Source organism: Henckelia pumila, chromosome 2 (genome assembly GCF_033568475.1).
Source record: "Henckelia pumila isolate YLH828 chromosome 2, ASM3356847v2, whole genome shotgun sequence".
NCBI lineage: Eukaryota > Viridiplantae > Streptophyta > Magnoliopsida > Lamiales > Gesneriaceae > Henckelia > Henckelia pumila.
Genome location: NC_133121.1, coordinates 117,407,871 through 117,529,766, shown reverse-complemented (window position 1 = coordinate 117,529,766; position 121,896 = coordinate 117,407,871). Strand labels below are relative to the sequence as shown.

Below are 121,896 nucleotides of genomic sequence, written 5' to 3'. Positions count from 1 at the left end.
TTTCTACAGAAAATGTTGATAAGATAATTATAGTTAAACAATCAGATAATTTGATTTGGGATTTATATAATGAAAATGGTTTGCACAGTCGTATGATAATATATTTACATTACATGAGGATATGTGGTGTTTTGTAGTGTGAGTCTCGAATGTATGATAATCATTTGATTACTGCTCTTGTTGCACGATGGCGACGTGAGACACACACGTTCCATTTTAGATGGAGTGAAGCAACAAGAGAGGAGTGAAAAAACTGTTGATGTTCGTAGACCACCTGCTTGTGGAACCGGTGGTAATCTGTATAAATGTAGTTGTCATGAACAGTCGTGATATATTTTGTTGTTTTTGGAATTTGATTTATATTTATTTATCGATTTAAATTTAATATATTCGTGTGTTGACATTTAAAAATATGTTATTATTTATTCTATCCAATCAAATTTAGTAATAAAAAGATAAAGTTGAGTGGGTGGATGGTTGGAACTTGGATGCCAGGCGGATTATATTTATTAATAGGGTAGATGGGAATACGGTATTTTTGAAATTAATTTTTTTTTACATTAAAAATAAAAAAAAAACCCAACATTTTCTGGAAAAACTGTTAACGAAATATGTGTTGATTGTAAATATAGAACACTGAAATCTTCTAGCCCTAAATTTGTTGTCATCCTAACAAAATTAGTTATCATAATTGATCAAAAAAATAACCTTACAATATGAAATCATGTAGTCTAATAATATGATAATAAAAAATAGTGATATATAATATATATATATATATATATATATATTGGTTTTTTAAATATTATATATAAATATAACGTATATTTATGAACTATTGGAAATGATTTAATTGATACATAAGCAACTTATAAAGTCAATTTTACCCTGCACACACATTATTTTAAAGTCTTTACATTATTTTAAAAAGTCTAATATTTTTTATAAATTAAAATAGATACACAATTTATTTTTAAAAATTATTTTATTAATACAATTATAAACATAAATTTATATTTATTTAAATTTATATTATAAAAAATAGATCGTACTTATTGTACGAAACATTATAAATATTAATTAATTCAAACATGTACATACACACATATATAACAATTGATAAATTATATATTTAAAAATAATATATATTAATAATATATAATAAAAGATATATATTTTTATATTTATCTATGTTATAATATTATTCTTTATATTAATCAAATTAAAAATTATATATATGTGTGTGTCTTTCATTTATAATCTATAAATTTTACGTTAAATACTTTTTCGTATAATTATATATAATATTTTTTTATAGTATAGTAATTAATAAATATGAATTTATATTTACAATTGTAATTAATATAATAATTTAAAAGATAAAAATATGTTAATAGTTCAATTAATCAATTTAATAACAATATTCAATTTAAAAGTAATTTAAGTAAAGGGTAAAATTAACTTTTGAGTTTGATCCTATATCAATTAAACCATTTTCAATAGTTCATGTATCAATTTGATATTTTATCAATTGTTCATGGACCAAAATAATTTTTATTCTATAAAAATATAACTATATTTATAGATATATATCGTATATATATACACATATATATACACGATATAAAAATATATTATATTCAAATATATATATATATATTAATTTATATGCCATGCAGGTAGCGTCCGCCACACTGCCTGGGTGACGAACGCTTGATTATAATAATTGAGCGTCCGCAAGCGTCCGCCATTTACAGTGACGTTTTACATTAATTATGTAATTATCTCATGTTATTTTTGAAATTAATTTTTTTTTTTACATTAAAAATATAAAAAACCCCTACTATTTGGCATCGAAGCGGCCATTAACTGTAATAAAATTCACATATACTGATATACATGATATTAGACACAAAATAGTCCACATTGAAAATACCGCACTGCCTCCCTACCAGGATTGGATGTACGTGGAAAATTTGTACAATAAAAGAGAGCAGATATTAGTACCACGTCTCCACTCAAGAAAAATGGAACCAAATTCCTCTACTTTTCTCCTTGCCCTACCAGAGATGAAAGCAAAATCTTCCCCAACAATCCTCAAACCAAACCAAATACCTCTTTGTGCAACCCATACTACCGTCCATTCAAGCAACGTGTGGCATCGGGTTTTCGTAACTTGTCTTCCCTTAGATTCTTGGGCAGAATAAAAGAGCGAAGACGAAAGACAAAAGATTAAAGATAGTAGTGACATGGGGTGACAGTGCCGAGCTACCATCAGGGTTGCCAAATCCAGTTCCTGCGGGTGCAAGACCAAATCCAGAAGTAAAAGTTGAGCCTGGCATTGCACCTGTTGTGTTACCGCTGGTACTCGAGTTCGGTGTTCCTCCGAAAGTTGGGTTGGTCGTTGGTGTTCCTCCGAAAGTCGGGTTGGTCGTTGGTGTTGTGCTGCCTCCGCTGTAATTAATTGAATCATTCAGGGTCAAGAGCAAAGACTCATTCAAAGAAACTACTCATAACATTTAAAACAACTCTGATAGCAAATTTTGTGTACTTTTGAGACAAGAAAAAAGAATGTAAATATAACTATAACCACAAGGATCAAGCCAGTATGCACGAACAGGGAGGTTCAGTTGCAAAAAGGTGTCACAAAACCAAGACTAATGGCATTTACACATCCCCATCAAGACAACTCACTTAACTAATTTGATATCTTTGGGCCTTCCTGGGAATTAAAGATAATCTGGTGTGGAATTGGATCCACCAACCATTACTATCCTGCAAAATCTAACTTCTGCCTTGTATAGTATAGTTGGTCTCCGTTGTCATGACGTTCACTTGCCTATTTGAGTAAGTCTCTTGTTTGTTTGAGCAAGTATTTGAGACCGTATCACGAATTTATATCTATATCTATGAGTTTTATCCCACAATTGTTTCAATTTGTTTTAACTTTAACTCGATAACATGCGCAAAAATTTAGTCACCACCTTCATCAATTAAGCTTTCAATTGTAAGATTTTGCAGAGAGGAAAACTTTGTGAGAACTTAAGCTATTCTTCACTCTATTTCCACCCATCTCCTTCAATGGACCTTCCACAGATCAATTAAAAAACACTCTCCCAGATGCAAGTAACATGATATCGATAACCAAGAATAAGTATTACTATAAGAAATTAAAACTCTGTACTTCAATTACGAGTCAAGAGTTGCAAGATCTAAATATGACGTGAATCCATGATTATTTGAGAGAGAGAAATCCCAACCTCGAACTGGATGGATACACACAGCTAGAAGAAGCTACACCTGAAAATTACACAGTTAACAAGACAACAATTAAGGTAAAGTAGTTGATATTTTCACTTATTAAAGTACAAAAGATACATACTAGGGGCGGTTTGAGAGACAGTGGCAGTGCCAGCAAAATCACAGCTCCCCGAAATTTGTCCCTTTTTCTGGTAGTAACTATTCACAGCATAGTTGCAGTGGTCTCTCACGGTATTTGGGTTAAAACAAGCCCCATTTTGAGTGATTGCTGAACAATCAGCTCCAGCTCCACAAGCATAGTCGATGTTCTTCTGAAATGCACTATCACCCCCACTGCTACAAAGGCAATAAGCAGCATCTGCACAATTAATAGCCCTCCTTTAACAATAAAACATGTGCCGGTAAGAGGGTTCCATCAAAGTCCCAGTCTTGCGATGGCCAGCAGAAAGAAAAAGGGTAAAGAAACGAAGAACAACCAGAAAGATTTCATTTTTAGGAACCCTTAAATTCAACAATAAAAGAGACGAAATGCTTGAGAAAAAATCAAAGAAACCAAAGGTCAAGAACAGTACTTTACCTGAATAGCCTACCATGGCTAACAGAAGCAGCAAACCCATTACAAAAACTGCCATGATTGCTTCCAAAGAGGAGCTTTCTGAACCAAAATGGCTACTGCACCTTGCTGAGAAAAACAAAAAGGGAAATGGAGTGAAAAAGAAAGGGTAAAAAAGCTTGGGATGGTGGAATCGAGAATTCTAGATACAAGGGGTTATGTATATGTGTACCTCTGGAAAGGGAGTGGTGATTTATACTATATAGGCATGATAACCAGCGGCGTGACACGTCCTACTGACGGCTCCTTGGTTGTCTCAAAAATCTACCAAATCCAACATGCTCCTCTTTAATTTTATTTACAAAACAAATTTCATTTGTGATTAATATGGGATATATATCCTATAATAACCCTCTTGGATATATATAAATCCAGCCGCATAGGTTTAAACATGTTATTTAAAAAGTTTACCATTAGCATCATTCCTTTTTTTTAAAAACTTATAAAGTTGAGATCTTTGAAATATTTTGAGTTTCTTGTGATATTGATACGCATAGTAATAGGAAAATCATTTTAACCGTGTAAAATAAAACTATTGAAGTTTGCTAAGAAGTGAGCATGTGAAGATAATGTGGCCACAAAAGGTTTTGCTTTTGCACTGCCATAAATTTCTTGGTGAGGTGTCACTATTGGCTGGCTCAGTGGCTCACTATGATTGTCTCTTTTGCATTGATTGGCAACGCAAAACTTAGTTACTCGACAAGTAGATTAATTACAACATATGTTTGTTAAAATACAAATCATTTATTTATACAGATCGAAAAAATATATATCATCTATGTTTTTCATATTAAATGACATGAGCTAATTGTATTTTAAATATAAAATATAAATGATTCTGAATTTTTTAATGTTTATGCGATATTACCAGCTACTACTTTCTTTGATATTGTCCATCCTAAATATTGTCTCATATTATTATATCACCACCATGTTGTTGTGAGAACTTTTTATCATGCCCCTTGAATAATCCGACTCCTAAAATTTTCATGCATGCTAAAAGTTATATTTAATAGTGATATCAATAATTAAAATATATTTAATACATATACGTGCATCACATTACTAATGGTAAGATTATTATGCAGATATATGATCACACTCAGTGTTCTAAAAGACGACGCCTAGGTTAGGCGGTAGGCGGTTACCCATCGCCTCGCTTTATTGCTAGGCTATGCCTCTAGGGGTTGCCCGCCTAATCTTCTTCCTAGATGGCTAGACGGTTATTATTTTTTATTAAATAAAAAATAAAAAAAACTAAAAGAGAAAGACGCAATGCGAGAAACAAACACAACATAAAAGAAGAAGTGCAGAAAAGAAAGTCAAGCAAGGAGGTGGTTAAATATCTAGAACGAATACACCCTAAATGTGATTACATGATAATGATAATGTAGACATGAAATTTTTTTCTAAAAAAATAATGTGGCATTGATTTATATTTTGTCCTTTTTCTTGTTTTTCTAATTTTAAAAAACAAATAAATGTGGCATGTCAAATTTTATGGAAATTGGTTTGTTTGGAAGGAAAATGATTGCGTTTAGGAGTGCCTTACTATTAAATCAACGCCGTGAGTTGGGATGTTCACGGTTTGATTAACGGTCCAAATTGAGATGAAACAGAAAATTTGGTTTAAACCGAAGATTTGTTGGTTTTCGGATTTTCTGGAATTTCGATTTTCGGTTTGGTTTTTTATTGTGGTTAATCAAATTGAACCGAAAATCGTTTTTTATTTTATTTTTTTTAAAAAAACTGACTTAGTATTTTTTATTTATTTTTAATCAAAAACTGACTTAGTATTTATTTCATTTATTTACCTTGAACCCGTCGGCCGTCGCTCCTGCTGCCCGCTCGCCTCCTCTTTTGGCTTCCCTTATCCCCTCTTGTCCATCGGAACACAATGAAGAGAAATTTCGAAGGTATTTTGCAATTCTTTCATCTTTTATAGTTAATTGACTGAATATTTGATTGAGTCAGTTTGTATATTTTTATTTTTGGGTTTTTGTGAGATGTAAATTTGGAATTTTGGGTTTTTGTGCATTAAAGCTGTCGTAGGTTTATCTTTTATAGTTGTAGTTCATTCAAGAATTTTGATTTTATGCTTGTGATTCAAATTTACATTATGCGTTGCTCATTCTAATTCGAGCAGCCTGTTCTTTTATCAGGGTTACTCTACATATTTTGCTTGATGCCTGCTCCTTTATCACGAATCTTTCGAGATGAGTATGGAAGTTGATTTAAGAATGCTTGAGTCAGTTCATGCTCCTCAGTCTCTGCACAAGAGAAGAAGGATTTCTGTAGATGAAGTGGATGCTTTTCTGTCATGTCAGGTTTCTCGGAAAGTTGAAACTTCCTTCCCAACACTAAGGCGCTCAGATTATTATACAAAACCCTGCTTAAGTGAGTTAGCTATTGAGGAGTTTACAAATCCAGGTTACTCGGGCAGAGTCCTAGATTTTACTGTTGGAAGGGTTGGTTATGGATGGGTCAAATTTGTTGGGGAGACTGATATCAGATGTTTGGATTTAGACAGCATCATCAAATTCAATAGTTGCGAAGTTATTGTCTATGAAGATGAAAGTTCCAAACCTGTGGTTGGTCAGGGCCTCAACAAGAAAGCTGAAGTAACATTAGTCCTGCGACTAAAACCTTTGGATTATTTTACCAAGGGCCGCCTAAGAAAAATTGTGGGAATATTGAAACACAAGACAGCGAGTCAAGGGGCACAATTTCTCTCATTTGACCCACTTAATGGTGAATGGAAATTCTTGGTACAACATTTTAGCAGATTTGGTCTGAGTGAAGATGAAGAGGATATTGTAATGAATGACGTGTCTCCGGAAGCTAGAGTTCCAACTGAATTGAATGACATCGAGGATTCAGATGCTGATGAGGTGACTGGCTTAGAGGATCCAACTCTGCTGTCACATTCTCTTCCTGCTCATCTCGGGCTTGACCCCATCAGGATGAAAGAAATGAGAATGTTATTGTTTCCTGCTGAGGAAGTTGATGAAGATGGTTTTAGCGGCATGCATTCACGTGATAGTCCACCATTAATGAAAGAACCATCAATGAATCCATTACATCATTCTTCTTCAAAGACGGAGCGTAAGATGAGCCCCCATTTGGTTCGCAAGACTCCATTAGCTCTAATAGAGTATAACCCTGGAAGTTTTAGTTCTAAATGCCAGGGGTCCATGTTGATGGCTCAACAGAACAAAGGTTTGCATCTAAAGGCGTCTACATCTGAAGGTTTTAAGCAGGATCTTAAACTTCTCAAAACACCATTAGCCGGAGGTCATTCTCATAATGTAGTCGATGCAGCATTGTTTATGGGTAGGTCTTTTCGGGTAGGATGGGGACCCAATGGAGTTCTTGTTCATTCTGGTATGCCTGTTGGCAGTGCTACTGCTCAATGTGTATTATCCTCTGTGATTAATCTTCAAAAGGTTGCAATTGACAACGTGATTAGAGATGAGAGCAATAAAGTGAAGAAGGAACTCATTGACCTATGCTTTGACTCCCCCCTCAATCTTCACAAGGAATTGAATCATGAAATAAAAAGAGTTGATCTGGGGACCTTTGATTTGAAGCTTCAAAAGCTTGTCTGTAACCGAGTGACACTTCCAGAGGTTTGTCGAAGTTACATCGAGATAATTGAGAAGCAATTAGAGGTGTCAAGTGTACCACCTCTTTCTCGTGTTCTATTCATGCACCAAGTAATGGTTTGGGAATTAGTAAAAGTTCTCTTTTCATCGAGGAAAATGAGTGCAGAATTTAAGTCTCTCGAAGCCGATGATGAAGAAGATATGGTACCAGATGGGAGGCAAAAATATCCTGAAGTTGACCCGGAAGCACTGCCAGTTATGAGGCGAGCAGAGTTCAGTTATTGGCTTCAAGAAAGCGTTTGCCACCGTGTACAAGAGGATATTAGTTCGCTAGACGAGTCCAGTGATTTAGAGCACATATTCTTGCTTCTTACTGGTCGTCAGCTGGATGCTGCCGTGGAACTTGCCGCTTCTAGAGGGGATGTAAGACTATCCTGTCTGTTGAGCCAGGCTGGTGGGTCCCCTGCAACTCGTTCAGATGTTGCTCATCAGCTTGATATTTGGAGAAAAAACGGAATGGATTTTAATTTTTTTGAAGAGAATAGGGTGAGGCTTCTTGAATTACTTGCTGGAAACATTCACGGAGCTCTGCACGGTGTAAAAATTGACTGGAGAAGGTTCCTAGGACTGTTAATGTGGTATCAGTTTCCTCCTGATATTTCATTGCCTGTTGTTTTTAATACTTACCAGAAGCTTCTTAATGATGGAAATGCTCCATACCCAGTTCCAATTTATGTTGATGAAGGACCAATAGAAGAAGCTGGCAATTGGGAAATAGGTGAACATTTTGACCTTGCATATTATCTTATGCTTCTTCATGCTAGACAAGAAGATGATTTTGGTGCTCTAAAGACCATGTTCAGTGCCTTTGCCTCAACAAATGATCCACTTGATTATCACATGATTTGGCATCACCGTGCAGTTTTAGAAGCAATCGGAACTTTTAGTTTGAATGATCTCCATGTTCTTGACATGGGATTTGTTTCTCAGTTACTCTGTGTAGGGCAATGCCACTGGGCCATATATGTGGTGCTTCATATGACACATCGTGAAGATTATCCTTACCTGCAAACTACTGTCATAAGGGAAATTCTCTTCCAGTACTGTGAAGTTTGGAGTACGCAAGACTCACAATGTAGGTTCATTGAAAACCTAGGTGTTCCTTCTTCTTGGTTGCATGAAGCTTTGGTGAGTTTGTGTTTCTTGAACCAGTTTGAATATTTTCGTGGATTAATAATTTTGCTTTGCCTTTCTTGAAGCTCATCATGACCAGTTTTACTAAAATCTGGTTCTTATTTGTTACTGGTAGTACTACTGAGATTGCATCGCATGCTCATGTTTTTCTATGAATATTGAATGAGTCAAATCAATTAATGGAGGCCTCAGTAAAATAACTTTTTCCATATCAAATATAAATAATTGCTTTAGCTTAGGAGTGCTTCTTATTCACTTCCACTGATGGTGGCAACGATGGAATTTTTTTCTCACGGGTTACTCATCTTTTTTCTTCTTTCTTTTTTCAACGCAGGCCATATATTTTAGCTACAATGGTGACCTAACGAAGGCCTTGCATCACTTTATTGAATCTTCACACTGGCAGAAAGCTCACTCAATTTTTTTGACTTCAGTAGTTCATTCTCTGTTTTTGTCAGGTAGAAATTTAGTTGGTCTTTTCTTTATGATATTCTCCACTGAATCGAATTTGTTGTCTGTCATTGATCAGTTGGTTCTTTTGAATGGTTTTGTGCCACATGAGGTACTTCACACAGTTCTATATTTAAAAGGGTGCCTAGGTTCTGATAGCTTTCGGTAATCTGAGCTGAATGCGTGCTTTCCTACAGTGTTCTTTTCCATTTATCTGCACGACAATATTTTCTGGTTGATCTATGCAATTAGAAGAGGGATATGGGATTGAATACTCCTGCAATCTGACTGCATTTTACAGGTGTCATTAATTTGGTTAAATGGGAAGTGGTAGAAATATATTGCTTTTCTTCAGAAACTAAATTTTTTTGGATGTATGTTCTATTTGGTCTGGTGTTTAACTTCCACAAGAGATATTACTCAAATAGTTCGTTCCCGATGTTGTATCTATGGCAGATTAAATAAAGCGATTTTGTTAATTTCATTGTCATGCAGCAAAACATTCAGAGATATGGAGGCTTGCAACTACGATGGAGGACCACAAGTCGGAAATTGAAGATTGGGACCTTGGAGCCGGAATTTTTATTTCATTTTATGTCTTGAGAAGTTCATTGCAAGAAGACAGCAATACCATTACTGAACTGGTACAATCTGCTTTTCTTTTTGTAGTTGAAGAATTAGTAATTCTCAGTATTGAGATCATGTTGGATATGAGGCTGATATTATGTTTACTGGCACCAATTAAGCTTTCTGATATCCCTATGATAATATTTTTGCCCACACTTGCATTCTTTTCTTGATTATCCAGTCTTAATTTGACAGGGCACTCTTGAGAACAAGAATGATGAATGCACAGATTTTATAGAACGCTTGTACAAATGTTTGGCTGTTTCGGGAAGCAAATTATCACTTGATGCAAGGTATTATGTTTGAACTTTGTGGTTGTTGATGCTATAGAAGCATTTCAATATGTCAAAATATCCTTTCCTTAAATTCCATTGTTGTTACCCTATTATACACCACTACACCAGTTCATAAATTTTTGGGGTTGCCAACAGAAATTTAGATGACTGGGGCATGTGAATATTTCAATCGTCCGGCTGTGTATATATATATATATTCGCAAAATTGCCGCTTTGAATGGCAACTCCTGCAGTTGGCCTTTAGCATCTCACCAAGTGGCTTACTTCAGATCTTTACGGCTGGATCTTTTGCTTTATAACAAGTCTTTTTTTATTTATTTTTATCTTTGCCCCTGTGGATAAGCAACATAATTTTGTGCCATCTCCGACTATGCTGCATTTTTTAATTATTTTTTCCAAAAGTATTATTTATATTCTTTTGTTGTGAAAGCCATCTATTTGTGTGCCTCTGTTTCAGCAACATACAAACAGCTAATCGATTATCTTTACACCTCAGAGTCGTGTACTCGAAGATGGCAGAAGAAGTCTGCAGCTTTCTTCTTTCCGATAGTGGCGAAGGTTCAGCAGGCGAGGTTCAGTTAAGCTGCTTCAACACGGTTTTTACTGCACCCATACCTGAAAATGTACGCTCATACCACTTGCAAGACGCCGTTTCACTTTTCACATCATGTCTTTCTGAGATGGCACAGTAATCCTTTTCCTCCCCCCTTCATATTATATGAACAATACTTTGTGGGTAGGGGAATGCCGTTGATTGAGACTGGCATATGGTGTTGTAAGCAAGCATAACTGCATAAGCTTAATTGGTATATCAGAGGTGTCAATTAGTGGGCGGGAATTTCTTTTACAGATACTGGGTTTGTCCCCCTTTTTTTTTTCCCCCCGAAACCAAATCAAATCAATATATCTAGCCAGAATATCTTGATTCTTGAGCAGCTGCTCTCCAAATCCAATTAGGAATATTTCCATCGGACCATTTTAAAATCGACGATGACTCAAAAACAGAATGGGCTAAAAGATGAGCATCTCGAAGAGCATGTCTTCTCGCATATTGAATGGAAATAAATTAAAGCTCCAGAATTCACAAGAGTTTGAATTTCCATCGCTATAACTCATTTTGGCTCATGTCTTCCCTCGGTGCTTTGACGCAATTGACAGCTTGCGTGGGCCGTGGAATCAGAAAATATACGTACTTCAGAAATCCCGATCATAATTGCGTTTTTTTACTTCGAGGTTACAAATGATAATTATCTATTGAATTGTAATTTTTTTTATCGGTAAATTAAAATTCATTCATAAAAAAATATTTACAAACATATCTTGGCGATATTACAAATCATAGTCTCTCATGAAATGCAGAATCTTGAGGATACAAACAATATAAATTTCTAAATACATATTTTTTTGAGTGCTAAATACATATTTAATCAACGATTGTTTGTAATGCATTATCGAAAATTATAGAAAGAACTAAATGATCCGGTGAAATATATCTTCCTTGCAAAATTGAAATGTAAAGCTTAAGGTAGATCGAATATGTAAATGCAGTAAGTAAAGATAAGGAACACAAGATTTTTATGAAAGTTCGAAGCTAGAGCTTCTACGCCTCCCCTTCTTCTGTTTTTAAAAGGATTTTCATTGGAAGAGTTTGATTTACACAACTTGTACAAATCCGATCCGATCAACCCTCTCCTAGTATCAATTTCTCAATTCCAATCACCATCTGATTGCGTTACAATTTGAATTCTAAGTGAGATATGTTTCGATAAGCTGGTCTGATTATCACAGAGTGTTCTCAATCAATTGATCTGATATAAGCAATAAGCTTGAACTCTGGGTATTTATAAAACTTTGATCTGATACTTGTCTTACTACGTGAAATTCACAAATGAAGGATTGATAATCTTTAAGCTTAGAATCACGAAAGCAAAAGGTTGGCAAAAATTGTTAATCATGGAGTATCATCAAGTACTGACTCTCGAATTAACACTACTAGCTAGCTCATAGATTTCAACATTATGCCCAAAACTTGAACATTTTATTTTTTAGAAAACAAAATTAAATAAAAAGCTTTCCATTTGAAAAAAATATATTTGAATACTGCCACCTCAAACTATAATTAAGCTAAAACATTGTCTTTGGACCCAAACTATATATAAAAACTAAGCTTGCAAGAAAAAATAATTTAAACAAAATAAAAATATATATAGCTTTGTATGAATCCCAAGAAATTAATCTTCGATCGGTCGTGGGGTGTACTGCTTGTATATAAGCACCCCCCACATCTTATGTGCCACTCCTCCATCACCACCACAAAAGGCACTGATCTCTCTCTCTCTCTCTCTCTCTCTCTCTCTCTCTCTCAGCCATGCACCTTCGAGTCATATAATTTGGTATTTCAGACAAATTAACAATTTCATGATCAATATGAGGAAGATTGCAACAGAAAGGATACTGATTTTGATATTTGCATTTACTGTGGCACTTGGGATTCAAACATGCAGTGTAAACAACATTAGTAGAGGAAGCTTTCCAAAGGGTTTTGTTTTCGGGACAGCTTCTTCCGCTTACCAGGTAATAATATAATTCCATTGCAGATTTTCCAAAATAAATATATATATACTTGCATGACAATTTCTATTGCTGAAAGGATTACGTACCTTAAAGTAAACATTGATATATATATCATTAATATTTATGTTGAGCGACATATGCTAAGTAAGATTAATTCCATGTCTTGGAATGAAAAGTTTTTTTTATACGATTTTTAAAAAAATGTACCATATCAAAATGAGATGATGTCGGTTTTTGCACATGCACGATATTCTTGTACGTGATGTAATGGCTCAGTTACGAGCCCATAACTTGGTCAATTTTTCAACTTCCTAGCTAGCACATTTTTTTTGCGGCCCTGGGTATGATATTTTCTTGGGCCAAAAGAATTATAAATTTAGGGCCAACAATTAATAATTATACATGGCTTGAATTTCAGTATGAAGGAGCTGTCAAAGAAGATGGAAGGGGTCAAACAATCTGGGATACATTTGCTCACACTTTTGGTAACAACAACAACAAACAGAAGAATTTAGTACTTAATATTAATTATTTCATATATACTGAGTACAATTAAGCAAATTATTATAAATTTTGGGTGGCAGGAAGAGTTCTTGATTCCAGCCATGCTGATGTAGCTAATGATCAGTATCACCTCTACCGTGTATGCATGGGATTTTTTTTTAAATTTATAATTAGATCAACAAATTTGACATAACATTTAATTTGAAATTAATTTACTAACTAGGATTAATGAAAGAATTACATTTTGTGATTTGGTTATAATTTTATTTGAAAAAGGAAGATATACAGCTTATGAAAGATATGGGAATGGATGCTTACAGATTTTCGATTGCTTGGTCTAGGATTTACCCTAGTAAGATTAATTCCATGTATTGGAATGAAAAGTTTTTTTTTATACGATTTTTAAAAAAATGTACGATATCAAAATGTTTTCACTGCATGTTTAATATATTTCGATTATTTTTAATGCATGGATTCTTCTTTCGGAAATAAAAATAAAATAAAATTTGAAGACATGATTCATAATATATTGACCATGTAATTAACTTAATTATTACTTTTTATTCAATGTGTTCTTATAAGATGGAACTGGGAAACTAAATGAAGCCGGAGTCGATCATTACAATAATCTCATCAACACCTAATCCTACAACATGGTACTCTATGTCTAATCTTACTCAAATATATAATATGTTTTTTCTGCAGGAATCGAACCTTATGCGACACTTTACCATTGGGATCTTCCTCAAAGTCTAGAAGACAGATACACAGGATGGCTGAGCCCACAAAGCATGTAAATGATTCTTTAATGTAATTAATTTCTTCTTCCCCCAACGATGAAAATCAAATGAATTGGGGAAAATATTGGAACCTCACTGTTATCCTGATAGCCCGGACGGTGAGCCCGGGGTCATTTCAGGGGCCTAGGTATGCAAAGGCCCGTGGTAATTTACAAGCCATATGAATCTAGGTGATCTACCCGGTATGCAAAACACCCGGGTAATTCAACGTCCCGATACTCAACAGGGAGGAAAATAAAGAGGTGACAAAGCACGAGGATGCACCCGAAAGCAGATGGAAGCACTGGAATTGGAGATCAGAAGGAGACCTTATGCTAAATGGTGCATTCTTCATTCAATCTGGTGCCGGCGCCTCGTCTAATTACGCCAAGGCGTCTAGCTTGAGTGCGAGACCATCGTCCCTGGTGAGCTCCATGACCGACGGAGCCGGCACACTCAACTGCAAGAAAGGCAAACGGTGCTAGCCAGCCGCCTGTGTCCGGAAGAAAAATTAAATTAAAGCCCCCTTGAAAACAAAATGGGGTTCCAGAGTACGTTTGTTGGCCTATTAATTGAATTTTAGAGATGTATCAGTTTCGATTACTTAACTACCGATTGTAACAACCTCAGCCCTGTCCCCTTCAAAATGACAATCATTTAAGAAAGTATATAATATCTTTATGTAAATGTGAGTCAAAAGTGTAAACAAGGACTGCTGAGTTGATCGTGGAACTTTATGGATGAAATATTTCAATATGAGAAAAAAAAAAGAGAAGTAAAGAAAAAACAAAAACAACAACTCAAGAAAGAACCCACGCCTGGATATTCATTTTATGATGTTCGCATCATTGGCGCCGTCTGTGGAAAATTGAGATTTAAGACGTAGATATGACGATTATTGAGGATCCGGAAAGCTCCCAGCGAGCAATGGCAAATCTGCAGGAGCAAGTGAACGCCATGGTAGAGGCAGCGTTACAAAGGATCTTAGCTCTACAACAGGAGAAGAGGGAAGGTGATCCGGAGAAACAGGAGGAGAAGGAGCAGGAGAAAAACCAGGAGGAACCAGAGAAGGAGCGGGAGAAAACAGTAGATAAGGTGCGGGAAGAAGGAAAAGAAAAGGAGAAGAGAAGAGGAGGACGAGAGGGCATACAGGCGGAACAGGAGGCAGAATCACACGCTGAGTCTGCCCATGTCACCATGGTGGGAGAATTGGAACTGCTGAAGCAGAAAATTTTAAAGTTAGAAAACACTGACTCGCGGGAATCTTCGCGAGTCAAAAGCTTGGGATGCCCTTTCTCGCCGGAGATTATTAAAGAGCCCTTGCCAGTACAATTCAAATCAGCGAAGATCAAAGGATACGATGGTAGTGGTGATCCAGAAGAGCACATGGCCCGGTTCGAAAATGTAGCCATGTTACATTGTTATAATGATCAAATCAAATGTAAAGTTTTCTTAACCACATTAGAAGATTCTGCCCAAAGGTGGTTTGAAAACTTGGAGGACGGAAGCATTGATGTCTTTAAGAAGTTTCGAGAAATCTTTTTGCAGCATTTCAACAGCAGTAAACGGTACCGAAAGACTACCCTCAGTCTTTTTGAGGTGAAGCAGGTTGGAGAGGAATCTCTAAGGGCATATATCAAGAAGTTCAACAAAATAACTTTAGAGATTCCAGCGTGCGCACCTGAAACCCGGATCACAGCCTTTACTCAAGGTCTCAGGGAGGGAGAATTCTTCCGGTCGCTGGTAAAGAAAACTCTTCGAAACTTTGAGGACCTCTTAGCCCGGGCTGAAAAGTACATTAATATGGAAGAAGCCCAGAAGCAAAAGAGGGATAAAGATAAGCGAGAGGGAAACAGAGAAAGAGGAAATAGGAATAACTCGGGAGGAGGGAAAAATGATTATCTGGGGAGGTTGATGGCTCATGCCCCGCCAAAAGTAACTAGAGATCGAGGGGTCCATGTGTGCGAGGAGGAAGTTCGGCAGACCTCCCAGAAAGGAGCGGAAAAATATTGCTCCATCCACGAGGTCAATACTCATGATACCAGCGAGTGCAGAAGACGCGCCCCGGAGGCAAAAAGGCCGATGTCAGGAGAGGAAAGGCGGATGGATAAAAGACAGCGAGGGCCTTATCGGGCACCAGGATTTGCGACACACAGGCCTAATGAGGCTGTCTCAGAAAAAGCCCGGGAGGTTCCACCTCAGCGGCTGGATGATAGGGCACGAGACGGACCCTCCCGAGGAGTCATCAACATGATATCAGGGGGATCCACTGATGGGGATTCGAATAGGGCCCGGAAATCTTGGAGTAAGAGAGAAGTATTGGGGTTGGAGGCCCGGAAAGTAACCTCTTGCCCGGTCATTTCCTTCGGGCCAGAGGATTTAAAGGACGTGATCACCCCTCATAATGATGCTTTGCTCATCCAAGCCAGGGTGGCCAACTATGACATAAGGCGGGTTTTTCTTGATTCCGAAATCTCGGTAAATGTCATTTTCCAAGAAGCTTTTGAACAAATAGACCTGCTGGGATGTGAGGTCAATTTGGTGAAAACCTCTCTCTACGGGTTCGCAGGGCACACAATACAGCCTCGGGGAGAGGTATGGTTGCCCATTACCCTGGGAGCCGGTGAATTGAGAAGAACTATCATGACTCTCTTTTCAATAGTAGAAGCTCCATCTTTCTATAATGTCATCTTAGGGAGACCAGCTTTGAACGCCTTCATGGTTGTGGCCTCTACATATCATCAAAAGATTAAATTCCCGGTGGGAAACCAGATAGGAGAAGTAAAAAGAGACCAACCCTCTTCTCGAAGGTGTTATGCTGATACTGTACGAGTGGACAACAAGAAAGCCCGGGGTGAGCAAGGAAGAGGTGATCCTTGCAAAAAGGAAGTGTGCACAGTAGTAGAAGTTAAGGAGGAACATGAGGTAGTGCAGTTATTCCCAGAACAACCGGGAAAAATTGTCAAGGTAGCTAGGGATTTGGAGGTCGGCCTTATGGATCAGGTGAAAGCGTGCCTGGCCAAGAATACAGATGTATTCGCCTGGTCTTCACAGGAGCTAACTGGAATCCCATCTCAAGTGGCCGAACACAAGCTAAATATCCTCCCGGGAGCTCGGGTTATCAAACAAAAGAAGCGGCATTTTGGGGCGGAGAAGGACAAAGTCATCGCTGACCAGGTTCGGGAGTTAAAGGAGGCAGGACATATCCGGGAGGTATAGTTTCCTACTTGGCTGTCTAATGTGGTACTGGTACCCAAAGCCACCGGGAAGTGGAGGATGTGCATTGATTTCCGAAACCTGAATGAAGCTTGCCCTAAAGATTGTTACCCCCTCCCTCGGGTTGATCAGCTGGTGGACTCCACATCAGGCTTTGAGTTGCTCAGCTTTATGGACGCATACCAGGGATACCACCAAATCCCCCTGGAACAGGAGGATCAAGACAAGGTTAGTTTTATCACTTACGGAGGGACTTTTTGTTATGTGGTTATGCCGTTCGGGTTAAAAAATGCAGGGGCTACTTATCAAAGGATGATGGACAAGGTCTTTCAAGGCCAGCTCGGCCGAAATGTGGAGGTATATGTAGATGACATCCTGGTAAAGTCCCGAACTGGGAGGGATTTCATTCCCAACTTAGAAGAAACCTTCAACACTCTTCGGAAGTACGAGGTAAAGCTTAACCCGGCCAAGTGTGTTTTCGGAGTCAAGAGTGGGAAGTTTTTGGGTTTTGTGGTAACGGAAAGAGGGATAGAGGTAAATCCCGAAAAGGTGAAAATATTGAAAGAAATGCCCTCACCAACCTCTACCAGGGAAGTGCAGCGGTTGACAGGGAGAATCACCGCCCTGTCCCGATTCATCGCCCGCTCGGCTCATAGGAGTTATCCCTTCTTCCAGGTGTTGAGGAAGGCCCAAAAATTTGGATGGACTCAAGAATGCGAGAAAGCTTTTCAGGAGTTGAAGGAGCATCTGGCTAATCTGCCGGTTCTGGTCAAACCAAAGCCTGGAGAAAGGTTGTGGGTATATCTCTCTACAACCAAGCATGCTGTGAGTTCCGTGCTGATAAGAGAGGAAGCCAGGGACCAGAAACCTGTCTATTATGTAAGTCATGCCTTGAATGGACCAGAAACTAGGTATGGTGATATAGAAAAGATGGCTCTTGCGCTCATCCTTACAGCCCGGAAGCTTAGACCGTACTTCCTGTCTCACCCAATCACGGTCTTAACTAATAGTTTGCTGGGCCGGGTGATGACTCATCCAGATACTTCGGGTAGACTGGTCAAATGGGTGGTGGAGCTAGGGGAGTATGACATCGAATATCAACCCCGGGTTGCTATCAAGGCGCAGGCTCTTTCCGATTTCTTGACAGAGATTCTTACTTTCGGCCAGGAAGAAGTATGGAGGGTGTTTGTGGACGGGGCTAGCAGCTCGGAAGGGAGTGGGGTGGGTGTGGTTCTGATCTCTCCTACGCAGGAGAAAACCCGGATAGCCATGAGGTTGCACACTTTCAAGTCCAATAATGAGGCAGAGTACGAGGCAGTCGCGACGGGTTTAAAGTTGGCTCGAGAAGCGGGAGCGGAGCATGTAATTATTTACTCCGATTCCCAGCTGGTAGTGCAGCAATTACAGGGAATGTTCAGTGTTAAGGAAGAAAGGTTGCGAGAGTACATGGAACTGGTCAAGAAGCAGGGAAGTGATTTCTCCAGTTGGAACATAGAGTAGATTCCACGGGAACATAATACTGAGGCAGATGCGTTGGCCAAAATGGCTACTTCTTGGAGTAGTGGTAACAGCCGGGAAGTGATACAACAAGTGGGGTCGGTGTTGGCAGTAGAGGAGGAAGAGCAGAAGGGAAAGGGGAATCTTGGATGACCCCTCTCATTAACTATTTACAGACAGGGACTCTTCCCTCAGATGGAGCAGTAGCCCAAAAGGTCAGAAGGCAGATACCCCGTTTTACCCTTTTAAATGGGAGTCTGTATCGGAGATCCTTTCAGGGCCCACTGCTAAGATGCCTGGAGGAGAAGGAGGTGAAGTATGTGCTCCAAGAAATACATGAAGGATGTTGTGGGGATCACGGAGGAATGTGGAGCCTAGCCCGGCATACTCTATTAGCCGGGTATTGGTGGCCTACTCTACAGCAGGATGCCCGTCAAGTAGTCAATGTTTGCGAAGGATGTCAAAGATTTGGAAATTTTTCTCATAAGCCGGCATCGGAGTTGCAGGCAGTATGGGCATCCTGCCCATTTGACCAGTGGGGCTTGGATATTGTGGGACCTTTTCCTCTAGGGTCCAAACAGAATAAGTTCCTTCTAGTTGCGGTAGATTACTTCTCTAAGTGGGTAGAGGCGGAGCCCCTTGCAAGAATTACAGAAGAAGTTGTGTTAAACTTCATATGGAAAAATATTGTTTGCCGGTTTGGTGTTCCTCGGAAATTAGTTTCTGATAATGAAAGGCAGTTTCAGGGACGGAAGATGAAGGATTGGTGTGCTGAGATGAAGATACAGCAGGCCTTTACCTCGGTGGCTTATCCTCAGAGTAATGGACAGACGGAGGTAACTAATCGAATGATAGTACGGTCTTTGCAGGCCAGACTCTACGGCATGGGTAAAAATTGGGTGGAGGAAATTGCAGGGGTGTTGTGGGCTTATCGTACTACGCCAAAAACAGCTACAGGAGAAACACCTTTCGGCTTGGTGTATGGGTCCGAAGCAGTGTTACCAGTAGAGATTGGGCAATCTTCTCCCCGAATACAAGCTTATCAAGGGGAAGGAACCAGTAGCCGAGCACAGGAGTTGGACTTGATAGAGGAGAAGCGGGAAAGGGCGGCTGTAAGGATGGAGGCTGTAGTAGCCCGTACCCTAATTGAGTAATTAAAGGATTAATGCTAATTAAATAAATTGGATATCGGACGGATCGGAAGCTCCGAAGGCACGATCGGAAGCTCCGAACAGGATCGGAAGCTCCGATGAGCGATCGGAATCACCGATTGTATTACGTCATCCATGACGATTGGCTAGATCGGAAGCTCCGATCACCCCTATCAGAAGTCAACAAGTGATATTTTGACACGTGGCAGATCAGGATCTTCGGAAGCTCCGATGGCAGGATCGGACGTTCCGATCGAGGTTCGGACGTTCCGATCAAGGATCGGAAGTTCCGATCGTTGTCTATAAATAGAAGGCCGAGGCTTCACTTTCATTTGCCAATTCCGAGTTTCCCTCTCCTTTCTAGTCTATTCGATTTGGTTGTATATTATTTGGATAAATTACAGATTCTTTTACTTGGGATTGTATATTTTTTATGGTTTCCGCAGTTTTATTCTGATATCTGTTTAATTAAGTTAATTGCATGCCTAAGTTCTGTTTAGTAGGTGATCCGGGTAAGGGTCACTACATTTATGGTATCAGAGCATGCAAAAGAATTCTTGGGATTTAGTCTCATCATGAGGTATTTTTGTAGATGGCAAATCGTGACGACCGGAGTTCTCATGGTAGTGTTGGTGGGCGTTGGGGTGATGCCGATCGGGAGCCTCGTCGAGAACGGCGTCATCGTCATCATGACGAAGAGCGTTTCACTGTGCGTCAATTCTTAGCTATGGGTCCTAAGCCCTTAGTTGGAGGCGAGTCTCCAGAGGATGCGGAGAACTGGTTAGACCGCATGGAGACGACTTTTCAGACTTTCCAATGCACCGAGGAGCAGAAGGTGGAGACCCTTGGCTATCTTTTGGATGGGCGTGCGCGCAGGTGGTGGAGGTTTACTTCTGCACCTTTTGTTGCGGCGAGAGGAGTGGCCACCTCGACCGAGTTCCGCACAGCTTTCCAAAAGCGGTATTTTCCTCCGGCACTCCGTCAGTCAAAGGCAGGCGAGCTACTGAGTCTGCGACAGGGAGCCATGTCTATCGATGAGTATCAGCAGAGGTTATTTGATCTGCTATCCTATTGCCCCGAGATTGCTGATAGCTCAGAGATGAAGTATAATCTGTTCCTTTAGGGCCTTAACCCTGAGATCCATGACCGTGTGGCGGTTGGCGACGACATGTCCTACGAGGGTTTGGTGAGCCGTTGTCACCAGGCGGAGGACAGCATTCGGCGGAACAGGTCTTTCCCTCAGTTGAGGCCTGCTAGTTCTTTGGGTCCCCGTGCCCAATCTTTCAAGAAGTCTGGATCTTCTTCTTCCTCTGGTTCTGGAGGTGTTGTCCGTTTCGGTAAGAAGGACAAGTGTGATCACTGTGGGAAGAACCATCCATCCGACAAGTGTCGTAGAGCTTCTGGAGCTTGTTTCCGTTGTGGAGAGACTGGTCATATCCGGAGAGATTGTCCACTATCTGGGGGAGGCAGTTCTGGATCTGGTTCAGGATCTGGTTCTCAGGCCACCGTACAGCAGAGGTTGCAGGGACAGTCTGCTGGGAGTTCTCATTTGAGGCCACGAGCTTCTGGCCAGGTGTTTGCCCTGAGACATGATCAGGCAGTGGAAGAGAATGAGAAAGTCATCGCAGGTATATTTCTGCTTTATGGTATACCTGCTCTTGTACTTATTGACACTGGTGCATCTCATTCCTTCATTTCTGCACGTTTTATTGAGAGACATAAGTTACCATGAATTGCACTAGACGTAGTGATGTCTATTTCTACTCCGACGGGCCAATCTGCTTTGGCTAAGCGTCTAGTGATGGGTTGCCCTTTAGAGTTCGAAGGGAACATTCTGTTAGCGAATCTCATGGTCCTGGCGATGGACGACTTTGATTGCATTCTGGGAATAGATATGTTGACTACCTATCGAGCTTCAATGGACTGCTATCAGAGATTAGTACGCTTTCATCCGGAGGGGAGTGAGAGTTGGTTTTTCTATGGTGAGGGAGCGCGACCTCCGATGCCTTTGGTATCAGCTTTGAGAGCCTGTCGAGCTCTAGAGTCTGGCAGGAAAGACTACCTTATCTATGCAGTTGATTTGTCCGCTAAGAGCGTTGGGATATAGAGTATTCCTGTTGTGGATGAATTTCTAGATGTATTTCCTGACGAGATTCCGGGTTTTCCTCCTGCCAGGGAAGTCGAGTTTGACATAGAGTTGATGCCGGGTACTTCGCCTATTTCTAGAGCACCGTATCGTCTGGCTCCGTCAGAGATGCGTGATTTGAAGAATCAGCTACAGGATCTTTTGGGCAAGGGGTACATTCGTCCTAGTGTATCTCCTTGGGGAGCTCCTGTTCTCTTCGTGAAGAAGAAGGATGGGTCGATGCGGTTGTGCATTGACTATCGGCAGCTGAATCGAGTTACTGTGAAGAACAAGTATCCGTTGCCTCGTATTGATGACTTGTTTGATCAGCTGCAGGGCACGTCAGTTTACTCCAAGATTGACTTGAGATCTGGGTATCATCAGTTGAGAGTTCGTGATCAGGACGTAGCCAAGACTGCATTTCGTACTCGCTATGGGCATTACGAGTTCCTAGTGATGCCATTTGGTTTGACTAACGCGCCGGCTATATTCATGGATCTGATGAACCGTGTCTACAAGGAATATTTGGACAAGTTTGTCGTGGTCTTCATCGACGACATCTTGGTGTATTCGCGTAATACGGAAGAACATGTTTCTCACTTGCGGTTGGTACTGCAGACTCTTCGAGATGAGCAGTTGTACGCTAAGCTGAGTAAGTGTGAGTTCTGGATGGATAGAGTGGTCTTTCTTGGCCATATCATATCCAGGGAGGGGATTTCTGTTGATCCAAGCAAGATTGAAGCGGTACTTAATTGGTCGCGTCCGACGACAGTTGCTGAGATCCGTAGTTTTCTGGGTCTAGCAGGGTATTATCGTCGCTTCATTATGAACTTCTCTCAGTTAGCTCGATCGTTGATGCAGCTTACCCGCAAGGGTGTGGATTTCGAGTGGTCCTCCGAGTGTGAGGAGAATTTCTGTGAGCTTCGATGGCGGTTGACTTCTGCGCCGGTGTTGGCATTACCGTCAGGATCTGGAGGGTATGTGGTATACACTGATGCTTCTCTTCAGGGGTTAGGTTGTGTTCTGACTCAGAATGGGCATGTGGTCGCATACGCTTCTAGACAGCTGAAGCTTCACGAGGACAACTATCCAGTCCACGATTTGGAGTTAGCAGCCATTGTGTTCGCTTTGAAGATCTGGCGTCATTATCTGTATGGCGAGAAATTTGAGATCTTCACCGACCATAAGAGTCTCAAGTATTTGTTCACTCAGGCGGAGTTGAACATGAGGCAGAGACGTTGGATGGACTTGCTTGAGGACTATGATTGCGAGATTAAGTACCATCCGAGAGCTGCTAATCTCACCGCTGATGCTTTGAGTCGCAAGGTCCGACTATCCGCACTTCAGACTTGTTCGATGTCTAGTGCGATCAGCTACTGTTGTACTTCAGGTTATACCTTCAAGCATAAGAAAGGTATGCAGAGTATCCAGATGTTTGCGATATTATCTGAGCCAGCTTTGTATTCGCGGATTCGAGATGCTCAGATGTCTGATTCGAAGACCCAACGTTTAGCTCGGCTAGCTAACGAGGGTAGCTCGTCTGGATTTCATTATCAGTCAGATGACTTTCTGTGTTTGTCTGGTAGACTTGTGATTCCGCTGGATGAAGAGTTGCGAGAGGAGATTTTGTCTCAGGCGCATCGCACTAAGTTGAGTATTCATCCTGGGAGCAACAAGATGTACAAGGATCTACGTACTCGTTTCTGGTGGAAGGGTATGAAACGCAGTGTTTATCAGTTTGTTTCGAGATGTTTGGTGTGTCAACAGGTTAAGGCAGAGCACCGACGACCTGGAGGATTGCTTCACAGTCTGCCTATTCCTGAATGGAAATGGGAGTTTATCACAATGGACTTTGTGACCCATTTTCCGGTATCCCCGAGGAACTGTGATGCTATCTGGGTTGTGGTGGACCGACTCACCAAGTCAGCGCATTTCATTGCCTATAGCCGGGAGTACAATGTGGATCGTATGGCTCGGTTGTACATTCAGGAGATCGTTCGACTTCATGGAGTGCCTGTGAGCATTGTCAGCGATCGGGACCCCAGGTTTACTTCTAGATTCTGGGGGAGTGTTCAGCGTGCGATGGGTACTACTCTCAGTTTGAGTACTTCCTATCATCCGGAGACTGATGGTTAGTCAGAGCGCACTATCCGTACTTTGGAGGATATGCTTAGAGCGTGCGTCATGGATTTTGGTTCAGCCTGGCAGGATCATTTGCCGTTGATCGAGTTCGCGTACAATAATAGCTATCATACTAGTATTGGGATGGCATATTTTGAGGCGTTGTACGGACGACGTTGTCGTACTCCACTCTTCTGGGAAGAAGTGGGGGAGAGACAGGCTGAGGGACCGGAGTTTATGCAGCAGGCGATAAACATTGTTGATCAAATCAAGAAACGGATTAAGACTGCACAGGATCGTCAGGCCAGTTATGCTAATATCAAGCGTAGGCCCTTGCAGTTCGAGGTCGGGGAGAAAGTGTTTCTGAGAGTGTCACCTTTCCGCAAGATTCTCAGATTTGGCCTTAAGGGCAAGTTGTCTCCCAAGTTTATCGGTCCGTTTGAGATCTTGGAGAGCATTGGCGATTTGGCTTATCGACTAGATTTGCCACCGCATCTATCCAGTATTCACGACGTGTTCCACGTATCTCTGTTACGACGGTATGTGGCGGATGAATCTCATATTCTGCAGCGGTCTGAGGTTCAGGTAGACAAGGATTTGACTTATGTTGAGAAACCTCTTCGTATCCTGGATTATAAGGATAAGGTTTTACGGAACAAAGTCATTCCTTTGGTTTTAGTTCAGTGGCAGCGCCGAGGCACTGAGGAAGCTACTTGGGAGCTTGAGGACAGGATGCGTGAAGACCATCCTGAGTTGTTTTGATTTTATTCTTTAGTTGTATTCAGTTGCAAACTCTGTAAACGTTGGATTTGGATAAAGAATGTTTCTGATTTCTGTATTTCATTCGGTACTTAAGATCTGATTTCGAGGACGAAATATCTTAAGTGGGGGAGAATGTAGTAGCCCGTACCCTAATTGAGTAATTAAAGGATTAATGCTAATTAAATAAATTGGGTATCGGACGGATCGGAAGCTCCGAACAGGATCGGAAGCTCCGATGAGCGATCGGAATCACCGATTGTATTACGTCATCCATGACGATTGGCTAGATCAGAAGCTCCGATCAGGATCGAAATCTCCGATCACCCCTATCCGAAGTCAACAAGTGATATTTTGACACATGGCAGATCAGGATCTTCGGAAGCTCCGATGGCAGGATCAGACGTTCCGATCGAGGTTCGAACATTCCGATCAAGGATCGGAAGTTCCGATCGTTGTCTATAAATAGAAGGCCGAGGCTTCACTTTCATTTGCCAATTCCGAGTTTTCCTCTCCTTTCTAGTCTATTCGATTTAGTTGTATATTATTTGGATAAATTACAGATTCCTTTACTTGGGATTGTATATTGTTTATGGTTTCCGCAGTTTTATTCTGATATCTGTTTAATTAAGTTAATTGCATGCCTAAGTTCTGTTTAGTAGGTGATCCGGGTAAGGGTCACTATAGAGGCTTATAGGGGAAGGGTGATGAAAGCTTTCAACAGGGGAGTCAAGCCTCGAGAATTCCAGATAGGAGATCTCGTATTAAAAAAGGTTAACCCTGCAGGGGATGTGAAGAAGTTAGAAGCAAAGTGGGAAGGTCCTTACAAGATTACTCAGAAGGTGGGGAGAGGGGCTTGGTACTTGGAAGACAGTCAAGGTAAGACCCTGAAGCGGCCTTGGAACACGTTGCATCTCAAGTTGTATTACTCTTAAACAAGCAAACTTGTTGTAATATGTATTTCATGCTGTTATGTGAATAAATGTGTGTTTTGTTTAAATGTACTTAAAGCCCATGGCAAACCCATGGCACCTTAAAGCCCAGGTGATCCACTATCCTGGCACCATAAGCCCAGGCGATCCACTACCCTGGCACCATAAGCCCAGGCGATCCACTACCCTGGCACCATAAACCCAGGCGTTCCACTACCCTGGTACTTAAAGCCCATGGCACCTTAAAGCCCAGGTGATCCACTACCCTGGCACCATAAGCCCAGGCGATCCACTACCTTGGCACCATAAACCCAGGCATTCCACTACCCTGGTACTTAAAGCCCATGGCAAACCCATGGCACCTTAAAGCCCAGGTGATCCACTACCCTGGCACCATAAGCCCAGGCGATCCACTACCCTGGCACCATAAACCCAGGCGTTCCACTACCCTGGTACTTAAAGCCCATGACACCTTAAAGCCCAGGTGATCCACTACCCTGGCACCATAAGCCCAGACGATCCACTACCCTGGCACCATAAGCCCAGGCGATCCACTATCCTGGCACCATAAACCCAGGCGTTCCACTACCCTGGTACTTAAAAGCCTGTAGTAACAACATGGGCCATGTATGGAACAAGCAGCTCATCATCGGTGGATCAGGATTATCTTATAGTGCTATGCCTCTCGGGACAGCGAAACAGGTTCTAGCCCGATTACTTGCCGGAGGTGTAGGGTTATCCTGATAGGCCCGGACGGTGAGCCCGGGGTCATTTCAGGGGCCCAGGTATGCAAAGGCCCGTGGTAATTCACAAGCCATATGAATCTAGGTGATCTACCCGGTATGCAAAACACCCGGGTAATTCAACGTCCCGATACTCAACAGGGAGGAAAATAAAAAGGTGACAAAGCACGAGGATGCACCCGAAAGCAGATGGAAGCACTGGAATTGGAGATCAGAAGGAGACCTTATGCTAAATGGTGCATTCTTCATTCAATCTGGTGCCGGCGCCTCGTCTAATTACGCCAAGGCGTCTAGCTTGAGTGCGAGACCATCGTCCCTGGTGAGCTCCATGACCGGCGGAGCCGGCACACTCAGCTGCAAGAAAGGCAAACGGTGCTAGCCAGCCGCCTGTGTCCGGAAGAAAAATTAAATTAAAGCCCCCTTGAAAACAAAATGGGGTTCCAGAGTACGTTTGTTGGCCTATTAATTGAATTTTAGAGATGTATCAGTTTCGGTTACTTAACTACCGATTGTAACAACCTCAGCCCTGTCCCCTTCAAAATGACAATCATTTAAGTAAGTATATAATATCTTTATGTAAATGTGAGTCAAAAGTGTAAACAAGGACTGCTAAGTTGATCGTGGAACTTTATGGATGAAATATTTTAATATGAGAAAAAAAAAAAGAGAAGTAAAGAAAAAACAAAAACAACAACTCAAGAAAGAATCCACGCCTGGATATTCATTTTATGATATTCGCATCACTCACCTTGTCATGATCCTTTTCACCAGAAAAGACTTTACAATCTATGCCGAAACATGCTTTAAAGAATTCGGCGACAGGGTAAAGTACTGGATCACGTTCAATGAACCTCACACATTTGCTGTACAAGGCTACGACGTGGGGCTTCAGGCTCCCAGCCGTTGCTCCATCCTTCTGCGATCATTTTGCAGGGCTGGAAACTCAGCAACCGAGCCTTACGAAGTCGGCCACAACGTGCTTCTTTCACACGCTACTGTGGTACAAATTTATAATTAAGGACAAATACCAGGTAAATTAAAATACAAATCGTATATATAAGGTTCCCTCAAAAAGTGGTGATTTAGAATCTTTTTTAATATATTTAAGTAATGTGTAAATAATTAAGTTATGAATTTGAGATTTCTATATGTTTCATTGTTAACACTAACATTATAATCGAAATTCATGAATTTGAAATACTTTAATCCAAGCGCAACCTAAACGTTTTAGTTTGAAACCAGGCGAATTCTGTATGGTTGTACATTAATGTGCCACACGGGATCAGAAGTTTGATGAATTACATCAGATAAAAATATGGGAACCCTCTTGTTATCATTACTGAGAACGGTAATAATTAATAGCTGAGAAACAAATTATATATATCGTTTTCTTTTCATATATTTACCAAAGCAAGATTCATAGCTAGATGAAATGTTTTTTTCTTTATGTTTTTACGCAGGAATGGATGACGGAAACAGCCCATTCGTGTCTATTAAAGATGCGCTCAAAGATGAGAAGCGAATAAAGTATCATAACGACTATTTAACAAACTTGTTGGCAGCTATCAGGTAATTAAATTAGGAGATTATTTATATATATATGTACATTTTTTTTTTTGGAACATACATCCATATATATTTGATATTATGCAATTAATGTATACAGGGAAGATGGTTGCAACGTGAGAGGTTATTTCGTGTGGTCGTTGTTGGATAACTGGGAATGGATTTAGTTCAAGGTTTGGTTTGTACTACGTGGATTACCACCACAAGCTAGCTCAAAAGATATGCCAAGGATTCTGTCAAGTGGTTCAAGAATTTGTTGGCTTCCTAGAAATTATCAGTATAGATATCAAGGAAACGAAACATATTAGCTTGGCTTTACAGTACAAAATGCAAATAAATAAGGTGTACGTGGGACATTTCATTTTGTATAATCATGAGCTTATTCCCGATAATTAAAAGTATTTCAACTAGTTCGGTGATTTTCTGTTGTTACTTACGACAGCAAAAAAAGTAAATTGCTCAAAATTTTTATACCAGGAGCACTAACAAACGGTGGAGATGGGACAGAAAACATACTTACTTTTCATGTCCAAAAAGCTCATATTTGATTGCTCTTACTTGTTTTCTGTCTTTTCCCCTCAAAATAGACCAAAATAGTATATTAATTGGTTTGTAGATACACGCATTGGGTGTACATACAATCATTGAGTGCGCGTTATAAGTATCATCTCTTTAAAATGAGGGCGTCTTTTATCAAACGATCTCATTAATATTTATTCGTGAACGAGTCAATCTGCTTAATTATATACATTTGACATAAAAAAAATAAGAGTGCTTATCTATTTAGACAATCTCATGGATTTTTAATTTATTTATGAGACGAGTCAACTCTATTAATATTTAGAATAAAAAATAATAAATTTTTCATTGGTGACCCAAAGAATCACGAAATTGACCCGTGAAATCGTCTCACATGAATTTTTTTTTTGTGAAAAAGAATATTTTTTTCATGGATGATACAAACAGAAGATTCACTTCACAAAATTGGTATGTAAAACTGTCTCAAGTGGTTTTTGTCTTTTAAAAATAAATTTCAATGAATTATTGATAATATTGAATTAAGAGATTAAACAACTATTAATCGATAAAGTAATAATTTACAAACAAATTATGTAAAATTTACAGACAAACAAATAAAAATTATTTAATAATATAAAATTTTGTAATATTTTTTTTTTTTTGTAATTTAATGCTTTTAATTCGAAGTGAAACAACCTAGGAGAAAATTAAATTTTTTTAAAAAAAATATATAAATCAAAGCAGAAAAACTCTTGTCAAACAGTCTTATGGATCGATATTTTGTGGGATGAATATTCTATTTGAATCATCCATAAAAAAATATTACTTGATTCTGAAAACGACTCACAATATACTTGTTAAATTTCAAATTCAATTCAATTATTCAAGTGTGAGTCCGGACTACAGTCCGTATCCAATGTAATTCATGTAAACCCACACGTGCGATTGTATAAGTGGGCCATCTTATTCGGATCCTCTCCATCTACAAAACGACGCCGACCGCGTTCTACTTTTTCCCCAAATATCTCTCGATTCCATCCAATCTAGTCGTCGTCGACTCTAAAATTTCCAACAATTTGTTCCTAAAATTTGAATCCGGTAATATTTTGATTCAATCCGGTTCAAGCTCTTTCAATCGATTCCTCTTGCAGCTCAAGCCGTTGATTCTGCGAATTCTAGGTTTTTGGATTTCAATTCTTCGATCCGTAAGATTTATCCCCGAAATCAATTAATTGTTCGGATTTTTTTCATTCTTAATCTCTATTATAGGACTACCCCTTGCTAATATATTCAAAAATTGCGGTTTTATTCGGATACCTTTTGCCATCTAGGGTTTGCTTATTCAGTTTGTTTTACTGATCTTATAGCTAATTGTGTTCGTAAATTGATTTAGGGTTCTGATACGACTGTCTCTGAATTGAATTTTGATACCCTTTTTGCTGTTTTCAACATCGGATTTTTGAATCAAGAGTTAGGGTTTTTTCATGAAATTGGGGATGGTTCTAAGATCTGTTTCTATCCGCTATGAATTGATTGGAGGCTTGTTAATCTGTTGGTAATATTTATTCTGAATAATTGGGTTTATTACGTGTCTAATTAATCTAAATATCTATTTTAAGTAATAATTATTTTAATTATGCTTGTTTATTTAGCATGGTTGTCCATGTTTGCATGTCCTAAACACTGGCTGTCCGACCTGGGATTTAACTGGTTTATGATTATCATTTTTTTTGCTTGTTAGTGACTGATCTTTTTGCCTCATTATTACTTTGAAATAAACTCATGGAGCATTTCCTTGTGAATAATCATGCATCTTTTTGTATTTGTTTTTTTTTTCATGGGGAACTATTGCAAACTTGATATAATGTGTGAAAAAATTATTTTCAGTCATGATTAAAACAAGTTTTCTAACTGTTATATGATGCAGAGAAAGCACCTTTGTATATGCAACCAGTTGCTACCTTGTGTTTTTTAATTGGCATCAAGGCTTGAAATAATAAAATTGCCGTAGCCAAATTTAGTTGGATGTGTCACTCTGACTTTACTGTATGATATTACATAAAGGAGAATAATTGTTTGGTTGTTCCTGCTCCCAACTCAAATTCATTGTTTGAGGTTTTGGACATAACTTGGATCTCTGTCCGATTGTGGCTTGTTTTTTCTTGTTACTTGCTCTTATGGGTCACGATTTGCGCTCACAATTTATGAGATTTTCCTCATCTTTTCCACCTTTGCATTCTTTACAAAATTACTGATTTCATCGTTTAACAAATACCATTTGTCTAGTGTTGCTTATTCTCTTGGCTTTCTTTTCAGAGGATGGGAGTGAAACGTCCTTTTGAAGAAGAATTTCCGGAGCTTCCCCTGAAGCAACATAAACAACTTGATCAGGACAATAAAATAATTCTTTGTGAAGAGGATTTTCCCTCTGCTTTTACTTCTCCAAACACTGATTCTTTTGGTAAATTCTGCTTCTTGATGTTGTGTTTTTTAATTAGTATTTTGTTCTCTGGAGCTTATTAGGCTACGATATCTCTATAGAGAAGCTTTTAAGCATATGCTTCTCTTAATTTGTACTAGTAAAAGGCTGTGGTTTTCTGATTTATGCGGTTCAAATATGCTCTGCACTAGTTTTTGTCCTCTTGTCTTTTCATCTTTTCTCTTATTACATCTGCGCAATCTTTATTAATCTTCTTCTCATATTTTACTGTGTGACAGGTAAAGCTAATAACAACTATTATAAGTTACAAGATGATAGGATGCTCTATGGGAGCCAAACTGATTCTGCACCTGTGGATGAAAAGGAATTAGAGACAAGTGCTCCTTTATCATGGGTCACCAGCAGCAGTAGTGAGGAAGATACAGGGCTGGAGGATGCAACGTTTGGGTCTTATTTTCAACCATATTTTGACTTCAGCATACCCCTCCAGTTCCCAGAACAGTTGGAGAATCCATACTTTTCGTTGTTTAATTGTTCTCCTAGAAAAGAAATTCCTGTTGGATCAGATCGTCAAGCTGAAGTTCTCCCTTGGGGAGTGAATGTTACTGATTCATTACATTACTTCAATTCTGGCAACCGTGCACAGCAAAAACCACTGGGAACTTGTACTGTGCCAATGCCCGATGATTCAAGTTTTGAATCATCCCTATTCAGTTCCGTTAGTAAAGAAGTACCCGTTGGACCAGATCATCAAGCTGAAGTTCTGCCATGGGACAGGAACTTTCCTAGAAAAGATTATTTGGTTTCTGATGTTGGGGAGCAAAGGCTTATGGGAACTTGTATTACTCCAATGGCTGATGATTCAACCGTAAACGGATTCAAAGTTGGACAAGGCAGAACAGATTGTTGCTGCCCAGATGTGGGATCCATTAGATGTGTGCGTCAACATGTGAAGGAAGCGAGAGAAACATTTAGAGAGGCCATTGGTGAAGAGAGTTTCGCAGAGCTGGGTTTTTATGACATGGGTGAGGAAGTGGCATGCAAGTGGACTGCAAATGATGAACACCTTTTCCATGAGATCATATTCTCTAATCCCATTTCACGTGGTAGAAATTTTTGGAAACACCTCAGTGCAGCTTTCCCGACGCGGACGAAAAGCGAAATAGTAAGTTATTATTTCAATGTCTTCATGCTCCGGAAGCGGGCTACACAAAACCGGTCTTTGTTGCTGGAGATAGATAGTGATGACGATGAGTGGAAAGGTGCTCATGAAAGAGATTTGTATGAGAGTCGATCTCATTTTATTGATTCAGACATGGACGATGAACACGATGTTGATGACGACGACGACGACGAAGATCATGGTGCCGATGATGAACAAGTGGGAGTCTATGGCGAATTCTGTCAAGTTGGAGGGGCACGAGATGACTCCATAACTGATAAGTTTGGTAATCAAGATTTGCATCTGAGCCATGGCCAAAGCCCATCGTCTGAGTCTGAAAATGATGGCTTAATTCAATGCGATGGAATTTCCAATGGCGATGGCAATGGCAATGGCCGTGTAGATAAATAAGAGTTGCTGAGATTTGATAGAAGAAGCCGTTAATTTAGAATTTTTTTTTCTTCTAAATTTTTAGTTCGTAGGTGGATCAAATTTGGTTCGCCAAATCTTCTCGACTCGAGAAAAAGAAAACGTCAATTGCTTCTTTTGATACCTTGAATTCCTCCGCATTATAAATAAAAACGAAAAAAAGGTACCATTTCCTGCTGAAGTTTCGTTCGTAATACTGTCTTAAAATTTCTCAAAGAATTTTCTGCGCAGAAAAGAAAGTGCCGCTTGTTAGTAAATAAGTGTAAGCCATATCTTGATATAAGTGGTATTACTTCAAAAAGGATGTTTGGTTAAGTATTCATTTTTCCCGAAGTATACATTAAATTTTGGGTCGTACTCCTACCTTCCTTCTTGGACAAGGGTCTCAATCACCACTGAAGCAGCAATATTTTGATCAAAGATAGGAGGTTAATCATAACTAAGAGTAGTTCCTTTAAATTGATTAGGAACGACGAATCAATAAGTATTACGAATAAGTTTCAAAAAAATAATAATAATAAGTGTTACGAATTAAAATTTATTCTACAAAAATAATATTCTCTTTTATTTAAAAAGAAATTATTATCACTGCGATATAATAGCATAATAATAATATTATTATTTCAGTCGAACTTTTGGATCCATATGGATATGGGATAAGCTCATTTACGACTGAGGATTTTGGTACGATATCTCCCATAAAAGTAAACTATCAAAGGCAGAATCTTTTCAAATAAATAGTTTCACTCTCATCGATTACTTTGCATCTTTAGTTTATTTATTTATTTCGGGGTCCCTTTCCAAGTTCCGAATATGTGTGTACTTGAAAACCAAGATTGAACAATTCATCCAAAAGTGATAACAAAAGATACTCCAAGATTATGAAGCTTTGAACAACTTATGGCAAAAATGCTTTCTTTATAACTTTTTATTACAACAAATAGCTAAAATCAAATTTGGTTAATTTGATTCATCCCCAAAGGCCACGTTTCGAATTTATGCAACATTGAATATTTATCTTCAATGTAATCATAAACCGCCACCTAATGAATTAATATACCAATGGATTAACAATCTTTATTAATAAAATTATATCAGAAGGTGCTTTAATTTTTTATCTTATCTATTTACTTAAGCAATAAGTAATAATAATATGTGCCCACTAAACACACGTCACCCCTTATTACATAAAAATTTGATAAAAAATTTTTTTGCCATAGAAATATATATATTGTTTCACATTATAAATAGAGGTATAATATATGTATGTATAAATTTGTGGGTGACTGAGAATTTCAAAGGAAGAAAAGCGGCGAGGATTGGGCCCTTTCATTCGAGCAAAGACAACAACCCATCAAGTCCTCAAAACGTTGGATCATCCATGCTATTCTTTAAACTTGGGAAAAAATACAATAAATTTCAAATGTTAAATACTTTTCAGTTTCCACCAGCACAATTTTCGTATCCCTCTGAGATTCTGCCTCCAGAACAATCCAACAGATCGTTGAACGTTTCACTTAGCACGTGCAGCCCATCATCTCTTGATTTCTATTTGCTTCCATGCATGGATTCTCCTCCTACGATAACACACGAAAAAGGAAAAATGTTAGGTATATAGACAGAGAAGGTGTTTGCAGAGTGTGTCGCAGGGGTGGAGAGTAAAATTTGGAAGGAAAGAGTTTTTTTTTTTTTGGGTGCCCGGTTTCACTGGTTGATCGCTGATGGGTTGAATCAAGTTCAAAGGTACCCATCAGCTCAAAATTTTGTTTTCCGCATTGAATTCATCAAAATCTTGGAATATCATTACATGGGGTGTCATTTATGGGCCTTCTCTTGTTTGCGTGGAGATTACTTAGGTATGGAATTCAAAACTGTTCCTTTTGCGGTGGGTCTGATCTTTTACTTGCCCTAAAATAAAGCTGTCACATCTGACCAGTTTGATGATTCTGTTTCAGTCCCTTGTGAAATACCAAGGTATAAACTTTGTGATCTGTGCCCTACCCCACATTCAAGATTTGTGCTTCTCAAATCCATTTAGTTCTTTACAGTTGTTTTTCTGATCTGGAGTCAGTTGTTGTTGGGTTCCTCTGTTTGTGGAACTCTTCGAAGAGTGGTAGATCGAGGTGTCCTGCATTTTGCTGAATTTAAGGTCATTTTTTTTATTTTATTTTTCTGGTATTTATTCTACCATTTGCTTCATCCCGGTTTGGTGGGTGAGTCAAATCATTTGATGGAGGATAAAAACCTGAAGTTTGTTTGCAAGTTGTGCAACAAGAAGTACCCTTGTGGGAAGTCACTGGGAGGTCATATGAGGTCTCATGTAACTGCAAATTCAGCTGAATCTGACAGAAACTTCGATTGCGGGCGGCAGTTTTTGGTGAAAGAATCAGGTTTTACTGATTTTTTAGATGGTCAATCTAGTTATGGGTTAAGGGAGAATCCCAAGAAGACATGGAGAGCTGTGGATTCAAGTTTCCCTCTGCCACAGGAGAAGGTTTGCAAGCAATGTGGCAAAACCTTTCAATCAATGAAAGCATTGTGTGGCCATATGGCTTGCCATTCTGACAAAGATAAGCTGGAGCTGGATAGTTATTCTGATAACGAAAATGGAGATCGAATGGTGAGAACAAGATCTTCAAAGAGTGATAAGAGGTATGATAAAATTATATTTAAGAGTCCTATGTGTTTAGCTGATAACAATGATTCTTCGTCTGTATCTGAAGTTGATCTACAAGAGCAAGAGGAGGTAGCTATATGTTTGATGTTGCTATCTATGGATTCTGTCTACAAGGATTGTGTTAATTCAGTTGTTGAATGTTCTGACAATAATTCTGTTACTCTTGAGACTAAATCTTCTTCTATTGACTTGGGTATTGGTACTAAGGAATGCTTAAATAATGTTAACCAAAATGGAGATATGAAGGTAAAAGATGGTTGCTTTGATGGTGAAATTCCTCCAATGGAGAATTCTGATTCTGGGTATTTTTTGGATGAATGCGGTAATGTTGAGTCTGATACATCGGTTGACCGGTTTTACGGTGATGGAAAATGTAAGGAGTATGGTGCTAGATTTAGGAAGAAAATGGACAAAATCACCTGTTACAAACCAGTGTTCAAAAAGGAAACGACGATTGAAAATGGATATGATTATACCTGTATGGCTTCAAATTCTGTTAGAGTTGACTCCAAAAGGAGAATGTCCTGTCCTGAAAATCTTGAATCACAGAGTAAATCGTGTAAGAAGATGAAGAGTAAGTTGGGAGAAGTTGAAGCAGCAAATTATCCTCAGCAAAGAAATAAATATGAATGTTTGAACTGCAAAAGGTCCTTTAACTCTTACCATGCTCTCGGAGGGCACAGACCCTGCCATAAGAGAAGCAATGAATCCGAAATAAATGTGAACAACCCGGACTATTCTACTGATTTCAGAAAAAAGGGCCATGTTTCATCTGAATGTGCCGAGAGAATTGCCAATCCCAGGAAAAACAAAGGGCATGTTTGTCCATTCTGCAGGAGAGTTTTCAAGAATGGCCAGGCTTTAGGTGGACACAAGAGGACGCATTTCATCGGTGCTCGCATGGAAAGTGCCTATCAAAATCCTGTAACAAAGCCTAAGCTACTCGATCTTAATCTTCCAGCTCCCGAAGAGACTGAGGAGGATGGACATTGCCGGCCAGTTCTTTTCTAGACAAGTTCAAGATAAGTTTTGGGCCGATTTTCACTTGTAAAGACAGACCTTGCTGATCTTTTCGAAGATTCAGGCTAATATGTGCATAGAAATATTGGTAAACGGCAAGATTTCAGTGTGTTCTAATTCCATCCCATTTTTTCAAGTGTCAAGATTGTGCTCCGATTCTAGTAGTTTCTGGATTCACCGTCTTCATTATGAAGCTATGATATCGATCATACCCAAGAAGTTTTATTGGCAATAGCCAATAGTCCAGTGACTGAAAGATAAACAAAGATTCATTGCTTTTAGCTATGCAGTTTGAAGGTGTTCAAATTTCTTATTATTACCCTTTTCAGAATATTGGAGTCTCGGTTTGAAAATTTTATTTTTATGAGTTATTAGCCATTCTGCTAGATGTAGTTTTGAAAAGGAAAAAAAAAACCACATTATTGTCCACATATAACAGAATGAGAGAATATATCTATACATCAACGTCCTTTGAAGTGAGAGATAAAATAAATAATATAGAGATATGTAATATATTGTAATAAAAATAAATAAAAAATGATAGTTAATATAAGATTTGATTTGACAGATAGATTATAGTTTGTTTGATTTGATTGATTATATTTTATATAAAAATAGTAAATTACTATTTTATCCTTTTAATTATTAATAAAATATGAATAATATTATTTATAAAGGGTAATGCTTTGATTGATGTGAGATAAATAATTGAAAGATGGATAAATAATATGACAAAAAAACGTAAGATTATATAAGATAATTTATATCTAGATTATTAATATTACACATCAAACGACCCAAATAATAATAATAACAATAATAACAATAATAATAATAATAATATAATACATCAACCTCGGACCCCAATAATAATAATAACAATAATAATAATAATAATAATAATAATATAATACATCAACCTCGTAGAATACTTTAATCATATTTCAATAAATATATTATCTATCACCTGTAAGTTATAACTATTATTTTTCTTTCATGTCTGTTTTTTCAAAATAATTAAGATATTCATTTATTTTTAAATAAAACAAGTTTATGTACGTGGATTTTCGCGTATTTAGAATATATAAAATATAATTTTTTTTTTAGATTTAAAGCTATCGTATGGTCCCTTGGGGTCTAACAATAAAGGTGCGTGTAGACTTGTCAAAGTCCTTTCTGGATGACAGTAACCTGAGCCCGGAATTGGTTGGGTGTAGTGGTAGGCCAGCAGCCCAGGCCCAGTTAGAGCTAGGAATCTTCTCTTGACCCCTTTGTTCTTCATGTCTAGTCTCCAGCAAGCCTGACCCAGTCCAACTCCATGGACTTATCTACATATGGATTCCTGGCCCAAATACATATATTCTGTGTGCAATATGATATATTATTATATAAATATTGTTGTTAATATGTTTTTTGAAAAAAATAAAATAAAATTAGTACATCCTACATTAATTATAAATCGAAAAGGGATTAAAAAAAATTGAAATAAAAGGATAACTGATTATGTGCGATCATTTTTTATTAACTTTCAGATATCAGCTCTTATATATATATTTTTTTGATAATACAAGTAGAAGTAATCAATTACAACAATGTAATAAAACTGCTTGCACAACGACAGACTTGAGTATTGACCCAAGACTTGCTCTCAGACAAAAAAAACAGCTTAAATCTACCTAAATAAATTAAGAAACTACCCGAAATCAGCGAGAATCGAAGTGATATCAATGGTATCAGGGCCTCACCCTCTTAAATCAATATTGTATGTACGTTGTCAACACAACTATCATACCATTTTACACAAACATAACATCGCCAATTATGAAGAATACTCTTGTCTTTATGCTCTTTCTTCTCTTGGTTAACACCATCTCCTCCATCCAGTCCCAATCCAAAATGAACCACCAAAACCTTCCGCTGCATGCAGGGCGGCGCCGCCATTATTGCCACCCTATCTCCACCCAAACTCCGCCGTCCATCTGCTACAACCTACATAGAATATGCTTCTGTACACGACAGCCGCCAGACGACGTTGACCCAAGATTTGGTGAAGAGAACAGATTAGTCCCTTCTGGCCCCAACCCTCTTCATAACTGATCTCAACTGGATTCGCCATCAATCACGATCCTGTCCTTTACATTTCTTTCAGTTTTAGAAGAAAAATTAAGAGTTTCTTTCTTTCTTTCTTTCTTTTTATTATTATTTTTGGTTCTTTTTTTATTGTGTCTTGTATATGTAATATGAATCAAGAATCGCCATGAACCTGATCAGTTCAGGGGGCAAAATATCATCGAAATATATATATATATACATAATTTGCCTATTGTCATCAACAAATCACAAATGTATACATATGAGTTTAATTAATGAATGCATATTAGGAATATCTTACTTTTGATCTACGAAATTTTGATTGCATAAATTATAGAATATATAAGTTGATTTTTTCACACTAGCTGCCAACATGCATTACTTGCAATTACAAAGCATTTAATTTTAATTAATTTGTTTGTTTACGATCGAGTATGTGCAAAGTATATATGTATAAACGAATTCTCGTGCCTATCCCATGGGTCATTGCACTATTTAATTTGAAATAGAAATTAATGAAAGTCACGAATCCCATGAGTTTCTTGAATCAATTTAATGTCAACAGACTGTTTTCTCTCCATGTAATATGCCGTACGTACTACATGTCCTCCTGCAATCCCTTCATTACAAACATTAATATAAACCAAAGTTGACACAGCCCACAGGGGCATAGGCAAGTTGGTAAGGCCTGAGGTGACGTGGGAAGAAATTCTCCAGCGTTGCGGGTTCGATCCTCGTATGGAGCATATTCCCTGCTGAAATATTGTGGGGTATGCTCTGGGGATTGAGCCATGTGCTCCCTCCTTCAGGTACCTGCCGCTCGTGCACATCCCTCAATTTACCCTCCGCATGAGCTAATGGGCCTCTGACTCATGTGGAATGGGGTCCCCTTCGGGATCAATCCTTTTTAAACAAAGTTGACACACTTTAACTCAATTATTCAACTAAAAAATTTTTGGGTTATATTATTATTATTATTATTATTATTATTATTATTATTCAAATAGTCCAAACTAAAATTCGCAAACATGATATTTTCGTCGTGTGCGATCCATCTCAAAAAATTTAGTTTCCATTAAATTCAAAAAGAAAAATCGTATTTGATCATATAAAAAGGTACAACATATTTAATATTAGTTTAATGTAATTAATCATAATAGCATACATTGTATTCAACATCTAAAAGACGAATGTACTAAACAACAATGCTCTTTTTTATGCTGTTGACCATAGAAAATCCACCACCAGTACTGTGTAGTGTGTATGGAGGAAACAACGTACGAAGCTTTTTTTTTTTTTTTTTTTTAAAGGGTTGACCCCGAAGGGGACCCCATTCCACATGATTCAGAGGCCCATTGGCTCATGCAGAGGGTAAATCAAGGGATGTGCACGAGCGACAGGGACCTGAAGGAGGGAGCACATGACCCAATCCCCAGAGCATACGTGCAGTAAATAAATGCGTAATGTAAATAAAGCAGTAAAAGGGATAAGAAATGTTTATGGAAGTTCGACGATAAATCGTCTACGTCTCCCCTTATTGGTTAAGATCGATTAACCAAAGATCCACTAGCACTTCAACGTCTTGGCCTTGATGGCTCCAAGGATAGCCATACAACTCAACACGATCACCGCGCCGATACAACTCAACACTTGGCCTTAAGGGCTCCAAGGAGAGCCACAACACTCGTAAATACACTTGGCTTCACACACAAGTGTTTACAATAACCGAGCAACCAACTCACGAATGAACTTATACAAACAACCCTCGATTTTGAATATATATCTCACAAATATTTCTTTTAACTCTTGTAGGAGAGGAACTTGCTTGCAAAGAGAGTTGAGAGTGAATTGGTGAGTTGAAAAGGCTTCAAATGACATGTATTTATAGGTGCCAATCCGAACGGGTTCGGGTCGTCCGAACCTTGTCTGATTGAAATTCAAATTCTTACGGATGGTGAACTGTTCGGGTGGTCCGAAGTCATCTTCGGGTCGTTCGAACGGCGGCATTAAATTCATTCAAGCAAATTTTCTTCCGACAAAATCTTCATGGCCGCAAAGGAGTTCGGGTCGTCCGAACCTGTCTTCGGGTCGTCCGAAGTAGTCATTTCGTGGCCTCCGAGAGTGCCTTCGATCTTTATTTAATTCCTGGAAAATCTTTGGGTCATCCGAACTCACTTCGGATCGTCCAAAGTAGTCTTCGAAGTCTCCGAACTTGTCCTCCGATCTTTATTAAATTCTGAAAATACTTCGGAGCATCCGAAGTTGTCTTCGGGTCGTCCGAACCTGGACAGATTCGAACTTTTGAATTTTTATTCCCAATTTTTGATTATCGGTTCTTGCTTCCAATATTGTCTATACTCAAAAATATTAATACCTGCAAATTTCTCACTTTAAACTGTTAGTAACGATTAACCGAGTTTTGTAATCATCAAAACATAATATTATGAGACTTGTTAATGCATTAAAAACATTAATCTCATCACACGAGATTTGTATGCGTTTAAGGAGTAACAATCTCCCCCTTTTTGATGATCACAAAACTTGGTTAAATAGGAGAAATAAAATAAGGCAATAATATAATTAAACAAATTTACTCAAATATTGTTTAAGCTATAATAATTAAAACTCCCCCTCAATTTAATGAATAATTATTTAACCAAATTAATTCTCCCCCTTTTTGCGATAATCAAAAAGCAATTAAAAGACGAGAAAATTAAATTACACAATAATTTCATTAAACTAATTTAGAAATTTTTACATTAAAAGCATAAACAAGTACAACTTAAAATGCAAAAATAAAATCTAAGAGTTATCATCGTGCTGCGGCGGAGGAGAGCGAGAGAAAAAGTCATCGAAGCGAGTCTCCAGCGAGGCAACTCTCATAGTCAATGCATCCATAGAGGCAGTAGAAGATGCAAAGTGGCTGGCTAGATTCCCTTCAATGCGCTGAAGAGTCTCGAAAAGACGATCAATCTGAGGAGCGGGGGTTGCAGGAACTTCGGGTAGCTCAAATGGAAGCTCGCCAAGATTTCTTGGAAAAGTATGAAAACCAGAAGAAGAAGGTCCTCCTTCTTCGGCAGGCGGCCCATTGGGAAAACCCTTAGCTTGAGAAGTGGGTGAAAGACTCAAATAAGGAAGTGAAAAATGTTTGTCCGGAAGATATTTTTTAAAGGCACGAGTTGGGTCATTAACCCAACAAGAAAGGACAGGATTCCAAGATAGTTCCATCTTGGTAATCGAAGAATGGTTGAAAGTGTGGAAATCAGAGATGGGAAGAGCATTTGGGTCATCAAAAGAGATGTCAAAATGAGTCAAAATGCGGTTGATGACACGAGCAAAAGGTAGAGAAACTTTCCTCGTGGCTTTAGCCGCATTATGCATAGCCTGCATAATGAATCGAGGAAGGTTGAAAGGACGGGAAGAGACAATATGGTAGAGAACATAGAGATCAAGATATTTGCAGGTGGATGAGTCTCCACTGCGCGGAATGATAGAAGTAGTGATCAATTTCTGAATGATTTGGTAGTCGGGATGGAGTTGTTTCAAAGAAAGACGATCGTCGGCAACAGCGGCTGGACGACCAAGAATGGTAAAAAGAACCTCATCTCGATCAAAAGTAGAATCATCAGTGGGCCATCCCTGACCGAAATAGTTGCTGGGTCCCAGCAAAGGAAGATCAAACCACTCGGCAAAGTTGGAGACAGAAAAGCGAATATGCTGACCCTGGACAATCGTGGCGATATGAAGCTCCTCTCCAAGTTCGAGTTCCAGGTTTGCGTAGAACTCGTAAAGTAACTTTGGAAAGATGGAATCCGGAATGGAAGGCTGGAAAAAGGATTCCCAATGCTGGGCAGCAATGAGAGGCAATAAAAGCAGATGTGATGTCGCAAGATAGGTGACATCGAGAATACGACCGGGTAAAATCGGTCGAGTGGGATAATCCTCAGGGATAGGACGAGAAATAACCGGTAAATTTGGATCATGGATAGGGATTGGGCGGCTAGAGCTAGCTTGATCACAACGGCGTTTGGTAGGCATTTTTTAGGCTAGATTTCGGATGGGAGAGGAGAAAAGAAAGTTTTTAGGGGTAAATAAATCGGATGGCCCGAGGGGGTATATATAGCACAGGGTTCGGACGATCCGAACTGGGTTCGGACGGTCCGAACCTGATTACCGAGGAGATAAGATTGACAGTCTGTAATTCAAGTTCGGAGGACCCGAAGTACATTCGGATGGTCCGAACAGTACATTTTTAAGTTCGTGACGTCCGAAGTTCTTCGGAGGGCCCGAAACTGAGGCGGTCAAAATTCAAAGATTTACCGCCCATAGTTCGGACGATCCGAAGCTTGGTTCGGAGGGCCCGAACTGGCTAATCAGGAGGGAATTTTGAAAGTCTTGAATTGAATGGGCGCGAGGCAGTTCGGACGATCCGAACTATGGTTCGGGTGGTCCGAACCAGCCGAAGTTTCAAAAATTCAAAAAATGACCCTTAAATTAAATTTTGCAATTTTAAGTATTAAATCAAATAATTCACATAAAATGTGAGATTTTTAATTTTGAATAAATATAATTGATTTATATTATCCAAAATTAATTTGATCGATTTTAATATTAAGCTCCCCCTTAAAATGACATTAAATTTATTTATGTTCGTAAGTGTTTACAACTCAATCATGCCAAGTTCACCACGCAAACGAATAAAATTATTTTCATCTAGTGGTTTTGTAAAAATATCGGCAATTTTATTTGGCGTGTCAACATATTGAAGTTCAACTTCATTTCATTCGATGTGGTCATGAATAAAATGATGACGAATGTCAATATGTTTGGTGCGCGAATGTTGAATCGGATTCTTTGTAAGACAAATGGCGCTAGTGTTGTCACAGAAAATAGGGATTTTTGAAAAAGAGACGCCATAGTCGAGCAATTGATGCTTCATCCAAAGAATTTGCGCACAACAACTATCGGCAGACATATATTCGGCTTCGGTCGTTGACAACGCAACACAGTTTTGCTTTTTGGAAAACCAAGAAACTAAACAGTTTTCTAAAAAGAAACAGGTTCCACTAGTGCTTTTTCGGTCCACCTTATATCCACCAAAGTCGGCATCACAGTAAGATTTTAAATCAAATAAAGAATTTTTTTAATACCACAAGCCGAGATTTGGAGTGTTTGAAAGATATTTAAAAATGTGTTTTAAGGCGAACAAATGTGATTCCTTTGGACATGATTGAAATTGTGCACACAAGAAAACACTAAACATAATGTCCGGTCTACTAGCAGTAGCATATAATAAGGAGCCAATCATACTACGAAAGGAAGATTGATCTACAGTTTTACCAGTTTCATCCTTGTCGAGTCTGATTGCTGTGCTCATCGGTGTGGATGATGATTTTGTGTTCTCCATCCCAAACTTCTTTAGAATCTCCTTGATGTATTTGATTTGGTTCACAAAGAACCCATCCTTGCACTGTTTGATTTGCAATCCGAGAAAATAGTTAAGTTCCCCCATCATGCTCATCTCAAAGTGTTCCTGCATAAGCTTGGAGAAATCTTGACAAAGAGATTCGTCAGTAGAACCAAATATTATATCATCAACATAAATTTGCACAATCAAAAGATCATTTTTGACATTCTTGGTGAATAAAGTAATGTCGATCTTTCCTTTTGAAAAACCATTTGAAAGCAAGAAAGTAGACATTTTATCATACCAAGCTCTAGGAGCTTGTTTTAATCCATACAAAGCTTTGTTTAATCTATACACATGATCAGGCAGTAAAGCATCAACAAAGCCATCAGGTTGTTTAATATAAACTTTTTCTTTCAATTCACCATTCAGGAAAGCACTCTTAACATCCATTTGAAATAACTTAAAATTTCTAGAGCAAGCAAAAGCAAGTAGCATGCGAATGGATTCTAGTCTAGCAACAGGCGCATATGTCTCATCATAATCAATGCCTTCTTCTTGACTATAACCTTTCGCTACAAGCCTAGCTTTATTTCTAGTAATAGTGCCATGCTCATCAAGTTTATTCCTAAACACCCATTTAGTTTCAATAATAGATCTATCATGCGGCCTAGGAACAAGATACCAAACATCATTGCGTTTAAACTCATTCAACTCATCTTGCATAGCAATAATCCAAGAATCATGTAATAAAGCATCATCAATACACTTAGGTTCAACATGCGAAACAAAAGCAAGATGATTGCAAATATTATTAAGAGAAGAGCGAGTGGTTACTCCCTTCGAAGGACTTCCAATGATAAGATCTATAGGATGATCTTTGTGAAGCGTCCAATCCTTCGGAAGTGGTGTTTCCTCAACAGAAACATCTATTTCATTTAAGCTTGAGGAGACCATTTTTTCTTCGAGTAATTCTACATCATCATTGTTAGTGCGAGAGACTATTGACATAGATTAATCAAATACAACATGCATAGATTCTTCAACAAGTAAAGTACGTTTATTAAAAACTCTAAAAGTCTTACTTGTTGTGGAATACCTAAGAAAAATACCTTTGTCGGATTTGGCATCAAATTTGCCAAGGTTGTCCTTACCGTTATTATGTATATAGCATTTGGAACCGAAAGCCCGAAAGTATGAAATGTTAGGCTTTCTCCCTCTCCATAATTCATATGGAGTTTTCTTGAGAATTGGCCTTATTGATACACGATTAATGATGTAACAAGCAGTGTTCATTGCTTCAGCCCAAAAATATTTTGGTAGAGAATGCTCACATATCATGGTCCTCGCAATCTCCACAAGTGTCCTATTTTTCCTCTCAACGACCCCGTTTTGTTGAGGAGTCTTAGGACAAGAAAAATTATGACCGATGCCTTTCTCTTCACAAAAATTTGTAAAACTCTCATTTTGAAATTCAGTTCCGTGGTCACTATGGATCTGCTTTATTGAAAGATTTTTCTCATTCTCAACACGTTTGACAAAAGTTTTAAAATAATCAAAGACATCATTTTTGTGGGCTAAAAACAATGTCCACGTGTAACGTGAGAAATCATCCACAATGACAAATGCATAAAGCTTTCCTCCTAGACTAGCGTTCCTCGAGGGACCACATAGATCTAGATGAAAAAGTTCAAGGGGCATAGAAGTAGATACAAAATTTTTGCTTTTAAAAGATTCTCTTGTATGTTTGCCAAGTTGACACGCATCACAAACAGAATCTGATTTTAAATTGAGTTTTGGCATACCAACAACTAAATCAAGTTTAAAAAGTTTTTCTATGGTACTAGGACCAACATGACCTAGTCGTCTATGCCAAAAAATGTTGTCATCAACATTCAAGGATACAAGGCTTTTAATATTTGATAAAGATAAATTGTTTAAAGAAACCTTGTACACATTTTCACTTCTATATCCTTTGAAATTTATGGAATTTTCAGTCGTGAGTGATATAGTGCAGTGTTGGGGAGTGAACTTGACTTCATAACCTCTATCGCACAATTGACTTATGCTTAGTAAGTTATGCTTAAGCCCTTTCACTAGGAGTACATCATCAATCAAGAAGGATTCAGATATACCTATTGAGCCGATTCCTTCGATAACTCCTTTGCTGTTGTCTCCAAATGTGACAGTTCCTTTCTCCTTTGGTTTGATGGATTGGAGTAGCTCTTTGTTCCCGGTCATATGTCTAGAACATCCACTGTCTAGATACCATATGCTTAGAAGAACAGCTTTCCTATTTTCCTGCAAAAATTTATTTTGGTACCCTTTAGTTCTTTTGGGTCCACAGAGTTAGAAAAGAGAAATACAAAATAGATTTCTAAGAGTTCAGTCTCTCATAGCGACATCATCGCCACTTTTCAAGAGTGCTCCCAGTAGTAGGTAGGGCTATGGCCTCTTTAAAAACCTATTTCCTTGGACAGAGCAGCGTTCATCAGGAAGACCAGTCGCAAGTCAAGGCAGTTTAAACCGATCTATGATGAACTCCCTTGGATCATGATCTCATAATGCTTACTAATGAGTTTTTAAGTACTCTTAGGCCTCCATTTCATATAGCTTTTTGATCATATTGAAATTTTAAAGATCTACATTTATGTCTAACATGACCTATTTTACAACAATAAGAACATGTAGGGGGTAATCTCATTTTTGCCTTAGCAATTAGGCTAGTAAAGTCAATTGATTTCTTACCATACCCTAGTCCACCCTTATCAAAACTACATTTCTGCATGCTAAGTAAATTTTTCAAATTATTACTACTAACAATGAACTTATCAAAAGATTTTTCTTAGTGAGCTATGTCATCCTTCAATCTTAGGTTTTCATGCTCTTTAGTCTCTAATTCATGTTTGAGATTTCTATTTTATTTTCTAAGAGATTTAGCCATATCAAACATGTTTTTATATGCATGTAGTAGTTCGTCATAGGAAGGTACCTCGTCATCGTCGTCGGAGACGATGTCATCACTTTTAGCCATGAGGCAGATGTTTGCTTCCTCCTCGTCATCGTCGCTATCACTCCAAGTGGCTATGAGTGCTCTCTTCTTTTCCTTGTCAATTTTCTTCTTGAGAGGACACTCATTTGCATAGTGGCCTTGTTGTTGACAGTTGTAGCAGGTAACTTCTTTGTCCGTATTCTTTTTGAAGTTGTTTCCTCGCATAAATCTTTTGAATTTTCTTGCAAAGAGTGCCATATCATCATCTTTATCTTCATCTTCTTTGGATTGGCTAGATAGAGCAATCCCCTTTGCCTTGATATCTTCTTTCTTTATTTCCTTCCTTGTTGACAGTTCCAACTCATGGGTTTTTAGAGTCCCATGAAGTTGATCAAGGTCATAGGAAGCGGTGTCGCCTTTGTTGGATTCTATGATAGCCGTCCTCTTGGCATCCCACTCCTTGGGTAAGGCGCGTAGAGCTCTCCTCCATACTTGTTTGGTTGGATATTGTTCCCCGAGTTGGGCTAGCTCATTGATAATTTGAGTAAGCCTTCGGAACATAGTATCTACATCTTCATTTGATTCCATCTCGAATGTTTCGTATTTGAGTTGGAGTAGATCGATCTTCGTTTCTTTGACTTGATTAGTCCCTTCACAACATATCTCCAACTTGTCCCATATTTCTTTAGCGGATGAGCACATTGAGATCCGGTTGTACTCATTCATATCTAAGGAACAATGAAGAATATTCATAGCTTTAGCATTTTGAGAAATTAATCGCATGTCCTCCTTGGAAAAGTCATCCATTTCCTTAGGAATTTTGACTCCCTCAACCTCTTTCAAAGGTATATAGGGACCTTTCACGGTTACTTTCCAAAGATCATAATCTACGGATTGGATATATAGGGACATTCGGTTTTTCCAATATCCGTAGTTTATGCCGTTGAAAAGAGAAGGACGATTTGTTGATTGCCCTTGAGCATAGTCGCTCGCTAGATTTGCCATAAGAACCTTTTTGAAAATATTTTGAAAAAGGTGGCTCTGATACCACTTGTTAGAACCTAATTGGGGGGGGGGGGATTTAGGTTCTATTGACAACTTTAGCAATTTAAAGCGATTATGCAAATACGCAAGCAGAAGACTTAAAGCAATCAAATATAAGTGCAGTAAATAAATTCGTAATGTAAATAAAGCAGTAAAAGGGATAAGAGATGTTTATGGAAGTTCGACGATAAATCGTCTACGTCTTCCCTTCTTGGTTAAGATCGATTAACCAAGGATCCACTAGCACTTCAACGTCTTGGCCTTGATGGCTCCAAGGATAGCCGTACAACTCAACACGATCATCGCACCGATACAACTCAACACTTGGCCTTAAGTGCTCCAAGGATAGCCACAACACTCGTAAATACACTTGGCTTCACACACAAGTGTTTACAATAACCGAGCAACCAACTCACAAATGAACTTATACAAACAACCCTCGATTTGAATATATATCTCACAAATATTTCTTTTAACTCTTGTAGGAGAGGAACTTGCTTGCAAAAAGAGTTGAGAGTGAATTGGTGAGTTGAGAAGGCTTCAAATGACATGTATTTATGGGTGCCAATCCAAACGGGTTCGGGTCGTTCGAATGGGCCTTCGGGTCGTCCGAACCTTGTCTGATTGAAATTCAAATTCTTACGGCTGGTGAACTGTTCGGGTGGTCCGAAGTCATCTTTGGGTCGTCCGAACGGCGGCATTAAATTCATTCAGGGAAATTTTCTTCCGACAAAATCTTCATGGCCGCAAAGGAGTTCGGGTCATCCGAACCTGTCTTTAGGTCGTCCGAAGTAGTCATTTCGTGGCCTCCGAGAGTGCCTCCGATCTTTATTTAATTCCTGAAAAATCTTCGGGTCGTCTGAACTCACTTCGGATCGTCCGAAGTAGTCTTCGAAGTCTCCGAACTTGTCCTCCGATCTTTATTAAATTCTGGAAATACTTCGGAGCATCCGAAGTTGTCTTCGGGTCGTCCGAACCTGGACAGATTCGAACTTTTGAATTTTTATTCCCAATTTTTGATTATCGGTTCTTGCTTCCAATATTGTCTATACTCAAAAATATTAATACCTGCAAATTTCTCACTTTAAACTGTTAGTAACGATTAATCGAGTTTTGTAATCATCAAAACATAATATTATGAGACTTGTTAATGCATTAAAAATATTAATCTCATCACACGAGATTTGTATGCGTTTAAGGCGTAACAATACCCCCACAATATTTCAGCAGGAAATATGCTCAACACGAGGATCGAACCCGCAACGCTGGGGAATTTCTTCCCACGTCACCTCAAGCTCTTTTTTATGTTGTCTAATTTGGGTTTTTATAAACGAAGTATTTAAAAGTTGGTTTTGTTATTTCAAAGAAAAAAAGTTGGTTTTGAGGCAGTAATTTTGTTTTTTGTTTTTAGATTTTAATCATATCTTGTTTAAATACCGACGTGATACAAAGAATTATTGTTAACGTGATAAAAAGTTGGTTTTGATGCAGTAATTATGCACTAAGTGTATTCGTTCCAGAGATTTACTGACTTTTTTTAAATGACAGACTTTTGTGGAGTTGATAGATTTCTGCTGTAGTGACCCGCGCGGTGATCACCTACTAATCAGAACTTAAGCATGCAATTAATCAATAAAGTAATATTAATCAGAGTAACTGCGGATACTTAAAATAAAATAATACCAGTTAGGAAAAACCTAGTGGTCAACCCTGCTATCCAGCCTTGGTCACCACCTAACCTCCCTGTCTCCGGGAGAACTACCTGCAACTGCCCCATGGAATAGGACATCCAGCCAACAGAAAATAACCGAAAGTGAGCCTAACATGCTCAGTACGAGAGTATGAGTATACATGAATGCAAGTGTACTGTCTACTGACTAGAGGTCAAAAATCAGATACAAAGACAGACCGGGCCCTGGTATGTAGCACGCTGTGCCGTCGCTTCAGGAGGTGGCTCCCATACCGAAATAACAGTGGATTTCCGAACCCAAATCGATGGAAGTCCATCCATTAACAGGATAGGGTAAAACCCTACTAATAGACATCTCAAAAGAGATAGCTCAATATACTCATGTATGCAACATACAGTCGTGACATGCTGTATATAAAGACATATAAAACATGCAATCACATAATCCATGCAAACACATAATACATGCATACTCAATTTGGATATCTCGAATAATACTTCTGTACCTTACTAAAGCAGATCCTAGAGGCTTTTCCTCTAGGTCCAAGCCTACCATGCATCACTAAAACATAAATAACCCATGCATTACCTTGCATGCCAACATTACCTACTAGGCTCAAAAAGCCTTAATTAAACTATAGTCTACTCCCTATTTACTATAGGGAACCAAAGTCATACCTTCATCCGTCGTTAGCCCGCTGATGTCGCATGCCCTAGAGCCTGGGCATAGCCTAGCTACGACCTCTAGACGCCTCTCCAGAGCTTCGCCGCCTGGCTGCTACTGCGGACACTGTCCACTACTATGTCAGACACTGTCTGACTATACTAAAATATAGACTTTCTACTCCAACTCTAAAATAAGAGTACCCAAAAGGCCCTAAAATAGAGCCATATGGGTGAAGGAGAGGATTCTGAACGGCTGAAAATGAGCAAATCTCGCCCATATTTATAGACGACGAACGGACGCAATGTTCGTTAGAACGGATGCAACGTTCTGCACTGTCCCGCCATGTGTAATGATCTTGTTGACATCTGTCCTGCCAGCAGAACGGACACAACGTTCGTTAAAACGAAAGCAACGTTCTTGCACCATCTAACCTCGTGTCATGATCTCGTCGACACTTGTCCATCCAGCAGAACGGACGCAACGTTCGTCAGAACGGAAGCAACGTTCTTGCACCGGATCATTGCGTCCGTTCGGGTTCGGACGCAACGTTCTGGTCTGGTCCTTCCGAACTCGTTTGGCTGTTTCTGGTCGGTTTTGAGACCCCCGGGACTTTTCCAACTATTTTTGGACATTTCGGATCTGATTTTACACTCCATTTTACCAAATAGGGACTCCTTAAACATGTTTTGACACTTTTAAAATCATATGTCATTTTCTAAAATTTTTAAAATCACTTAATCTTGTAAAATGGAACCGGGCTACTACATCTGCAGACTTTTATAGAATTTCACAGACTTTTAATGACTTTCACAGAATCTTGCAGATTTATTTTTCATGACTTTTATTGATATTTGTAAACTTTTTTCATGACTTTTATTGGCATTTGTAATTTTTTTTGTAGAACCATATGTGTTTTGTAATTCATGATTTTGATTATGATTTATTTATTGGAATTATTAATCGAGTATCAATACCTTATATTTATCTCTCTTTAAAATAATTTTATTTCTTTAAAATATTTTTATCTATCATATAAATAATTTTTACTTATCAATTTGGTTTATAAAAATCAATAAGTAGAATTAAACTTGTTGCAATTAAGAAATTAATATGAATCTATAAAATTTGAATTATTTAGTTTTATATAGTATAGTATTCTTATTTATATATATATATATATATATACACACACACACATTCGTGTTAATAATTTTTTAAAACTACGTCAATATATATAAATATACACACACATTCGTGTTAATAATTTTTTAAAACTACGTCAATATATCAAGTCAATATATATAAATCATATACATATACATATACATATACATATACATATACATATTATTATTATTATTATTATTATTATTATTATTATTATTATTATTATTATTATTATTATTATTATTATTATTATTATTATTATTATTATTTATTATTATTATTATATATGTATATGCATATTTATATTAAAGTGTATAAATTTAAATTTTGAGTTATAATAAAAATTAAGCTACAAATTAAAAATATAAAAAATAATTAAAACATCAAATTTTATATAATTAAAAATGAATTAATTATAAAAAATAATTATTGTTATTTTCAATTTATGATCAATAAAATATTATAAGTTTTTGTCGTGTAGTATAATAAGTTTTTATTTAAAAATTTAATCAATATGATTTTAATTCTCGTGAGAATTTTTTGTAATTAAAATTCAAAAATTATGAAAGATAAAATTTTTATTTTCTTTTATTTTAACGGGGTGTATTGGTTCTTAGAAATAGAAAAAATATGTTTGTATATATATTATTTTTAATTTAGTGTATTCAAACTATACTTTTAAAGACTTTTATGGACTTTAAAAGTCTAGAGGTATTCAATTTTTACTTTTGTATACTCCATAAAAGTAGATTGGTATTCAACATAGATTTTCATAGAGTTTTAAAAAGTCAAGTGATATTCAATCTTGATTTTTTAAAACTCTATAAAAGTCAAGTGGTATTGAAAAAGTATATAGATTTTCAATGACTTCTACCAAAATCTTTATGTACAAATATTCAAGCACTAGGTACCATAAAAAAAATCTAGAATTTTCTTCTCATCACCCCAAAGATTTTGATAGATTTTAAAAAAAACGTTTAGGGTTCTATTGGGTTCTCTTCTCGCCACCTTCTTCTCTTCATCGTTCCTGTCTTCTTCCATTCAAAGATATGAATAAAAATTCTTTCTCCTTAACACTCATCGTCAATCTTGTTTGATATTTTTCGTTACTTTTTTTTTTTTTTTTTTGGAAAATGTTCGTTACTTTTTGTGAATTGTTGTTTGTGATATCTCATGAAATTAATGTATCCAAGGTAAAGCTCCTTTGATTTTTATTTTATTCTGAACATTTTGGAAGCATTTCCACTGCTCTTCGTGTTTCTCTTCTTGAAGATTTTGGAATTTGCATGATTCAGTTAAAAAATTATATTCAAATCAATGAACATAGTCCAATTAGTTTAATATTGATGTCATTTCAGCAGCATATATATTCTTCAAATCAATTCCTACTTTCATATCAATTCCTGAATGAAAACTTTAATAAAAGTTGTCACGTCTCTTTCACTAGAAGCAAAGTCAAACCAAAATGGGTAAAAGGTATAACGAGTGAATCTACGTACAACAAGTGTGGTGAGCGAAGATGGCAATTTCAGATATGGTCTAGAATTTTGAGAACTCAAGGTCGGTTTTTTTTTTTTGGGTTTAATTTTTTTTGAATTTTTCTGCAATGCATGCTGATCTTGTTCTCATATATTTATTTGATTTGATTTGCGTTGATTGATTCGATGCTTTATATATCAGTGATCGGATGAAATAGTTGATTCCACGTCCGTACGTTGCTGTTTGTTCCGAGTATAGATCAAATGCGCTTATAAATTTCAAAATAGATCGTTTGTCTTTGGACTAAAGGAATGAAAATTACTTGTGGTTTATCAAAATCCTGTGCTACGACACATGTCCAAAAATCATGAAAAAACTGAGAAAATATCCCAACTTTTAACATCTTTTGATTTTTTAATAGCTTTGAAACTGAAGAACCCTTTTTCACCCACTATCAAATTTGTAGCTTCCTTCTTGTGTGCATGTATTACTGTGTAAGTTGGGAAGTCAAAAGCAAGAAAAGACCGAAAACCATGTTGTGTTTATTAATCATGTTGAAATTTACAGTCAGTAGCTTAAATAATACTGAGTATTTTTGTTTACTGATAGTGATCTATATTTCTTTTCTGTTCTTACCGTCTCTATTTTTTGTTCACCCTATTCAATGAAAAGCCTTCTAACTAAAATGTGAGGATTCGATCATAAAATTTATCCCTTGTCATTTGATATGTGAAATTGTTTGTGCTTTGCTAAAGAGAAGGTTGGCTATAACCGTGTTATGTTCGTTTTGTATGATATTCATTTTGGCTTATTTTAGTGTTATCCATCAACGGGTCGGTTATGAGAGAACCAATTAATTTTGAGGATTAGATTTTGTATTTAATTCGAAACAATTTGTTGATTTTGAAATTCCCATGTGATTTATATATATTTCGATTCGGGTGCTTGTAGTCGCATAGACTAGATAACAGAGACGCATGTTTGATGAACAAATTTTATTTGATATGCATGTGAATTTTTTTCCATGAATTCATGGAGCTTTTTTTATTTAATCAATTGTTTTATGCCAGGAAGGTTATTTAAATGTCAAATCTCAATACACATGACACAAATGAAGAGATGGAAGAAGACAAATCAGAAGAAGAACTACATGAATCCATTGAGTGTTTGTCGATGCACATTTTCGAAATATTTTCTGTGTTAAATGATTATAGGACTAGCATGTGTCACGAACGTATCCAACAACCATGAACTAGAAGACCAATAACTGCAAGTGGATACGATTATATTCATAGAATATTAAAAGAAGATCCAACAAACTTTAGAAAAATATATAGGATGTACCCCGATGTTTTTTTAAAGTTGTGAAACATTCTTTGGGAGAAAACACACTTACAAGACACACGATATATCTGTGTTGAAGAAATGCTTGCAATATTTTTACTTATTGTTGGTCAAAATACTCGATATTGCATGATTCGTAAAATATTTGATCGATCACAATACAATACTAGCGAAAATTTCCACAAGGTGTTGAAAGCATTAAAGATCATTGCCGTTGATATGATGGTAAAGCCTGGATCTACAGTGACAGAACGAATAAGAGAGAACATAAGATTTTACCCTTACTTCAAAGTAACAACATTTTCAATTATTGTTGTTTTATTATTATTTTTGTTGTTGATGTTACAAGTATTAATATATTTGATATTATTATTTTATTGTAGGATTGCATTGGAGCTATTGATGGTACTCATATCCGACAGTGTCTTGGCGTGATGCTAACAGTTACCGCAATCGTCATGAAATAATTTCTCAAAATGTTTTAGCAGCGTGTAACTTCGATTTAGAACTCATATATGTACTCAGTGGGTGGGAGGAATCTGCACATGATTCACACGTGTTGACAGATGCTTTATCAAGAAATAATGGACTCAAAGTGCCACAAGGTATTTTTTTTTGTAATATATATTACTAAATTATTTATGTTTTTTTACTTTTCAAAAGTTTATATATGTTATTCATTGATATACAAATATGATTTGATAGGTAAATTTTTTTAGTGGATGACGGATATTCAAATAGACGTCAATTTTTAGCTCCTTTTCGAGGTGTACGTTATCATCTTCAAGAATTCACAGGACAAGGTCGTCACCCTGAAGATGCAAAAAAGTTGTTCAATCTTCGCCACGCTTCATTGAGAAACGTTATTGAGAGAATATTTGGCATATTCAAATCGCGTTTCAAAATATTCAAGACAGCTCCTCCATTTATTAAATACAAGACTCAGACAGATCTTGTTTTGGCTTGTGTCGGGTTACATAATTTTCTTCACAAGGAGTGTCGTTCCGATGAGTTTCCGATTGAAGCAGATAATGAAGCTCCATCATCTTCATCAGAACAAATTCATGAAGATAACTTTGATCAATTACTTGATGCTCAAGAACAACAACGAGCAAATGCTAATGCATGGAGGGATGCTATAGCCAATCAAATGTGGATCGACGTTGATCAAGTAGTCACTAATGATTAAAGTTTTTTCCATAAAAGATTACTACAATTTAAATATCATAATTTTTCCGTATTCTAATTGATCATTTATCTACAATTTTATACAATTATTTATCTAGTATATTTTTGAGTCATTATTTATCTAGTATTGATTATTGATAAAAGTGTTATTATATATGCGTGAAAAAAATATTACTCATTGATTATATATTTGGAATTGACATGACAAAAAAATCATGAATTTAAATAAGTGGTTGATTAATTGTTTTTGAAAAACAATAAAAAGAATTTATAAACATAAAAATTTATGATAAAAAATTTATATGACAATGTTAGGATAAAAAAATCAAGAAGAATTAACGAATAAAGTTTACAAAACTGTACAGAAAAAATCAACAATAGTCTATAAAAGTCATTAAAAGTCCATGAACTCCACAAAAGTCTATGACAAAATTCTTTAAAAAAGTCAACAAGAGTCTATAAAAGTCATTAAAAATCCATGAACTCCACAAAAGTCCATGACTTTGAAAAAGTCCATAAAAGTCTTTAAAAGTCTAATTTGAATAAAAGTGTGAAAATGTCCATCCAAATCTTTAGGTTCAACCAAAGACAATTATGAATATTTTATTGTTGTATGCCTTTAAATATTGTACTTAATAGAATTTCATGGAGTTTTTAAAAGTTCATTGACATTTTGAATACCTCTAAACTTTTGTAGAGTTTTTAAAAGTTAAGTTTGAATAACACATGACTTTTTAAAATTCTACAAATGTTCATCTTGAATACCACTAAACTTTTGTGTAGTATATAAAGTCTAGATTGAATACCTCTATACTTTTAAACTCCATAAAAGTAATTAAAAGTATACAACCAATACACCCCCTAGTGTTGGGAAATGTCAACGTGGTACAAAGAATTATTGTTATATTTGCCGCCGCATCAACAATTGGACAAAAATATATTTAAAAATTAAAAGCTAGCACACCAATATCAGAGTAAATAGATTAATTAAACCAAAGTATGATAAATTAGTGAACTAATAATGTTTGCAACTTTTAAAAATATAAGTAATTATGGATTTTTTCTTAATAAATTTGCGAATAAAAAATTCATAATCATTTATTTTTATTGATTGAAAAAAATTATTTTTTTCCAACTTGTTACTTCTAGACCATGTTTTATCATTTTTCAAAAATTTTAAAATCGCTAAAAAAAAATTTATTTAGACATTTGAATTTTTAAACTATAATATCATCCAACATTAAAAAACCATAAAATTTTAAATAACAAAAAATTATTTAAAATAAAAAAACTTTTATACACGTACATCATCGTATATGAAGGGCACTAATATAAAATTTATATCACATGATTTTTTAAAACCCCCTATAGAATTTGCAAAAAATTGGATTGAAAATAAAACTCTACAAAACTCTTTGAAAGTCACTAATTTTCTCACATTGGATACACCCCCTACGTATCCAAATATTCATGGGCAAAACAACTTCTCAATATATAGAACAAAAATTAATACACGTCTTCTAAAAAAATAATAATAATAAATACACGTAAATTTTATTTTATTTTATTTTTTTAAAAGAAAATTGTAATTCTTTTATTAAGATAGAAACTTTAAATTACAATATTTCCAGTCAAGTAGGAAAATTCCCACTCAATTTTATTGTCTTCGTAATAAGTGTCTTTTTTATAACCCCTAATAAGAATTTGGTTGATATAATTTGTTAAACGACTCATTCAAGATTTTTTTTGTTTTTTTGTTTTTCATCCAACCATTTTCCTTAATTCCCGACCATCAAATTATTCGCAATTCAAAATAATAAACTCCTAGTTGAACTCAAATCTTTTACAGATGTCTGAACAACAGAGCGATCCTTTTGGATAAATAGATAATGACATGGTATTTTTCAATTTACAGATTTTTATAAGATGAAGATTTGACTTATCAATTCCTTTTCAAATAATTTTGTCACAAATAGAAAAGGGACTCCTTTCCCAATAATAACTCTAACCAGGCTCGGACGCTGCCTCTATAATTAAGCGTATTCCTTGTGTTCATCAACCCATTCATGTTCTCTTCAACGAAAAAACAAAGCGTCTCTTATTTTAGAAAAAAAATCAAACAAAGATTCTTTTCGTCTTCACGAAGCCATGGCTCAACTAGTCCCAAAGATGATACTATTTTGTGTGTTTTTGTCGAGTTTTTGTTTAGCTTTTGCGGATGATCGTGTGAAGTTGAATTCGGAGTCGGCGATCAACATAGCTTTTGCGCAAGATGTGAAGTTGAATGTGGAGTCGGTGACCAACATCGCAAAAACAGACGATAACTTCATATGCGCAACATTGGATTGGTGGCCTTCGGACAAATGCGACTACGGTCAATGCCCATGGGGACAAGCTGGCCTTCTCAATCTGGTGCTGCATGCTTACATACAATATTAATTTTATATATCTGATCTAAATTTGAGTCTAATTTTTTATATACGCTTTTTTTTGTATCTACTTCGCAGGATTTGGATAACAAGATTCTTGCTAATGCCATAAGAGGTTAGCTAGTTTACTAAATTACAATTAAGTTCATCAATATTATGGTAGTTTTTTTTGGAAAATTTTGTCCACCCAGTTCAATTTTTTCACGTTTCAATTTGTTAATGTTAATTAATGTTGTTAATATGAATTGGATATTTTCAGATTTATCCAATAAGATAAGATATATATATGCATGTTTTATGTTAAATAAATATATAATCATATGAGATTCGTTTAATCATATGAGATTTTAGACATGGAATTTACGTGATCAAATGGTAATTAATATGCTTTGGACTTGCACCAGCCTTCAACCCTCTTCGGATCAGACTTGGAGGATCACTACAAGATCAAGTTCTATACAAAGTTGGCGACTCTATCAAGAAGTGCCCACACTTTAAGAAAAGAGATGGCGAACTGTTTGGATTCACCAGAGGTTGTTTCCACATGGACAGATGGGATCAACTCAACAAATTGTTCAACGATACCGGGTAAGCCTAATCCCATATGATATATATATATATAGCTGACTCAAGAGAAAAAATTACTCACATATGCGTCGATTTTTTGCAGGGCTAAAATAACTTTTGGCTTGAATGCTCTAATCGGAAGAAAGAGAGCTGAAGGTGATGACATGCTTATGGTGGGTGATTGGAACTCAAAAAATGCCCATAACTTCATGCAGTACACGGCCTCTAAAGGATACAAGATCGACTCATACGAACTAGGTCGGCTCTTTAGCTTAAGATTTTCTTGTTTTGTTTAGACCTCAAAGACTGATCTGTTTTCTTCAGGCAACGAGCTCTGCGGAAGTGGGGTATCAAGAAGAGTAGAAGCAGATCAATATGGGAAAGATGTTATTGAACTCAAGAGAATAGTCCAAGATGTGTATCCTGACCCTTCTACACGACCTAAGGTCTTAGGTCCCGGTGGATTCTATGACGAGCAATGGTTCAAGACATTCCTCCAGACAACGGGACCAAATGTGGTCGATGGCTTAACCCACCACACTTACAATCTTGGTGCAGGTACCCTATTAATTAAAAGAGACAAATCTTGAATTTGATGATAATATCATGTCCGCATCATATTTTTCGCATTTTTGCAGGTGTTGACTCCAATCTTATCAACAAGGTTCAAGATCCCTATTTCCTCGACCAAGTTGCTCAAACATATAAAGACGCCTCCAACAGTGTCAACTTATTCGGGCCATGGTCCGGGGCTTGGGTTGGCGAAGGAGGAGGGGCTTATAACAGTGGTGGCAAAGATGTTTCTCATACTTTTGTTAACGGATTCTGGTTTGTATATATGTGTGTTTATTATGTATGTAAAGTTACATGTTGTATGCACGCAGACTGATGATTGTCCATCTATAAAACAGGTATTTGGATCAATTGGGCATGACCGCAACATTCAACCACAAAGTTTTCTGCAGGCAAGCATTGATCGGAGGAAACTATGCTTTGTTAAACACAACTACCTTCATCCCAAATCCGGATTTCTACGGGTGAGGTTTTAAAGAAAATAAAGATTCATTTTATAATTTTAACATTTTCCCTTTTGTTTATTTATTTATTTATTTATGTTTTTTTTGTTTTGTTAATGCAGTGCTCTTTTGTGGCACCGATTGATGGGAAAGAATGTGCTTGGTACCTCCCATGACGGCTCCCCTTACTTGCGCGCCTATACTCATTGCTCCAAAAATTCGGTAAGCTGGATTTTCTTCATAACCACAATTTATTAGATTTCTAAATGCAGAAAAAGTGCTAATTTTTTTTAGCTCCATTTGTAGAATGGAATCACAACGATGCTCATCAACATGTCAAATTCCACAACATTCGAGGTTTCGGTCATGAATGACATGAACTTACACCCCAACGGACGCAAGTCGAAAGGTGACGAAAACAATACACAGAGGGAAGAGTATCATTTGACTCCACAAGATGGAAATATTCAGAGTGATGTTGTGTTGCTGAATGGAACTCCACTGACGCTCACTACATCCTCTGATATTCCCGACATGAAGCCGCAGCTTGTCGACAATGGTTCGCCTATCGCCGTGGGTCCGGATTCAATAGTTTTTGCTACCATCAAAGGATTCAACGCTCCAGCTTGTTCTAATTAGGAAATTTTATTTATTTTTTTGTTTAAAATTTTTGAGTTACGTGAAACTTGAGTAAGTTTTGTTTTTTGTTTAAAATTTTTGAGTTTCGAGTAACTTGAGTTTCTTTGTCCTCTTGTAGGAAGAAACTAGTAGTTTTTATAGATATGGTTCAATTTTATTTCTTTATAGTTTTATAAAACTCTGTCCAAGTTATTTTATATACGACTTGCATTGCAAGATGATCAGCTCTTGTGGGGATGATCAAATCCGTCATTCTTCTCTTCCATAATTTGGATGTATGTGTCTAAAAATACAAAAGGAAGGAATAAATTCCCCTACTTTTTTGATGTTTTTTCGGTTCTCGATCTAATTCTCCAAGTCGGACCAAATCTTGTTTAGTTTGTAATATAATTGTTGGGAATGATCGCAAAAAGATTGATAGACCTTAAACTTTTCCCTTGAAAAGAAACCGGAAACGAGAAGAAAAGGTTGCTTTTCATCAAGGTTTTGAGATTCAAAACCAATCCTCTCATGCAAAGCACATATTCCATGTTGCTAATGGCTTGCCTCCAAAACTTTGTTCTTGCAGTGCACTCATCATTATAACTACGTAATCCCTACAAACTGTTTCTCCTTCAAATAACCCAACAAACCATGGGAATAACCTATACTAGTTCATCTAAACAAAGATCAGAAAAAAATGTCCAAGAATGGAGAGTTTGATCAAGTAAACAAGGTATATAACGCGCTTGCTATATTGCTTTCATAAACTAATTCTGCATCACGTACCTCTGACTTTTTCTAGTGCGAGGTCTTCTAATGGTAAACAAGAAATTAACAAAGAAGAGAGCAGCATCACAAGAGCCCGAAACATCCTGCTAATTGGGAAATCCTCAGAGGTAATATTTACTGAAAATTGGATTCTGGGGCCAATTATCCTCACATAATAATTAATATATATGCGCAAGCTAGTTAGGCTGTTTCAAAGACCGGTATGGATCATGAATCGATGAAGTTAACCTGGTGCTATGTGTTGCAGAGAAGAAAATGAGTGGGGATTATGATTTCAGCACAGCTGATTATGCCGCAGCAATTGCAGCAGCAGCTTTTGCTGTTCAATCCCTTGATAATTCAAGAAACAAGCAAACCAAAGGGACAACATATGACCCCGATAAGCCAGTAAACTCGTTGAATAGCAAAGCAGAAGTTGCTGAAATTGTGTCCGAACCACGCAAAAGTTCACTAAAATTCTCTGGTAAGATCATAATTCGACCTACCTCTCGGTTAAACTGAGCTCCTACTATCTTTTTTAGTCTTTTCTTGGCATCAAGAAAATGATATTATGATGCATGCAGAGGAAATTCCAAAGACAAGTTTCAGAGACAAAAGCATACCTGAGAAAGCACCATCCATCAAGAAGAAAGTGAGCTTTGAAGATATTACTGACAAGCCCGAAAATCGAGCACTAGGGAGGACAGCTGAACGCACCCCGTCCACAGCAAGGTCTCCATCTTTTGCAGATAAAAATTTGGATATGACAGACAAGAGAAAGCCTGAGGCCTCATTGCCAATGCCTTATCATCCGCCTGTAGAATCGTCCATGATTCGACCTGTTGAGAACAAGATAAAGAAGGCAATGAAACTTGGACCTGGGGATGCTAAGGCAGATTCTTGGGAAAAGGCCGAGATGGTTAGCGTAAAGGAAAGGTATTGTTATTTCTAATTTGATTGACAAGCACTGCAACTGCATATTTGATCTGCATATATTGCAAGTTGTTTCAGGTATGAGAAGATGATGGTGAATGTCGAAAAGTGGGGGACTAAAAAGAAGGCACAGGCTAAACGCAAAATAGAAACAATAGAGGTTATTTTTCTTTGCATGCCCTTCTATCCATACACTAGTACTACTTGAGAGTTGAGATTACTTAGAATCTGAATTTATAGCTGGAAAATTTTCAGGCTGAATTGGACAGGAGAAGAGTAAAAGCCATGAAGAGATATCGCGACTCGATCAATAGAATCGAAGGGATTGCCAGAGGAGCTAAAGCACAAGCAGAGGAGAGTCGCAGAAACGAGGAGCTCAAAGCGAAAGAGAAAGCAAAGAAAATCAGAGCTACAGGGAAACTTCCAGCTTCTTGTTTGTGCTTTTGAATCACTGTCTATATAAAATTCACAAAACTTGCAGTTGATTTGAAGAAACACTCGTTTGAGCAGATACAATCAAACCATATGTATTCAAACCAAGTGCAACAACATTAATTCTTTAACCATGCTCTCACTTTCATCACGAGACATTGAAAGTAAATAAAATTCATAATTCTAACTCCCTTCTCTTGCAGCATCCTTGATTTTGGAAATTTAAATAAGGTGACATAAAGTCATGATGAATTTAATTTTAATTTTAATGAAAGTTATAATATCTGGTAATTAGACAGTAACAGCCTTCAATTGGGTTATGAAATTAAATGCCGACTTGGGCATCACCCTTGCCTTTTGCATGAATACTTAACAAGCATGCAGCCACTCTAGCTATCATATCAACACAACTAATTTTACATCATCAAAGCTTAAACAAATTAATCTTTGAAACATATTCCAATAATTGTTTTATTTATAGGAACAACACAACATCGATATACAAATTAAAACATAAAAACAAGGTAAAATTTACACACAAGTACGCATAGCAATACATAAACTTACACAATAGAACCATAAACCATTATTTGCAAACTCAAATTTCTTTTTTTTTCTTTTGTTAGAACTTAGATATGTATATGTATAAAATAGTATGTATTATGTTCCCCAGCCATAAACTTTGCATCGAACCATAAACTTCTCACTCGTTATATTTATCATCACTAGCATAATCCCCAGTGGTGGCGCCGTATCCGCCTGACGGCTTCTTTCGGTAACTCTCGGTCGCATCGGCATCATACGCCTCTGCAGAATTAGCTCCTTTGGCAGCGTCGTCTCCCGTGTAAGAGAAATCCTCCGTCGACGTATAATTTCCATAATTGCCAGTTTCTGTTGCCTCCTTCCCATACCCTCCATCGGGCTTCTGATACTCATCAGTTTCAGTAGTGGCGCCGCCGTAAGACGGCTTCTCCGAGAAACCCGCCTCCGTGTCCTCCCCATACCCTCCTTCAGGTTTCTGATACTCATCAGTTTCAGTAGTGGCGCCGCCGTATGACGGCTTCTTAGAGAAACTCTCCTCCTCATACCCTCCTTCAGGCTTCTGATACTCATCAGTTTCAGTAGTGGCGCCGCCGTAAGACGGCTTCTCCGAGAAACCCGCCTCCGTGTCCTCCCCATACCCTCCTTCGGGCTTCTGATACCCATCAGTTTCAGTAGTGGCGCCGCCGTAAGACGGCTTCTCCGTGTCCTCCGCATACCCTCCTTGGGGCTGCTCATACTCATCAGTTCCAGTGGTGGCACCGCCGTATGACGGCTTGTCTGAGTAAGAATCGGTCGTGTCATCTCCATAGGACTCCGGTTTTCCATACTCGTCACTTGCATTAATATCAGCTCCTTTGGTTTCATCAGTGGCATAGCTTGAGGAGTCTGGCTCCTGATGATCATCAGAAGTTGGCTTGGCTTGATCATCGGTTTTCTTAAATTTGGAGAAGAAATCCATTAAAGATAAATTAGTATATCGAAATTGGAAACGAAACGGAGAAGGAACTTTCAAGTATGCTTAATTTGAAGTGGTGTGGAATTGGAAGGAAACCAATGACATATTTATATATATACATGGAAATGGATATTTTTTCGATAGTGTGGTTTTGTGAGTGTAGATAACGCGTGGCATTGGCCTTACAAATGGATTGACTTCAATATCAAGATAATGTGACATTAATGCATAGGAAGAAAATGAAATTGAACAAATTTAAATAAAATCATATTTTTATTTGGACTAATAGTATAGATTCAAAGGTATCAAATAATGAATATTGGAGGCCATGCAAAATTAAATTTTGAATAGTAATGAAATAAACGGATGGTCAATTTTTTGCGAGTGGGGAGCGAAAATCACTCGTATGTAGGGGTCGACACTGATGTCGGCTATAATTATTTATATCATATATATATTTTTTGTACCAACTGCCAAGGTGTCAAATCACATCTTTCGACCTGTGAAATTTATAAATAAATCGTGTCGGCAATTTGGTTTGAGGATATTTCCTGGGATCCAAATATGCCTCCATCGATTGGAGTGGAGGGAAACATCCATAAATTATTATTATTCAGTATGATCGACTATTTGTGGCCAAAATGGGATGACTTTTATTCTCAAAAATAAAAAAAATTGGGATGACTTTTCCCATCCCAAAATCTAAATGACTAAATGCACTCCACTATTTTATTTTATTTTATTTTATTTTATTTTTTTACATAAACTCTTCGCTATTTTCGTTTTATACAATCAGGGAACTGAATCCAGTCGACATTGTGCTACATATGACATTTTATTTTAGTACGATACGATGAAATGTATATATTAAAAAATTATTAATTACGATACATCTTCCATCCAGCATTTATTGGGTGGTCCAATTAATTAACTCCAACCAACATCTATGCAGACGGTCTACTTACGCTTTCATGAGTTTCAACCAGCTCAATTTATGGTTCGCTCCTTTTACCATGTCTACACTCTACATACATTCATTTATGATTTCCCAATTTATATTTTCACTTTTTTCAAATTTTTTTTTTTATATTTTCACTCATGCTCGTAATTTTTTGGCCTGTCATTTTGTCTCTTTGAAATTTTGATTTTCTATGTTTTCATATTTTAATTTTATTATGTTTTTTTCGATAATGTTTGTAATCTTTAAAAATAACTTTATTATAGATTTTTTTATAATAATTTATTTTTACATGTCGCAATACTACTTAATTTTGTTTGGTAATTTTTGTCATTTTTTCGGGTTTAACCTGGAGTGTGGCGTTGATGTACATAATGGTAAAAATCAACACTCTCAATGAAAATGGATTAAAATTACCAAAATTAAAATTATTATAGAGCTGAAACTAAAATTTAATAACAAAAATGAGCAAAATCTTCAAAACAGTGGCTCGATTTTTTTTTGTACATGCATAGCTTTTATGCCAAAAAGCTATAAGAGCCGGGATTGGGCTTTTTGTAATGCTATTTTTTGGGCCGAGAATAGTAGACTAGAAACCGAGCCCAACCTCAAAAAGCAGAGTTGACCACTCCACCACCGGATACCTCCACAGTTACCGCAATGGAAATGGAAATGGAAATGGAAATCGAAATCGAAATCGAAATCGATTCAGTTAATCTGAAGCAGCTCAAAAAACGAAGAGCTGTTTAAAGCCTCGGAATCGGGTGATTCCTTGCTTTTCAAATCGCTCGCTCCCGAACAACTCCTTGGAGCACTATCCCTCTACAATGAAGATGGACGTTCGCTCCTACATGTGGCCGTTTCAAGCTCGCAAATTGATGTACTATTTTGTATTTCAGTTGTCATTGATTTCGTCGAATTTTCATCAGCTTCTTATGTTGTTTATCTCGTTGTTGCCGTGTTAAGGAATAATTGAAAGATCGATTCTCGTGTACCTCGATGTAATTAGCTTCCCTCTGGCTAGGTTACTTAATTTCGAGCTCACCGTACAACATTAGGTTCATGTTCTTTCGTAGTTTAGATAGATTATGCCGTATGAAGCTGGCAACATGATTGAAATATGGTCTGGTGTAGTGCTTTTCTCGCAAATCGAAGCTTTTGATAAATTAGATCGATTTTATGCATATTTTTCCAAAGCACGAGTTTTTGTTTATTTATCTTCTTTTTGTTTTGGGTGTTCTGAGTGTAATTTGTATTCGTGAATGAAGTAGGCGGTGGAAATTCTATCAGATGCTCATGCGTCCGTTGTAAATAGTTCTGTTGAAGAAGGATGGGCTCCTCTGTACTCTGCTGCTAGTACTGGAAATTTGAAGATTGTTGAAATTTTACTCAAAGCCTTGGTTAAGCATTTGGGTTTATGCTCTACTAGTGATAGCAATTAACAACATGTGTTGTACCTATTTGAAAATAAATGCTGAAAGCTCTCTCCTCTTGGTACTCATTATTCAATATAGACTAGTGAATTTTCACCTCTGTCCATGTTTTTTTAACCATCAATATTCAGCAGGTAAATGTGCAATAGGAGCTGACGTTAACTTGAAAAATAATGGCGGTCGCACCGCTCTTCACTATTCTGCCAGCAAGGGTCACTTGAAGATAGCTGAAATATTGATTTTACATGGTGCAAAACTCAATATAAAGGACAAGGTTTGGCAATTCTTTTCCATATTAATTGATACTAATTATGCAAATATCTCAGAGATGCTGAGCATATATTCAAAACAACTCAGTTGCAAATGGAACTATCATAACTTCTACTTGTGACTGTTATATGTCTGACAACAACTTCATGTAGGTCGGATGCACCCCGTTGCGGACCAGTTCATGCTGCCCTTAGGGCTTGCTACCCAAGGCAGCATGAACGGTCCGCATCAATCTGCAGATCAAATGATTTGATCTGCAGATCGATGCTGGCCATTCGATCTGCCCTTGGGTAGCAACCCCAAGGGCAGCATCGACTCAAGCAAGCACAGGGAACACAGAGTTGTGCGAATTCTTGATTGAGGAAGGAGCAGAAGTTGATGATGCTGATAGAGCAGGTCAAACTCCACTTGTGATTGCAGTAGAATTCCATAACAGAGAGGTAAAGACGTACTACCTGTCCTCCTGCAATCCCTTCATTACAAACATTAATATATGCCAAAGTTGACACACTTTAACTCAAATTCAACTAAAAAAATTTTTGGGTTATTATTATTATTCAAATAGTCGAAACTAAAATTCGCAAACATGATATTTTCGTCCTGGGCGATCCATCTCAAAAAATTTACTTCCATAAAATTCAAGAAGAAAAGAAAAATCGTATTTGATCATATATATAGACAAACATAATATTTAATATTAGTTTAATGAAATTAATCATAACAACATACATTGTGTTCAACTTTAAATCTTAAAGACGAGCGTAATAAACAACGATGCTTTTTTTATGTTGACCACAGAAAATCCACAACCAGTACACCGTGTGTATGGAGAAAACCGTAGCAATATGCGGGAAAAAAACGAAGCTCTTTTGTTCGTTGTCTAATTTTAGAGTCCCAAGGGGTTGAAAAAAAACAAGGACAATAAATAATAAAAAAAAATGACACGTTATTTGATGAGAGATGATTAAGCTCTCAATAATTAGGGTCAAATTAGTAACTTTTTAGAGATAAATAGCATTAATTATCCTCCAACTAATTTTCTGGTTGGCCAGATTTAGATTTGTCCATTATTTTTTAAAACTCCACGCAAGATTATTATAGAATTTGCAAAATTTAGATCGAAAATTTAAACTCTACAAAACTCTTTGGAAGTCACTAATTTTCCCACATTGGATACACCCGCCGAAAAGAAGATTTTTTTTTTTTTTTTGGGAATCGAAAATAAGAGACGCTCTGTTTTTTCGTTAAAGAGAATATGAATGGGCTGACGAACACAAGGAATACGCTAAACTGTGTTTGATATGTGTGATGAGATAAATTAGGGATTGATAATTTGGTGGATAATGAATGTATAATTTAAATATGAAATTAATAGTGTGTTGTTTGGTATGGATGATTCACGTAAATAAATAATATGTATACGGTGTTTGTTTCTCATGATAAATTATTGGACAAATAATACTCATTGTTAATTGACCAAAACACCCTCCACTTAATTTTAGACCATTCACAAGCAAGTCTTGGTGTAGGCCATTAATTCACTTGTATTGTATTGCTCCTCATCTTCTCTTTCACCCAGCTCATGTGCAGCTCGGATGAATATGCTACTTTGACATTCTCTACTCGGTAATCTCATCATTTTTTCAATATTGGCTGGACAAAATATGATTTCATAATGTATTTGACTGCAATCTGAAACGATCTTCCTACGGTATTTATTTTTATCTCGATTCCCATTCGAATCAGACCTATATTCATGGAAAATATTTTAATATTTTAGTTTATATTTATTTCAGTTCATTTTAATTAAAGGTGTAAATGCGATTCAGATGGATTATTGAGTCATATTCGTTGCCTTCAAAATTTTGATGACCTAATTCCCAATAAATGAGTTTGGGGTTAGTTTTAGAAATGAAGTTACCTTCGTAGCTGTGAAAGTTGGAAGATAAGAAAGAAGAAGCGGCTGATAGGGTGAAGAAACGCTAGGGCAAAAGGCAGAAGAGTCCAATAATCCTCAATCCGAGTAACTGTAGACATTTGGGCTTATTAATACCACCTAAAAGGCCCAGACAATAATGCAGCATTTTCCATCGTGAACAGTTGCTATGACCGGGCCCTTGGTATAAGTAATTTTCACAAAAAATACAACCAAACGCCGGACACTTCGCTTTTCCTAAGTTAATCAAGGCTATCAAACACAGCCTGTCAGATAGAGGAAGAGTCCGAGCCTGGATAGAGTTATTTTTCGAAAATCAGTTTTCTTTTTCTTTTTGTGACAAAATTATTTGAAAAGGAGTTGATAGAGTTAAATTTTTATCTTATAAAAATCTGTAAATTGAAATATAACATGTCATTATCTATTTATCTATAAGGATCGCTCTATTGGTTCCAGACATCTGTAAAAGATTTGAGTTAACTCGGAGTTAAATATTTTGAATTTCGAATATTTTGATGGTCGGGAATTTTAAGGAAAAGTGGTTGTAATTTAAAGTTTCTATCTTCAATTGAAGTTACAATTTTCTTCTTAAAAAAATAAAATAAAATTGACGTGTATTTATTTTTGTTATTTCGAGTCGTATCCAAATATACATGGGCAAAACAACTTCTCGAAAGAACAGAAATTAATACACGTCAATTTTATTGTTTTCGTTATAAGCGTCCTTTTTATGCCCCAAATTAATAAGAATTTGGTGGATATCATTTGTCAAACGACTCATTCAGGAGTAATTTTTTTTTTTCATCCAACCGCATTTCCTTAACTCCCGACCATCAAAACATTCGAAATTCAAAATACTTACCTCCGACTTGAACTCAAATCTCTTACAGATGTTGGAACCAAAAGAGCCTTCTTTTTTAGATAAATAGAATAGATATTGACATGTTATTTTTCAATTTACAGATTTTAATAAGATAAAGATTTGACTCTATCAATTCCTTTTCAAATAATTTTGTGAAAAGGGAATCCTTTTGGAATAATAACTCTATCGAGGCTCGGACTTTGCCTCTATAATTAAGCGTATTCCATGTGTTCATCAACCCATTCATATTATCTTCAACGAAAAAACAAAGCTTCTTATTTTCGAAAAAAAAAAACAAAGAAGCCTCTTTTCATCTTCACGAAGCAATGGCTCAACCAGTCCCAAAGATGATACTATTTTGTGTTCTTTTGTCGAGTTTTTGTTTAGCTTTTGCAGATAATCATGTGAAGTTGAATCCGGAGTCGGCGATCAACATAGCTTTTGCACAAGCTGTGAAGTTGAATGTGGAGTCGGTGACCAACATCGCAAAAACAGACGATAACTTCATATGTGCAACATTGGATTGGTGGCCTTCAGACAAATGCGACTACGGTCAATGCCCATGGGGACAAGCTGGCCTCCTCAATCTGGTGCTGCATGCTTACATATAATATTAATTTTATATATCTGATCTAAGTTTGAGTCTAATTCTTGATATACGTACGTACTTCGCAGGATTTGGATAACAAGATCCTTGCTAATGCCATAAGAGGTTAGCTAGTTAACTAAATTACTATCAAGTTCATCCATGTTTTGGTAGTTTTTTTTGGAAATTTTTTTTCATGTTTCAATTTGTAAATTGTTGTTAATATGAATTTGATATTTTCAGATTTATCCAATAAGATATATGTTTTATGTTAAATAAATGTTTAATCATATAAGATTCGATTAATCATATGAGATTTTGGATATGGAATTTACGTGATCAAATGGTAATTAATATGCTTTGACTTGCACCAGCCTTCAACCCTCTTCGGATCAGACTTGGAGGATCACTACAAGATCAAGTTCTATACAAAGTTGGCGACTCTATCAAGAAGTGCCCACATTTTAAGAAAAGAGATGGCGAACTGTTTGGATTCACCAGAGGTTGTTTTCATATGGACAGATGGGATCAACTCAATAAATTGTTCAACGATACCGGGTAAGCCTAACCACATATGAGATATATGTATGCCTAACCACATATGAGATATATATATAGCTGACTGCCTGACTCAGAGAAAAAATAACTCTCATATGTGTCGATTTTTTGCAGGGCTAAAATAACTTTTGGCTTGAATGCTCTAATCGGAAGAAAGAGAGCTGAAGGTGATGACATGCTTATGGTGGGTGACTGGAACTCAAAAAATGCCCATGACTTCATGCAGTACACGGCCTCTAAAGGATACAAGATCGACTCCTACGAACTAGGTTGCAATCAACAATCAGTTTTCTAACTTGAAATTTCTTGTGAGATTTTATTGTTTTGTTTAGACCTCAAAGACTGATCTGTTTTCTTCAGGCAACGAGCTCTGTGGAAGTGGGGTATCGAGAAGAGTAGAAGCAGATCAATATGGGAAAGATGTTATCGAACTCAAGAGAATAGTCCAAGATGTGTATCCTGACCCTTCTACACAACCTAAGGTCTTAGGCCCTGGTGGATTCTATGATGAGCAATGGTTCAAGACATTCCTCCAGACAACAGGACCAAATGTGGTCGATGGTTTAACCCACCACACTTACAATCTTGGTGCAGGTACCCTATTAATTAAAAGACACAAATCATTCGATGATAATATCATGTCCACATCATATTATTTGCGTTCGTGCAGGTGTTGACTCCACTCTTATCAACAAGGTTCAAGATCCCTATTTCCTCGACCAAGTTGCTCAAACATATAAAGACGCTTCCAACAGTGTCAACTTATTCGGGCCATGGTCCGGGGCATGGGTTGGCGAAGGAGGAGGGGCTTATAACAGTGGTGGCAAAGATGTTTCTCATACTTTTGTTAACGGATTCTGGTTTGTATATATGTGTTTTAATTATTTATGTAAAGTTACATGTTGCATGCACGCAGACTGATGATTTGTCCATCCATAAAACAGGTATTTGGATCAATTGGGTATGACCGCAACATTCAACCACAAGGTTTTCTGCAGGCAAGCATTGATCGGAGGAAACTATGCTTTGTTAAACACAACTACCTTCATCCCAAATCCGGATTTCTATGGGTGAGGTTTTAAAGAAGATAAAGATTCACTTGATAATTTTAACATTTTCTCTTTTGTTTATTTATTTATTTATTTATTTTATGCAGTGCTCTTTTGTGGCACCGCTTGATGGGAAAGAACGTGCTCGGTACCTCCCATGACGGCTCCCCTTACTTGCGCGCTTATACTCATTGCTCCAAAAACTCGGTAAGCTGGATTTTTTCTTCAAACCAACACTTCATTTGATTTCTAAATATAGAAAAATGGCTAAATTTTTTTGCTTTATTTGTAGAATGGAATCGCAACGATGCTCATCAACATGTCAAATTCTACAACATTCGAGGTTTCGGTCATGAATGACATGAACTTACACCCCAACGGACGCAAGTCGAAAGGTGACGAGAACAATACACAGAGGGAAGAGTATCATTTGACTCCACAAGATGGAAATATTCAGAGTGATGTTGTCTTGCTGAATGGAACTCCACTGACGCTCACTACATCCTCTGATATTCCCGACATGAAGCCGCAGCTTGTCGACAATGGTTCGCCTATCGCCGTGGGTCCGGATTCAATAGTTTTTGCTACCATCAAAGGATTCAACGCTCCAGCTTGTGCTAATTAGGAAATTTTTGTTTTTTTTGTTTAAAATTTTTGAGTTTCGAGAAACTTGAGTTAGTTTTGTTTTTTATTTAAAATTTCTCGAGTTTCGAAAAACATAAGTTTTTTTGTCCTTTATAGGAAGGAAGTAGTAGTTTTTATAGATATGGTTCAATTTTATTTGTTTATAGTTTTATAAAAGTATAAAACTCTGTCCAACTTATTTTATATACGACAGGCATTGCATATACAATAATTAATCTTAATTTAGGTGTCATGATGGACGGGTTTGTGCCAATCTCGAACACAATTTTATGCAATTCGTGCCGCAAGATGATCAGCTCTTGTGAATAAGTAACACAGTGGATGATCAAATCCGTCGTTCTTCTCTTCCAATCCATATTTGGATGTGTTTGTTTCTAAAAAAATACAAAATGAAGGAATAAAATTCCCATACTTTTTGATGTTTTTCTGGTTATCTAATCCTCCAAGTCGGACCAAACCTTGTTTAGTACGTAATATAAATGTTGTGAATGAGAGCAAAAAGATTGATAGACTTTTCCTTTGAAAAGAGACCGGAAACGAGAAGAAAAGGTTGCTTTTCATCACGGTTTTGAGATTCAAAACCAATCCTCGCATGCAAAGCACATATGCCATATTGCTAATTGCTTGCCTCCAAAACTTGGCTCTTGCAGTGCACTCATCATAACTATGTAATCCCTACAAACTGTTTCTCCTTCAAATAACCCAACAAACCATGGGAATAACCTATACTAGTTCATCTAAACAAAGATCAGAAAAAAATGTCCAAGAATGGAGAGTTTGATCAAGTAAACAAGGTATATAACGCGCTTGCTATATTGCCTTCATAAACTAATTCTGCATCACGTACCTCTGACCTTTTCTAGCGCGAGGTTTTCTAATGCTAAACAAGAAATTAACAAAGAAGAGAGCAGCATCACAAGAGCCCGAAACATCCTGCTAATTGGGAAATCCACAATTATTCAGAGGTAATATTCCAGTATTTAACATGAAACTGAAAATTAGATTCTGGGGCCAATTATCAAGTTCAATAATAATATATGCCCAAGTTACGCTGTTTCAAAGACAAGTAGTAATTAATTCTATATGGATCATGAACTGATGAAGTTAACTTGGTGCTATGTGTTGCAGAGAAGAAAAGAACCCCCCAGTTGGGTTGGACTTGGGAGATCTTTTGCTGGACAAATGAGTGCGGAATATGATTATAGCAGCGCTGATTATGCCGCAGCAATTGCAGCAGCAGCTCTTGCTGTTCAATCACTTGATAATTCAAGAACTAAGGAACACAAAGGGATAACATATGACCCCAATAAACCAGTAAACTCGTTGAATAGCAAAGCAGAAGTTGCTGAAATTGTGCCCGAACCACGCAAAAGTTCACTAAAATTCTCTAGTAAGATCGTAATTCGACCTACCTGTAGGCTGAACTCCTATTTTGTTTAGTCTTTCCTGGCATCAAGAAATTGATATATGATGCATGCAGAGGAAATTCCAAAGACAAGTTTCAGAGACAAAAGTATACCTGAGAAAGCACCATCCATCAAGAAAGTGAGTTTTGAAGATATTATTGACAAGCCCGAAAATCGAGCACTAGGGAGGACAGCTGAACGTACCCCGTCCCCGGCAAGGTCTCCATCTTTTGCAGATAAAAATTTGGATATGACAGACAGGAAAAAGCCTGAGGCCTCATTCCCAAGACCTTATCATCCGCCTATAGAATCGTCCATGAGTCGACCTGTTGAGAACAAGATAAAGAAAGCAATGAAACTTAGACCTGGGGATGCTAAGGCAGATTCTTGGTTAAAGGCCGAGATGGTTAGCATCAAGGAAAGGTATTGTTATTTCTAATTTGATTGACAAGCACTGCAACTGCATATTTGATCTGCATATATTGCAAGTTGTTTCAGGTATGAGAAGATGATGGTGAATGTCGAAAAGTGGGGGACTAAAAAGAAGGCACGGGCTAAACGCAAAATAGAAACAATAGAGGTTATTTTTCTTTGCATGCCCTTCGATCCATACACTAGTACATGAGATTACTTAGAATCTGAATTTATAGATGGAAATTTTTCAGGATGAATTGGACAGGAGAAGAGTAAAAGCCATGAAGAGATATCGCGACTCGATCAATAGAATCGAAGGGATTGCCAGAGGAGCTAAAGCACAAGCAGAGGAGAGTCGCAGAAACGAGGAGCTCAAAGCGAAAGAGAGAGCAAAGAAAATCAGAGCTACAGGGAAACTTCCAGCTACTTGTTTGTGCTTTTGAATCACTGTCTATATAAAATTCACAAAACTTGCAGTTGTGTAACCAAATCACTGAAGAAACACTCGTTTGAGCAGATACCATCAAACCATATGTATTCAAACCAAGTGCAACAACATTAATTCGCAGACATTGTGTGACATGACATGGTAATTGCCATATTTTCATTACACCAAATTAAAGTGTTTTATTGGTAGAAATAAAATTCATAATTCTAACTCCCTTCTCTTGCAACATCCTTGATTTTGGAAATGTAAATAAGGTGACAGAAAGTCATGACGAATTTATGAAAGTTATATCTGGAAATTAGACTATCACCAGCCTTCAATTGGGTTATGAAATTAAATGCCGACGTGGGCATCACCCTTGCCTTTTGCATGAATACTTCACAAGCATGCCACTATCATATCAACACAACTAATTTTACATCAAAGCTTAAACAAATTAATCTGTGAAACATATTCCAATAATTGTTTTATTTATAGGAACAACACAACATCGATCGATATATACAAATTAAAAGTACCTAAAAATATAGTAAAATTTACTCACGTACGCACGGCAATACATAAACTTGCGCAATAGAACCATAAACCCTTATTTGCAAACTCTTTTCCTTTTTTTTTTTTTTTTTCTTCTGTTGGATATGTTATATGTATATGTATAAAATAATACGTATTATGTTCCCCAGCCATTTTTGTGGAATCAATTCCTTGTATCCAGCTTCTCACCCGTTATATTTATCATCACTAGAAGTCATGCAACGCGCGTGGGAAACATAGGTTAGAGTAATTATAATTCGAAACAAAATTAACGTACAAACTTCTTTGAGATGATTTAGTTAGTCAATTTTGTGAGATGGATTTTTTATTTGGGTCACTCATGAAAAATTAATTTTTATGCAATTTTTTTTTTTTTTTTGTAAATATGAGCTGGATTGACTCGTCTCATGAATAAGATTTGTGAGACCGTCTCACAAGAGACCTATTGCAAAATTAATCAACTCAACAAAAAATAATGATACTATTATTGTAAAAATTGACAATTAATGTTAATTAATCATATGTAACTAATTTGGATAAAACATGTTATTTTAATTTTTTTAAAAGATTTAGACTATTCAATTTTTTCTCATTTATGTTTTATCGTATCATTTTCTTTGTCATATTTTCTCAACAAGCGCTAATATTTTCATATTATTAATTTTTTTTAGCAATCAATGATGCACATTTTTTTATTTACAATGATATTGACTATTTTATTTTCTGTAGAGTACCAATCAATATTGCTACTAGATATTTGTACTTTCGTAGTCACCTTTAATTTATTAGACACATATACTTGACAACTTATCAATTTCATATTATTATAATAATTTACCGGCATAAGTATTGTAGAACTGATAAAAAAAAAAGTAGTATTGATTGAACATTTTCATTTATTTACAATTTATTAATATTTTTGGCAATAAATCATTTTTTTAGTACAATAAATCATATTTTCGTTAACTGTTATGACACATATTTTAATATATTATATTAACTCATAAGCATAATGATCATACTTAAATTACTACTGTCATATTGGTTATCCCCAGATAATAATATATTTGATTTTATTAATTGTTTATATTATCTTCGTGGTCCGTGAAATAATTTGTGCATCTTTATTTTGAGAAAAATCCATTGCATTTATAAAGTTTGAATATACATATAACTTTCGAATATAATACATTTAATTTGGAAACTGAATACTCATTGTATGAAAAACGATAATTCTTCATCTCTTTTTATTTTTCGTGTGATCCAAAGAGTTAAAAATTTTTGTTTATTTCTCCTTTATCTTCTCTATCTCAGTGAAAAAAAAAATTAAAAATACAAAAAATATATATTTTTTAAAATAATAGTTTTTTTTTTCTTGTCTATATCATTTGTTTTTTTTTGTTTTTTTTTAAAGGTCTATATCATTTGTTATATGTGAATATATATACTCTACTTCATTGTCTTAATTGACATATATATATATATAAATCTTATTATATAATTTGTGTATATTAAAGATGAATAATTAGTATATTTTGTAGTTTTGCATCACTTGGACTTAGCAACACATTAAGATGTGATATAATATTACTGAATACTGATAAAGAAATTTTCAAACTCAATTTATTTATAATTATTTTTATAATAAAGAACAACTCAAAATAATGAAATTTTGGATTCATAATTATTTTAAATATGATATAAAAATCGTAGGTGAGAAAATTTATTGGTGTTTTGGTTGCAACACTACGGTGATAAATTCATGTAGATGCGTCATTTTATTGTAGCAATTATAACTTTCTTTAACTATCTCATTAATTAATTTATCACTCAGGGATCGAACTTTGTTTATTTCTTATTTTGATAATCAACAAATCCATATAGTTAATAATACTTACAAGAGTTATATTGTGTATTTATTCAATTTGAAAAGAATTAGTTCTCAATCAATTATATAACAATATCTGAAAACTAAAGAATGCTTTCAGATTTAAATAAACGAGTAACAAATAAGAGACCAATTCAAAACTAAAAATTGATGCAACTTGTTTCTTCTAGTTTTACAATCGGCTAAGTTTATGCAAATGAATTTTTTTTTTTTACTTTAGCGTATGAATCGATTGACATGTTCTTTAGTTTGCTGATTTAATATATTTTGAATTCATAATCGCTGAGTTTGACAAGAATTTGCATAGAATAAAATATAATTTTAAATAAAATTACTTGATTGTATTTGTACTGAAATTTTGTGTTTTATATAATATTTATTTCACTTATAATGTTTAAATTTTATATATTATTGTTAAGTAAAACGGAAACAAAACAACTTTCTGTGCAATCCAATTATGAACTCAGAAGCAAATAAATTTCCAGCAATTGATCAAGCAATCATGCAACACAAAGTAACTAAGGAACACAATGCAATTACGTGGTTCGACCTTTGTAACTTGGTCTACATCCACGGAAAACCAGCCACTCCTCTTTTATTAATAAATACCAATGATCATCCAATTACAAACTAATCCAGAATAGAAGAATTATAGCTCAAGATTTAATCCTTGAGTTCTACTGAGTAATTCAATAATCAACCTTCTTCCTGTCTTGTTTCTTTGGAGATTCAATCTATTCTTCCTGTCGTGCTACCTTGTATTTTAAGCTCAATGGCTTGTCTTGCCGTGTAATCCTCAATCTCTTTCTCGGTTGATTTGTCTTGATCACCAACTGATTTCCAAGAGTTTGAGACTTTGGAATTTCCTTAAACTGTCATCCAGCTAATCCATTAGCTTTGACAGAGGCCCAATCAAATACCAAGTCCAAGGTGATTGGCCCAAAGAAAACATGATAGACACTGCTTTACAATCTCCACCTTGTCTATCAGTGTTGGCTGGCTTCCAATTTCCCCACTAAGTAAGCTTACTACTTCTTCACTGCCTTGATCATGTTAAGGCAGTGTTTGAACTTTCCCAGTGGTACTGGTTTTGTCATCATATCAGCTGGGTTGTCATGGGTAGAGATCTTTGTCATGGCTATATCTTCTTTAGCTATGATGTCCCTTATAAAATGAAGTTTCACATCAATGTGTTTACATCTCTCATGAAATGTTTGATGCTTTGTGAGGTGAATTGCACTTTGATTGTCACAATGCACCTCCACCTGATTTTGTGAAATGCCAAACTCTTTCATGATTCCTTTGATCCATATAGCCTCTTTAATCCTTTCAGTAAGAGCTATATATTCTGCCTCAGTAGTGGAAAGAGCCAACACCGACTGAAGTGTAGCTTTACAGCTAACTGCTGTACCAAACACTGTGAAGACCATCCATGTGATTGACTTTCTGGTGTCTAAATTCCCACCGAAATCAGAGTCTACATATCCCACAATTGGTTGTTTATCTAATGTTTGTCTTTCAAACAATAGTCCAAGGCTTGAACACCCTCTTAAGTATCTCAGAATCCATTTTAAGGCTTCCCAATGAGCTTGTCCTGGATCTGCCATAAACCTTGTTACAACACTCAGGGCATATGCAAGATCAGGTCGAGAGCATACCATGCCATACATTATGCTCCCTACTGCACTTGCATACGGTGTATTTTCCATTTCTTTTCTTTCTTCTGGAGTGTTTGGAGACTGATTTGCAGACAGTTTAATGTGTTGTCCCAAAGGTGTACCAGTTGCTTTGGACTTCTGCATATTAAACCTCTGTAGAACTTTGCTGATATAAGAACTTTGATTTAGGAATAGAGTCTTAGCCTTCATGTCCCTGATTATATGCATTCCCAGAATTTTTTTGGCTTCCCCCAATTCTTTCATCTCAAATTTTGATCTCAGCTTCCCTTTTAGGTCATTCAAATCATCTTTGCTTATACTGCCAATGAGCATATCATCCACATATAGTAAAATAAAGACTTTGACTGATTCACCATCTCTTTTGAAGTACACACAATTGTCATAAGCACTTCTATCAAAATGTATAGTCATATGAATTCATCAAAGCGTTTATACCACTGCCTTGGGCTTTGTTTTAGTCCATAAAGTGGCTTTCTGAGTAAGCACACTTTGTTGCTGATCTTAGGTTCAACAAAGCCTTCAGGTTGTTCCATGTATATGGTTTCATCTAACTCACCATGAAGAAAGGCTGTGGTGACATCAAGATGCTCTAGTTCTAGATCCAAATGAGCCACCAATGCTAACATCAATCTTATTGAAGTGTGTTTGACCACTGGTGAGTATATCTCATGATAGTCGATCCCTTCTACTTGTGTAAAACCCTTAGCCACAAGTCTGGCTTTGAATCTCATTGTTTTATGGTCTTGATTTGCCTCCTTCAACTTGTAGATCCATTTACATTTTATCACCCGATGATCCTTAGGTCTGTTCACCAATTCCCAAGTTTTGTTCTTATCTAAGGCACTTATTTCATCTTTCATGGCCTCTTTCCAGTTGGCACTTTGCTTTGATGACACAACTTCTTCATATGATAGGTGTAGTGACCCTTACCCGGATCACCTACTAAACAGAACTTATGCATGCAATTAACTTAATTAAACAGATATCAAAATAAAACTGCGGAAACCGTAAACAATATACAATCCCAAGTAAAGAAATCTGTAATTTATCCAATAATATACAACCAAATCGAATAGTTGTATAAACCCAAAACAACAGTAATAAAACCTAAGCGAAGCTCCAGCTGGCCAACCACTGACTAGCCCCTCCTGGATCCACCCTCCTCGTCCAATCGCAAACCTGCCCCATGGAATAGGGTGTCCAGAAAATACAGAGTACGAGACGTGAGCATAAAACGCTCAGTGCGAGAGTATGAGTATACATGCATGCAAAGTGAACTCCCTATAGACTCGAGGTCAAGGATCAGATAACAGAGACAGACCGGGCCCTGGTATGTAGCACGTTGTGCCGTCGCTTCAGGAGGTGGCTCCCATACCGAGATAACCGTGGATACGCCGGACCCAAATCGATGGAAGTCCATCCACTAACGGGATAGGGTACAACCCTACTAACAGACATCTCGAAAGAGATACAGCAAGATGCAAATGAATGCAGCATAATATCATGGCATATAAATCATGCAGTCACATAATACATGCATACTCAGTCAGGATATCTCGAACAGTACTTTCGTACCTCAAAACAGAGCAAGCTCTACCAACTCTAGGTCCACGCCTATAGTCTGCTCTACACTGCCAAATGATACTACTATCATTAAAGTGCTCTAAAAGCCTTAACTAAGCTATTGCATACTCCTAAATATTTATAGGAAGCAAAAGCTATACCTTCGTCCGTCGTTAGCCCTTTGATGTTGATGCCTCCAGAACTTGGGCACAACTCCGCTACGTCTACCGAACGTCTCGCCGACCTCCGGACCAAGCCTAAGAAGACTAGAACAGCTCCAAAAGGACTAGAATGGAAAGGAGAACTCGGAATTGGCAAATGAAAGTGAAGCCTCGGCCTTCTATTTATAGACAACGATCGGAACTTCCGATCCTTGATCGGAACGTCCGAACCTCGATCGGAACGTCCGATCCTGCCATCGGAGCTTCCGAAGATCCTGATCTGCCACGTGTCAAAATATCACTTGTTGATTCCGGATAGGGGTGATCGGATCTTCCGGTCCGGATCGGAGCTTCTGATCTTGCCACACATCATGCCTGACGTAATATCGATCGGAGCTTCCGATCCTGTTCGGAGCTTCCGATCCTGATCGGAGCTTCCGAACTCCACCCAAGTAATTATGATTAATTCCTTAATTACTGATTTTGGTTACGGGCTACTACATTCTCCCCCACTTAAGATATTTCGTCCTCAAAATCAGATCTTAAGTACCGAATGCAAATACAAAAATCAAAAACATTCTTTATTCAAATCAAATGTTTACAGAGTTTGCAACTGAATACAACTTAAAGAATGAAATCAAACAACTCAGGATGGTCTTTACGCATCCTGTCCTCGAGCTCCCAAGTAGCTTCCTCAGTGCCTCGGCGCTGCCACTGAACTAAAACCAAAGGAATGACTTTGTTCCGTAAAACCTTATCCTTATAATCCAGGATACGAAGAGGTTTCTCAACATAAGTCAAATCCTTATCTACCTGAACCTCAGACCGCTGCAGAATATGAGATTCATCCGTCACATACCGTCGCAACAAAGATACGTGGAACATGTCGTGAATACTGGATAGATGCGGTAGCAAAGCTAGTCGATAAGCCAAATCGCCAATGCTCTCCAAGATCTCAAACGGACCGATAAATCTGGGAGACAACTTGCCCTTAAGGCCAAATCTGAGAATCTTGCGAAAAGGTGACACTCTCAGAAACACTTTCTCCCCGACCTCGAACTGCAAAGGCCTACGCTTGATATTAGCATAGTTGGCCTGACGATCCTGTGCAGTCTTAATTCATTTCTTGATTTGATCAACAATGTCTATCGCCTACTGGATAAACTCCGGTCCCTCAGCCTGTCTCTCCCCCACTTCTTCCCAGAAGAGTGGAGTACGACAACGTCGCCCGTACAACGCCTCAAAAGGTGTCATCCCAATACTAGTATGATAGCTGTTGTTGTAAGCGAACTCGATCAACGGCAAATGATCCTGCCAGGCTAAACCAAAATCCATGACGCAAGCTCTAAGCATATCCTCTAAAGTACGGATAGTGCGCTCTGACTGACCATCAGTCTCCGGATGATAGGTTGTACTCAAACTGAGAGTAGTACCCATCGCACGCTGAACACTCCCCCAGAATCTAGAAGTAAACCTGGGGTCTCGATCGCTGACAATGCTCACAGGCACTCCATGAAGTCGAACGATCTCCTGAATGTACATCCGTGCCATGCGATCCACAGAGTACTCTCGGCTATAGGCAATGAAATGCTCTGACTTGGTGAGTCGGTCCACCACAACCCAGATAGCATCACAGTTCCTCGGGGATACCGGCAAATGGGTCACAAAGTTCATTGTGATAAACTCCCATTTCCATTCAGGAATAGGCAGACTGTGAAGCAATCCTCTAGGTTGTCGGTGCTCTGCCTTGACCTGTTGACACACCAAACATCTCGAAACAAACTGATAAACACTGCGTTTCATTCCCTTCCACCAGAAACGAGTACGTAGATCCTTGTACATCTTGTTGCTCCCAGGATGAATACTCAACTTAGTGCGATGCGCCTGAGACAAAATCTCCTCTCGCAACTCTTCATCCTGAGGAATCACAAGCCTACCAGACAAACACAGAAAGTCATCTGACTGATAATGAAATCCAGACGAGCTACCCTCGTTAGCTAGATGAGCTAAACGCTGGGTCTTAGAATCAGACATCTGAGCATCTCGGATCCGCGAATACAAGGCTGGCTCAGATAATATCGCAAACATCTGGATACTCTGCATACCTTTCTTATGCTTGAAGGTATAACCTGAAGTACAACAGTCACTGATCGCACTAGACATCGAACAAGTCTGAAGTGCGGATAGTCGCACCTTGCGACTCAAAGCATCAGCGGTGAGATTAGCAGCTCTCGGATGGTACTTAATCTCGCAATCATAGTCCTTAAGCAAGTCCATCCAACGTCTCTGCCTCATGTTCAACTCCGCCTGAGTGAACAAATACTTGAGACTTTTATGGTCAGTGAAGATCTCAAATTTCTCGCCATACAGATAATGACGCCAGATCTTCAAAGCGAACACAATGGCTGCTAATTCCAAATCATGGACTGGGTTGTTGTCCTTGTGAAGCTTTAGCTGTCTAGAAGCGTATGCGATCACATGCCCATTCTGAGTCAGGACACAACCTAACCCCTGAAGAGAAGCATCAGTGTATACCACATACCCTCCAGATCCTGACGGTAATGCCAACACCGGCGCAGAAGTCAACCGCCGTCGAAGCTCACAGAAATTCTCCTCACACTCGGAGGACAACTCAAAATCCACACCCTTGCGGGTAAGCTGCGTCAACGGTCGAGCTAACTGAGAGAAGTTCAGAATGAAGCGATGATAATACCCTGCTAGACCCAGAAAACTACGGATCTCAGCAACTGTCGTCGGACGCGACCAATTAAGTACCGCTTCAATCTTGCTTGGATCAACAGAAATCCCCTCCCTGGATATGATATGGCCAAGAAAGACTACTCTATCCATCCAGAACTCATACTTACTCAGCTTAGCGTACAACTGCTCATCTCGAAGAGTCTGCAGTACCAACCGTAAGTGAGAAACATGCTCTTCCATATTACGTGAATACACCAAGATGTCATCAATGAAAACCACGACAAACTTGTCCAAATACTCCCTGAAGACACGGTTCATCAGATCCATGAATATAGCCGGCGCATTAGTCAAACCAAATGGCATCACTAGGAACTCGTAATGCCCATAGCGAGTACGAAATGCAGTCTTGGCTATGTCCTGATCACGGACTCTCAACTGATGATACCCAGATCTCAAGTCAATCTTGGAGTAAACTGAAGTGCCCTGCAGCTGGTCGAACAAATCATCAATACGAGGCAACGGATACTTGTTCTTCACAGTGACTCGGTTCAGCTGCCGATAGTCAATGCACAGCCGCATCGACCCATCCTTCTTCTTCACGAAGAGAACAGGAGCTCCACAAGGAGATACACTAGGACGAATGTACCCCTTGTCCAAAAGATCTTGTAGCTGATTCTTCAACTCACGCATCTCTGACGGAGCCAGACGATACGGTGCTCTAGAAATAGGCGAAGTACCCGGCATCAACTCTATGCCAAACTCGACTTCCCTAGCAGGAGAAAAACCCGGAATCTCATCAGGAAACACATCTGGAAATTCATCCACAACAGGAATGCTCTCTATCCCAATACTCTCAGCGGACAAATCAACTGCATAGATAAGGTAGTCTTCCCCTCCAGACTCTAGAGATCGACAGTGTAAGGCCCGGGATTATTTAATTTTAGTCCGAGAATATTTAATTTGGGAATATTTAGAGTTTAGAATTAAATTCTAATATTCTTAAATGAATAAGGATGGAAATTGAATTAAATCGCTTTTCCGGGGACTGAATTGCAAATAGCCAAAAGTTCAGGGACTAAATCGCAAATATGTAATATATATCTTGAACCCACTTGTTTCTTCAGCTATTTTACGTGGAACATCAGAAAGAAAAGAAAAGAAACAGCTGAACTCGATCAAACCCTTCCCCACGCCATTTTTGTTCCGAAAAAGCTCCGTTATCTCGCGCTCCGGTTGTCAGAAATTCCAGATAAATATATATCTGCGATCACAGCTCCGAGACCTTCGATTTGGTACATGTTTTATTCACATATCTCAGATTTTATTTTTATGTGAAAGATGGAAAATTATGATTTTATCATATATGTGTATATCAGTTGTACCGATCGTGTATTCGCAGACGGTTCGGAAAAAGACTGTCGTTCGGATTTTATATGAATTTGGGAAGAATAATTCGAACACTACCATGTTTGATTGATACTGATTTTGATGTTATTGAGATGAAATGTTAGAGATTATGAGTTGTATTGCTTGTTGGATTGATTGTGATATTGATTCGGTTGCCGGTTTTTAGCCGTTATGCCGTCGATTTGTGAAATGTCAAGACTTTGATATTGTTGATTGAACGAAGCATGATTTGAATGGAATCTGATCTTGTTAGTTATTCGATATGTAATTTATCAGCTTTCTATCGAAGTTGCCGAACTCGAGATCTCCGAGTCAAACCGAGAAGGATTTGAAGCAAGGTTTGCTAGCATTTGCACTTGAAATTGAGTTGAGAAGTGGAGCAAACTTTTGATATGACTTCTCATTGATGTACTTGCAGATTTGACGTACTTTCAGACGTGACATAGAAAGGTATAAATAGCAGCTATCCAGATTGGATAGAGCCCTCGAGATAGCTGCTAATCTCGAGTAAAATCACATACTTATTTGCTATTGTTTGGCTATGTGTTTATGTGATTTAAATGACTTAGTTGCTTTGTTTGATTATTTGATTATATGTTCAAGATGTGTTTTATAGCTTTTAATGCATACAGCTTATGTTGCATTCATCTTGAACTCCAGCCTTAATAGCACAGAGGGCAGCCATCGCCTAGAGTGCAGATGACGTTTGGAGAGCTGTAGTGAGTGGCATGGACTGTAAATTTATTTCTAGAGTCAGCTTGACTCATGGCACAGAATATGGATTTATGTTCAGAGCCAGAAGACTTACTATAGTTGTACCAAAGTCAGAGGACTAAAATACTTGATGCCGCCTCGAATGGGAGTGTCGGTGGTTTGATAGTTATTTTATTCCTCGGGATCCCAAAGAACTAAGTTTTATTGATATCAGCTTGATAGCCTTCCTTTGCCATTTGCATTGCATTCACGTTTATTATCTCGCGTTTAAAGTTGTTTATACTGGGATTTTATTCTCACCGGAGTTATCCGGCTATTGCTTTGTTTTGTATGTGTGCATGGCAATAGGTAGGGCAGGAGCTAGTCAGACCAGACAAGGATAGCTCGAGATAGAAGCATAGCAAGTGAGGACACGGGCTTAAGTAGCACGACTTGTACTTTATGTTGTTGAACCATGCTAGAAGTGATACAAGAACGTTGTATATTATGGCTTGAATACATGCTAGTTTATGTTTATTATGTTTAGAAGCTTGTAAGACGTTATAAAATAGCATGTATTTGATTTTGTAGCATGTATAAAAGATTATGACTTGTTTATCCATTCTTGGCAGCAGATTTTTGATAGCATATTCCCCGATCGAGCGAGACTCTGCCTTTTAAAACAAAATTTTTTTTAGCTCTTGTTTCTTTCATTCTTTTAAGTACTTGTGTAATTGTTAATTACAATAAATTGCTCTAAGATAAGATTAGCAACCCGGGTCCCCACAATAGGTGGTATCAGAGCATAAGTTTCTGGATTTAGATAGAAGTTGATGAGCGGGGTAGTTTGAGTCTGTCTGATTGTTTAATATTGCATGAGAGTACATGATATATCTGATTATGTGCATTATCTGCTGGCATGCTTTATATATAGCAATAATTATGTGATTGCATGATTATGTGCTTTTATTGCTACTGCATGCTATATATATGCAATTGTATTCCAGAATATCCTTAGTCAGAACCTGAATTCTCATGAGAATGCATGAGAATGCTTATCAGAGAAGGATGGAATAAATTTCTGCATATTATATTGTTTATGCACTAATCTGTTTGACAATCAGATATGCCTCCCCGTAAAGCACCGGTCATGAGACAGCCATTAGTGGTTCCTCCAGCTGAACCAGTACAAGTACCACCGCCAATTGTTGAAACTCAGAATGCACAGGGTAGTACATCTACTGATCAGTTGGATCCTACTGCTACTCCAATGGAGACTTTGTTAAAGCGATTTCAGTCATTCAAACCGCCAAAACTGAAAGGAACAGAAAACTCAGTTGATTGTGAAAATTGGCTTGAAGATATAGAACAACTGTTTGAATCACTCGATTATACAGATGATCGTCGTATCCGACTGGTAATACATCAACTTCATGAAGTTGCCAAAAGTTGGTGGATTACTACCAAACGGGCATTGGAACAACGAGGTACGATTATCACCTGGACTGTATTTAAAACTGAGTTCTATCAACGTTTCTTTCCAGTCTCCTACAGGAAGGATAAGGGTGCTGAATTTGCCAATCTAAAGCAAGGTAATTTGAATATCGAGGAATATGTGGCCAAATTTTCAAGTCTTTTGAAGTTTGCACCACATATAGCAGCTACTGATGAAGCAATGGCGGATCAGTTTATCAATGGCCTTAATCCAGATGTGTTTACCTTGGTGAACAGTGGACGACCAAATACTTTTGCTGATGCCTTGAACAAAGCTAAGGGAGCCGAAGCAGGTATTTTGCGACAAAGAGGAACACCGTTCATTCCACAGCCATTTCCCCAGTCTGTATCAGCTTTCATTCCACAGAATCCGCCACAGTTTCAGCAACCATCTCCCAGATTTGAGGGAGGAAGCAGTGGTAGAAAGGATTCTAGATTCAGGCCAAAGGGAAAGCAATTTAAGAAGCCAGGTAGTAGTTCTTCCAGTTTTAGTGGACAGAGACAGTTTGGGGCAGGTCAGAGAACTGGTGAATCAGGAGCATTCTGTTTTAAGTGTGGTGGAAAACATTCAAGTGATCAGTGCAAGGGTGTGACAGGTAATTGCAATATTTGTCGTCAACCTGGTCACTATGCCAAGGTATGTCCTCAAAGAGCTATAGGTGAAAGTTCTTCTCGACCAATACCTCAGACCGAAAGGCAATCAGTGCATTCATTTCAGCCTCAGCAACCTCAGCAACAAACCAGAGGAGGAGGAAGCCAGACTGTGACTCAACCTCCTAGACAACAGGCTCGAGCTTTTGCACTTACGGAGGAACAGGCACAGGCGGCACCTGACGATGTCATAGCAGGTAACTGCTTTATTTATGGTTATCCTGCCTATGTTTTGATAGATACAGGTGCATCTCATACATTCATATCTGAACAATTTGTTATGATGCATTCTTTATCTTCTGAGCCATTGTCTACTGTTGTTTCTATTTCATCACCGTTGGGTGAAGGTATTATATCTGTTCGAATGATTCGAAATTGTGCGTTGCAATATGACGGGAATGTGATTAATATAGATTGTATAGTACTTGGATTATCAGATTTCGATTGTATTGTTGGTATCGACATGTTAACCAAGTACAGGGCAACTGAAGATTGTTTCCAGAAAGTGGTCAGATTTAGACCAGAAATGGCATCTGAATGGAAATTCTACGGTAAGGGTTCTCGAGCCAAGATTCCTATGATATCTGTGTTATCTATGACCCGTTTATTGCAGAAAGGGGCGGAAGGATTTCTGATTTATGCAGTCGATGTATTGAAATCCAGTCCAGCAGTAGCAGATATTCCAGTTGTGCATGAATTTGCTGATGTATTTCCTGATGAAATTCCTGGTTTACCTCCAGTACGAGAGATAGATTTCAACATTGATTTAATGCCAGGTACACAACCAATATCCAAAGCTCCTTACAGAATGGCACCTATTGCATTGAAGGAGTTGAAGGATCAACTGGAAGATTTGTTAGCCAAGGGGTACATTAGACCGAGTGTTTCACCTTGGGGCGCTCCGGTACTGTTTGTACGAAAGAAAGATGGTTCCATGCGCTTATGCATTGATTATCGTCAATTGAACAAGGTAACCATCAAGAATAAATATCCACTGCCTAGAATAGATGATTTGTTTGATCAGCTACAGGGTTCAGCTATCTATTCGAAGATTGATTTGCGATCTGGATATCATCAACTGAGAGTACGAGATGAAGATATTCCTAAAACTGCTTTTAGAACAAGGTATGGACATTATGAATTTATCGTCATGCCTTTTGGTCTAACCAATGCTCCTGCAGTATTTATGGGATTGATGAATCGGGTATTTCAGAAATATTTGGATGACTTTGTCATTATTTTTATCGATGATATCTTGATCTATTCCAAGAATGTACATGAGCATGCTGAACATCTCCGACTCATTTTACAGACTTTGAGAAATGAGAAATTATATGCTAAGTTATCGAAATGTGAATTTTGGTTGCAGAAAGTTGTGTTTCTTGGGCATATTATTTCAGGTGATGGGATTTCAGTGGATTCAAGCAAGGTCGAGGCTGTAGTGAATTGGCCTAGACCTATATCAGTACCAGAAATACGAAGTTTTATGGGCTTGGCAGGTTATTATAGACGTTTTATCAGAGATTTTTCCAGCATTGCGAAGCCTATTACGCAACTGACTCAGAAGAATAAGCCGTATGTCTGGACTGAAGCCTGTGAAACTAGTTTCTTGGAGTTGAAGAAAAGGCTTACAAGTGCACCTGTCTTGACGATTCCATCAGGTACAGGTGATTTTGTTGTATATTGTGATGCTTCTCACAAGGGTCTGGGTTGTGTGCTTATGCAGAGAGGTCATGTTATCGCTTATGCTTCGAGACAGTTAAAGCCACACGAGACTCGATATCCTATCCATGATCTGGAGCTTGCCGCTATTGTCTTTGCATTGAAGATATGGCGACATTATCTTTATGGTGAGAAGTTTGAAATCTTTTCAGATCACAAAAGTTTGAAATATCTGTTTTCGCAATCAGAATTGAATATGAGACAGCGTAGATGGCTTGATTTATTGAAAGATTTCGATTGCGAGATTAAATATTATCCAGGAAAATCTAATGCAGCTGCGGACGCCTTAAGTAGAAAGGTATGTTCTTTATCCTTGTCTACGATAGGTGTATCTCAAATGGTGGAAGATTGTTGTCTTTCTGGATTAATATTTGCAACAGATATGCACCCTATCTGTGTTTGTGCTATACGAGCTGAGCCAGAACTTTTGATACGAATCAAAGAAGCACAGAAAGAGGATCAGAATATTCAGAATTCGATTGCTATGGTCAGATCTGGACATCAATCTGAATATCAGGTCAGTGCTGATAATGTGTTATATGTGAATAACAGACTTGTTGTTCCAGATGTTTCAGCTTTGAAACAACAAATCTTGAAAGAGGCTCACAGTAGTCGATTCAGTATTCATCCTGGTGGCAGAAAAATGTATAATGATTTGAAAATGCAGTATTGGTGGAAACAAATGAAGTCAGATGTGACTGAATTTGTAGCCAGATGTTTGAATTGCCAACAGGTAAAAGTAGAAAGAAAGAAACCAGGTGGTCTATTGCAGAGTCTATCAGTTCCAGAATGGAAATGGGATCACATTTCCATGGATTTCGTTACACAGCTACCACGTTCATCCAGAGGATGCGATGCCATTTGGGTGATTATTGATCGTTTGACGAAATCAGCATGTTTTATTCCGTACAGAATGACGTACAGACATGATCAGATGGCAGAAATCTACGTCAGAGAAGTGGTAAGATTACATGGTGTGCCTAAATCTATTGTTTCAGATCGAGACCCTAGATTTACTTCACACTTTTGGCATAGCTTGCAACAAGCTCTTGGTACTCAATTGCATCTGAGTACAGCTTATCATCCTCAAACAGACGGACAGTCAGAGCGGACTATCCAGATACTTGAGGATATGTTGAGAGCTGTAGTACTAGATTTTGGTACTAGTTGGCAAGATTCATTACCACTTGCAGAATTCTCTTATAATAACAGCTATCAGACGAGCATTGAGATGGCTCCTTTTGAAGCATTGTACGGAAAGAAATGTAGATCACCGTTGTACTGGGATGATATCTCAGATGTTCCTGATGTTGGGCCTGATATGATCCGAGAAATGACAGAGAAAGTAAAGCTTATTCAGAAAAGAATGAAAACAGCTCAGGATAGACAAGCAAAGTATGCAAATATCAGACGACGACCTCTATCTTTTGATCAGGGCGACAGAGTTTTCTTGAAGATTTCTCCGTTTAGAGGTACGGTCAGATTTGGAAAGAGAGGAAAGTTATCTCCACGTTTTATTGGTCCATATGAGATTATCGAGAAGATAGGCGATCTTGCTTATCGACTTGCTCTTCCTCCATCTTTGTCTGGTATTCATGACGTATTCCATGTCTCTATGCTGCGAAAGTATCAGCCTGATCCTTCCCATATTCTTCAGCCTGATGAAGCTGAACTTGACGAGACTCTTAGTTATTTTGAGCAGCCTATTCAGATTCTTGATCGCAAAGACAAACAACTCAGAAACAAAATAATTCAGCTAGTCAAAGTTCAGTGGAGTCGACATGGCATCGAAGAAGCGACTTGGGAGACTGAGTCAGACATGAGACAGAGATTTCCAGAGTTGTTTCATTGATGTGAGTTCTTATTTTGTTTTATGCTATTTAATTATCTTATGTGTATACAGATTCTCTATACAGCTTGCTTATGATTTCGAGGACGAACTCATGTCTTAGTGGGGGAGAAATGTAAGGCCCGGGATTATTTAATTTTAGTCCGAGAATATTTAATTTGGGAATATTTAGAGTTTAGAATTAAATTCTAATATTCTTAAATGAATAAGGATGGAAATTGAATTAAATCGCTTTTCCGGGGACTGAATTGCAAATAGCCAAAAGTTCAGGGACTAAATCGCAAATATGTAATATATATCTTGAACCCACTTGTTTCTTCAGCTATTTTACGTGGAACATCAGAAAGAAAAGAAAAGAAACAGCTGAACTCGATCAAACCCTTCCCCACGCCATTTTTGTTCCGAAAAAGCTCCGTTATCTCGCGCTCCGGTTGTCAGAAATTCCAGATAAATATATATCTGCGATCACAGCTCCGAGACCTTCGATTTGGTACATGTTTTATTCACATATCTCAGATTTTATTTTTATGTGAAAGATGGAAAATTATGATTTTATCATATATGCGTATATCAGTTGTACCGATCGTGTATTCGCAGACGGTTCGAAAAAAGACTGTCGTTCGGATTTTATATGAATTTGGGAAGAATAATTCGAACACTACCATGTTTGATTGATACTGATTTTGATGTTATTGAGATGAAATGTTAGAGATTATGAGTTGTATTGCTTGTTGGATTGATTGTGATATTGATTCGGTTGCCGGTTTTTAGCCGTTATGCCGTCGATTTGTGAAATGTCAAGACTTTGATATTGTTGATTGAACGAAGCATGATTTGAATGGAATCTGATCTTGTTAGTTATTCGATATGTAATTTATCAGCTTTCTATCGAAGTTGCCGAACTCGAGATCTCCGAGTCAAACCGAGAAGGATTTGAAGCAAGGTTTGCTAGCATTTGCACTTGAAATTGAGTTGAGAAGTGGAGCAACCTTTTGATATGACTTCTCATTGATGTACTTGCAGATTTGACGTACTTTCAGACGTGACATAGAAAGGTATAAATAGCAGCTATCCAGATTGGATAGAGCCCTCGAGATAGCTGCTAATCTCGAGTAAAATCACATACTTATTTGCTATTGTTTGGCTATGTGTTTATGTGATTTAAATGACTTAGTTGCTTTGTTTGATTATTTGATTATATGTTCAAGATGTGTTTTATAGCTTTTAATGCATACAGCTTATGTTGCATTCATCTTGAACTCCAGCCTTAATAGCACAGAGGGCAGCCATCGCCTAGAGTGCAGATGACGTTTGGAGAGCTGTAGTGAGTGGCATGGACTGTAAATTTATTTCTAGAGTCAGCTTGACTCATGGCACAGAATATGGATTTATGTTCAGAGCCAGAAGACTTACTATAGTTGTACCAAAGTCAGAGGACTAAAATACTTGATGCCGCCTCGAATGGGAGTGTCGGTGGTTTGATAGTTATTTTATTCCTCGGGATCCCAAAGAACTAAGTTTTATTGATATCAGCTTGATAGCCTTCCTTTGCCATTTGCATTGCATTCACGTTTATTATCTCGCGTTTAAAGTTGTTTATACTGGGATTTTATTCTCACCGGAGTTATCCGGCTATTGCTTTGTTTTGTATGTGTGCATGGCAATAGGTAGGGCAGGAGCTAGTCAGACCAGACAAGGATAGCTCGAGATAGAAGCATAGCAAGTGAGGACACGGGCTTAAGTAGCACGACTTGTACTTTATGTTGTTGAACCATGCTAGAAGTGATACAAGAACGTTGTATATTATGGCTTGAATACATGCTAGTTTATGTTTATTATGTTTAGAAGCTTGTAAGACGTTATAAAATAGCATGTATTTGATTTTGTAGCATGTATAAAAGATTATGACTTGTTTATCCATTCTTGGCAGCAGATTTTTGATAGCATATTTCCCGATCGAGCGAGACTCTGCCTTTTAAAACAAAATTTTTTTTAGCTCTTGTTTCTTTCATTCTTTTAAGTACTTGTGTAATTGTTAATTACAATAAATTGCTCTAAGATAAGATTAGCAACCCGGGTCCCCACAGACAGGCTCTCAAAGCTGATACCAAAGGCATCGGGGGTCGCGCTCCCTCACCATAGAAAAACCAGCTCTCACTCTCCTCCGGATGAAAGCGTACTAATCTCTGATAGCAGTCCACTGAAGCTCGATAGGTAGTCAACATATCTATTCCCAGAATGCAATCAAAGTCGTCCATCGCCAGGACCATGAGATTCGCTAACAGAATATTCCCTTCGAACTCTAAAGGGCAACCCATCACTAAACGCTTAGCCAAAGCAGATTGGCCCGTCGGAGTAGAAATAGACATCACTACGTCTAGTGCAATGCATGGTAACTTATGCCTCTTAACAAAATGTGCAGAAATGAAGGAATGAGATGCACCAGTGTCAATAAGTACAAGAGCAGGTATACCATAAAGCAGAAATGTACCTGCGATGACTTTCTCATTCTCCTCCACAGCCTGATCATGTCTCAGGGCAAACACCTGGCCAGAAGCTTGTGGCCTCAAATGAGAACTCCCAGCAAACTGTCCCTGCGACCTCTGCTGTACGGTGGCCTGAGAGCCCGATCCTGAACCAGATCCAGAACCGCCTCCCCCAGACAGTGGACAATCCCTCCGGATATGACCAGTCTCTCCACAACGAAAACAAGCTCCAGAAGCTCTACGGCACTTGTCGGATGGATGGTTCTTCCCACAGTGATCACACTTGTCCTTCTTACCGTAACGAACAATACCTCCAGAACCAGAGGAAGAAGAAGATCCAGACTTCTTGAAAGTTTGGGCACGGGGACCCAAAGAACTAGCAGGCCTCGACTGAGGGAAAGACCTGTTCCGCTGTATGCTGTCCTCCGCCTGGTGACAACGGCTCACCAAACCCTCATAGGACATGTCGTCTCCAACCGCCACACGGTCATGGATCTCAGGTTTAAGGCCCTGAAGGAACAGATTATACTTCATCTCTGAGCTATCAGCAATCTCGGGGCTATAGGATAGCAGATCAAAGAACCTCTGCTGATACTCATCGATAGACATGGCTCCCTGTCGCAGACTCAGTAGCTCGCCTGCCTTCGACTGACAGAGTGCAGGAGGAAAATACCGCTTTTGGAAAGATGTGCGGAACTCGGCCCAGGTGGCCACTCCTCTCGTCGCAACAAAAGGTGCAGAAGTAAACCTCCACCACCTGCGCGCACGCCCATCCAGAAGATAGCCAAGGGTCTCCACCTTCTGCTCCTCGTTGCATTGGAAAGTCTGAAAAGTCATCTCCATGCGGTCTAACCAGTTCTCCGCATCCTCCGGAGACTCACCTCCAACTAAGGGCTTAGGACTCATAGCTAAGAATCGACGCACAGTGAAACACTCTTCGTCATGATGACGATGAAGCCGTTCTCGACGAGGCTCCCGGTCGGCATCACCCCGACGCCCACCAACACTGCCATGAGAACTCCGATCGTCATGATTTGCCATCTACAAAAATACCTCATGATGAGACTAAATCCCAAGAATTCTTTTGCATGCTCTGATACCATAAATGTAGTGACCCTTACCCGGATCACCTACTAAACAGAACTTATGCATGCAATTAACTTAATTAAATAGATATCAGAATAAAACTGCGGAAACCATAAACAATATACAATCCCAAGTAAAAGAATCTGTAATTTATCCAATAATATACAACCAAATCGAATAGCTGTATAAACCCAAAACAACAGTAATAAAACCTAAGCGAAGCTCCAGCTGGCCAACCACTGACTAGCCCCTCCTGGATCCACCCTCCTCGTCCAATCGCAAACCTGCCCCATGGAATAGGGTGTCCAGAAAATACAGAGTACGAGACGTGAGCATAAAACGCTCAGTGCGAGAGTATGAGTATACATGCATGCAAAGTGAACTCCCTATAGACTCGAGGTCAAGGATCAGATAACAGAGACAGACCGGGCCCTGGTATGTAGCACGCTGTGCCGTCGCTTCAGGAGGTGGCTCCCATACCGAGATAACCATGGATACGTCGGACCCAAATCGATGGAAGTCCATCCACTAACGGGATAGGGTACAACCCTACTAACAGACATCTCGAAAGAGATACAACAAGATGCAAATGAATGCAGCATAATATCATGGCATATAAATCATGCAGTCACATAATACATGCATACTCAGTCAGGATATCTCGAACAGTACTTTCGTACCTCAAAACAGAGCAAGCTCTACCAACTCTAGGTCCACGCCTATAGTCTGCTCTACACTGCCAAATGATACTACTATCATTAAAGTGCTCTAAAAGCCTTAACTAAGCTATTGCATACTCCTAAATATTTATAGGAAGCAAAAGCTATACCTTCGTCCGTCGTTAGCCCTTTGATGTCGATGCCTCCAGAACTTGGGCACAACTCCGCTACGACTACCGAACGTCTCGCCGACCTCCGGACCAAGCCTAAGAAGACTAGAACAGCTCCAAAAGGACTAGAATGGAAAGGAGAACTCGGAATTGGCAAATGAAAGTGAAGCCTCGGCCTTCTATTTATAGACAATGATCGGAACTTCTGATCCTTGATCGGAACGTCCGAACCTCGATCGGAACGTCCGATCCTGCCATCGGAGCTTCCGAAGATCCTGATCTGCCACGTGTCAAAATATCACTTGTTGATTCCGGATAGGGGTGATCGGAGCTTCCGGTCCGGATCGGAGCTTCCGATCTTGCCACACGTCATGCCTGACGTAATATCGATCGGAGCTTCCGATCCTGTTCGGAGCTTCCGAACTCCACCCAAGTAATTATGATTAATTCCTTAATTACTGATTTTGGTTACGGGCTACTACAATAGGGGTTCACAGAACTCCACCTGTTCTGCCACATTAAAAGCATAAGACACTATATCAGCTTGGCCAAATTTCTTAGGAGGATGTATTTCTCTTCTTACTCTGTCTCTGGCTAACATATAAGTGTCTTCTCCCCTTTCTTGAAAAAGATTTTCTACACTGTCATGTGAGTCTTCTTCTGAATTTATCACATTATCCTCCTTCTGTAACTAAGCATGATTGTCATGCTCCACCCGAACTTTAAGATCTGATTCCCCTGGTGTAGGTGTATTATGTGTTTCTATAGACAACTTGAATCCCATCTTTTCTTCATCAAATACCATATCTCTGCTATTAAAGCACATTGGCCCCTTTGGTTCTAAATTCCAGACTTTATATCCTTTAACCCCTTCAGGGTAACCAACAAATATACATCTCAAGGCCCTAGGTTCCAGTTTGTCTTGCTTGTGATGAGCATAAGCTAGACATCCAAACACCTTGAGATCTGAGTAATCTGCAGGAGCACCACTCCACATTTCCATTGGAGTTTTAAACTTCAGAGCACTGTTAGGACATCTATTGATCAGATAGCATGCTGTGTTAACCGCTTCTCCCCAAAATGTCTTTGGCATATTTGCATTTAACAACATGCATCTGACTCTTTCCAATAACGTCCTATTCATACGCTCAGCCACTCCATTTTGTTGTGGAGTTCCTGGATTAGTTCTATGCCTTGTAATGCCTTTGAGCTTGCATAGTTTATTGAACTTATCAGAGAATTACTCAAGCCATTATCAGTCTTTAAGTACTTTAATTTTCTGTCCAGTTTGTTTTCCATCAGAGTTAACCATTCCTTGAACTTCTCATAAGCTTCATCCTTGCTCTTAAGAACAAAGACCCAAAGCCTTCTAGAATAATCATCCAATATGGTCATAAAATATCTGCTACCTCCATGAGTTGTGGTTTTCGAAGGCCCCCACAAATCTGAGTGAACATATTCAAACGGTCTTGAGGTGTTGTGATTTCCACCTTTGAAGTGTAACCTTGTTGGGATCGGTTCAGAGGGTAGAGGGGGGTGAATACACTCTGAAACTTATTTTCTTTCTTTTCAAAATGATCAAGTGAAGTTTAGTTCACTTAATCTGTTTTCTCAACTTCTAAAACGGTTTGAACAACTTAAATAGTGCGGAAATAGTTCAGAGGTTTTAGTGATGCAAAGGCAAGTTATAACACGATGTATGAGCAATATATAAGATAAATATGCAGTAAAGACTAAGGCACGATTTATGGAAGTTCGAAGGCTTAATCCTTCTACGTCTCCCCTTCTTCCACTTAGGAAGGAATTCACTAGAAGACTTTGGTTATTACAACGTCTTGCAATACACCCACTTCAGACTTAGGACTTATCCAATGCCTAATCCGAAACTCCTAGATTTACACAGATAAGATTCTCAGTTCTTATCAGACTGGTGGAAGCTTTCAGAGTAGCTTCAAGTCTCTTCAATAATGAATACAGTCTGGTTGAGCTTCTCAAACTGCAGAGCGGTCGAGAGGCTTGGAAACCCTAGGATGATCCTTGAAGATCAGATATGTAAACTGTAGGCGAGGGTTTATTTGAGCAGCAAGTGAATGATCTTGTAAGTGTGCTCAAGTATTGCTTCAGTATATCAGATGAGGACTTCTGATAGTATTCAAATGATTGAGTTGATTGAGATTTTTCGTGTTGCTTGTCTTCTTTTTTTTGTCACTTCTTGAGCAATCTTCCCTTTATATAGGTCAATCATCAACGTCTTTATTTTGAACGTTCTGATGCTGCATTGAATGCACATTTAATGCTTCATAAATGCATTGATGATTCTGCATGAAGATCGTACACTTCTTTAAATGCAGACAACTTCCAGGGTCCAAAACTGGTATAAACGGTCGAATGCTTTATCTGTAGCCATTCTGCATTTTTGCCATTTTAGTGCAACCTGTTGTCTCGATGCAAGAGTCAATAGATCTTCTGATACGCCGGTTCTGCTTTTGATAAAAGATCTTGCAATGAACGTCTTGTCACAAGTATTTGTCTTGAGATATCTTGATAGGCAGTTGGCATTCTACCGGTAGATAGATTTATCCTCTGCTGGTTTGAATAACCAGTCGATAGGCTTGTGACTGCAACCGGTCGAGAGACAAAGGCGGTTGACAAGCTTCCGGTAGATAACTTGAAGGGTTTAGACGGTTGCGGTAGGAGTTGTAGTAGATTCCTGAAATACAAAAGATTGGCAGCACATTCCTATACAATGAGTTGTTGTTTGTTATCACCAAAATGTCAGATTCAACAATTTTCCCCTTTTTGGTGATGACAAAACTTAAGTGCTCCGAAAACAATATGAAAGCATTAAAATGAACTTCATTGAGAGAATGAATTTCATTAATTACAATAAGCATTCTTATTACACCTACTGAAGAAAAACAAAATGAGATACAGCTGCGATAAGTAAAGAAGAGACAAGTTGTTCATCTTTTGAACCAACTGGCTCCTCCTGACCTATCGCCTTCTCTTCTTCTTCTGTCGGCTTCTTCCTTTCTTTTGGATTCTTCTTCACATCTTCTTGCCTCTGCTGCTCTTCGTTGCTCTTCTTCCCCCTTTTTGGCATCACCTTGGTTGAGTCGAAGGATGATCTCAGTGAGTTGAGTGCCAAGGCAGACTTGCATAGTATCAATTTTTGCATCTAGTTGAGCAAGTAGAGTAGCTTGCATAGTGTCCATCCGATCATTCAACTGCCTATGAAGGCGGTTTTCGGATCTGACAACTTGTTCGGAGACGGTAGAGAGCGTTTGGATTTGAGTGCGATGATGGGCAGTGATCTCTTTGGACAGATGAGCAAGGTTACTAGACACGGTCTCAAAATGCCGAATCATCGTCGTGCGTGAATTGTCAACCCATGAGGATGTGTTTGTGATGGCTTGTGAAAAGGATCGAACTGTTTGCATGAGCTCATGAAGCCTATTTATCAATGTGTGATCCAGAGCTGCTGCCATGGCTTCAATATATGAGTCATCAGTCTGAAGCATTTGACTCTGTGTGTCATTCCTTGGTGAAGCCGGGCCAGACTCAAGATGATGTGATGCTGGTGATCTGGCTGGTGAGCTATGTTAGAACCTAATGGGGGGGGGGGGATTTAGGTTCTATTGGCAACTTTAGCAATTTAAAGTGATTATGCAAGTACGCAAGCGGAAGACTTAAGCAATCAAATAAATAAGTGCGGTAAATAAATACGTAATGTAAATAAAGCAGTAAAAGGGATAAGAGATGTTTATGGAAGTTCGACGATAAATCGTCTACGTCTCCCCTTCTTGGTTAAGTCGATTAACCAAGGATCCACTAGCACTTCGAACGTCTTGGCCTTGATGGCTCCAAGGATAGCCTTACAACTTGACACGATCATCGCGCCGATACAACTCAACACTCTTGGCCTTAAGGGCTCCAAGGATAGCCTCAACACAACACTTGGCTTCACACTCAAGTGCTTACAACGATAGCACAACACACTTGGCTTCACACTCAAGTGTTTACAACAATAGCACAACCAACTCACAAACTATTTTTACAAACACTCTCAAATATATCACACAAACACTTTGATAGTGAGAAATTGCTTGCAAAGGAGAGAAGAGATGAGTTGGGATGCCTCTAAATGGTCTTGGCAAGCCTCTATTTATAGTTGGCAAAGATTTGAATTTGAATTTGTGTGCTTGGAGCGTTTATTGGGAAGCCAAGGAGTAGAGACAAAGTGTAGGCGCCGCTGCCTTCTTTTTCCAGCACTGAGCAGCTTTTGTGGAAAAATCATATCTTCCAATCTAACCGTTGGATTGATCTGAAATTTAAACTGAAGCTTTAAAACATCTGGATCTTCAATATGAACGGTGAAGATTTGATTCTAACGAGTCAAACATTTCCAGTAAATCTCGGAAGTCGCAAAATCACGTTCTCGCTTTTGTTCTTAGCATTACTTTTCAAAAATTCGAATCTCACAATCCATCCGTTGGATTGGCCTGAAATTAACACACAATCTTTGTAACATCCTGATATTGATCGTGATTGGTGGAGATTGGATTTGGATGCCTCCATCGATTCCAGTAGTCTTCTGAATCCGATACTTCAGCAGTTAGCTCCTTGCAAAAATAGCTACTGTTCAACATATTTGCAAAAATGATAACTCCATATCCAGCCGTTGGATTGATTTGAAATTTGGATACAAACTTTAAAACATCATAGAAATCCATGTGATCGGTGGAGATCGGATTTTAATAACCGAATCATTCCCAGTTATTTTCTGAAGTTGAGTCTTCATAGTTCATTCCTTGCAGAAGTAAGTACTGTGCAGCTTTGTTAAAAAAACTCATATCTCCATATCCAGCCGTTGGATTGCTATGAAATTTGGAGAGAAGCTTGAGAACATCCTGATCTTGATTTTCATTGTTGGAGATCTGATTTGGATGATCGGAAAGTGCCCGGTGAATTTTGCAAGTTTCTGCTTTATAATATTGGCTTGTCCTTGTCCATTTCTTTTACAACTTCAAAGTAACTTCCAAGAATTTGATTGTTAATATGATCTAATCTGCAAAGTCTCACTTTAAATGGTTAGTAACAATTAACCGAGTTTTGTAATCATCAAAACATAATAATATGAGATTTGTTAATGCATTAAAAACATTAATCTCATAACATGAGATTTGTATGCGTTTAAGGCGTAACAATCTCCCCCTTTTTGATGATCACAAAACTTGGTTAAATAGGAGAAATAAATGTACAATATTAAATAAATAATTTAAATTTGCACAATATAATTGCATGAATAAAACTCCTCCTAAATTAAACAATTAGTTAAGAAGAGTTTGTTTATCAAATAACCAATTTTTTTTATTCTCTATGCATTTAAGCAAACTAACTCTCCCCCTTAGTTAAAGTATTTAACCAAACTAATTCTCCCCCTTTTTGTGATATCAAAAAGACTGGAAAAATAAATACAAAACATGATTATTAAATATGATTTCTAAAAAGCAACACATAAATTTCACATAAAATGTGAGCTTTATAACTTTGAATAAATACAATTAATTTGTATTATCCAAAATTAAGTTGCTCAAATTTTATATTAAGCTCCCCCTTAATATGACATTAAATTTATTTATGTCCACAAGTGATTACAACTCAATCATGTCAAGTTCACCACGCAAACGAATAAAAGTATTTTCATCTAGTGGTTTTGTAAAAATATCGGCAATTTGATTTTTAGTGTCAACATATTGAAGTTCAACTTCATTTCGTTCGATGTGATCACGAATAAAATGATGACGAATGTCAATATGTTTGGTGTGCGAATGTTGAATCGGATTCTTTGTAAGACATATGGCGCTAGTGTTGTCACAGAAAATAGGGATTTTTGAAAAAGAGACGCCATAGTCGAGCAATTGATGCTTCATCCAAAGAATTTGCGCACAACAACTACCGGCAGCCATATATTCGGCTTCGGTCGTTGATAACGCAACACAGTTTTGCTTTTTGGAAAACCAAGAAACCAAACAGTTTCCTAAAAAGAAACAGGTTCCACTAGTGCTTTTCCGGTCCACCTTATATCCACCAAAGTCGGCATCGCAATAAGATTTTAAATCAAAGAAAGAATTTTTCGAATACCACAAGCCGAGATTTGGAGTATTTGAAAGATATTTGAAAATGCGTTTTAAGGCGAACAAATGTGATTCCTTTGGACATGATTGAAATCGTGCACACAAGCAAACACTAAACATAATGTCCGGTCTACTAGCAGTAGCATATAATAAGGAGCCAATCATACTACGAAAGGAAGATTGATCTACAGTTTTACCATTTTCATCCTTGTCGAGTCTGATTGCTGTGCTCATCGGTGTGGATGATGATTTTGTGTTCTCCATTCCAAACTTCTTTAGAATCTCCTTGATGTATTTGCTTTGGTTCACAAAGAACCCATCCTTGCACTGTTTGATTTGTAATCCGAGGAAATAGTTAAGTTCCCCCATCATACTCATCTCGAAGTGTTCCTGCATCAACTTAGAGAATTCTTGACAAAGAGTTTCATTAGTAGAACCAAAAATTATGTCATCAACATAAATTTGTACAATTAATAAATCATCTTTGTCATGTTTGGTAAACAAAGTAATATCAACAATTCCTCTAGTAAAGCCATTGGTAATAAGGAAAGAAGAGAGTTTTTCATACCAAGCTCGAGGAGCTTGTTTCAATCCATACAAAGCTTTGTTGAGTCTATATACGTGATCAGATAACAAATTATCAACAAAGCCATCAGGTTGTTCAATATAGACCTCTTCTTTCAAATCACCATTCAAGAAAGCACTTTTAACATCCATCTGAAATAATTTAAAATTTCTAGAGCATGCAAAAGCAAGTAACATACGAATGGATTCAAGACGGGCAACAGGAGCATAAGTCTCATCATAATCAATGCCTTCTTCTTGACTATATCCTTTAGCTACGAGCCTAGCCTTGTTTCTAGTGATGGTGCCATGCTCATCAAGTTTATTTCTAAACACCCATTTAGTACCTATCACAGGTCTATCATGCGGCCTAGAAACAAGATCCCAAACATTATTGCGTTTAAATTCATTTAACTCATCTTGCATAGCAATAATCCAGGAATCATCAAGTAAAGCATCATCAACACATTTTGGCTCAACATGAGAAACAAAAGCAAGATGATTACAAATATTATTGAGAGAAGAGCGAGTAGATACTCCCTTTGATGGACTTCCAATTATCAGATCTTTAGGATGATCTTTGTGATGTGTCCATTCCTTAGGAAGTGGTGTTTCCTCAACTGTAGCATCTATATCATTTAAGCTTGAGGAAACCATCTCTTCTTCAAGTATTTCTATATCATCATTGTTAGTGCGAGAAATATTTAACAAAGATTCATCAAATATAACATGCATTGATTCTTCAACAAGTAAGGTGCGCTTATTGAATACTCTATAAGCCTTACTTGTAGTAGAATACCCAAGAAAAATACCTTTATCGGATTTGGCATCAAATTTGCCAAGGTTGTCCTTACCATTGTTGTGAATGAAGCACTTAGAACCAAAAGCCCGAAAGAATGAAATGTTAGGCTTTCTCTCCCTCCATAACTCGTATGGAGTTTTCTTGAGAATTGGCCTTATTGATATGCGATTGATGATGTAACAGGCAGTGTTCATTGCTTCAGCCCAAAAATATTTTGGTAGAGAATGCTCACATAACATGGTCCTTGCAATCTCTACTAGTGTCCTATTTTTCCTCTCAACGACCCCGTTTTGTTGAGGAGTCCTAGGACAAGAAAAATTGTGACCGATGCCTTTTTCTATACAAAAGTTTGAAAAATTCTCATTTTGAAATTCAGTTCCGTGGTCACTACGGATCTGTTTTATTGAAAGATTTTTCTCATTCTCAACTCGTTTAGCAAAAGTTTTAAAATACTCTAAGGCATCATTTTTGTGAGCTAAAAACAATGTCCACGTGTAACGTGAAAAATCATCTACAATGACAAACGCATAAAGCTTTCCTCCTAAACTAGCATTCCTCGAGGGACCACATAGATCTAGGTGGAGAAGTTCAAGGGGCATAGAAGTGGATACAAAATTTTTGCTTTTAAAAGATTCCCTTGTATGTTTGCTAAATTGACACGCATCACAAACAGAATCAAGTTTCAAATCAAGTTTTGGCATACCAACGACTAAGTCAAGTTTTAAAAGTTTTTCGATGGTACTAGGACCAACATGACCCAATCGTCTATGCCAAAGAATGTTGTCATCAACATTCACGGATACAAGTCTTTTTATATTTGATAAAGATAAATTATTTAAAGAGACCTTGTAAACGTTCTCACTTCTATATCCTTTGAAATTTATGGATTTGTCACTAATAAATGATACAGTGCAGTGTTGGGGAGTGAATTTGACTTCATAACCTCTATCGCACAATTGACTTATGCTTAGTAGATTATGCTTAAGTCCTTTCACTAGGAGTACATCATCAATTAGACAAGAATTAGATATACCTATTGAGCCGATGCCTTCAATTACTCCTTTGCTGTTGTCTCCAAAGGTGACAGTCCCCTTCTCCTTTGGTTTGATTGATTGAAGAAGATCCTTGTTCCCCGTCATATGTCTAGAACATCCACTGTCTAGATACCATATGCTAGGGAGAGCATTTTTCTTGTTTCCCTGAAAATAATTGATTTTGGTACCCTTTAGTTCTTTTGGGTCCACAATGTTAGAAAAGAGAGATACAAAATAGACTTCTAAGAGTTCAGTCTCTCATAGCAACATCATCGCCACTTTCCAAGAGTGCTCCCAGTAGTAGGTAGGGCATATGGCCACTTTAAAAACCTATTTCCTTGGACAGAGCAACGTTCAACAGGGAGACCAGCCGCAAGTCAAGGCATTTTTAAGCCGGTCTATATTGAACTTCCTTAGATTTTGATCTCATAATGCCGACTAATGAGTTGTTAAGTACTCTCAGGCCTCCATTTCATATAGCTCTTTTGAACATATTGATATTTCAATGATCTGCATTTATGTCTAACATGATCAGATTTGCAACAATAAGAACAAGTAGGGGTTGATCTCATTTTAGCTTTAGCTATTAGACTAGCAAAGTCTATAGACTTTTTACCATAGCCTATTCCTCCCTTATCAAAGCTACATTTCTGCATGCTAAGTAGGTTGTTCAATTTATTGCTACTCACATTGAATTTATCGAAAGATTTTTCTAAGTGATCTAAGTCATCCTTAAGTCTAAGGTTATCATGCTCCTTAGTTTCTAATTCCTTTTTAAGATTTCTATTCTCTTTTCTAAGAACCTTAACCATATCAAACATATCTTTATAAGCATGTAAGAGTTCATCGTAAGTAGGTACCTCGTCATCGTCGTCAGAGACGATGTCATCACTTTTAGCCATTAAGCAGAAGTTTGCTTCCTCGTCGTCGTCGTCGCTATCACTCCAGGTAGCTAGTAGGGCTTTCTTCTTTCCTTTGTCCACTTTCTTCTTGAGTGGGCATTCATTGGCGTAGTGACCTTATTGTTGACAGTTGTAGCAGGTCACTTCTTTCTCAGGTTTCTTGTCCTTTTTGAATTTGTTTCCTCGCATGAATTTCTTGAATTTTCTTGCGAAGAGAGCCATGTCATCATCGTCATCTTCTTCGACTTGTGTAGTCAAGGCTATCCCTTTGTGCTTGACATCTTCTTTCTTTGATTCTTTTCTTGTGGACACTTCTAACTCATGGGTTTTTAGGGTCCCATGTAGTTGATCAAGATCATAGGCGGCAGTGTCCCCTTTGTTGGATTCGATGATGGCGGTTCTCTTTGCATCCCATTCTTTTGGTAGGGCACGAAGAGCTCTCCTCCAAACTTGCTTGGTAGGATATTGTTCTCCCAATTGTGCTAACTCATTGATGATTTGAGTAAGCCTTCGGAACATGGTGTCAACATCTTCGTTGGATTCCATCTCAAATGTTTCGTATTTGAGTTGGAGTAAGTCGATCTTTGTTTCTTTCACTTGGTTGGTGCCTTCGTGACATATCTCTAGCTTGTCCCATATCTCTTTAGCAGATGAGCACATCGATATCCGGTTGTACTCGTTCATATCTAAGGAACAATGCAAGATATTCATAGCTTTAGCATTTTGCGAAATTAATTTCATGTCCTCTTTTGAAAAGTCATCCATTCCCTTAGGAATTTCAACCCCATCAACTATTTTCATAGGTGTATAGGGACCTTTCACCGTCACTTTCCATAGGTCATAGTCTACGGATTGGATATATAGGGACATACGATTTTTCCAATACCCGTAGTTTATGCCATTAAAAAGAGGAGGACGATTAGTAGATTGCCCTTGAGCATAATCACTCGCTAGGTTTGCCATAAAAAGGATTTGAAAAGTATTTTCAAATGGCTCTGATACCACTTGTTAGAACCTAATGGGGGGGGGGGATTTAGGTTCTATTGGCAACTTTAGCAATTTAAAGTGATTATGCAAGTACGCAAGCGGAAGACTTAAGCAATCAAATAAATAAGTGCGGTAAATAAATACGTAATGTAAATAAAGCAGTAAAAGGGATAAGAGATGTTTATGGAAGTTCGACGATAAATCGTCTACGTCTCCCCTTCTTGGTTAAGTCGATTAACCAAGGATCCACTAGCACTTCGAACGTCTTGGCCTTGATGGCTCCAAGGATAGCCTTACAACTTGACACGATCACCGCGCCGATACAACTCAACACTCTTGGCCTTAAGGGCTCCAAGGATAGCCTCAACACAACACTTGGCTTCACACTCAAGTGCTTACAACGATAGCACAACACACTTGGCTTCACACTCAAGTGTTTACAACAATAGCACAACCAACTCACAAACTATTTTTACAAACACTCTCAAATATATCACACAAACACTTTGATAGTGAGAAATTGCTTGCAAAGGAGAGAAGAGATGAGTTGGGATGTCTCTAAATGGTCTTGGCAAGCCTCTATTTATAGTTGGCAAAGATTTGAATTTGAATTTGTGTGCTTGGAGCGTTTATTGGGAAGCCAAGGAGTAGAGACAAAGTGTAGGCGCCGCTGCCTTCTTTTTCCAGCACTGAGCAGCTTTTGTGGAAAAATCATATCTTCCAATCTAACCGTTGGATTGATCTGAAATTTAAACTGAAGCTTTAAAACATCTGGATATTCAATATGAACGGTGAAGATTTGATTCTAACGAGTCAAACATTTCCAGTAAATCTCGGAAGTCGCAAAATCACGTTCTCGCTTTTGTTCTGAGCATTACTTTTCAAAAATTCGAATCTCACAATCCATCCGTTGGATTGGCCTGAAATTAACACACAATCTTTGTAACATCCTGATATTGATCGTGATTGGTGGAGATTGGATTTGGATGCCTCCATCGATTCCAGTAGTCTTCTGAATCCGATACTTCAGCAGTTAGCTCCTTGCAGAAATAGCTACTGTTCAACATATTTGCAAAAATCATAACTCCATATCCAGCCGTTGGATTGATTTGAAATTTGGATACAAACTTTAAAACATCATAGAAATCCATGTGATTGGTGGATATCGGATTTTAATAGCCGAATCATTCCCAGTTATTTTCTGAAGTTGAGTCTTCATAGTTCATTCCTTGCAGAAGTAAGTACTGTGCAGCTTTGTTAAAAAAACTCATATCTCCATATCCAGCCGTTGGATTGCTATGAAATTTGGAGAGAAGCTTGAGAACATCCTGATCTTGATTTTCATTGTTGGAGATCTGATTTGGATGATCGGAAAGTGCCCGGTGAATTTTGCAAGTTTCTGCTTTATAATATTGGCTTGTCCTTGTCCATTTCTTTTACAACTTCAAAGTAACTTCCAAGAATTTGATTGTTAATATGATCTAATCTGCAAAGTCTCACTTTAAATGGTTAGTAACAATTAACCGAGTTTTGTAATCATCAAAACATAATAATATGAGATTTGTTAATGCATTAAAAACATTAATCTCATAACACGAGATTTGTATGCGTTTAAGGCGTAACAAGCTAGCTGATGGACCTTCCAATAGTGGTACAGTTGGAGATGTAGGGGTCTCGACTGCAGCCAAGATGGTTGGTGGAGTAGCAGGATCAGCACTCGGTTCATCCATTAGGAGATCTTCCACAAACTTTTCAGTAGATGGAGACGGTTGAAGTGCTGGGTCAGCATCAGTCACTGGCTGTTCTGGAGGTGCAAGTGATACAATAGTGCTTGGTATCTCTGTTGGGGGCACTACTGCTTCACTGCTGCAAGGAGCCTCTGTCACAGAGGTGACAGGAATTTCTTGTTCAATCACTTTGAAAGAATCTTGTAGACGACTGGGAGAGGTGTGAGCGATCGCCGCTGGAGATGAGTGAGCAGTCACAGCTGCTTCCGGTTGAATTACTGCTTGGACTGCGGTTGAGGCGGGGTCGACCGATGAAGATGCTCCCACAATCGATCCTAGAGCGGATGACTGAAATAGGTCAGTAGTGATGAGACCGGTCAGAATCCCATCTGAAAGAGTAATAGCAGAGACGTCTTCTTCACCCTGATCTTGGGTAAGAAAAGTCTTCATCATTACTTGTGTTTCCAGTCCATAAGCCTGTAAACAAGCTGCTGAAGCTGTCGTCTTTACGTTGTTAAGAGCTTGGAAGTGCTGAAGTAGTTGAGTGATTTGACGTAGATTATTCTGTAGTTCAGTCAAAATCACAAAGTCATCGGTGGCGGTAGGACTCTTGGATTTGAAGTTCTTGACACGCTCATTAATCAACAGAGATATCAGGCTTCCTCGAAGCTTCAATTCGATGAGCTGTCTTCTTCCCAGAGCCTCCACAATGTCTTCAGTGTCAGCAAAAAGAAGCATCTTCTGCTCAATAACGTTCAGAGCTTTCCACTTAGGAAATATTTGAGCAAGCGTCAGGTGAGTACGGGAATGATGCCATCTGTCAAAGCGTTGTAGGTGACGCTTGACAGTGCGGAGAACGTGAGAGATGATCAAGTTGAGCTCTACAGTAGCTGCTGGTTGAGCCTTAGGTGAGTAGATCATCACACCTTTCCCTTTGTCCTTGGGATCAGAGTGACCTTTGGAGTTGATGAGGCACCTTCCCTGATTATCACACCCTTGGTAGGACGTGGAGCAGTAGTAGCAGTAGTGGTAGTAGTCTCGACCGTTGGCAGAATTGGTGTTGGAACGGTAGGAGCAAGTCCAGAAAGGGACTTTAACTTCTTGTGCTGCCTCTTCTTCTCGCCTGCAGGCGTGGATGGCACAGCTGCTTTGGAGACAGAAGGAGATGACTTGCTGAAGGCTTGAATCAGTGGAACGTTCTCACGTGATTCTTCTTCAGAGTCAGACTCTATGATAAGTTGACGCTTGGCAGATTTCTTGGTATGGGCTGGTTTGGCCGCTACCGGGACTGTTGAAAGCGGTTGAGTGACAGCAACAACACTTGCGGTTGAAGGCAGAGTGTCGACCGCAACCTCTTTCTTGTTTAGAAACTTGAAGATTGTAGACTTGTTGAGCCATTTGGTGGGATGCAGAGGCTCAGTCTTGGAGAAGTCTACTCCAAGGACGCTCAAGATGTGGCAAATTTGCATAGCAAATCCCTCGGATTGCCCTTTGCCCCTGATCATTTCACATAAAGTAGTGAACAATATGTCTGACCAGTTGATGTTGATTTTGGAGGCGATACAAGCCATGTATTGGAATTTCTCCATCGTCACCTTGTCGTACGATCCAGCCTTAGCAAGAAGATTCTTGGCCACGATGTTGGTCAATATCCTGAATGGAGCTTTAAGAGATGTCTTCTGAGCCGGCAGTTTGATCGGAGCATCAGTGGTTGAGAATTCCTTCAACCAGTATGAGCAGTTACCATCGGGAAGATCCGCGCATTTTGTCAAACCCCTGGAGGGCAGATCAAATGTGCTGGCGAAGAACTTTTGATTGAAGGAGTAGGACTCTGTCCGGATCAAGCATTTGACAGTCCCATGCTCGATTTGAGCGGTTGCAAAGAACTCCTTCAAGACAGGCAGATCGCAGATGGCGCTGCTTCCCAAAAACTTCTTCAGTCCAGAGGCTTCAAGCATGGTGAAGACCTCAGTGATTCCTGCATTGTTTGCCTCAATAACGGAATCAAAGTTGATTGCAAGGCAAGTCTTCTGGATCGACATGATAGCTGTAGATAAGAACTCGAGCAGAGAGTAAGCAAAAGCTTGATAGTAATACGATAGAACTTTTAATGCAATATGAAAGCTTTAGCAACGGTGAAAGGTTGATATACGAGTGTAAAGAAGTATATATAGGAACCTATGGGCCATATGGTGATGTCATGAAAAGTATTTTTGAAATTCAAAAAGTTTTGAAGAGTATAATCACCGCGCCCAATTAATGTCATTTGGTTCAGAGCACAAAGCTGCTAGTACAGAGCCTGTCAGAGACTAGCTAAAGGCGGATGATATGCCAACATTTATGGCAATGTAACAGCTAAGCTATTAACGTCATACTAGCAATCATTCCCCCTAAAAACATGCATACTAACTTAGATCTACTAAGCCAAGAATATTTCGAAAATATGAAAACTTAGCGTCCGGTAAAGGCTTGGTGAATATGTCTGCTACTTGCTGATCGGTAGAGATGTATTCCAGCCTGATTTCCTTCTTTAAGACATGATCTCGGATAAAGTGATGTCTGACATCAATGTGCTTTGTCCTAGAGTGCATCACTGGATTGTGAGTGATGGCTATGGCACTTGTATTGTCACAGTAGATTGGAGCTTCACTCGACCGGATTCCATAATCATTAAGCTGCTGTTGAATCCAGAGTATTTGAGCACAACAGCTGCCAGCAGCAAGGTATTCTGCTTCGGCGGTCGAGGTAGCAATTGATGTCTGCTTCTTACTTGACCACGAAATTAGTCTATCTCCAAGGAATTGACATGTGCCACTTGTACTTTTGCGATCAATTCTACAACCTGCATAATCTGCATCTGAATAGCCAATAAGATTAAGATTTGAATCTTTGGGATACCAAAGACCCACATTAGTAGTTCCTTTAATATATTTAATTATTCGTTTGGCGGCAATGAAATGAGATTGCTTAGGTGCTGCTTGAAATCTAGCACATAAACAAACTGAATACATGATATCCGGTCGACTGGCAGTCAAATAAAGCAATGAGCCAATAAGGCCTCGATACATTGTTACCTCGACCGGGATTCCCCCTTCATCTTTATCAAGCTTGAATGATGCACTCATGGGGGTAGATACAGTTGAGCACTGTTCCATTCCAAACTTCTTTACCAATTCCTTGGCATACTTGGATTGATTGATAAATATTTCAGTTTCAAGTTGCTTCACTTGCAATCCAAGAAAGAAATTTAGCTCGCCCATCATGCTCATTTCAAATTTCTCCTGCATCATCTTAGAGAACTTTGAGCACAACTTGGGGTTAGTTGACCCAAATATAATGTCATCAACATAAATTTGTACTAGTAACACATGATCACCTTTTACAAATTTAAACAAGGTCTTATCGACCGTTCCAATTTGGAAATCATGTTCCAGTAAAAATTTTAGTAATGTATCATACCATGCACGCAGTGCTTGTTTTAATCCATAGAGGGCTTTGTCAAGTTTATAGATATATTGAGGATGAGTAGGATTGACAAAACCTGGTGGTTGTTCAACGTACACCTCTTCTTGAAGTAGACCATTGAGGAATGCAGACTTGACATCCATTTGATAAACTTTAAAGTCCTTGAAAGCTGCATAGGCAAGAAAGATGCGGATTGCTTCTAGTCTTGCAATTGGCGCGAAGGATTTCTCAAAGTCTATGTCTTCTTCTTGTCTGAATCCTTGTGCAACAAGCCGAGCTTTGTTACGCACAACAGTGCCATGTTCATCGAGCTTATTACGAAACACCCATCTAGTTCCAATCACATTTTGATTTTTCGGTCGAGGAACTAGATGCCAAACATTGTTGCGGGTGAATTGATTCAAATCTTCTTGCATAGCTTCAATCCAGCTGGCATCTGATAGAGCTTCATCTATCTTCTTGGGCTCTACCTGAGATATGAAAGCTGCATGCAAGAATTCATTAATCATTTGACCACGTGTTTTTCGAGGAGCAGAAGGGTCACCTATGACCAACCCAGGTGGATGATCTTTGTTCCACCTAAAATAATTCCCTAAAGGGTTGTCATTAATTGGTTGACGAACGTCCTCGTTTACTGGATCATCATTGGCAGGAGGATCGTTATCAACCGGTGGATCCTCTTCTGGCCTTGTTTGATCACACACGGTAGAGGGAACTGGATCATCCTTCTTTGGAGGATATGGATCACTGTCACTCTCTTCCTATAGATTTGTGTTTTCCAGTCTATGACTCAGATCATTTATGCTCCCTTGATTTTGTTCTGTACAAAGAGTAGATTCATCAAAAACAACATGAATGGTTTCCTCGACCGTTAGTGATCTTTGATTGAACACTCGATAAGCTCTACTAACGGCTGAGTAACCAATAAAAGTTCCTTCGTCTGCTTTGGCATCGAAAGCTGTCAAATGATTTTTGCCATTGTTGTGGATAAAGCATTTGCACCCAAAAATTTTGAAGTATGAAATATCAGGTTTTGTGCCATTCCAGATCTCATATGGAGTTTTGTTAAATCGTTTATTAATCATAGATCTGTTTTGAGTATAGCAAGTTGTGTTAACTGCTTCTGCCCAAAGACTTTGAGAAATATTTGAATCAGCAATCATAGTTTTGGCTGCTTCTTTTAAAGTACGGTTCCTTCTTTCAGCCACCCCATTTTGCTGTGGGGATCTAGCAGCTGACAACTCATGCTTGATTCCCTGATCATCTAGATAAGTCATAAGAGTGGTGTTTAAAAATTCAGTCCCTCTATCACTCCTGATTCTATCTATCACAGTAGATTGTTCATTTTGCAAGCGTTTAAAAAGCTTAATCAGGTGAGGTGCAGTTTGATCTTTTGAAGAGAGAAAGATGACCCAAGTAAATCGAGAAAAGTCATCTATAACAACAAGAGCATATCTCATTCCCCCTATGCTTCTTACTGGTATAGGACCAAATAGGTCCATGTGAAGTAAATCTAAGCATTTGGAAGAAGACATACACCCTTTATTTTTAAAGGTTGCTCTCACCTGCTTTCCTAGTTGACAAGCAGAACAAACTTTGTCTTTTATAAAATCTCCTTCAGGCAGACCAGAAACCAAATCATGCTTCCTTAAGTTAGAGATGGACTTAAAATTTAGATGATTTAACCGCTTATGCCACAACCAATGTTTATCATGATGAGCAGTAAGACAAGTAGGTGAAGAAATATGTGAGCAAGACCAGTTTACCTTGTAGGTGTTTAGGTCTCTTACACCGGTCATAAGAGTCTCACCTTTGTCATTTTTTATGATGCAAGTGTGTTTGTGAAACTCGACCGAATGATCATTGTCACATAGTTGACTAATACTTATCAAATTATAGCACAGTTTGTCAACAAGCAACACATCTTTAATAATGATGTTACCATGGATAATCTTATCCTTACCCATGGTTTTACCTTTGGAGTTGTCTCCAAAGCTGATCTTTGGTCCTTTGCACAGCACAACTTCTGTTTGAAGTTCTGGATTCCCTGTCATGTGCCGTGAGCAACCACTATCTAAGTACCAGGTAGTGTCCTTGATAGAAGTGGTCTTCTCGCCCGTTTGGACTTTTAGTACCTGCAAAAAGTGAAAAACTTTTGGTACCCATATCTAGTAGGGTCCAGGTCGAATTAGCCTTTTTGGGACCCACACCTGGAACACCCTTACAGGTTTGCCCGTGTGTGTGTCCAGAAATCTGTGCGGTCGATAAGCAGTAAATGTGTGTGCTTGTGAGGTTGCTGTGTGCTGCTTGCCTTTTTGATCTTTATCAGTTAGCCTGTACCTCTTTTGAACTGGCCTGCAATTAAAGTACTGGTAAGGCTTCTCCTTTGACCATCTTCTCTTAGAGTAGTTAGACTCATTCCATGGCCTTTTGAAATTAGATTGGTTTCCCTTTCTTCTTTCATTAGGTTTTGGTTTAATCCAAGTTCCTCTTTGATTAGAGATCTGGGGATCCACATATCCCTGCCCTCTATGCTTAGAGCTTCGTTCGTTAGATACTTTCTGATTTTTGTCAAAGCTGCACTCATCATGTTCATATATCGTGCTGGACCTGACAAATCTTATTTTGTTAAGATTGCCTTTGTTCAGGCTTGACTGAATACAAGATTCCATAGACTGTTCATTTGTTCCAAACCCTAGACCGGTTTTGTCATGTGCCGGTCTTTGGATTTCTTGAATCTTGTCAATGGTTACAGAAGATTTATTCCAAACCTTAATTGTTTCAAGTAGTTTTTTGTTCTCAGTCAAGGTTGCTTGGAACACTCTTTTCAAGGTGTCATTCTCAGTAGCCAGCAGACTTAGCTTGACCTTAAGACCATCAAGCTCTTTTCGCTGCATGCAGCTTGATTCGCTTGACTTATCTTTTAGGTCAGCTCTTTCTGCCTTTACCTCCTCGAATTCCTTGGATAATGCTTTGTATTCATTAGCCATTTCGTGTAAAGCAGTAACTAGATCACTGTGAGTAAATTCAGGTGAACCAAAGTCAAATACCTCCTCAGCTTCTTCTTCGATGTCAGCCATAAGGCATTCCACCTTTTCATCATCGCTGTCATCTGAAGAGCTTCCGGTATTGGGGTTGTCAGAGTCAGACTCAGCCCACTTGCTTTTTCTTTCGTCTGCTACTAGAACCCTTTGGTCTCTTCCTTTTCTAAACGTCCTCTTGTCCTCCTTGCCCCTTCTTCTTTCGAAGAATTGCTTCTGATCATTACTCTTAGGCTTGGTGCAATCTGCAATGAAGTGGCCTGGCTTGCCACAGTTAAAACAAGTAGGATCATCGTCTGTATGGTCCGATTTATGATAATTTTTAAATTTAGAATTGTTTTTACGCATAAATCTACCAAATTTCTTGACAAAGAGTGTCATGGCTTCGTTGCTGATTTGCTCAGCTGATCTCTTTGGAGCTTCCTCGACCGGTGGACGTATCACCGTTGAGGTTAAGGCCTTGGTTGGTTGAGAGGTAGATGGTTCATCTTCTGTCCTCATGTTGAGCTGGAACTCGTAGGCTTTGAGATCTGCAAAGAGATCATATAGTTCAACCTTGCTTAAGTCTTTTGACTCCCTCATGGCCACTGTCTTGATCTCTCATTCTTTGGGCAAAGCTCTCATAACCTTCACAGCAATAAGATCACAAATGATACTACTGAACCGTTCATCAAATTCAGCCATGGTTTCCCCTGGCTTCATTTTGGCATTGTCATATTTTTGAATGGCCATGGTGAGCTTGTTTTCTTTGGTCTGGTAATTTCCTTCACACAGCTGAGTGAGCTTCTCCCAAATCTCCTTTGCTGTGGAGCATGACTTGATTTTGCTGAACATGTTCTTGTCCAGTGTTTTGTATAGGATGTCCCGGGCCACATTGTCAAGATTGGCCTTCTTTTTGTCCTCAGTAGTCCACTCAGCTCTTGGTTTCTCAATCATTTGTCCTACACCATCGGTTAGAGCTGGGTTGACCTTCATGATTTTGATAGGACCGTCTGTTATGACATATAACATGTCATCGTCCTGTGCTGCAAGATGTGCCTGCATGCGAATTTTCCAGTCATCATAATCTTCTTTAGAAAACATAGGAATTTTGTTGAAAGAAGTCATGATTTTAAAACTTTAGATCAGCAGTTGAGAAAGGAACCCGCTCTGATACCACTTGATGGGATCGGTTCAGAGGGTAGAGGGGGGGTGAATACACTCTGAAACTTATTTTCTTTCTTTTCAAAATGATCAAGTGAAGTTTAGTTCACTTAATCTGTTTTCTCAACTTCTAAAACGGTTTGAACAACTTAAATAGTGCGGAAATAGTTCAGAGGTTTTAGTGATGCAAAGGCAAGTTATAACACGATGTATGAGCAATATATAAGATAAATATGCAGTAAAGACTAAGGCACAATTTATGGAAGTTCGAAGGCTTAATCCTTCTACGTCTCCCCTTCTTCCACTTAGGAAGGAATTCACTAGAAGACTTTGGTTATTACAACGTCTTGCAATACACCCACTTCAGACTTAGGACTTATCCAATGCCTAATCCGAAACTCCTAGATTTACACAGATAAGATTCTCAGTTCTTATCAGACTGGTGGAAGCTTTCAGAGTAGCTTCAAGTCTCTTCAATAATGAATACAGTCTGGTTGAGCTTCTCAAACTGCAGAGCGGTCGAGAGGCTTGGAAACCCTAGGATGATCCTTGAAGATCAGATATGTAAACTGTAGGCGAGGGTTTATTTGAGCAGCAAGTGAATGATCTTGTAAGTGTGCTCAAGTATTGCTTCAGTATATCAGATGAGGACTTCTGATAGTATTCAAGTGATTGAGTTGATTGAGATTTTTCGTGTTGCTTGTCTTCTTTTTTTTGTCACTTCTTGAGCAATCTTCCCTTTATATAGGTCAATCATCAACGTCTTTATTTTGAACGTTCTGATGTGCATTGAATGCACATTTAATGCTTCATAAATGCATTGATGATTCTGCATGAAGATCGTACACTTCTTTAAATGCAGACAACTTCCAGGGTCCAAAACTGGTATAAACGGTCGAATGCTTTATCTGTAGCCATTCTGCGTTTTTGCCATTTTAGTGCAACCTGTTGTCTCGATGCAAGAGTCAATAGATCTTCTGATACGCCGGTTCTGCTTTTGATAAAAGATCTTGCAATGAACGTCTTGTCACAAGTATTTGTCTTGAGATATCTTGATAGGCAGTTGGCATTCTACCGGTAGATAGATTTATCCTCTGCTGATTTGAATAACCAGTCGATAGGCTTGTGACTGCAACCGGTCGAGAGACAAAGGCGGTTGACAAGCTTCCGGTAGATAACTTGAAGGGTTTAGACGGTTGCGGTAGGAGTTGTAGTAGATTCCTGAAATACAAAAGATTGGCAGCACATTCCTATACAATGAGTTGTTGTTTGTTATCACCAAAATGTCGGATTCAACAACCCTTTTAAATTTCCCCAGTATGCAATACTCAATGGTTTCCAGATTCTGAATGTTATCTCCAAGGAGTAGATTTTGTTTAGATAACTCGATCAAACCCTTTTCACTGACATGTCCAAGCCTTAAGTGCCAAAGCTTGGTAGTTTCTGCAGAGTTTAGTACCACTGAGTTTTCTCCCAGAATGGTATTTCCAAGGAGAATCTATAGAGAGTTTCTCTTTACAGCCTTCATCACTACAAGAGACCCTTTAGACACTCTCATGTTTCCATTCTCAGATTTAAATGTGTATCCATTAGTGTCCAGAGTTCCTAAAGAGATTAAGTTCCTTTTTAGCTCAGGAACATATATCACTTTATGTAGCACTCTGTCTGTGCCATCATACATTCTTAGTCTTATTGAGTCTATCCCTTTTACTTTGCATGACTTGTCATTCCCCAAGATAACCAGTCCTTGATCAGCTTCTTGAAGGTGTTCAAACCAAGATCTGTTTGGAGACATATATAATGAACACCCTGAGTCAAGTATCCATTCATTTACTGAATTTAGATTTGTTATGTTCAATGCTTCTGCCGAGTCATATCCATCTGACACTACTGAGGGTTCTGCATTTTCTTTACTCCTCTCTGGTATGTACTTCTTCCTTTCAGGGCAATCTCTCTTGAAGTGCCCCTCCTTGTGACAGATGAAACACCTCAGCTTCAAGGGTGGTCTTGACTTGCTTTTTGACTTAGATCTGTTTCTGTTCCCCTTTTGAAATCTATTTTCTGTTATACCTCTTGTCATAAGGCTTTCACCTTGTGACTGAGAATTAGATTAGATCTTTCTTTGCAATTCTTTGGCCTTTATAGCAGACTGGACTTCATCCAAAGTTATTGTTTGATCTCTACCATAAAGTAATGCATCACGAAAGTTTTCAAAGGATAGAGGTAAAGAATTCAACAATATCAAAGCCTTGTCTTCATCTTCCAACTTGATCTCAATGTTCTCAAGATCATCCAGGATCTTGATGAATTCATCAATTTGCTCTAAATTCCCTTTATCATCAGAAATCTTGAATGAGTACAGCCTTTGTTTCATATACAATTTGTTTGCCAAAGATTTTGTCATGTACAGATTCTCCAACTTGGACCAGATACCAGCCGCTGATGTTTCCTTTGAGATTTCTCTGAGTGGCTTATCTCCCAAACAAAGAATGATTGCACTCTGAGCCTTCAACCTGAACTGAACTTTGTCCTTGTCATCCCCTGTCAAAGCTTCTTCACCTTTCAGAGCTTCAAGACACGCATCTTGATTCTCCACAGCCCAAAATCATTGTTGCCAGTAAACTTTTCAATGTCAAATTTCATGGTTCCCATCTATTTTGTTTCCTTCTTTTCGTTTCTCACAGACGGCGCCACTTATTAAGTAAAACGAAAACAAAACAACTTTCTGTGCAATCCAATTATGAACTCAGAAGCAAATAAATTTCCAGCAATTGATCAAGCAATCATGCAACACAAAGTAACTAAGGAACACAATGCAATTACATGGTTCGACCTTTGTAACTTGGTCTACATCCACGGGAAACCAGCCACTCTTCTTTTATTAATAAATACCAATGATCATCCAATTACAAACTATTTCAGAATAGAAGAATTATAGATCAAGATTTAATCCTTGAGTTCTACTGAGTAATTCAATAATCAACCTTCTTCCTGTCTTGTTTTTTTGGAGATTCACTCTATTCTTCCTGCCGTACTACCTTGTATTTTAAGCTCAATGGCTTGTCTTGCCGTGTAATCCTCAATCTCTTTCTCAGTTGATTTGTCTTGATAACTGATTTCCAAGAGTTTGAGACTTTGAGATTTCCTTCAACCATCATCCAGCTAATCCATTAGCTTTGACAGAGGCCCAATCAAATACCAAGCCCAAGGTGATTGGCCCAAAGGAAACATGATAGACACTGCTTTACAATTATGACATAAGATTTATTATGCATCTCAACATCGATAATTTTACTAAAAATTTATTGATTTATATTTTAGCTCTCTCGATTGCATAATACTGGTTTCGCCCCTAACTGTGTAATAAATTCTTTTTCTTGAATTTATTTTTTCTGCTTTTCCCAAAATTCGTAACACTTCAAACATAAAAATTGAATATTAATTTAGGGATATGATAATTTTTATATATTGCAATAACCTCGTTCACATCTCACAATACTGATACAAATAAATTAAAATATATGTTGACGACCATATTGTCCGGAATCTAAAAACACAAATCAAATATCAACTTTGTTACTCGGTTTTCAATTACTACCAAATCAAAATATCTCAACAACCTAAAATTTGTGGACAATGTAGTAATATCACAATTTTTGAATCAATACAATTTTCTTCCTTTTATACGAGGAATTCATGATTGAAAAATGAAAATCGATAATATTTGATAATATTAAATATATAGATATTTAATATAAAACACATATATCAATAGATGAATTTTTAAATGTATATTCAATTTTATTAATTAATAAATAATTAATAAATTTCGTAATTAAAGGTCTATATAACATATATAATCTATGAAAGAATTGTTGTATAATTTCAGTTCATGAATTGGATATAGAATTTAATTTTAATTATTTTTCACTTAATTATATTTATAAATTATAAACATATAGGTTCAAATAAACGCAAGATTTCATTCCTAAGTGCAAATTCATAGGTTCCTAAGTTATTCGGTCTTTATTTGAGTGTTTATAGCCATATCACCCCCAAAAAAAAAAAAAATTAGTATATATATATATATATATATATATATATTTTGATTTTGTTTGGTATTTTTTTTAATAAACTTTAATGGGTTGTGCCCCATTTTTTTTAATATACAATAAATTGGCTTCTCAAATAAAATAAGGTAATTTATTTTAAGTGGCGATCAAACTCTTTTTTTTATGGGATATTTGATTTATTTTTTTCTATTCGATTCTTCCGAGTGACCGACCAACACAGTGACACACAACACCCAATTAAGATTTAAGGTCGTTTTGCCTTAAAAAAATATTTAAGAGCATTTCGTAAATGATTTCAAGTTTTTTTGTGTATTTTTTTCTTCACATCGTGTATTTTAAATCATTTTTCCTCAAAAAATTAGGTTTTAGTTTCTTGAGAGCATATATTTCTTAATTCTTCTATTTATTTTTTTTCTTGTTTTAAATCTTTGTTCCATTTAATTATGGGACAACACATTCGATATCAATGTTAGAAATACTAAAATTTATTGTAAAAAATGAAATTAGCATTGTTTATTTTTGCGTTTTTGATTATTTTTCTTTGACTATTTCTATCTGTTGAATAATTGGTCGAAAATATTTGTGGATAACAATGTATTTTTACTATATTCATGAATCATAATATAATTTAATTGATAAAGATAGAATAGATAGTGTTAAATAAACTAGCAGAAAATTGAATGCAATGAATTTTGTTTTATCTACTAATTTTTATCCAAAAAACTTTGCAGAACATGAGATGCTGCAATTAAAAATCCAATTTGAGCATTTTGATCATGTTCTACGACTTTCTTATATTAGAACTCACTCGAAACTTATTTAATTGTTTAGATCTTGAGAGAGGTTTGGGCTTAGTCCCCTTCTCTTGTTTTTCTTTTTTTCATTTCTAATAATATCTCTATTTTTTTTATAAAAAAAAATCAAAAATCCATCATGTTTACGCTTTCAGTTTCTTCTTCGTTGGCCCCGCCCTCTTGCGTGATCCTGGCTCCGCCCCTGAGCCATATTATCAAGAGCCGACAAGGACCAAGGTGCTATCGAGGTCAGAGCGAAACTGTGCTCAAGTTGCAGAACTTTCGACTTTTGCGGACTAACAACAGATGAAATTATAGTCTCGAATCTTTTTATTAATTGGGAGTAGATATTTGATTAGCAAAGGATTATAGATTTAAAAAAAATAATAGTGATATGATGTTCACTTATATTTAAGTTAAAACTTTAAAGTTCGTGTTCCTAAACCAGTTGTTTAGAGGTACATAAGTACTAATGGTTTTAGTTAAAGTCTATTTTTGTATTTTTTTTTACTCAATAGAGTTATATAATTAATTCTTTAAGTTTTCAGTTAGTTTCTGATATTTATATGTTTATTTTTTAATTAAGTTAATTTACGTGTTTATCAAGTGATTAGTAGTACATCTGAGTAGGGTAACTAGTAAATTAAGAAAATTAAAATTTAAACAACAAAAAGTATATCACATTAATTTTTTGACCATATTTTATTTAAGTAGTTTTTAAATAAAAATCGTAAAAATAAAAAAAATAGATATAAAAAATCAAGTCACATGATATAGCTGATATTTTATTTAGATATATAATTTAAACATATAATTTTTGGTTAATGACTATAATTAGAATAAAAATAATAAAAAATTAGAATATCTTAAAAAGGCATATAACTTTTATTTAAACATTTAATTTGTGATTAATTTCTACAAGTAGAATAAAAAGATTAGAGAATTATGAAATCTAAAAATAAAAGCATATCGCGATATTGATATTTTATCATGTTTGATTCAAGTAATTTATAAATATAACTAAAAAATGTTGATTGTAGAAAACTTTTTTTAAACATATAAGTTGTAGTCAACACCACAAACAGCGTTTGTGGTTACCCAATATAGTTTTAGGTGGTGTTTGGAAGAGCTTCTACGAAGCACTTGTCAGCTTCTCCTTAACAAAATTTCACAAATTTTCAAAATTTTGTTAAGAAAATGCTGATAAGTATTTTTTAAAAGCTCTTCCAAACACTACTTAACTCCAAGATCATAGTTAGTATGAACGTGACACCCACTGGATTTTCGAAGCATTTCTTAAATTGAGGCGCTTACACTCTAAGCATGAGTTCAAAAGCTTGATATCTGTTTACCAGAGTAGTCATGCTTCATGCAATATTAGATATAACATGTGTACTCATACATTACGTACTTGACAATTTCATTTACGTCCCTACTTCGATCACAGATACCACATTCGACGGGGTAACTTACAAGTCGTTCAGGATGTGAATAAGTGTTCAGTCAGTTGTCAGGACCTAAGAGCAGATTTACCGATGGTTTTAGTGTAAGGATATTTAAATATTTTGTTGTGATTTGATTGAGTTATATGATTAATTCTTAAGTTTTCAGTTATTTTCCGTTATTTATATGTTAATGTTTAATTAAATGTTTATCAAGTGATTAGCAGTGGATTCGAGTAGGGTAACAATTAAATTCATGGATTCAAAAATTGAAATTTTTTAATAAATAAAAAAGTATATCACGTTAATTTTTTTGATCATATTTTATTTAAGTAGTTTTTAAATACAAATTAAACCATAAAAATTTAAAAAGAATAAAAACCAAATTAGATATCGAAAATATAGTTGATATTTTCAGTTAAAATATATAATTTCTGATTAATGACCACAAGTAGAATAAAGAAATTAAAAATGTAAAAGCTCTAAAAAAAGACATATAGCAATGATCTTTTATAATGTTCTATTCAAGTAATTTATAAATATAACAAAAAAAATTTGGTTGCAGAAAACTTCTTTTTAAACACACAAGTTGTAAACAACACCACAAACAAAGAGATTACAAATTAAAAACTCTTAAAAAAACAAATAAAAATATATTTTTTCATGTCTTATTTTATTTTATTTATAGTAAACTATAAAAAAAAAAATTTGCTGGCAAAAAAATTATTTAAGCACATAATTTTTAGTTTTATTTTTAAAATAATCAATTGACTTAAAAATAAAGTATGATAAGAAAACCAAATAAACAATGCACAACAATTAACAAAGAATGAGACAAAAAGAAAATAAAAACAATTAATAAGAGTACGAAAGTAAATTCACAAT

At 37.7% G+C, this 121,896-nt stretch overlaps 8 protein-coding genes, 1 long non-coding RNA gene and 1 pseudogene across 23 annotated transcripts; 9 read left to right on the top strand and 1 right to left on the bottom strand.

Moving 5' to 3' along the window:
- Positions 1-1,843: 1,843 nt before the first annotated feature.
- LOC140883746 (PLASMODESMATA CALLOSE-BINDING PROTEIN 2-like) lies at positions 1,844-4,143 on the bottom strand. Of its 3 annotated transcripts, XM_073290331.1 has the most exons (5): positions 4,047-4,143; positions 3,839-3,943; positions 3,383-3,619; positions 3,261-3,300; positions 1,844-2,454 (listed from the first exon to the last, which is right to left on the bottom strand). In XM_073290331.1, the coding sequence occupies exons 2-5, from the start codon at positions 3,891-3,893 to the stop codon at positions 2,187-2,189; spliced, it is 600 nt and encodes a 199-aa protein (XP_073146432.1). In that variant the 5' UTR covers positions 3,894-3,943; positions 4,047-4,143; the 3' UTR covers positions 1,844-2,186. The 3 variants fall into 3 exon arrangements, with proteins under 3 accessions (XP_073146432.1, XP_073146433.1, XP_073146430.1); XM_073290332.1 differs by lacking the exon at positions 4,047-4,143 and having other exon boundaries at positions 3,261-3,284; positions 3,370-3,619; positions 3,839-4,028; XM_073290329.1 differs by lacking the exon at positions 4,047-4,143 and having other exon boundaries at positions 3,839-4,028.
- Positions 4,144-5,687: 1,544 nt separating this feature from the next.
- Positions 5,688-10,895, top strand: LOC140879962 (nuclear pore complex protein NUP96-like). Of its 3 annotated transcripts, none has more exons than XM_073283960.1 (6): positions 5,688-5,790; positions 6,037-8,667; positions 9,008-9,131; positions 9,619-9,767; positions 9,946-10,043; positions 10,543-10,895. In XM_073283960.1, the coding sequence occupies exons 2-6, from the start codon at positions 6,091-6,093 to the stop codon at positions 10,736-10,738; spliced, it is 3,144 nt and encodes a 1,047-aa protein (XP_073140061.1). In that variant the 5' UTR covers positions 5,688-5,790; positions 6,037-6,090; the 3' UTR covers positions 10,739-10,895. The 3 variants fall into 3 exon arrangements, with proteins under 3 accessions (XP_073140061.1, XP_073140059.1, XP_073140060.1); XM_073283958.1 differs by having other exon boundaries at positions 10,504-10,895; XM_073283959.1 differs by having other exon boundaries at positions 6,021-8,667; positions 10,504-10,895.
- Positions 10,896-12,473: 1,578 nt separating this feature from the next.
- Positions 12,474-28,281, top strand: LOC140878243 (beta-glucosidase 6-like; annotated as a pseudogene).
- Positions 28,282-29,505: 1,224 nt separating this feature from the next.
- LOC140880645 (uncharacterized) lies at positions 29,506-32,744 on the top strand. Of its 2 annotated transcripts, none has more exons than XM_073285264.1 (3): positions 29,506-29,737; positions 30,849-30,993; positions 31,251-32,744. In XM_073285264.1, the coding sequence occupies exons 2-3, from the start codon at positions 30,852-30,854 to the stop codon at positions 32,543-32,545; spliced, it is 1,437 nt and encodes a 478-aa protein (XP_073141365.1). In that variant the 5' UTR covers positions 29,506-29,737; positions 30,849-30,851; the 3' UTR covers positions 32,546-32,744. The 2 variants fall into 2 exon arrangements, with proteins under 2 accessions (XP_073141365.1, XP_073141366.1); XM_073285265.1 differs by lacking the exon at positions 29,506-29,737 and adding an exon at positions 29,760-30,087.
- A 1,143-nt stretch (positions 32,745-33,887) lies between these two features.
- On the top strand, positions 33,888-36,529 carry LOC140880644 (uncharacterized). Its single transcript, XM_073285263.1, has one exon. The coding sequence runs from the start codon at positions 34,794-34,796 to the stop codon at positions 36,249-36,251; it is 1,458 nt and encodes a 485-aa protein (XP_073141364.1). The 5' UTR covers positions 33,888-34,793; the 3' UTR covers positions 36,252-36,529.
- Positions 36,530-52,167: 15,638 nt separating this feature from the next.
- On the top strand, positions 52,168-55,341 carry LOC140884285 (uncharacterized). 3 transcript variants are annotated; one of them, XR_012150624.1, is made up of 4 exons: positions 52,168-52,511; positions 52,766-54,432; positions 54,525-54,746; positions 54,847-55,341. It is a non-coding gene; the product is annotated as an uncharacterized lncRNA (long non-coding RNA). The 3 variants fall into 3 exon arrangements; XR_012150625.1 differs by having other exon boundaries at positions 52,168-52,878; positions 53,868-54,432; XR_012150623.1 differs by having other exon boundaries at positions 52,168-54,432.
- Positions 55,342-57,419: 2,078 nt separating this feature from the next.
- Positions 57,420-60,122, top strand: LOC140884346 (heparanase-like protein 2). The gene is made up of 9 exons (XM_073291079.1): positions 57,420-57,741; positions 57,837-57,873; positions 58,163-58,346; positions 58,429-58,583; positions 58,650-58,883; positions 58,964-59,153; positions 59,237-59,362; positions 59,464-59,563; positions 59,648-60,122. The coding sequence occupies exons 1-9, from the start codon at positions 57,478-57,480 to the stop codon at positions 59,978-59,980; spliced, it is 1,623 nt and encodes a 540-aa protein (XP_073147180.1). The 5' UTR covers positions 57,420-57,477; the 3' UTR covers positions 59,981-60,122.
- A 457-nt stretch (positions 60,123-60,579) lies between these two features.
- LOC140885201 (uncharacterized) lies at positions 60,580-62,244 on the top strand. 2 transcript variants are annotated; one of them, XM_073292148.1, is made up of 6 exons: positions 60,580-60,695; positions 60,765-60,858; positions 60,999-61,214; positions 61,315-61,666; positions 61,742-61,823; positions 61,919-62,244. In XM_073292148.1, the coding sequence occupies exons 3-6, from the start codon at positions 61,007-61,009 to the stop codon at positions 62,108-62,110; spliced, it is 834 nt and encodes a 277-aa protein (XP_073148249.1). In that variant the 5' UTR covers positions 60,580-60,695; positions 60,765-60,858; positions 60,999-61,006; the 3' UTR covers positions 62,111-62,244. The 2 variants fall into 2 exon arrangements, with proteins under 2 accessions (XP_073148249.1, XP_073148248.1); XM_073292147.1 differs by having other exon boundaries at positions 61,904-62,244.
- Positions 62,245-65,198: 2,954 nt separating this feature from the next.
- Positions 65,199-72,075, top strand: LOC140880747 (heparanase-like protein 2). Of its 7 annotated transcripts, XM_073285457.1 has the most exons (13): positions 65,199-65,431; positions 65,820-66,045; positions 66,119-66,258; positions 66,407-66,694; positions 67,834-69,642; positions 69,728-69,764; positions 70,013-70,196; positions 70,311-70,465; positions 70,557-70,790; positions 70,867-71,056; positions 71,141-71,266; positions 71,353-71,452; positions 71,538-72,075. In XM_073285457.1, the coding sequence occupies exons 5-13, from the start codon at positions 69,379-69,381 to the stop codon at positions 71,868-71,870; spliced, it is 1,623 nt and encodes a 540-aa protein (XP_073141558.1). In that variant the 5' UTR covers positions 65,199-65,431; positions 65,820-66,045; positions 66,119-66,258; positions 66,407-66,694; positions 67,834-69,378; the 3' UTR covers positions 71,871-72,075. The 7 variants fall into 7 exon arrangements, with proteins under 7 accessions (XP_073141558.1, XP_073141557.1, XP_073141559.1 ...); XM_073285456.1 differs by having other exon boundaries at positions 65,823-66,045; positions 66,407-69,642; XM_073285458.1 differs by having other exon boundaries at positions 65,820-65,951; positions 66,407-69,642.
- Positions 72,076-72,558: 483 nt separating this feature from the next.
- LOC140885089 (uncharacterized) lies at positions 72,559-74,311 on the top strand. The gene is made up of 6 exons (XM_073292012.1): positions 72,559-72,684; positions 72,754-72,855; positions 73,019-73,280; positions 73,371-73,719; positions 73,795-73,876; positions 73,962-74,311. The coding sequence occupies exons 3-6, from the start codon at positions 73,073-73,075 to the stop codon at positions 74,151-74,153; spliced, it is 831 nt and encodes a 276-aa protein (XP_073148113.1). The 5' UTR covers positions 72,559-72,684; positions 72,754-72,855; positions 73,019-73,072; the 3' UTR covers positions 74,154-74,311.
- The last annotated feature ends 47,585 nt before the right edge of the window (positions 74,312-121,896 follow it).

What these genes read in the sequence shown, in the direction of transcription:
- LOC140880644 (XM_073285263.1), top strand. Translation starts at nt 34,794, where the DNA reads ATGGAGGATAAAAACCTGAAGTTTGTTTGCAAGTTGTGCAACAAGAAG.
- LOC140879962 (XM_073283958.1), top strand. Translation starts at nt 6,091, where the DNA reads ATGAGTATGGAAGTTGATTTAAGAATGCTTGAGTCAGTTCATGCTCCT. An exon ending in GCAATACCATTACTGAACTG is followed by an intron (nt 9,768 to 9,945) that starts GTACAATCTGCT and finishes TTAATTTGACAG; the next exon opens with GGCACTCTTGAGAACAAGAA. An exon ending in AAATTATCACTTGATGCAAG is followed by an intron (nt 10,044 to 10,503) that starts GTATTATGTTTG and finishes CCTCTGTTTCAG; the next exon opens with CAACATACAAACAGCTAATC.
- LOC140884346 (XM_073291079.1), top strand. Translation starts at nt 57,478, where the DNA reads ATGGCTCAACTAGTCCCAAAGATGATACTATTTTGTGTGTTTTTGTCG. An exon ending in TCTTGCTAATGCCATAAGAG is followed by an intron (nt 57,874 to 58,162) that starts GTTAGCTAGTTT and finishes GACTTGCACCAG; the next exon opens with CCTTCAACCCTCTTCGGATC. An exon ending in CTCATTGCTCCAAAAATTCG is followed by an intron (nt 59,564 to 59,647) that starts GTAAGCTGGATT and finishes CTCCATTTGTAG; the next exon opens with AATGGAATCACAACGATGCT.
- LOC140885089 (XM_073292012.1), top strand. Translation starts at nt 73,073, where the DNA reads ATGAGTGCGGAATATGATTATAGCAGCGCTGATTATGCCGCAGCAATT. An exon ending in AAGTTCACTAAAATTCTCTA is followed by an intron (nt 73,281 to 73,370) that starts GTAAGATCGTAA and finishes TGATGCATGCAG; the next exon opens with AGGAAATTCCAAAGACAAGT. An exon ending in ATGGTTAGCATCAAGGAAAG is followed by an intron (nt 73,720 to 73,794) that starts GTATTGTTATTT and finishes AAGTTGTTTCAG; the next exon opens with GTATGAGAAGATGATGGTGA.
- LOC140883746 (XM_073290331.1), bottom strand. Translation starts at nt 3,893, where the DNA reads ATGGCAGTTTTTGTAATGGGTTTGCTGCTTCTGTTAGCCATGGTAGGC. An exon ending in TGTCTCTCAAACCGCCCCTA is followed by an intron (nt 3,301 to 3,382) that starts GTATGTATCTTT and finishes TGTAATTTTCAG; the next exon opens with GTGTAGCTTCTTCTAGCTGT. An exon ending in GTGTATCCATCCAGTTCGAG is followed by an intron (nt 2,455 to 3,260) that starts GTTGGGATTTCT and finishes AATTAATTACAG; the next exon opens with CGGAGGCAGCACAACACCAA.
- LOC140880747 (XM_073285459.1), top strand. Translation starts at nt 69,379, where the DNA reads ATGGCTCAACCAGTCCCAAAGATGATACTATTTTGTGTTCTTTTGTCG. An exon ending in CCTTGCTAATGCCATAAGAG is followed by an intron (nt 69,765 to 70,012) that starts GTTAGCTAGTTA and finishes GACTTGCACCAG; the next exon opens with CCTTCAACCCTCTTCGGATC. An exon ending in CACTTACAATCTTGGTGCAG is followed by an intron (nt 70,791 to 70,866) that starts GTACCCTATTAA and finishes GCGTTCGTGCAG; the next exon opens with GTGTTGACTCCACTCTTATC.
- LOC140880645 (XM_073285264.1), top strand. Translation starts at nt 30,852, where the DNA reads ATGGGAGTGAAACGTCCTTTTGAAGAAGAATTTCCGGAGCTTCCCCTG. An exon ending in TCCAAACACTGATTCTTTTG is followed by an intron (nt 30,994 to 31,250) that starts GTAAATTCTGCT and finishes ACTGTGTGACAG; the next exon opens with GTAAAGCTAATAACAACTAT.
- LOC140885201 (XM_073292147.1), top strand. Translation starts at nt 61,007, where the DNA reads ATGAGTGGGGATTATGATTTCAGCACAGCTGATTATGCCGCAGCAATT. An exon ending in ATGGTTAGCGTAAAGGAAAG is followed by an intron (nt 61,667 to 61,741) that starts GTATTGTTATTT and finishes AAGTTGTTTCAG; the next exon opens with GTATGAGAAGATGATGGTGA. An exon ending in GCAAAATAGAAACAATAGAG is followed by an intron (nt 61,824 to 61,903) that starts GTTATTTTTCTT and finishes CTGAATTTATAG; the next exon opens with CTGGAAAATTTTCAGGCTGA.